Source organism: Lynx canadensis, chromosome A1 (genome assembly GCF_007474595.2).
Source record: "Lynx canadensis isolate LIC74 chromosome A1, mLynCan4.pri.v2, whole genome shotgun sequence".
Taxonomy (NCBI): domain Eukaryota; kingdom Metazoa; phylum Chordata; class Mammalia; order Carnivora; family Felidae; genus Lynx; species Lynx canadensis.
The window spans coordinates 239,197,659-239,327,186 of NC_044303.2; the positions used below are offsets into that span (position 1 = coordinate 239,197,659).

The 129,528-nt window shown below is 63.2% G+C and overlaps 5 protein-coding genes and 2 long non-coding RNA genes across 18 annotated transcripts; 5 read left to right on the forward strand and 2 right to left on the reverse strand.

Annotated features, from left to right (window-relative positions):
• Positions 1 to 7,206: 7,206 nt before the first annotated feature.
• Positions 7,207 to 13,421, forward strand: LOC115524965 (ADP/ATP translocase 2-like). Its single transcript, XM_030331832.1, is given in 11 exon segments — positions 7,207 to 7,290; positions 8,201 to 8,290; positions 8,570 to 8,646; positions 9,030 to 9,166; positions 9,530 to 9,709; positions 12,563 to 12,721; positions 12,724 to 12,792; positions 12,795 to 12,896; positions 12,899 to 13,088; positions 13,090 to 13,245; positions 13,247 to 13,421. Coding segments are annotated over 11 exon segments (1,419 nt in total).
• A 4,313-nt stretch (positions 13,422 to 17,734) lies between these two features.
• On the forward strand, positions 17,735 to 33,239 carry CLPTM1L (CLPTM1 like). Of its 2 annotated transcripts, none has more exons than XM_030332999.1 (17): positions 17,735 to 17,934; positions 18,337 to 18,437; positions 19,365 to 19,554; positions 21,675 to 21,823; positions 22,828 to 22,906; positions 25,179 to 25,296; positions 25,522 to 25,616; positions 26,347 to 26,431; positions 27,462 to 27,565; positions 28,463 to 28,528; positions 29,644 to 29,694; positions 30,397 to 30,479; positions 30,945 to 30,979; positions 31,446 to 31,501; positions 31,578 to 31,622; positions 32,195 to 32,310; positions 32,714 to 33,239. In XM_030332999.1, the coding sequence occupies exons 1-17, from the start codon at positions 17,773 to 17,775 to the stop codon at positions 32,796 to 32,798; spliced, it is 1,620 nt and encodes a 539-aa protein (XP_030188859.1). In that variant the 5' UTR covers positions 17,735 to 17,772; the 3' UTR covers positions 32,799 to 33,239. The 2 variants fall into 2 exon arrangements, with proteins under 2 accessions (XP_030188859.1, XP_030188865.1); XM_030333005.1 differs by having other exon boundaries at positions 17,736 to 17,934; positions 21,678 to 21,823.
• Positions 33,240 to 46,157: 12,918 nt separating this feature from the next.
• Positions 46,158 to 69,429, forward strand: TERT (telomerase reverse transcriptase). 11 transcript variants are annotated; one of them, XM_030333072.1, is made up of 16 exons: positions 46,158 to 46,379; positions 46,494 to 47,781; positions 51,665 to 51,860; positions 53,187 to 53,367; positions 53,872 to 54,051; positions 54,436 to 54,594; positions 55,265 to 55,360; positions 55,983 to 56,068; positions 56,791 to 56,904; positions 57,251 to 57,322; positions 58,934 to 59,122; positions 62,297 to 62,423; positions 62,808 to 62,869; positions 67,051 to 67,175; positions 68,007 to 68,144; positions 68,607 to 68,996. In XM_030333072.1, exons 1-16 carry the CDS (start codon positions 46,161 to 46,163, stop codon positions 68,708 to 68,710), a joined length of 3,336 nt encoding a protein of 1,111 aa, XP_030188932.1. In that variant the 5' UTR covers positions 46,158 to 46,160; the 3' UTR covers positions 68,711 to 68,996. The 11 variants fall into 11 exon arrangements, with proteins under 11 accessions (XP_030188932.1, XP_030188882.1, XP_030188893.1 ...); XM_030333022.1 differs by lacking the exon at positions 68,607 to 68,996 and adding an exon at positions 69,096 to 69,429 and having other exon boundaries at positions 46,161 to 46,379; XM_030333033.1 differs by lacking the exons at positions 57,251 to 57,322; positions 68,607 to 68,996 and adding an exon at positions 69,096 to 69,429 and having other exon boundaries at positions 46,161 to 46,379.
• A 4,301-nt stretch (positions 69,430 to 73,730) lies between these two features.
• Positions 73,731 to 89,316, reverse strand: SLC6A18 (solute carrier family 6 member 18). The gene is made up of 12 exons (XM_030333140.1): positions 89,157 to 89,316; positions 84,989 to 85,129; positions 84,099 to 84,236; positions 83,339 to 83,520; positions 81,801 to 81,911; positions 80,934 to 81,046; positions 78,799 to 78,927; positions 77,106 to 77,262; positions 76,524 to 76,728; positions 75,995 to 76,154; positions 74,735 to 74,897; positions 73,731 to 73,901 (listed from the first exon to the last, which is right to left on the reverse strand). Exons 1-12 carry the CDS (start codon positions 89,314 to 89,316, stop codon positions 73,731 to 73,733), a joined length of 1,830 nt encoding a protein of 609 aa, XP_030189000.1.
• A 3,101-nt stretch (positions 89,317 to 92,417) lies between these two features.
• SLC6A19 (solute carrier family 6 member 19) lies at positions 92,418 to 108,669 on the reverse strand. Its single transcript, XM_030333149.1, has 12 exons — positions 108,451 to 108,669; positions 102,442 to 102,582; positions 100,423 to 100,560; positions 99,229 to 99,410; positions 98,827 to 98,937; positions 98,551 to 98,663; positions 97,302 to 97,430; positions 97,051 to 97,207; positions 95,179 to 95,383; positions 94,931 to 95,090; positions 92,918 to 93,080; positions 92,418 to 92,735 (listed from the first exon to the last, which is right to left on the reverse strand). Exons 1-12 carry the CDS (start codon positions 108,650 to 108,652, stop codon positions 92,532 to 92,534), a joined length of 1,905 nt encoding a protein of 634 aa, XP_030189009.1. The 5' UTR covers positions 108,653 to 108,669; the 3' UTR covers positions 92,418 to 92,531.
• LOC115525791 lies at positions 107,437 to 112,631 on the forward strand. Its single transcript, XR_003972462.1, has 4 exons — positions 107,437 to 107,567; positions 107,806 to 110,023; positions 111,655 to 111,853; positions 112,360 to 112,631. It is a non-coding gene; the product is annotated as an uncharacterized LOC115525791 (long non-coding RNA).
• Positions 112,632 to 115,079: 2,448 nt separating this feature from the next.
• On the forward strand, positions 115,080 to 120,026 carry LOC115525796. The gene is made up of 3 exons (XR_003972467.1): positions 115,080 to 115,154; positions 116,344 to 119,806; positions 119,882 to 120,026. It is a non-coding gene; the product is annotated as an uncharacterized LOC115525796 (long non-coding RNA).
• The last annotated feature ends 9,502 nt before the right edge of the window (positions 120,027 to 129,528 follow it).

Sequence of the window (129,528 nt, forward strand, 5' to 3'; positions counted from 1 at the left end):
GAAGCCAGGAGAGGAACATGGGATAGAGGAACTCTCTCTCAGGGCCCTGGGGAAGGGACAGCCCTGCCAATAGCTTGCCTTCAAACTTGGACTCTAGGACAGTGAGAGAGTATGTTTCTGTTGTTTTAGGCCACCCGGCCCTGGCTGTTCTGTGACAGCAGCCCCAGGGAACTAGAATAGGTGGTGGGTTTGCCCAGCATGGGAACTCGGGTTCCCTGTCACCACATGCTGGGGTCCACCTCGCCGGTCTTCTCCTCTGCCTGTCCCTCTGTCTAGAACAATCTCCTTTCCACTCCCATCCCCCACTTTCTAACCACCGAACCCTCACACCATCCCTGCTTCTCTTGGACATCACCTCTAGAAGTCTGCTCTAACCCCTGCTCCTGGGCTCAGCCCTGGTACTGCTTCTTAAACCCCTCCACTCTCCCCAGCTGGCCCCAGCAGGCGCCCCATGGAAGGGGAGTGCTGTCTCTCGCTTCAGTGGGCTGGGAGCTCCCCTGGGAGCAAGGACTGAGGAGTCGGTCTTATCATTTCTGCCAATGTCTTGAATAGGCCCCGTGCATGGTTCATAGTGGCACTTAATATATATTTACACAAAAATGAGTTAATGGGTGGGCATTTACATGAACGGGTGGATGAACGGATAGGCGGGGATTTGGTGAATGGGTAGATGGATGAACAGAAGGATAGGTGGAAGAAGGGGAGAAAGGAAGGAAGAAGGAGTAAAGGAATGGATGGGAGGGTGGGTGGGTGGGTGGATGATGAATGGATAGATGATGGAGGAATGGATAGATGAATATGCAGATGGGTGATTGATGGGCAGGTGGTTGGGTTGTTGGATAGTGAATGGATGGATGGATGGATGGATGGTGGATGAATGGACAGACGGATGGATGGATGGTTGGTTGGATGGATGGATGGATGGATGATGGATGGATGGAGGAGTACTTGGATGGATGAGCAGGTAGGTGAATGGATGGATGGATGGATGATGGGTGAACGGACGGACAATGGATGGATGGATGGTTGGTTGGATGGGTGGATGGATGGTGGATGGATGGATGGGTGAATGGTTGGATGGATGGATGATGGATGGATGGAGGAGTACTTGGGTGGATGAGCAGGTAGGTGAATGGATGGATGGATGGATGATGGGTGAATGGACGGACAATGGATGGATGGATAGTTGGATGATGGATGGATGGGTGGATGGGTGGATGGATGGATGATGGATGAATGGACGGAAGATGGATGGATGATGGATGGATGGTTGGATGGGTGGATGGATGGTAGATGGATGGATGATGGATGGATGGGGGGATGGATGGTGGATGAATGGATGGACGATGGATGGATGGATGGATGGTTAGTTGGGTGGGTGGATGGATGGATGGATGGGTGAATGGTTGGATGGATGAATGATGACGGATGGAGGAGTACTTGGAGGGATGAGCAGGTAGGTGGATAGATGGATGGATGGGTGGTGGATGGATAGATGGATGGTGGATGGATGGATGGAAGGTAGATGGTTGGATGGGTGGATGGATGGTGAATGGTTGGATGGATAGGTGATGGATGGATGGAGGAGTACTTGGATGGATGAGCAGGTAGATGGATGGATGGATGGATGGATGGGTGGATGGATGGATGGATGGATGATGGGTGAATGGATGGACAATGGATGGATGGATGGATGGTGGATAGATGGATGGTAGATGGATAGTGGGTGCATGGGTGGTTGGATGGGTGAATTATTGGATGAATGGATGATGGATGGATGGAAGAGTACTTGGATGGATGAGCAGGTAGGTGGATAGATGGATGGATGGATGGTGGATGGATAGATGGATGGTGGTGGATGGATGGAAGGTGCATGGTTGGATGGGTGGATGGATGGTGAATGGTTGGATGGATAGGTGATGGATGGATGGAGGAGTACTTGGACGGATGAGCAGGTCGGTGGATGGATGGGAGCATAGGTGCTGGACGGGAGTATGAATGAGTGAAAGGTCCTGTATTACACCTAAAAGTCTGTCGTTCTGGTCCAATCTCAAATCCCTGCTGTGGGACTTGACAGGAATGCTATATTTAGCATTTATTCTTCGAGGACATGGCACTCTTTAATACAAGTGAAATTAACCTCCAAACCCTGAAGCCATGTTCTCTCCCCACACTAACCTCCTGCAGAAAGCAAGCTCCCTGGGAGGGAAGAGCCTGCCCCTGCCCCATATCCTGTCTACGCAGGTCTCAGTCCCTGTGTCCACGCTGCACTTTACCATCGGATTTATGCTCTTCACCAAGTGACCTTTAGACACAAAGTCTGGCTGTTAAAGCCCAGAAAAGCCATGTGATTTTTCCTTTGAGAGAAGCATTTTAATAAAGTTTCTGTATCCGTGAAATAGGTGATTTACGGAGTAAATGGATTCTCCGTGTTTGGCTTTTCTTGTATTTATTCCACAATCCCGCTTTAATCTCTGTAGACGCATCTGACCAGCCAAAGTTCGCGGCTTTTACCTGCTTCCTGATCACTGACAGCAGAAAAAGAGGTTGCCTTTTTTGAGATACAGCTAATTAGTAAGTCCTGTGCGCCGCTGTCCCCATGGAAGACACTGCCCGCTGCCCTCTTCTTCCCAAAGACCCCTGGGTCACAACCGCAGCGCAAAGCCTGGGGCACCCGCCCGCCCCGCAGAGCAGGGTCCTAAAACCCAGCCCACCTGACTGCACAGAGAAGGCTCACCCCAGGGCTGGGAAAACAAAAAAAAGCCAGCGGCTCCCCCACCTGTGTCTGCAGGTGGGGGCGGGGGGTTGCCTGGACTCCCCCCCACCCAGCTTCCCGGTGCGGAGTTGGCTGGGCGGGGGAGCAGTCCCCTCATCCAAGCTCGAGAGCCATGGCCTTCTTTCAACTGCCTTTTTGGTGTCCTTACACAGAATGGAAACGGCAGAATATTTCAATTTAGTGAGTCTGGCTTCATTCTTCATTTTAACAAAACAGAAAATACGAGTCAGTGCACCTGAGAACAGGGCAAGTTCCACTGTGTGGAACATGTGCTTCAGGTGTGTGCACGTGAGAGCGAGAGAGCGAGAGAGGATCAGAGACAGAGAGAGATGGAGAGACACAGAGACAGAGCAGGGGAAGGGGTGGCGAGGCAGGAGGAAGGGGCGGGGAGAAGGAGAGAGGGAGACACGAATTTTCAGGTCAGGTTGAAGACTCGGGGCCCTGCACCCCCTCCGCAGGGCGGGCAACCACTTGATCACCCCAGGCCCCACTCCGCCCCTCGGCCCAAGCTGGCAGGTTGGGAAGGGGAAGGCCCAGGGCAGGCAAGTCTGAGAAGGGACTGGGTCCCGAGGGGTGGGGGTGGCCAAGAGGGGGATTTGAGGACAGCAGACTGCCCTCGTTGTCCGGGTACACGACAGAAAGGCAACGGAGCCCCGGTGGACTGGGGGGGTGGTGCTGAGTTACCCCCGTTTCCCTGGGCAGAAGGCCTCCCAGCCTTTAGTGTAGGAATATGCACCGCTGTCTGCAGCAGGAATCAAGGGCCCTGGGGCCACAGGTCACAGACACCTGCACGCACTGGCCAGGGGTCGACAGGTGAGGGGAATGGGTGCAGAGCAGAGCAGAGGCTGCTGATGTTAGAGAACCGTTCAGTCACATAGAAATGCAGCCTGGTGTCGACCGGTACCTGTGTCTCCGGGGAGGGAAGCCAGAACCTCAGACTCCTAAGCGAGTGTAGGACGCTGTGTCAGTCAGGATCCTTGGTAGGATCTGTCACCTCCACCCAACTAGAGGACCCGGGGTCACTCACAGAGGCCCCCGGGAACGGCAGGTCTGTGCAGGGGACACGGGAGCTGGCCTAGGGGCAGGCCTCCCCACCACCCCTGCCCTGGCGCCCAGCCAGCCTCCCACAGCCACCGCCAGAGCCAAGATCGCAGCGGAGGCTGGCTAGCCGTGGTGCACATCCTGGGCACCCCACAGGAAGTCACGCGGGGACGGCAATGCCCCCACGGCCATCCACCCCGCGCTGGCTGCGGCATAGCCCAGAAAGGGCAGAGTCCCTTTCTTGTGGCTTCACTTGGTCTGTTACAAAGCCGTGAGTCTGACACCCAGGGGAACTTGCTCAGAAACTCAGACTCTGAGTCTCCCCAGGCTCCAGTCTTCCAGCAACGTACGAGGGACCAAAGACATCCCTCCTGTTCCTCCCGGCTTCCCCCTGCTCTCCCCGAGGGGCTTAGACTACCACGGGACCCTCATGACACTGGGAACTTCTGCCCTGAGCAGGCCCCTGCTCTCGAGGGGGTGGCGTTTTCCAGGAAGGCTGCCCCCCTGGGGACGGCTGCCTCAGGTGTCCCTCCAAGCACACAGGGTGAACAGAAGGCATGGGAAAAAATAGCACAAACGCTATTTGCTTAGAAGCCTGGCTTTTCCAAACAGAATGCAAAGGACTTCTGTTTCTAGAACTGAACTTTAAAAACCCAGCCAGTATTGACTTATGCACTAAATGTATTTGTCTAGAATCTAAATAATTTTACTTATTCCAGGAGCTAAATTCCTCTCTCTTCAAGTTATCAGTCGTGTGGATGAAGGTCCGGCAGACGCTTCGTCGGGTTCAAACCAGAACGCCTCCGCCCTGGGGCCTCACTGCACGCTCCTTCCCCGTCTGGATCAAAGGCTAATATTTGGAGAGGCTTTTCGACAAACGCATTCAAAGGCGGGTTACAATCCACCAGCTATTAAACATTCGGATATCCGTTAAGCCTTTTTCACACAAGAAACTTCAATCGAAGATTCTAAAAAGTTCTATTATACACAAAATGATCATTTTAAAAGCTGAGAAGGAAAAGGTGATAGTCACCTACAGATCCATTCCAGAAGGCGGCAAACTAACTCTTCCGGCCGCGGGGGGGGGGGGGGGGGGGGGGGGGGGGGCTCTGGGGTCTGTGCGCCGAGGGGGACGCACCGCAGGGGAGGACGGGCCTCTTCCACTCCCTCTGCTCCCTCACCGTGCCCGGGCAGCTGTCAGAAGCCTTACGGGAGCTGAACCCTAGCAAGGGGCCCGACAGGTGGGGGCGTGGGTCCCGGCCCCAGGACGACGCTCTGCAGGCCACCGGCTCCTGGGAGGGTGTTTCCAGCACGTAGAAGGGGTGGGCTTTTAATCCAGTGAGTAGCTTTCTGACGGCTCCGCGCGACTTTCTAGCTGGAGATGCAAATAGATCGAAACTACCAGCTGAGCTGTCCTGCTGACCACGGCCAGGGGCTGCCGCTGCCCCATGGGTCCCGGCGACGCAGCCTCGGCAGGCCAGGGGTGTGTGCAAGAAGCCGGCCCCGGGGCTGCTGTGCCATAGGTGCGCTCACTTGCTCCCGTCCCCTTCCCTGCGCCTCCCTCCCGGGGCAGACGCAAGGCCACTGCCTGTCTGGTGAGGGGAGTTAGCCTCCCCCACACACGCCGGCCCGCCACCGCCGAGGCCAGCTTCTCTCCACGCAGCCAGAGCCCCCGGGGGCCGGCACCCCACCTCCTGGGCACCTGCCCCCAACTCCGTGCCCCTCGGCCCTGCCTCCCACCTCCCACCCCAGCCCCTCCTCGCCCTAAGCAGTGGCTCTGAGGCCTGTGGGGACGTCCACAGGCGGAGGGATGCCTGACCCCCAACCCCCAGCAGGCCCAGGCCGGGCGGACATGGGTTTGGGGGTCCCACTCCACGCTAACAGGTATTTAGCCAGTATTTTGGCCGTACGCTGCAACACAGAGGGACCTGCGTCTGGACACTGTGCCCTACTTAGGAAATCTCTCCTCGCTGAGAGACAGGAGTTAGCAAGCCTGAAATTACTTTGTGCGTGTTCTCGAACCGAGCAAGCAGCAGATAATCAGAACCCGCTGCATCATTTGCGGGCGGAGCACAAAATGAGCCTCCAGGGGCCCTTTTCTTTTTTTTTTTTTTTCAACGTTTATTTATTTTTCAGACAGAGAGAGACAGAGCATGAACGGGGGAGGGGCAGAGAGAGAGGGAGACACAGAATCGGAAACAGGCTCCAGGCTCTGAGCCATCAGCCCAGAGCCTGACGCCGGGCTCGAACTCACGGACCGCGAGACCGTGACCTGACTGAAGTCGGATGCTTAACCGACTGCGCCACCCAGGCGCCCCTCCAGGGGCCCTTTTCAAAGCTCATTAAAGGGTCTCAGGGTGGCGGCCGTGGAGCTCTGAACGAAGTCCCCACAGAGCGCGAGGCCCTGGGGTAGGAGGGTGTCGCCTCGGGAGACAGAAGCAGCAGAGAGAGAGAGAGGCTGCAGGGAACGGATGGGCTGGGTGCCTGGGGGGTGGTGCAGGGTAGCCCTCAGCTCTGTTCCCAGACAGCCCGGGGTCTAACATCCACCTGCCACGGGGTGGGGGTGGGGGGGGTTGGCTCCGGAGCTGAGACCAAGGAAGTGCCAGGAGGCTGGGCCACGTGAGAGCCGCAGGGCCAGGGCGCACCCCGACGGCAGGGCTGCGGGAAGGACCCAAGCCGGCCCGAAGGTTCCCACAGGCCAGGTTGGCCACAGTCCGTGCAAAGCTGACAATGCCGGTAGTGGCCCGGAGCCCCCCGTCCCAGCTCCGGCTGCCACAGGGAAGTGCCTTAGACTGGGGAGTCTGCAGACACATTTGTTCCTCACGGTTCTGAGAGCAGGGCCTCCAGGCGCCACCCTCACTCACGTGGGCGGAGCGCACGCTCCGGCCTCTCTCCTACGGGGGCGCCGATCCCACCCTGGGGCCCACCCCGGGAACCCCGTCCCACCCACGCGCCTCCGGAAGGCCCGCCTCCTGACCATCACAGCGAGAGTCAGGGCTGTGGCACATGAATCCGGGGGACACACCTGTTCAAGCCCTGGCACCACTGAACAAAACAAGTGCCCACAAGTCCACAACAGAGGGAAGGCGGGGCAAGCTCCTCCTTTGGCAGAGGGCTGGGGACAGTAGAACCCGAGGCCAACGCCAGGGCCAGCGATCGTGCCGTAGGCAGGACCCCCAGGGTCGTTAAGTCAGCAGGCAGGTCCTCACAAGGTACCGAAGCGGGAAGTGGTAACTTTGCGGTAGAGAAGCCGCAGACGCCGGGTCACCGAGCGGTCAGGATGACACAACGAGCGCCTGGCCACGACGCTCCCAAGTGGGGCCCGGCAGGGCTTCGGCAAGACCGCCAGGGAACAGCAGACGGGCCCAGGCTGGGACACGTACCTCACCATGGCCGATGCCCCCAAACGTGCGGAGGACGAGGCTCCGCCCCCGGGGGAGACCCAAGAGACACTGAACGCGGTTGTGCCCTGGGTCAGGTCCCGGCCCGGAAAAGGAGGGCAGGGCAGGCTGCAGAGACCGGTCTCCCGGCCGCTGCCGTCGGGGAGCCGCTGTGGGCCACTCTGTCTTCCATCGCGTTTTGTAACGTATTTTGTAAGTAATGATTTCAGAGTGAAAAGCTGGACAATAAAACCATTAAAACAAAGATCTTCTCTGGTCCTCTGAGTCCATCCCACTGAGGACACAGTGCCATGCTCCGTGTCACTGGGACAATTCACTTCTCTCGCTCAGTCTCCCCGCCTCCCACCACACCCGTTAGTGGTGGAGTGGGGCCCCCAAATCCACGTCTGCCAAGAACCTCAGAGCAGGGCCTCGTCTGGTAACATGGGACCGCGCTGGAGCCGGCTGTGCCCTGGCCGACCCCCCACCCCCCCGCCCCTGGCATCCTCGCGGGAGGAAGAGGGACACGCAGACACCTGGTGGAGACAGGTAGAGAAGGGTTGACACAGCCACAAGCAGGGACACCTAGGATGCCAGCAGCCCCAGGAGCGGGAGGGAGGCCCCCAGGGGTTTGCCCTCAGAGCCCCCGCAGCCAACGTGCCCACTCCCCACTCCGTGGCCGTGGACTCTGGCCTCCAGGACTCAAGGGACCAGATTCCTCTTATTCTAAGCCTTGCAATCTGTAGACGCTCCGGGGACAGCTCACTTCGCCGACGTCCACACTAGCATCGGCCTGCTTCCTTCTCTCTGATTCTACGTGTGTGGACCTCCCGCAGAGGCCCGGCCCGCCAGCCCTGCCTCACCTCCCACGTGGCCGCTCCCCCAGACGTTTCGCTTCCCTGTAACTGGATGAACACTAGGTGCGTTAACACCTTCTGTTTTCACTTCGGTTCACTCTCAGGAGACAGCTGCCTGCTCCTTCCACAGCCGTCCTTCCCTCCAGCATCTGGACGTCGCCGGCGCTCTCCTGCACTTGGACGTTCCGGCCGTCTCCGATCCTCACTGCTACGAACACCGCCACAGCGAGTGCCCTGTAGCGCAGGACAGATGCCAGCATGGCCAGCCTTGGGGCTGCGGGGACAGTTTGGTGGCCGCAGCCACGGCCCCTCCCCAGGGCAGCAGCATGCCCCGCGACCTGTTTTCTCATGACATGCCTTGGAGGGCACCAGAGCACTGCCCTCGGTGCCCTCAGCGGTGGGAACCTGCTTTTGCACGTGAGGTCTGCTTGCCCACGTCTGGGGCGCTGCAGGGGTGGGGCGGGGCGTTGTCATGAGCGGTGGACATGTCTGAAGCCCAGAACCCGTCTCCGCAGCCCGGGGCTGAATTCAGTCTGGTTACAGATGTTTACCTGCGTGGCGTGTCGCTTGAAAGGAAAACCCTCCAACAGCAGTAAGCAGATGGGCATAAACTGCCCGCCCCGAGGGCCCCCAAGGCCACTCTGAGCTGGGTCAGTCCCTGGAGGGGCCAGGCAGGGACGTGCACGGGACCCCTGCCCAGCCGCCACCAAAGCACCCAGCGCTCACTGGCCCAGCTTGCCTGACACACGGCCCCTCCTGCCTATCCTCACCCCGGGTCTCGGGCACCACGTCTGGGACAAGCCACGTCTGAGTTCCCGACTCTCTACCCCCATCACAGATGCGCTGTCACCTTCCTGGCTTCTGTGGTTTCTTCCTCTCGGTGTGACTGCTGCTGTAGGTGCGTAGCCACCCATGGTGCCACGTGGGCACAGCTGGGGGACCCTTCTCCTCCCTGACTGGCCCCTGAGTCTGCAGGTGCATGGGGGCGCTGCTGACCACGCTGGTGCTCCGTCTGCTCCGGTCCAGCCCAGCTCCTGCGGCTCCGGGACCTGAGACACAGCCCATGTTGGGGCCTCCCGCCTGTGGGAAGCCCCGGGACTCGGCAGCCACAGGCATATCCACCCCTTCTAGGTGGCTTGGTCTCTAGAGAGGCAGGACCCTGTGCCCTCCCGAGGCACCCCTAGCCCTGCTCTCCTGCCTGGGGAGGACTCGCACATCACCAGTTCCCCCTTCCTTCCTTCCTTCCTTCCAGATCCTCGCGTATCCACCATCCAGCCCTTCACACACTAGGGGGTGGCAGGCGGCACGAGCTCTGCTCAAGGGGCGTCGGTGGCCCGGCCCCCAGCCCCAGAGGCTTCTTGCTTCAGTTTCCTTGTGTGCAAGTCGCTCCAACGTGGGTAAGTTGTGGGCACTGAACAGAATCGATGCGTGTTGTTCTCAGGACGGCGCCTTCACGTGGCGTCTCTTCCTTCCAGACCAGCGGACAGGAATGTCGGGTGCCCTGGGGCCGAACCTCAAGTTAAGAGCACCACCTCCGAGGCCCTGCTCCACGCGTGCACCTGGCGTGGTTTCCGAGGGTCCGCCGGTGCCCCTCGCCCGTGGCAGCGTGCCCGTGCTCCCGGGAGGCCCGGTGCCCTGGCGCCTGGGCTTACCACGTGGGAGGTCCAGAGCGGTCATTACCACTCGTGACCAAGGGGCAATTACACCAGCAATCAGAGCCCAGGCTGGGAGTCGGGGAAATGTCAGCATGGGAGACAAGGAAGCTCGATCAAGCATCAGGCACAGCCTCCGGCTGACTTCTTCCTGCCACTAAAAAAGCTGTTTCCATGAGCCAGTCGGCTTTCAGACGTTGTTTGGCGGCCCGTGTGTTCCAGAGAATAGAATCCGTTATTTGTTCAAGACGGGTTTCCTGAGGTAACCGCAAACCCCAATATTGACACTAAGTCGTATTAAAAGCGTTGTGGGAAGGCCAGCCTGGCTTTTTGTAAGATAATAATAGTGCTCGTGTGTTCTAAGACTGAAACCTGTAATCTTGTTGATTTTCCACCGGGAAATGGGGCCGTTGATGAGGCCTAACCCTGGGGACCGTCAGCGCTGCCCCGGGGGCAGTGGAATCAAGGGACCCCTCCCCCCACCCAGCTCCCGACACCTGAACAGGCCAAACTTCCTCCTGAGACCTCCTAGCAAGACACTGGACCGCCCTTTCTCCTGAGACCCTCCTGGGGTGACACTGGACCTCCCCTTTCCGACACCAGCCCCCTCCAACAGAGGCTGGGGAGCATCTCCAGGGACCAGTGTGCACTCAAGTGTCAGGGATGCAGAGGGACACACAGTCCTGGCTTGGCCTGCATCTCCCCCCTTCCCACGACCTCATGTGCCCCCGGCATTTCCTCCGACCCTCAAAACAACAGGGATTAATTACGGAGACACACCGGGGGGATTTGCAACAGAACTGAGGGCTGCTATGGAAGGAATCGTTTTCTGCAAGTTCGTCTGTTGAAGCCCTGACTCCTAACCCCTTAGAACGTGACTGTGTTTGGACGTCAGGTCTACAGAGGATGACCCGTGTCCTCCTAGGAAGACGAGAGCCGGACACAGACACGCGTGGGGACAGCCAGGTGAGGACACAGAGTCGGCACATACAGGCCAAGCAGAGAGGCCTCAGGAGGAACCCGCTCTGCCCCCACCCGCGTCCCAGCCTCCCAGCCTCCCAGCCTCCAGCACCGCGAGAAGTAAATGTCTGACGGCTAAGCCGCCCACCTGTGGGACCCAGTTACGGCAGCCACGAGAACTCACTCAGAGCCCAGGGCCTGGCCCTCCCCTCTCTTACCCCAGCCCACCCGACACCTCGCACACGGGCGTTCTAACCAGCGAAGATGACGGGGGTGGTCCACGCAACGTGGCCACTCCTCCGTGCCAGGCACTACTCCGGGGGCCTCTGATCCTTACCCTTCCTGACCGCTCTGCCGTGGGCGCACTATGCTGACCACATGAAGGAGAGCGCCAGGGAGCCCACGCCTCACCTGAGAACGGGGGCCACCTTCCGGGCTCCCCGGCTGTGGCCGCCTGACTTTCTGAGATAACGCGAAGAAACCCACTCGATCCCAGAGAAGATGCGCAGAGCTGGGCCCCTACCCCAAACTGCCTCCGGCAGCTGTTCTCTCTAAGGCGTGCACCTAGGTGGCGCCTCAACTGCAGCTTCCAACTTCCCGGACCCGGCAGCCCACCGACAGGATCTTGTTTTTACTGGACGAGCCCCGCAGAGTGGGTCTCCGATACACCGAGACCCGGTGATCCGCGGCGGGGGCTGCTCCTTAGCTCAGAAACACCGCAAGCACAGCACGGCCCGGGACCCGGAACAGCCACAGCTCCTGCTCCCGAGGCCGCTTATTCTCCACGATCAGGGAAACAGAAAGGAAAACGGCCCCCACTCAAGGGACAGCATCTCACCCGTCAGACCGGCAGAACTCCACAGGTCGGACACTGTCCTCTGCTGGCACAGCTACAGAGAAACAGGTTTCCTCAGCCTTTGCCGGCAGGATACCAGCAGCCTGCCACCCGAGGGGAGGCGCCGGGCAGCCGCTGGAGAAGCGTCCCCACGTCCATCGTTTGAATCGACAGTTCCCGTCCAAGGATCTACCTCAAAAACACACTGGCAAATTAAGACATGGAAAAACGTATGTTCGCGGTCACGCGTTATAGTCCAAGTTTTCACAGCTAAAGGCTAGAAACAACTCAGGTGTCTGTTAACAGGGAGGTAGTTGAATAAACTGTTGTACCCCCAAAACGGAGAAGTGTGCCTGCACAAAGATAGAAGAAAGAGATCTATTTGCCACGTGGGGTTTTCTCCAGGACACGCAAAAGATTGTAAAACTCAATGGAACTTCCAGAAATGAAAAATAGAACATCTGAAATTGAAAATTCACAGGATAAGCTTAACAACAGTTTGGAAAATACAAAAAAGAGTCAGTGAACCCGGATACGTAACATTAGAAAGGGTCCAAACCTAAGCATGGGAAGGGGGAAAAACTGAAAAACTAAACAGACCTTCCTCACCATCGAACAGCGTCAAGCTGTCTGATACACACACAGCTGGACTCCAAAGAGGAGGCAGACCAAATATTTAAAGGCTTCTTGGCTGCACATTTGCAAACTTGATGAGACTCCCGAAGTAAAGGAGTTCGGTAAGCACCCAGCGGGACAGACAAGAGGAACCACGCTACAGCACGTCACCGACGAATTGCTAAAGAAGCAATGGCTTTAAAAAAATTCTAAAACCAGCCAGAGAAAAGGGACACACTCTAGGCAGAGAAACAGGACCAGAAATAACTGTGAATTTCTCATCAGAAACAGCACAGGCCAGAAGGTACTGCAACAGTGTGCTTCCACACGCTGAAGAAAACACGCGTGTCAACCCGGGACTCTACAATTACTGAAAATACCTTTCCAAAAAACGAAGGCAGCCCAGGGGCCCGGAGTTCCAGCCGGTTCCTACCACATTCCCCCAGTCACCTGCCTCCTCTTTCCTTGGAACGTGACAGAAGCCACGGTGTCCTTCGCGGGTGCAGCGCCCGAGACCATCTCCGAGACCACGACAGTGCCCGTCGAGCGGGTCAAGCTGCCGCCGCAGGTGCAGGGTGCCAGCAAGCACATCGCCACAGACAGCGATGCAAGGGCATCACAGGCTGTGAGGTTCGTGTCCCCAAGGAGCAGGGGGTCCTGTCCTCCCGGCGTGGTCACCGGCCAACGTCGTCAGATACTTCCCCACCCAGGCTCTCGACTTCGCCTTCAAAGATAAACACAAGCGGGTCTTCCCGGGTGGTGTGGACCACAGAGCCCAGTTCGGCGCTACTTTGCAGGGCATCTGGCATCAGGTGGTGCCGCTGGGGCCACATCCCCATGTCTTGTGTATCCTCTGGATTTTGTTCGTACCCGTCTGGCAGCTGATGCAGGCAAAGCTGGACCGGAGAGGGAACCCAGGGGCCTCGACGACTGCCTGGGTGAGACCTACAAATCCGATGGGATGGAGGGCCTGCGCTGTGGAGGGTGTTCTCGTGTCCCGAGCTGCCTACCTCAGCGTCTGTGCCGCTGCAAAGGGGTCGCTCCCAGGTCCCGAGAATACACACACGTTCCTCAGCCGGATGACGGCACGACCCGTCACAGCGGCTGCGGGGCTGACTTCCATCTGTTTGACGCTGTTCGTCGGACATCGGGTCCACAGGCTCGCTTCGCTGCCCGAGCAGGACACCCCGCAAGGAAGGAGGCAAAGCTTTCTACAAGGGGGCTAGTCCAGCGTGCTCAGATGCATGGGGCGCTTCTGCGCTTGTCTCGTGTGACGAGTCGAGAAGCTCGTGCAACTTACGCTAGTGTTTCCCCCTGTGAACAGGCATGTTGTATCACAGAACATCTCTTGAGGATTCTTGACAGACTGTTGGCCCTCTATTTATCAACGATAACTACTGGTTGGAAATGGAAAGCAATGATGTTTGTCTGACCCTCTTATCTCTTAAGGCCATTTCTATGATGGTGGGACTCCATTGTATTTTTTTATTTCAGTCACTCCTGAAAAATGAAGGCAGGTTAAAAGTATTTTCATTCAAAAATGGTTGACACAATTCACCGCCACTGGATCTACGTCGTAAGAAGTGCTTTAAAAAAGCCACGGAAGCAAAGGAGTAAAGAGCAGCTAGAAATCAAGACACGCACAAAGGAGCCGAGAGAGCAGGTGGGTGCATGTGAACTGATGTCAAGTACATCTGTGCTCCTGCTTAACTTACTCAAAGTACAGCTGACCGTTTAAAGCAAAAAGGACGATGTTATCGTGGACTTGACGGCATACGTAGAAGTGAAACGTATGACAAGTTAGAAGGAAGCAACAGGAGAACAGAATAGAACTTTGTTGTCCAAAGTTGTTACGGCCCATAGCAACTTTTTTCCTTTTTTCCAGCGACGTCTTCTGAGACACCAATAATAAAATAGCAAAAAGAAACTACACCAAAATGAAAAAGCTTCTGCACGGGGAAGGACACAGTCAACAAAACTAAAAGACAACCTACAGAATGGGAGAAGATATGTGCCAATGACATAGCCAATAAAGGGTTCGTGATCCAAAATACATAAAAGAACCTAATACGACTCAATACTCAAAACACAAAATTTCCAACTAAAAAATGGGCAGAAGACATGAACAGATATTTCTCCAAACACAGAGATGACCAACAGACACACGAAAAGATGTTCAACATTCCTCATCATCAAGGAAATGCAAATCAAAACCACAATGAGGCAGCACCTCACACTCCTCAGAATGGCTAAAATCAAAAACAGAAGAAACAACCAGTGTTGGTGAGAATGTGGATAAAAAGGAACCCTCGTGCACTGTTGGTGGGAATGCAAGCTGGTGCAGCCACTGTGAACAGTACGGCGGCTCCTCAAAAAGTTAAAAATAAGGGCACCTGGGGGGCACAGTCAGTTAAGCGTCTGACTGTTGATATTTGCTCGGTCATGATCTCACGGTTCGTGCGACCGAGCCCCGTGTCAGGCTCCGCTCGGTCACCCTGGACTCACCTTTGAGGGGCCCTGGGAATGAACAACAGCCTCACCTTGCAGGAGAATGGTTAGCTTTCAAGGGTCCCTAACCAGACACCCACGCGCAACACGTGAGTATCCCACCACCCACCAGCAGCAGGAGGGCTAACCCTAGACACAAGAGCTCCTATAAGGAACTGACAGTGGGATACGTCTCATGGGTGGGAAGGAAAGTCCTGTGGGAGCCATGCCCTTGCTAGGAGGGCCAAGCATCAGGCAGGTCCGGGCTGGACACTCGGGAGTGATCTGCAGTCTAGAAGCTGGGTCCCCAAGTCCCCGCACGGCACCGGGTTTCTATCTGACCTTCCAGAAAGCCATGTAAGGCATGCATGCATGCATTTATTTATTTATTGATTTATTTATTGATTTATTGTCTCTTCATTTTGCGAGAGAGGGAGTGCAAGTGGGGGAGGGGCAGAGAGAGAGGGAGAGAGAAAATCAAAAGCAGGCTCCGCAGTCTTCTTGGAGTCTGATGGGGGGCTTGAGCTCACAAACCTGAGCCACCCAGGTGCCCCCATGCAAGGCCTTTTTATAGCTGTGACATAGGGAAACTGAAGGACTTTGTAAAAATCTGCTTTTCACTCCTTTTCCTGATCCTATTCCTGCTAGGACGCGCATCCCCACTTTACACATGCCTTGTAGCACCAACAGTGTGTGTCCTCCTTATGAGGGACAAGAAATTAACATTTATCTCAAGTCTTCCAGCACAATAGATGACATCTAAGGAAGAACCAGGTGAGAATAACCAGACCACCAGGAACAGAGGTGTGGATGCCAAGGCTCCCTGGCTCTGAGGAATAACTGATGAAGGGCAGCTGGGGGACCGAGGGGACCTACACAGCAGGCCCCAAGCAAGATGAGATTCTCTCCTTTCCTTTCCGGAGTCTCCCAGACACTCCGTACCTGCATTCTGTCTATACCTTCAGTACACTCTGCACTCACCTCCTGCTGGCTCACATTCAATTTCTATCCTGCAGAGGGCCGGGGACACTCGTGCCTGGTCCCGCAGGACCCCCTCTGGATCCTTGGACCTGACCTGCCTGCATCGGCTTTAGATTCATGAGCAGCAGGACACTCAGGGTCGGGGTGTGGCTTTTGCCCCCAGTTGCCAATAAATCTCTACACCTGGGACAGAGTACAAACCAGATCAAAAGTCAGTCTGAGAGGGAGAGGGGTATGAACCTCAGCGTTCTTGGGGCTTTGTGGCCCCTTCCTGAGGCCTGGCTGCACCCTGGCCTTCAGATTCCACAAGACCCCCCATGTCCCTCATGTCCCGCTGATGCCCTCTTGTGCTCACACAGCTGGAGCTGGTCTTTGTTCCCTGCAGACTAATTAGCCTGGCGTTCCTTCCTACACTGTGTAGACCAGAGCAGCCACAGCAAAGCCGCAGGGTGCGAGCAGGGGCTCCTTAGGTGTGGCAGGAGCACGATGGCTCAGGGGTAAAGGTGGCTCTGTGGCCTTGGTTGCAGAGGACTGGTAAGCCTGTTAAGAAGGGTGGATTTTACACTCAGGGTAAGAAGAGGCAGGTTTGCTAAAGCAGAGGACAGACCAGATAGGGGAGGGTGGAGACGGTCTGTGACACACCATTCCATCGGTTGAACCAACAGAGCCAGGAGTGGATTCTACAAGGGAGAACGTGCGGAGGAAAGTTCCTAGTGGCCCCCCAATCTCTGGCCCAGATCCCAGGAGCAGGTGGTCCAAGGCCTCCCTGCACTCAGCCTCAGTGCCTTGTTCCCGGAGGTCTCCATCTCTGCATGAAGTCACATCCCGTCCACAGCGAATCTACTGCCCTACGAATTCCCGCCCAAGCCCCCACCCTAAAGCAGTTTGCCTCCTCCTCTGAAAACCAGGAATAGCGCTTCCCATTTCTCTAGGTGCCTCACGCGAGTCTCCCGCAATCAGGCAGGAAAAGCAAGCCCCTGCAGAGGGCTGGCCCGCGGCCGGGGAGCTCTGCCAACTTAGCATGGAAGCAGGAAGGGCGCGGGCCCGCGGGCGAACCGGGACAGCTTTCCCCCGAAAGGTTCCCAGCGCCGCCGAACCTGGGAACTAGGAGCTACAGCCCCTGGCTGAGCAAGCCCGGGTGCGGGCAGGGGCGCTTCAAGGGGAAGACCCCTCCCCAGGCCCCCCTCTCTGCGGTGTTGTTTCTTCAAATCGCAACCCCCCCCCCCAAGAGGCTCCTATTGAAACAACCACCTGAAATCAGGTCTCTAATTTTCGGGAGTCTATTGACCATTTTCCTCTATTTTGACGTAACTCCAGACGTCGAAAGGGTTTCAAGAACAGCACACGGTCTCCGTATCGCCTCCAACCAGCTTTCCCAAATGTCAACATTGCACCCACTTGTGGGCCCGGTAGGCCTGGGGACAGCGCAGTCCCCACGGCTGGGCGGTAGGGGGTGGTCCAGCCAGTGTCCGCGGATGTGGGGCGGTGCCTTGGAGACCCCGCGACCCCAAGGCGACGGCTCCGCTTCGGCCCCCGGTCCATGCCCCGCCTCCGCCATGCCCCGCCCCCGCCTCGACCCACCCCCGTCTCACCGCCCCTCCCCACCGGCCCCCTCCGTCCCCGGCTCCTCGGGACCGCCTCGCAGCCGCGCCGCAGCGCCCCATCCCCCTCTGCCTGGCGCCCCCTGCCGGCCGCCTCACCACCCGGTTCCCCGTCCCGCTCCCCTCGCGACACCTCCGCCCTCGACAGGCCCCAGCCCAAGCGCCCGGAACCCGCGAGGCAAGCCGGGAGGAGGACGCGGGCGGGAGCCGTCACCAGCGTGCGTCGCGCCCCTGACGCGTGCGTGCGTGCGCGTGCGTCGTTGGCTGGACTGCGTTTCCCAGGGGGCCGCGCGGCGCGCCCACTTCCGGCGGGAGGCACGGGACCCGGAAGCGGCCGCGGGGCGGCGAATCCCGCGGCGACAGGTCGGTCGGAGGGCGGCGGGAGCATGCGGGGCGGCCGGCGGCCCGCGGTGCGCGGTGCGTTCGTTCCCCCGCGGCGGTGGCGGCGGCGCGAGGCGGCTCTTGCGTGAGCGGCGGCGGCCGGAGTGGCCGGCGGCGCGCCGGGCGGGCGGCGGGGTCCGCGGCTGCGAGGCGGGCCGGGCCGGGCCGGGGTGGGCGCCGCTCTCTGCCCGGGGGGCGGCGGCGCCATGTGGAGCGGTCGCAGCTCCTTCACCAGCCTGGTCGTGGGCGTGTTCGTGGTGTACGTGGTGCACACCTGCTGGGTCATGTACGGCATCGTCTACACCCGGCCGTGCGGCAGCGACGGCAACTGCATCCAGCCCTACCTGGCGCGGAGGCCCAAGCTGCAGGTGAGCGACGAGGAGGTGTGGCGGCGGGGACTACGTGGGGGCTGGGCTGGGGCCCCTTCTTACCGAGCCAGGTCCAGGACAGCCCCCCAGCCCCACTTGCTCCAGGTCTTGGTGCATGGTGGCTTCCAGAGGGCTCGGGGCGCTGCCCCCTTACCCCTCGACCCGCCTCTTGAAGGCGCCGGGGTCCCTGCCCTGTTCTGCTCAGCTGCACGCCTCAGTAGCTTGTTTGCAGTGGACACAGCAGATCTCTTCCTGGCGCGATGGGAGCTAAAGTGAAACCTTTTCCCATTTGGTAGCTGGTCAGATTGCCACCGCGGGTGTAGCAGTTGGATGCGTGTTTTCTGCCGAGGGGGGGTGTGGGGGGGTCCTTGCAGAGCTAACTTTCTTGACGCTCCTTTCCAGCTCAGCGTGTACACCACCACGCGGTCCAACCTTGGTGCTGAAAACAACGTGGATCTGGTCTTGAACGTGGAAGACTTTGACGTGGAGTCGAAATTTGAAAGGTATGATTGGGGAGCAGCGCGTGCCAGTGATGGGGTAAGTGCTGGTAACGTTTAGGTTGTGGAAAAGGCAGCGTCATGTGTAAGGAAGTTAGCGTGGAGAAGCACTGTTCCCTTCTGTCTCGTGAGTGGGGCGGCTTTTAACTGCCCTCGTTTGTGATACGTAAACTAGCCAAGTTTTGCTCTACGTGAAAGTAGGAGGTGATGAGTTTGTCCCTTAAAAGGTAGCTTCCAGTGTCCGACGGTCCCAGGATGCACGGCAGCCATGGGCGTTTCCAGAGGAGGAGATGAGGTGGGGGTGACGTGGCTTCCCACAGCAGACAGCTTGTCTCTCTCTTCCTGGCGAAAGTTGCCAGTTAGGTCAGTGTAGTGACGTAAATGCTCAGGTACGAAGAGGGAGCGTGGGAAGTTATACTTGCTGTGTCGTTCTAGTTTTAAGATTTCAAAAGTAGAAGTCGAAAAGCAACTTGCTTGTCCGGGGTCTCCTTTTCTCCTGTGTGTCGTCTGGGTGATTTCAGACAAAATAGCGGGAATGTGTAGCGCGTTGGCATGAGCGTCCTCTGGCCAGCCTGCCCCATTCGAGAGCTGCGGGAGGCGGTGCAGCAGACGGGGGAAGTAGGTGCGGTTGGGGTCAGCCACTGCCTGCCTGGCCACGTGAGCCCTGTGACCAAGGCGAGTTCCTGCCTTCCCTGAGCGCTGCGAAATGTAGGCAGGAAATGTTGCCCGTGGTTTTAGAAAACGGTCTGTGAGCATCTGCACTTTCAGGATTTCGGTAAAGTCTTTGCAGGTGGGTGCGTTTTCAGAACGTGCGAGCTGAAATTAGTTTGAAACGGCATGATTTATAGAGGTGCTTGGGTAACCTGTGCTGTGTGCACATACGAGGCAGCTAACATGCACGTGGTTGTAAAGCGGTCGTTTCTTTTCTTTCAGGACGGTTAACGTTTCCGTACCAAAGAAAACTAGAAATAACGGGACGTTGTATGCGTACATCTTCCTCCATCATGCCGGCATTCTGCCATGGCACGATGGGAAGCAGGTGCACCTAGTGAGCCCTCTGACCACCTACATGGTTCCCAAACCAGAAGAGGTCAACCTGCTCACGGGTGAATCCACTACACAGGTGAGTGTGCCTGTTAGGTCACTGACCGCATGAGGCCTGCGCTCTCCCTGTGGAGTTCACACCCACAGGTTTCTGCACGTGCAGCTTACACCGGGAGCTGGGGTGACCATTGGGAAGGGAAGCAGTTTGATGTGGGGATAAGCACGTCTGTCTTTCAGCAGAATTGCTTCCTGTGGCTCGCAGATAAATTTTCTGCCAAGTTAGTGACGTAGACTCTAAGTAACGCAACGACAGGTTGCTTCTCAGGCCCCGGGCGCTCTCAGCCTCCAGGGAGTGTGCGCGCACCCCATCAAGGTGTGGGGGCCTCCCTTCTGCAAAGTCGGCCGCAGCCTTCGCTCACAACTGGGGGACTCACTGCCCCGTGTGTAGGGCAGGACGGCACTTCGGTGTATCTTTTCAGTTGTCGTTTGTGATTACGGGAGAGATACCCGTACTGCATACGTCCCATACTGCTGTGAAAGGCTGTGTATACGAGGGAACTAGGGTGGCCTGAGTGGTTATTGACGACGCTGTGGGTAAAGCAGAGGAATTCTGTCTTTGGGTCTGTGTGGACTAGAGGGTGAGCTCGTTTACAGATGGGAGGTGTCTGTGAGGCTGCCCCATGCTGGGTCTCCTTGGAAGGACCCCCTCGGCTGCTTTTTCTTGGGGGGGCCTTCCCGGGGAGTCGGTGAGGTGGTGGGTGAAGTGATCTCTGGAAATGCAGATAAACGTTTGCGGTTAGTGTTACTTAGAAAACCATTCTTTTTTTTTTTTTTTTTTTTTAATTTTTTTTTTCCAACGTTTATTTATTTTTGGGACAGAGAGAGAGAGACAGAGCATGAACGGGGGAGGGGCAGAGAGAGAGGGAGACACAGAATGGGAAACAGGCTCCAGGCTCCGAGCCGTCGGCCCAGAGCCCGACGCGGGGCTCGAACCCCCGGACCGCGAGATCGTGACCTGGCTGAAGTCGGACGCTTAACCGACTGCGCCACCCAGGCGCCCAAGAGTTTATTTTTTAATGAGAAGCAATTCATTATGTAGACTTTTTATTTTTTTTTTTTATAAATTTTTTTTTTTCAACGCTTATTTATTTTCTTTGGGACAGAGAGAGCCAGAGCATGAACGGGGGAGGGGCAGAGAGAGAGGGAGACACAGAGTCGGAAACAGGCTCCAGGCTCCGAGCCGGCAGCCCAGAGCCCGACGCGGGGCTCGAACCCCCGGACCGCGAGGTCGTGACCTGAGCCGAAGTCGGACGCTTAACCGACCGCGCCACCCAGGCGCCCCAATGTTTATTTATTTTTGGGACAGAGAGAGAGAGACGGAGCATGAACGGGGGAGGGCCAGAGAGAGAGGGAGACACAGAATGGGAAACAGGCTCCAGGCTCCGAGCCGTCGGCCCAGAGCCCGACGCGGGGCTCGAACCCCCGGACCGCGAGGTCGTGACCTGAGCCGAAGTCGGACGCTTAACCGACCGCGCCACCCAGGCGCCCCAATGTTTATTTATTTTTGGGACAGAGAGAGACAGAGCATGAACGGGGGAGGGCCAGAGAGAGAGGGAGACACAGAATGGGAAACAGGCTCCAGGCTCCGAGCCGGCAGCCCAGAGCCCGACGCGGGGCTCGAACTCCCGGACCGCGAGATCGTGACCCGGCTGAAGTCGGACGCTTAACCGACTGCGCCACCCAGGCGCCCCAGAAAACCATTCTTAACGTAACTTACCGGAGCTGTATTCTGTCTATTTGGGTGGCAGATACGCGCAATGGTCCTGCAGTGTGGAATTTGTCAGTTAGATCTGGGAGATTTTCCTGGCAGTCAGAGCTTCTTTGCTGAATAGAGCTCTGCGTGCGACTGACGCCCAGCCCTGACCCTGTCTTTGCAGACGACGTGACGGACCGGGCCTAGGGCCAGTGTCCTCAGTCTCGCTGCCAGCTGCAGGGGCTGTGAGCTCCGATTGCCTGCCCCCTCCTGCAGGTGTCCTGGGACTGCCTCTTCTCACGGTCCCCGCTCAGGTTGGGGATCTAAATGACAACCCTCTGGCTCGTGTTAAGAGAAGGAAGTGAGGGGTGCCGCTCTGGGGGAGCCGGCGGTCATGCCTCCACCCAGCACTGGGCTTTCCCTGCTGAGCCACTCGTTTCCTTTAGCAGCAGATAGAGGCAGAGAAGAAGCCACCGAGTGCCCTGGACGAGCCTGTTTCTCACTGGAGACCAAGACTGACACTGAACGTGATGGTGGACGACTTTGTCTTTGACGGGGCCTCCCTGCCTGCCGACGTGCATCGGTACATGAAGATGTAAGTACCGCTGGGCCCACCGGGGAGGAGGGTGGCTCTTCGCGGCGCACGCCCCCGTGCCCAGCCTCGAGCTGGCGGTGCAGGAGTGGCCCCGGTGTGTGGGGTGTGGAGGACACCTGGGGGGTCGTGGCCCACCAGAATCCAGAAACGGGGGCCCGCAGTGCTGCCTCGAGCACCCCTGAACCTCTCGAGGTCTTGCTGATAGAGACTGCCACCAGGGCGTGAGACCGTGTCGTGGTGCACCCCCTGAGACTTTTGTCCCATCTGCGTACTGATTACCTCTGTCAGGACCCCGTGTTTTGTTTTAACTTGACTCGTTTACGTTAACTTAAAAACTAGTTTTTAGATCATTACGTTTAGTCATCAGCATCACTAGTTAAACATAAGCGTTGAAATTGTGTGAATAATTTAGACCGCCTTGCATTTTGGGGGAGCCCACTGTTAAAGTAAGATCTGTTACCGATGTCACGCAGCACCTAAAAATGGTTGCGCTAAGACTCGTCTTCCTTCGTGGGTTAGTTGTAAACGTGCTATCGTCGTGAGGGTTTTTTCTTTTTAATGCACGTATGTCATTTTTGAGTGTGCAGAAGAGTCACGTAATTAGAAACGTAAACGGTACAAAGGGTCACGGAAAGCCCCCCGCTCCTGTTCTCTGGCCCCCGCCGCCTCCAAGGTACGGAAGGCAGGGGGGTTTTTATTTCCACTCTCCCTCTGCATCCCTGACCATCCCGCATCAGGGCACATGTGGGCCTGTCACTCTTTTGCGGCCTGGATGGTGTTCCGCTCTGTGGCCACTGGGGTTTCCCTCCCACGGCTGTGACTTCAAGGAAGAACAGCTGGTTAGAGCCCTCGGCTTCTGTGGGCAAGGTGTGTCCCGGGGCTGTGTGCCCAGAGGCAACCGAGGACGTGGGCGGGATTTCTCCGCGCTGCGTCTCCGAGCCGCGCCGGATTCCTCTAGTAGTGAAAGTGTTCACGGTGACTCTGGGAACTGCTTGATCCCCCAGGATCCAGCTCGGGAAGACCGTGCACTACCTCCCTATCCTGTTCATCGACCAGCTCAGCAATCGGGTGAAGGACCTCATGGTAAGTGTGGCTCCTCTGGGCTGCTGTCGTCCCGCAGGAGCTTGCTGCGTCTTTCTGACTTGGCAGAGCTGTGCTCCGCGTCTGCCTCTGACTCCCTTCCTGAGCCCCTGTGCTCTCTGCGGTGGAAGGCTCTGGAACAGTTCTGTATTAAGTGCTTGGATGGCGAGTCTCAGAGCTCATTGGAGAACCGAGTGTCGCTCAAACAGTTCATGAAGGTTTTTCCACCAAGCCCTAGTTGTTTGGCTCAAAGGCACAGATGGGCTTAGAGGGGGTGCTGAGCAAACTGCTCCCTTTAGAGCTGGCCCCACACAGTGTCACCGCCTGTCTTGGAGCCTGCAGTTGTTCCCCCCGCCCCCCACCCTCGGGTGGCCCTGGGCAGGGCTGAGTGTGGGAGTGGAGGGGAGCTGGCGCCCTGCCCTGCAGGGTGGATTGGAGGGCCAGTGCAGGACGGCTGACTTCCGGGCAGTGACAACAGCAGTGACCATTGACACGGAGGGTCACCTACGGTGCCCCAGGCACCGTGCCGAGCACTTCACAAACGTCCCGGGATCTCGCCCCATGGGCTGTGGCACGAGCCGGACCGGTCGCCCTCCCCGTGACTCCTGGCCGCCATCCCAGTCTGTGGGCGTTTACCACGCGCTGGAGTCCGTGCTCCTTGCTCACAGACGAGACAGCCTGGGCACAGAGAGCTCGGGTCCCCGTGGGATGCACGGCAGCGGAAAAGGAGGCACCTGACCCGGGGCCCAGCCTCGCGGGCCCCCGCCCCAGCTCTGCCTCCCCCTGCTGACCAAGGAGCTCAGAAATGACCGTCACACTGAATTGCTGTTCACTGAGGCCCCACGGGGTCCTAACACGCGGGGTCCTGCGCTTCCTTTGGGGGTGCCACCTAGACCTACGGGGCTCGTCGGCCCCGGGCAGACCGTCATCCTCCCTCCTGCTGTGTGCAGACCTGGGGCCAGCCCGGTTCTGCCGAAGCGCGTGGTCAGCTTTCTGGGGGCCCGGGGCTGCCATGGTGCGGGCAGTGGTGTGGAGAGGCTGCTGGCTGGCTGGGCCGCTGGAGCTCCGAGGCTGCGTCTGCAGGGCGCCTGCGCTCTCCTCATCGTGTGGGTTTAGCGGCCTCGTGACATGGCACCGCTATTCAGACGTGGAAACAAGCTCACGGGCCGCCGGCGTTTCCTGTGGCGTCTTCGTGACACGAATGCTTTGTCTGGATCAGGGCTGCTTTCTGGAAGGAATGCCATCTTTGGGGAACAGCTAATCTGCTGGGGTTTAGACAGTGGCACCTGTGTGGGTGGGGTTGGCCCACGTCCGCCTGCCCTGGAGCCAGTGCGCCACTGTGGTGTGAGGGGGCCCGGTGCCTGGGCCTGGCGTCTGGTCAGTCCTGGTGGGAGGGGGCCCGGCACCTGGGCCTGGCGTCTGATCAGTCCTCGTGTGGGTAGCCTGGTCCCTGGGCCTGGCATCTGGTCAGTCCTGGTCCGCTCCTGTTGCTGGACTGGCCACGTCGGTGTTCACCCAGGAGGGTCTGCTGAGTGAGCTCCGGTGGGTGGAATCAGGTGGCACCATGTTCACACGATGGGGCGTGTGGTACCCGTGGACTCACCGGCCTCTGGAGGCGTGGAAGGCCGCTGCAGCCAGTGTGGGCCGCCAGACCCCACGACCACAGCCGCTCGTAGCTGCCCCTTGCCTCCGCACACACTCAGGTCAGGTGTCGCATCTTCCTGAGGCTTTCTGTTGTCCCCTGGGGGGGCAGGCCGACCCTCCACAAGTCAGTCTCTCCTGGAGCCTTTAGCCCACACACCAGGGCCCCAAGTGCCACCCGCCACGTTTCCCTTCCCTGCGGAGAGGTGTGGAGGCTCCGTGGGGCCCGTGCCCGGCTCGTCCGCAAGAGCAGGTTCCTGGTGCGTGCCGGTGCTGCTCGTGCCGAGAGGCCGGGGTACGGGGCCAAGCCGACACGGGGGTTCGAGAGATACGGGGTTCAGGTGGCAGAGGAGACGAGAACACGTTGCTCAGAAAAGCTTTGAGCCCGGGATGAGGGCGAGTGGCGGGAGGTGGGAGCCACGCCTCCCCCCCACCCCCCGCCCCCTGGGACGTGGAACAGACGGTAGTCGAGTAGGCCCAGGGGTGCAGCGTCGGCCTCCAGTGCACGGAGCCGTGGTCGGTGGGGAGCCCACGGCGTGGGGTGAGCCGTGGGGTGAGTGCCCGGCAGCGGGTGGGGGCAGGCGGCGGACCTGGGAAGGGCGCGGCCTCACTGCCCTGCTGTCCTTCCCGCCAGGTCATAAACCGCTCCAGCACCGAGCTGCCCCTCACCGTGTCCTACGACAAGATCTCGCTGGGGAGGCTGCGCTTCTGGATCCACATGCAGGACGCCGTGTACTCCCTGCAGCAGTTCGGTGAGGCCACGGGCCGACCTTTACTTCCGGGTCCGGGAAGCCGTGCTCAGGCTCCCGCCTCGGTGCCTCCTGCTGGTGTCCTTGACCGCGGCTCCCGTCAGGGCGTCGGGTTTCCGCGCTCAGTGCTGAGAGCTGTCCTCGTCTGTGGCCGTGAGCGTGAGGCGCGTGTCTGGCGTTGGGTGTCGCTGACCTGGCTCGCCTCGTGCTGTTTCCTTTTCCGTTCAGGGTTTTCAGAGAAAGACGCTGATGAAGTGAAAGGCATTTTTGTCGACACCAACTTGTATTTCTTAGCTCTGACCTTCTTCGTCGCCGCGTTTCACGTGAGTGGGCACCGGGCCGGGGGTTTGCGTGGTGCGGCCTGGCGACCTGAGACTTTGTGGCCGCCACGCTGGGGGTCCCTCTCCCGGCTCAGGACGGGGTGTCTGCACCTGGGGCGCTGATCACCTTAAGGACTTGGGGTTTGTCTGCTGGCCCTGGAGGTCATTTTGAAAAGAAACCCAAACTCCACGAGATCAGTGAATGGCTTTGCAAAATAAGTATCTCATTGTATAATTCTAGCACGGTGGTTTCGATGTTGAAAGCCCAGCCTTTGCGTAGAATCCCTTTTTGAGCATGGAGTCTTACAGCTGGTGGAGGAAAGCTGTCCCCCACGTGCTAGATCTGAGGTCAAGGTGGGCAGGCGTGGGCCCCCAGTGCCTGGAGATTGGCTGCCAGTCTGGCTAAACTTCCCAAAACCGTGCTGGGAAATAGCGGTTTTGTTAAAGGAGCGGGGTGTGAGAATGAGCCCGTGTGCACGGCCTGGGCACCAGGTCAGAGCCGGCAGCACCTGGCGAGGGAGCCGGGACGTGTGGCCCACGACGGCGGTCGGATGCCCCGCGGTCCCGGTGCGCTGGGTGGGCACGAGGCCGTGGATTTCCGAGGTGTGGCGTGTGGCATCCACCTGGCTGTGACGTTGAGATCCGGGTCCCGCGCACACCTGTGCTCTCGCTCGGCGGAGACGAGCCGTCGGAGCGACGCGACCTGGATGTTGCTGTCCTCTTCTCTTTCCAGCTTCTGTTCGACTTCTTGGCATTTAAAAATGACATCAGTTTCTGGAAGAAGAAGAGGAGCATGATTGGAATGTCCACCAAAGCAGGTAGGTGCCCTCAAGTTTGGGCCGTTCCCAGAGCGCCGTGTCCTGTTGATGGATACGGATCTCTAGGCTTCACTTTGGAGCTTGGGGTCTGCGGTCGTCTCTGGTCCGTGCCAGTCAGGGAGCCGGCTCTCGCGCGGGCGGCGCCTGCGAGCCTGGCAGAGCGTGGCCTCTGCGAGCGCAGAGGGGCCGTCTGTGGCGTGTGAACCCGAGGCCACGCGCCAGGCCCCCCCAGCAGCGACACCAACGCGGGATCTTGGCCTCCATCTGTTTGGCTGCTAATCAAGCGTCTCAAGAGGCAGTTCTTTTCCTTCCACAGAAATGACGTGCCCAGGGGTGGTCCGGGCACCTGGGCTGGCCCCCGGTGTCAGCCGGGTCTCACATCCTCCTGTCCTCTGGTGTTCTTCGGGGGGCACAGGGCCCCTGCTGGGTCCTCCGGCCCTTCCTGGGGAGCAGCCGTGAGCAGGGCTTGTGGGTCCCCGTCGGTGCACACGGGGCAGCCAGGTGTCCCCCTAGCAGGCACCCACGGGGGTTGGCCCCGCTGCTCCTGCCCCGCGAGAGGCCGTTAGGAAGGTGCACGTTATCATTCAGTTGTAGCGTTTTGTAAAGTTCGGTCTTTATGGAGAAGGTATAGTTTTTAAAAGATGAGTTTCTCATGGAGTTGGGAGGGAAACAGGTAAGGGGAAGAGGTCAAGGAGGCGGGTTCTAATCCCCACCGGTGACCCCTCTGGTCAGCGTGCTCTCTGTGTGTTTGCGTACCTGCACACACGTTTCTGTAGCAAAGGGGACCTTGCGTTCCGTGCCGTGGCCTCCGTGGTCGCTGTAGAACGTTTGCACGTCACACACACCTTGTCCGGTGCAGTGGATGGAGGGGGTGAGACCCTTGAAGCTTCGTGTACGCTGTGTGTGGGGGGGGGGTACGGGTAGGGGGGTGAGTGTGCACATAGGGGGGTGGGGGCGTGATGGGACCTGTCAGGTGGGGTGTGGACAGGGCACGGCCGGCCGCTCAGCGCAGCCCCTTTCCTGCCCCCAGTGCTCTGGCGTGGATTCAGCACAGTGGTCATCTTCCTGTTCCTGCTGGACGAGCAGACGAGCCTGCTGGTGCTGGTCCCCGCAGGCATCGGGGCCGCCATCGAGGTGAGTCGTGTGGCTGTGCTTGGCCGCGCCCGGTCCCGAACCACGGGAGAGACGTGGCCCTGCCGAAGGCAGGGAGGGGCACAGCAGCTGCCGCAGCTCCGGAACGCCAGAGCCCGGCTGCCGAGGGCCCTGTCGCTGGGGTTGGAGCTTCCGCCCATCACACCTGTCCACGCGACGTGTTTTACCACGCCAGGCAGGGAGCCACACGACTTGTGCCGCCCACCGCATGAGGCCACGTGGGACGTGGTGCCCTGTGACAGCCCGGGCCGAGCTGGGCTCGGAGAGCGGTTCCGTGGGGCGGGTGGCTTTGGGCCAGGACACGGTGGGGGGAGCAGAGGGGGTGGCGGGCTGGGACGTTCTCTGGCCTCTGGGGCTGCCCTGTCCCGGGCCTCGGCCCCGGCCACAGTTCTCCGCCCTACCCGTGCGCCGTGGGCACCGGCACGTGTGGCCGTTGGGCCAGAGAACGCGCCTGGTCTGCCCGTGACCCGTGCCGCGAGGACCCCCCCATAGCCGCCCGTCACAGTGCGGAGACCCAGCTCACCGGGTTGTGGAGGCAGGTCCCCCAAAGACGGCAGGACTCAGGGCAGAGGCGAGGGGCCTTGCGGTGACCACCTGGGAGAAGGGGCCGGTGAATCGAGAGGCGGGCAGGATGGGCCGGGAAGGGGGCCCGGCCCAGAGGACGGCAGCCAGGCCGAGTGCCGGTTCCGTCGGTGCAGAGGGCGGCCGAGCTCGATGTTGGCGTGGAGCCCACGAGCACCAGTCAGGCTTGGTGGTGTGACCAGTCAAGGCTGGGGGCGCGAGCAGGCACACGCTGTGGTCCGCCACCTCCCGGGGGTGAGTTCTGGGGACTCCTGGGTGTCAGAGCCGTGAAAGTGTGTTTCTCGTTCTTTCTTTCAGCTGTGGAAGGTGAAAAAGGCCTTGAAGATGAGTGTTGTTTGGAGAGGCCTGAGACCGCAGTTCCAGGTGGGCATTTGTGCGGTAACAACTGTCCCCCCACCCCATCTGCCCCTGGACGCTCCGTGCCTCCCCCCGCCCCACTCCTCGTCTGCCCCTTGGATGGTCTGTGCCTCCCCTTGCCCCCCCCCTCCACCCTGTCTGCTCCCTGGACACTCTGTGCCTCCCCTGGCCCCCGTCTGCCCCCCTGGACTCTCTGTGCACCGCCCCCGCCCGCTCCCACCACCCCATCTGCCCTGGATGCTCTGTGCCCCCCCCCCCCCCCCCCCAACCCTCACCAGCAGTCACCTTGTTCCCTTGTGTGCCGGTCGCCAGCCCATTCTCATGTCCCAGAGTGTCTGCCCTGTGGCTGCTAGCTGTGCCCCGGTCGGACGCCACACTCGGGGGCTGGTGATCCTTGGGCCACCCGGCCAGCCTCCGGCTCCGAGCCCCCCCTCGGCAGACGTAGGTGGCATCGTGCGGTGGAGGCCGGTCCCCTGGCAGCCCTGAGGTCTCCTGGCGGGCCGGCGTGGGCAGCGGCTAGTGTGGGCCCCACGTGGGCATCCCCGTCAGGGACAGAGTGCTCCCCCTGCCCTGACGGGATGGGATGCGGGCGTGCTGGGCTCTGGGCGCTCCTCCCATGCCCGCAGGCCAGCGTGGTGCTGCTCTGGGTTGGCCCTTGCCCCCGGTGACAAGATTTTGCTGCGCCTCCGGGCAGACGGGCCGGGCTGGGGTGCAGCGGCGTTTTGGGGTTTGTGGTCCTGAGCCTGACTCCTGCTGGGATGGACCCGGATCCAGGGAAGCTCAACACCCTGTCGAGGGTGGGAAATCGGGGACCGGGACAGAGTTCGTCCTGTTGGGAACTGGCCTTCACTGACCTGAGTGCAGTGCAGGGCTGTGGCCGTCACCGTGATTGCTGGGGGGGGGGGGGGGGGGGGGGGTGGCCCAACAGGACACGCTGGCGGGCGTGCCTCTGCACGTGTCTGGGCCCCGGGTGACCCCGGTTGCGGGGAGGTGGCTGCAGGGGGCCGCCTGGGCTGAGCCCCCTGCACCGCGCAGCTGGGCTGTGCACGCCTGCCAGTCCGTGTGCAGCTGTCCCCGCCAGCGGCCTGGAACTAATGGGACTGTGTTGGGTTCTGTGACAGTTTGGCACTTACAGCGAGTCCGAGAGGAAGACAGAGGAGTACGACACTCAGGTGAGTGGCGGGGGTGGGAGGGGATGCCAGTCAGCCTGGGCTCTCGGACTTGGGGGCAGGCTCCGGGGCGGCTCCACGTCCCGGCCTCGCAGGAAAGCCGGGCCCGGTCTTCGCGGGCGGTCGGGAGGCCTCCTCCTCTCCTGTAACGAGATTTATTTCTGGGGAGTTAGCGGGGTACGTGCTGTGATCTCCCGTGGTCACCGAGACCCCGGTGACCCTCATCATCCCCAACCCCCCTGTGCGGGTGTAGCTGCAGCTTTCGGGTTGCCCGGAGACGGCTCCCTTGTGGGGACGGTGTTACTTGCCGCTCGGACGGGCACGTGTTTGCCAGGGCCGAGGCAAAGCTCAGGGTCAGCATGGTGACGAGCCCCAGCCCCCGAGGGCACTCCATGCCACACGGCTCTAGCCGGGCGTCTCCAGATCCGTTTCCCATCGCTCCTGATCAGTGACCGGGTGTTCACAAGCCGGACGGATGCTGTGAACGTCCGTGCGGCATCAGGCCTGGCTTCTGGAGCCTCGTTCTGCAGGCGTCTGCCGTCCCAGCACCGTCCAGACTCGGTTCCCCAAGGCCGTTGGCCTGTGTGCCCTCCTTGCCGGTTCCCCTGTCCGGACTCAGGTCCCCAAGGTCGTGGCCCATGTGCCCTCCTTGCCGGTTTCCCCGCTGCGAGTTGGCTTGTCACAGAGGCTCCGTGTTCCCGGCAGGCCATGAGGTACCTCTCCTATCTTCTCTATCCCCTGTGCATCGGTGGCGCCGTCTACTCCCTGCTGAACGTCAAGTATAAGAGGTAGGAAGGACGAGCCAGCCTCCGTGCTGGCAGCCAGGGACGCCCCTTGGCCTCCGTGCTGGGCCTGCCCCTCCTCCCCCACCCACCCCTCCCGGGAGACACACGGCTCGCCCAGAGGGCACTAGGCCGGCATGTGGTGGTCCCCAGGCCTGTTCCCCAGCAGCGGGCACAGAGGTGCAGGTGTCCGGGGCCCTGGTGTCAGGAACGAGGGCGGACGTGTCTGGCGAGGGGAGCCTAGGGCGGGTGGCCTGGCCACTGCGTTCGGGACACAGGAGCCCCGGAGGCGAGGCCCTGAGGGCTGGGGCTTCTGACGGAGGACACCGGCCAGTTCAGCCCTGCAGCTGCCACCTCACACTTGCGCTCCGGGAAGAGGGCTGTCCCCGCGGGTCCCCCCACCAGCACTGCGGTTTCCGGGGGGACGGGCGCCGCGGGACAGGGGCGGTGATCACGGTCTCTCTCTTACAGCTGGTACTCTTGGCTGATCAATAGCTTCGTCAACGGTGAGTTGTGGGGATTCGGCTCTGCCAGTAGCGCCTGTGGCTGTTCCTTGTGGTTCCCGCACGTGGCCCTTGTGGTTCGAGGACCGGCAGGCAGGTCCTCTGCCGCCAGCCACCCCTGCTCCCTTTGGCGGGGCCCCCCCGACACCTGGTTTGTCTGCGGCGGCCCCACTCAGGCTGCCTGTGAAAGCGGTTTGGGGCGGGCGGGCAGTAACGCCGTCCGACGTGCAGTTTCCGAGGGCGGCTACGGGGCCCGTGAGCCCTGTGCGTGGGCTGGGTCCGCATCCTCGGAGGGCACAGACCCAGGACCTGACGGGCCTGGCTTCCTCGCGGGCACTCGCGGGCCCGAGACGTCTGCGCGGAACACGGTGACAGGCAGCCGCGCTGGGTGGTGGGAGGGGCCGCTGGCAGAGAGCCGGTCTCTGGAGATGGACCCGGGGCCACCCCAGCCTGCCGTCCTTCTCCCCAGGGGTGTACGCCTTCGGCTTCCTCTTCATGCTGCCCCAGCTCTTCGTCAACTACAAGGTAAGACCACGCCCTCCCCGCGCTCGCCCGCGGCCTCCCTACGCCGGCCGCTGATCTGCCGCGTCTCGCCCCCCAGATGAAGTCGGTGGCGCACCTGCCCTGGAAGGCCTTCACCTACAAGGTCAGTGACCCCCCCCCCCCCCCCCCCCGCAACTTCTCAGGGCCACCACACCCAGTGGAGGGGTTTTCTCAACCGTGGGCCCCCTGGTGGTGACTTAGGGACGCTGGTTCTCGAACTGTCACCGCAGCACGAGACGAAGCCACATTCCTTTTCGGGGACACGCGTGAGAGCGCATACCCCCAGCCACCCCCAGAGGCCCACGTCCACACGCGGACACAGACCCTGGGCTCGGGCACACCGGCCGGGCTGTGAAGTGCCGTGACACGCTTGTCAGGGCAGGTGGAATTAAGGTGTGTTTTTCTGTTCGTTCTGTGAAGTAAGACGAGTGGCTCTGAGGAGGAAGAAGCCGGGGTTTTCAGGGCAGCCCTCGTGGGGGTGCAGTATGTGGAGAACAGGGGTGCGCGAGGGGGCGCCTCGGTGTCCAGGGTCCTTCCGCACTCACTCCTTTTCTCTTGTCTGTTGTCGCCGGGACCCCGCTGAGCGGTGAGAGGGTGAATGGGCCCCGGCCGCTGGGTAGGCGTCCGGGGGACCCTGACGGCCGGTGTTCACACCTCCCCCATCCCACGTGGCAGGCCTTCAACACCTTCATCGACGACGTCTTTGCCTTCATCATCACCATGCCCACCTCCCACCGGCTGGCGTGTTTCCGGGACGACGTGGTGTTCCTCGTGTACCTGTACCAGCGATGGTGAGTGTGGCCGCCCCTCCCGGGTCTTCTGTGGGCACAGAGGCAGTTTGCAGGTGGCGTGTGTCACCTGCAAGGCCGAGTGAGAGACCACCTCACGGCCTAGTTGGGAAGGACAGGTCTCTGTCCGAGCGACTCGCTCAGTCCCTGCCGCTCACGTCCCCCCCCCCCCCCCCCCCAGCGTGGCGGCAGTCGCCACGAGCACTGTCTGGAGAGCGCGGAGGGGCCGCCACCCCCAGGGCCTGGGGACGGGCACGGAGCTCCGTCCTGACGGTGAACACACGACAGGCGGGCACGAGGGGACTCCAGACATCCCTCCTGCGGCAACTTGGGGTCTCGTGTCCTAACTGCTGGGACTCCAGCCCCTTCGCAGATGGCAGAGCCCGGGGGGCCTCTGTCCTTGCAGGCTGTACCCCGTGGATAAGAGCAGGGTGAACGAGTTCGGGGAGTCCTACGAGGAGAAGCCCCAGCGGAAGCCCCACGCACATTGAGTCCCCACCCGGCCGCGTGCGGTCAGCCCCTGTGCGGCAGGGCTGGGTTGTCGGCGGAGTATTTTCGGACGCTTCTGGCGGAATTTCCTGGACATTACACCGTGTGCATTGCCAAAACCTGAACGTTTCCCGTCGCCCCCCGAGTCCCTCTGCGTCGTGTTAGGGAGGGGCTCCAGCGGACAGACTTCTGGCCCCCGCATCAGGCTCTGACCATCGGAGGCTCGGCACGGAGGGCGGGGAGCCCGGGCCAGGGGCCTCTCGAGGTGTCCGTGAGTGCTCCCCACACGCGCAGGTGGCTCTTTGAGTCCATTCCTTAGAGACTGGGATCAAACGGCTTTTTTCCTTTTTGTTTAAAATTTGACTATTTTAAAGCTTAACGTACGTATGTTTCTATTTTAAAATAAATTTCTTTGGCTGTGATGTTTTTCCTGGCCCGGTGGAGCGTGTCTCCTCTGGCTCACTTTTCCTGTTCTCAGAAACCCACGCACGACGTGGGCTCACGTGTGTGCTTGCCACAGCAGCGGAGGTAAAGACCGCCTCCCCAGCTCTCGAATCACAAACGTTCCTGAATCTCCGGTGTTGAACGTGTTTTGCACGGTCACCACCAGTCCCCCAGACGGTGTTTTTCAGAAGTGCTCTGGGTTGAGGCGGAGATGAGCTGCGTGGCCGGGCGGGCCTGTCCTCCGCGTGGCTCTACGTGTCCGTGAGCACGCGGGCAGCGTGTGCCGTGGGGCTGGCTGTGAACTCCGTCTTCCGCTGTGTCCGCCCTGGCGTGCTGGGCTCCTCCTCCCAGGGTAAAAGGTGGGGCCAGTCGGAGTCTGAGGAGGCCCAGGCTGAGCGAGCACGTGTGCGTCCTACCTGTCCCCACAGGCCACGTGCACTGTCGCGGGGGTCTGTTCGCAGCGGAAACCACACGTGCGTGCCACTCAGGAGCCTGCGGCTTCTGGCTCAGCTGTGTGAGCCGCACGCAGTGAGGGCAGGAAAACAGTTGACGTTACTCTGATTCGGTTTCGGTGTGAGCACGCGTAAGGAGCCCGGTAAGGAGCGCACAGCGTCCCCCGGGGACTACCCGCCTGCTGCACCCACAGGGCCAGCTGCTCAGAAGGGTGCAGACGTCCCTGCTGGCTCGGCCTGGGGGCACGGCACCTGCCGGGTGCTGACTGCGTTGTAAGTGAGAACGTCCGGGTGTCCACCTGTGCATGGGGCCCGCAGGGCCTGGGAGGTTCCGCCGAGGGGGCCCCTGCAGGTCCCAGGACAGCACCACCGAGTGGCTTTCAACAGCACGCGCGCACACACACACACACACACACACACACACACACACACACCCCCCCCCCCCGCCGGAGCACCCGGCCAGAGCCCAGCCTTTCCCAGCTCCTGGAGGGGCAGCGTCCTCTGTCTGGGTCCCTCCCTCCACACCTGCTTCCCGCCTCCATTCTCCCATCCCCCCTCCCTGCACTGTGGTGGCCACGTCCGGCCACGGGGCGATCCAGGGCCGTCCCCCCGTGTCCGGGCCGTACCGCAGTCTCAACTGCCGTTCCCAGGGCCTGGGGTGGCACGCGCCTGCCACGGTCCTCCGGTGCCTCCTTGGCGCCCCGCCTCGTCTTCCTCCACCCTTCTGTGTCCTGCCGTCCAGAGTGCCTTCTGTGCCCCACACTGCGGGGGAGCCCTCCCTCCGTCTCTCTTCACACGGCACAGGGACAGTGCAGCAGGAGCACGTGTGTGTTCTTGTGCCCACCACCCAGGTGGGGCTCCCCCATCCCTCCTGGCTGCTCGTCCCCGGAAAGCATTTGGCGACCTTTGTGCCCATCGGCTCCTGGGCCTGTTCCCAGCCCCGCCCAGGATCCCACGCTCGACTCTGGCTGCCTGGCTGCTCTGGTTCAGGATTCTCCCCGACCTTCATCCCGGCCGTGGCCGTGGCATTCGTTTGTCCCACGTAGTCTTTAGCAGACTGTGGACAGACGGCAGGGTTTGGCCCACTCTGGTATTGGGAGTGCGTGGGCGTGTCTTCTGTGGACACGGGGGTCCTGGCGAAGCAGAGCCGACGGCCCCGAGCCCCGCGCGGCACACCTGCCTTGCACCGAGTGCTGCCATCTGGTGCCCACGAGGGGCGACCTTACCGAGGCCTGGGTTCGCATTTCCCAGGCAACAGATGGTGCCGAATGCCTTCTCGTGTTCCTCCTGTCCATCTCCACACCTTTCTTGGATGAAGGGCCTGTTCTCTCTTTCCCTGTAATCCTGTTTCTGACCGCATTCGCGCCGCCCTGCTGGCCGGAGCGACCTCGCGTAAGGCCAGGAGTGCGCGTCCCTGTTTTCTGCTCCGGAAAACCTCCCTTTTGTGACCGCTGGAGCCTCTGGGCCCCGGGCGTCCTCGCTGGCTTTTCACTGCTGCCTGCGTCTCTGCTGTGGTGAGAGTCCCACACGGGCATGCTCCTCTGGAAGTTCTGTTCCGTCTGTCTAAAGAATTTGTCCATCTGGCCTAAGTTGCTCATAACACCCTCTTGTGCTTCTAGCCTGTGGGGCCGTGTCTGCCCTCCGCCCCTGGGTGGTCGTGTCCCCACAGACTGGGTGGTGAGCCACTGGATGATTAAGCGGGCTGGTGTGCCGCAGGAGTCACACGGGCGGCCCTCAGACCCCGCGGCTGGCGGTGGAGCTGGCGGAGGGGTCCTTCTAGAAAACTGTCGGCCTAAACGGCACCTGTTCCATCCTGGAGACAGAGGCTCGGATGCTGAGGCCGCGGGGCCGGCTCCTTCTGAAGCAGAGGGAGAGTCTGTTCCCGCCTCTCTCCTGGGCCGAGAGACGGCCACCGTCCTCCCCACGCGACCTTGTCCCCGATGTGTGTCTCCAGGTTTCCCAGTTTGATGAGGACGCAGTCACGTCAGGTCAAGGCCCACCGTGAAGACCTCACCTGGGCCCGGCCGCCTGCAAAGACCCCGTTTCCAAACAAGGTCACACTCGTGGCCTTGGAGGTCAGGATGCCACCACGACCCTAACACCTTCTGACAAGCGTTTGTATTTTTTTCTTCGTTAATCTGCCTTTGTCAGTTTTATTGTTATGGGTTTTTCCAGAAAGAGTAAAAGCTTAGCTTTGCTTGTTCTTTATATTTTGTTTTCTCCTTCACAGATTTCTGCTCAGGTCTTTATTACGGGTTTCTCTGTATGTTTATTCCATGTATTTCGATACCCTCTTCCATACTTTTGGAGATGGTTAATTGGCTCATTAATTTTCAGCCTCTCTTTTTCTCAAACAAGACATTAAAATTGTGTTTTGGGAGTTTCTGCTTCTGGACAGGGAGAGGCAGCAGGGTCCCATCCAAAAGGACGACAGTGGGACAAAATATGTGAGGTGACTGTCCTGAAAACCTGGACATCAGACACGGAGGGCGGGGGGTGCGCCGGGGCCCCAGGTCTCCCTGCGAGAGATGGGGCCGGGAGTCTCGGGGGCCGAGGCGACCAGGGTGCTCAGCACCGGTGCTGGATGGGAGGGGGCTGCACGGGGCCCCCTGCTCGTGTGTGTATGTCAGGAAACGACAGCCACTGGCCAGGATCTGAAGGAATGATCCGTGCAGCTCGCACACGAACTGCAGTTGAATCAGCCAGAGCAGAAGCCTCACGAGTCAGGAGCACTTGCAGGGGTCCAGCCTCAGTACTTGGGGGGAAACTTAATCGCAAACTAAGCACTGCTCCTGTCCCACCAACAAAGTTTAAAGACAACATCTAAATGGATCAAGCTGTTTCCGAGGACTTAGCGTTTCCCAGTAAAAAGCTTAAAAATACCCTTCATCCAACAAGGTGAAATTCACAATGTCTGCGTCCAAATTACAGATCTACAAAGAAGCAAGAAAATGAATCCACAAGGAGAAAAGTCGGTCAACTGTAGCTGAACCAGATACGGAGACAAGGTTATTGAAGCAGTTGTTAAACAGATTCTACATGTCCAAGTAGCTAGCTGGGAGATTAAAGAATTTAAGTGGAAACAGGAAAATACATTGGGCAGGATCGCTGGAAGATGAGGTCTTGCACAAGAAGAGATTAATGAGTTTTAAGACGGCAACTGTGTGGAGGAAACAAAAGAGTGAGGAAAGACGAGAAAACAGCATCTGTAAACTGTGGGGGCACCTTGGGGGCTGCTGTGTGTAAGCAGACCTCCCCCCAGCAAGGGAACAGGAGCTGGGGAGACGTTTGAATCAATGACATCTGACAACCTGTCAGATTTGATTAAGAGATGCAAGAAGCTTACCAAAAACCAAGCAAAAGAAACAGGAGGAAAACTGAAAACTGTGCCAGAGGAGCAGCAACCAGTACAGGAGATTTCTCCCAAGAAACAATTCGCGTGAAAAGATATTTTTAAAATACTGAAAGGGAAAAAGCCTAACTGAATTCTTTACCCAATATAAGTAAATATAAAAATATATTTATTTAAAAATATATTTAAAAATTAAGGGCTTTTACAGACAGAAGCTGGAACAGCAAATCTGTTCTATAAGAAGTGTTCAGGGGGCCTGGGTGGCCCAGTCGGTTAAGCGTCCGACTTCGGCTCAGGTCGTGATCTCGCAGTTTGTGGGTTCGAGCCCCGCGTCGGGCTCTGTGCTGACAGTTCGGAGCCTGGAGCCTGCTTCGGATTCTGTGTCTCCCTCTCTCTCTCTCTGCCCCTCCCCTGCTCTTGCTCTGTCTCTCTCAAAAATAAGTAAACATTAAACAAATTTTTTTAAGTGCTCAGAGGAGTCCTTCCAGCAGCAGATGGAACTCTGACCTGAGAAATAGTAACTATTGGGCAAATATAGGCACTTGTTTTCTTACTGCTTAAGTTGTTTTAAAAGATAACAGGCCACTTGAAGCTGACATACAGACAATGTTCTGTGGAGTTCCTCACACGTGGAAGTAACATGTCTGCAACAGTCGCACAGGTGCAAGGAGGGCTGTGCACGGACACTCGTGAGGTCTCACGCTGGATGTGAGGACTGATATGTTCTCGGGTAGATGAAGAGAAGTTAAACACGTTCTATAAACCCGACAGCAGCCTCTCAAATATACAGTTACTGCTATTAAGCCAAAAAAGGAGATAAAATCATCATTGAAAAGTACTCGATGCAAGAGAAGGCACAAAAATATGAACAGAGGAACAAAGAACAGACGGGACAAACAGAAAAGCCAACAGCAGTGCAGATTTCAACCTGTCACAGCAATGCTCACAATAAATGTAAATGGTGCAAACACCCCAGTTAAAAGGCAGAGACTGCCAGACTGCATGAAGAAGTAAGGCCCAGTTGTGTGCTGCATATAACCAAGCCACCCCTTGGAAATACAAGGACACAGACAGGTTCAAAATAGAACACTGAGAGAAGACCCACGATGTTAACACTCACAGAAGGGAAGCTGGGGTGACTGTATTAACATCAGGAAAGTAGATTTTAGAGGAAGAATATTACCAGGAAATAAAGTCTTTGCATCAAAATAAAGGTATCATAAGTTCATCAAGAGGACAAGATAATCCTGAACGTTTATGTGCCCAATAACAGAGCTTCAAAATATATGAAGCAACAGTTGTCAGAACTGCAGGGAGACGTGGGCGACTTCAGTGTCTCTCGGTGATTGATGGGCCGATGCAGCAGGCACACAGCAGATACGCAAGAACACGGAGCAGTCGACCTGCGTGACCCACAGAGACGCACCACCCGGCACCAGAACACACACAGGACAGTTACCAAGAAAGACTGTTCTGAGCCACGAAACAAGCCCAAATAAGTGTAAATGGTTCCACTCAGACACATTCTGTTATGTTAGAGACCAGAAACAGACCTCTGGGAAACCTCCAGATATTTGGAAATTAAATATCACACTCTGAGATAACCTGTGGATCAAGGAAGAACTCAAAAGGGAAATTGGAAGGTATTTTGAACCGAATGAAGGTAAAGGTTGTTATATTTTGATAGTGAGGTCAAAGTCCAGCTGAATCTGCATGTAAAGGGACACACCTTGTGCTAAAAACCTAGAACAGAGAAAAGGTTTCAGTGGTCTCAACTTCCACCTTGAAAAACTAAGAAAGTATGGGGTGCCCGGGTGGCTCGGTTGAGCGCCCAACTTCGGCTCAGCTCGTGATCTCACAGTTCGTGAGTTTGAGCCCCGCATCGGGCTCTGTGCTGACAGCTCGGAGCCTGGAGCCTGCTTTGGGTTCTGTGTCTCCCTCTCTCTCTGCCCCTCCCCTGCTCATGCTCTGTCTCTCTCCTTCTCAAAAATAAATAAACATTAAAAAATTTTTTTTAAAGACACCAAAAAAGCAAATTAAACCCAAAGTAAGTCAAAAAACACAATAAGTATCAATGAAACAGAAAAAGTAATTCCAAAAGTTAACAAACTCAAGCCTTGTTCTTGGAGAAGATGATACAGCTAATAAACCTGTAGCCAGGCCAAGCAGGAGAAAGGAAAGCACGCATTTTGATATCACGTGTGAGGGAGATGGCCTCACTACAGAGGCCACACGTGTTTACAGAACAGTAACAGGATGGACAACTTTATTCCAATATGGCCAACAATCCGGACAGATGCACAGACCCCTTGAGACACACAAACCACCAAAGTTCATGCAGGAAGAACAGGTAACCTGGGTAGCCCTCCATTTATTTAAAACGTTGAATTTGTAGTGAAAATCTTCCCACGACAGAAGGACAAGATGGCTTCGTGGGTGGATTCCACTGAACGCTGAGGGAAGAAATAATAACGCCACACAGAGTCTTCCAGAAAACTGAGGAGAATGGAGCGCCTCCCATCTGGCCGCACCCTCGTGTCAAAGACGTTGTCGGAAAAGAAGACTATGGACGGTGCCTGCCGAACACGTGACTCCAACCAACCACTGCACCCGCCACCACTCCCGTCCCGCGTCACACGTGCGTCCGCATCCCTGCTCACATTGCCTTCCATCATCAAGGGCCATCCCTCTCGAGGTCCATTCCTCAGAAAGTTGGCTGCTGGCAAAATCCTTCAAGGTTGGTTCAGATGAAAATGTCCTAATGCCCCTCATCTTTAAAGGCGACGTGTTTCCCGGGTGCCCACCCCCACACTGTCGGTGGGTCCTCATCAGCCTGCAGTCACGCCGTGTTCCTCTGTCCATCCTGGCAGAGTATTCACGTCTTCCTTCAACAATAGAGAAATCCCAGCCACTGTCTCCCCGAGAGCGCCTCTCCCCTCTTCCTGTTCTCTCCTTCCAGGACTGTGGTCTTTCCTTCCAGGACTGTGGTCTGTTCTGACCTCTTAATCGGTTGTTTCCTGTGTCCGGCCTCCTGCTCTCTGTGCGTCTTTCAGTCCTGTTTTCCACGTTGCTAAGTCTCTCTCCTTTGGTACCTGATCCTCCCTATTTAATCTTGTATTATTTGCTAACGCATATAATTCCAGACGTTCTATTTGACTCCCTTCAAGCCGCCTGGCCTGATTTCAGGGGCTGGCCCTGTACTCACGCCGTACCTTCCGCTGTCGTTCCCAGATGCAGAAAACAAGTCCCGCTACAATATGGACCCTTCCCAACAGCTGCAGAATTTGCGTATCTGGTTCTGCTGCTTTGTTGTTTGACCCTGCTCACCCTCAGTCATGCTTTGTCGTGCGCTTGGAGGGTTTTCATTGTGTGTTCACATGTGGCTGACGGCAGGAATCCTGAAACCCAAAACGTTGAAGACTCCTTCCAGGAGGAGCTGGAGCGTGGCCGTCCACATCTGCTGGGAGCCAGGGTCTCTGTGGACATGTGATGTGTGGGTCTTCCCGGGGCCTTGAGTCACACAGGTGGAGAGACCAGATAAGGTAGATTTCTGAAAATTACAGTAAAAAGTGTAGACTCTATTCCCGGAGCCACGAGCAGATGTTAACAAGGACAACCAGACGTGCCGTGTTCTTACCTGCTCTTCGAAGTCGTTCTGTTTGCCTCGGGGCTGGGGGCGGGGGGCGGTGGGGGGGGTGTTGGTGAGCGAGATAGGAAGCCTGTTGTAGCCGACCAAGTAGGAGGTGAAGCAGGGGAGTCGAGCACGTCTGGACCAGTGGCTCTGATCGTTATCCTTCACGGCGCAGAGCCGTGCCCCTTGTGACCACGGGAGTTCTGGGGGAACAGGCAGACGCCCGGGTCTGCTGCCCTCACCTCCTTCCCTGCTCCCTGTCGTTCCCCACCTCGTGCCGACGGCAACCAGCGGCCAGTCACTGGTTTGCCCCTTCCTGAGTGTCCAGGAAGTCAGCCTTGTCGCTGGGCCTTGCCCGCCAGGGAGCCGGGACGCGGCCAGCGGGGGCGGGGGGCGCGTGCTGTTCGCAACATGAGAGATTAAGGACATGATTCTGGAAGTAAATTCCACCTTCCAGCCTCCAAGTGGGTAATTTTATCTTACCATTTTCTTAAATTTCGACAAATAAGTTTTAAGAGTGCGGAAATCCAGAGCCGGGCACACAACAGGAACCGAGCTGTTTGCCAAGATACGAGAACCAGATACCTGCACTCGGAGGGATTTTAGCCCTAAGTGCTTTTTATTGGTTTTCCTCGGGCGGTTGAGGGCGGGAGAGAGAGTACACAAAGCGCGGAAGTAGGTCAGCGTGGATTAACGTGGCAGAGCAGCCAGGGGAGGGCGCGAGCGGCGTCTTCCGCTAAGGGGACGGGAAGCACGGCCCTTCTCCCGGGAGCTGCCACCCGGCCTCCCGGCCCCAGGGGCCGCGTTTCCCGCGGCCCCGCACCAGCCGCGCGCGCTGCACTTGGAGAAGCCGGGTCTGTGTCTGGCTCCGCCCCGAGTGATGGGGGATTTGGGGAAGCCGCCGCCCCTGAACCTGTAGGAAAGGACGATGCGATGCTCGAGCACCCGCTTCCCAGGCTGCTCAGAGACAGCAGCGAATGTGCGAAAAGCTGCCAACAAGGCCCGTTGTCCCTCTGCGGCTCCGGCTCACCAGTAAGGGCAGCAACCCGTGGGCCTGGGCGACGCGGGCGCCAAGCAGACACCTTTTTACCCTGCTCACAGGGACCTGTCCCGCAGAACGGGGCACGGAAAATAAAACGGGGGCTGCTCTCAGCCCCAGGTCGGGGTAAGAGTAGCAGCAGGAACCAGGGGCTCCCTGGATCCGGAGAAGCTGGGAGACGGACAGACACCGAGGTTCCGGGGGCCACCCGCCACCTGGGCGACTGGAAACCGGCAGGGCTGGCCGGGCGGCCGCTGCTGCCCGCGTGGGTGCTCCACGCTGCCAGGCACGCGGCCCGTGTCCTCTGCTCCGTCCCCGTTACGTGTCGGTTTGTTACGATTTCAAATCCACTTGTTTGTGACTTAAGCTGTCTTGATGTCAGGGTGAATTTCTTTACTCTGGGGAGGCTGATGGAGGGTGTTGTCTCAGACACCTGTGGCTGAGAAGCACTCGGGTGCAGCTGGGGGTGGGGACGCAGAGACGCAGAGATGGGAGCGCACGGAAGAGCGGCCCTGATGGGGGGGGACTTAGGGGGGCTCCCGGATCCGGCAAGGCCGGGCTCCGCCGGTCTAAACAGCTCGGCCGCGGCCAGGCGGCTGCCACCGCGGTGAAGCCGTGCAGCTGCCCAGAAGGGGTCCCCTTCCCGCCGACGCGGCGCCCACTCCCGGCTGGCTCGGTCGACACCTCTGGGAACCCACTCGTAGAAAGGTGCACCCCAAGTGAGTCGGACACTATTCCTTCCATCTCCCCCTTGCCTGGGACACTAGTGTGACGTGTGACCCATCTGCCATTGGCTTCAGTGTGCTGTTCCCGCGTTGTTTATTCAGAGACGTCATCGCACACACGGCCGGCTCGGGTGAGAACCCCCACAGCGAGCCTGTGTTAGATTCGTGGGAAGACAGTGACGGTCTCCGAGGGCGGTTTGCCTCAGACAAAAGAACCCTCTTCCCAGTGGGGACATGTGGCGGCTTTGGGTCCCTGGGGTGCCACACGGAGGTCCCGCTACACCGCCCACTTTGCTTCCGGAAAACACCCCCGAGCCCCAGGTCCCCGACCCTGCCCTCTGCGCCCCTCCCTTCAGCCCGCGTGGTTTGGACGGTGCTCCTCCCGTGACTCCTCCCCTGTGCTCCCTGAGCCGCGTTCCCTGCCCACGGGGTCCCGGAGTCGCAGCTGCCCACGCCCAGGCGCCCCCGTGCCTCCCTGGCGGCCTGCAGACAGTCCACACCACCTCGGAGAGGCCCCCAGAAGAAACGGTGAGGGCAGCGAGTGCTGGCGAGAAGCCACAGCAGCGGAGCCCTCTGGGGGCCGGTGCCGCTGGGAACACTCAGCCCTGCAAACACAGTGGACGGTGGGACCCGACACGGCCCCCCCGGACCTTCATCCAGGAAGACGACGAGCTACGTGATGAGGCACAAAACCCCGTCTGCGAACACGGACAGCAGCTCTATCCGCAACAGCTCTGAGGCAGAGGGTCCCAGATGTCCTTCCAGAGGCACGCGGTCACGTTAACGTGCGTCCCCGGCACAGGACCGCGCTGCCCCCACAAGAATGGCGCTGAGTAGAAAGTCCGTCTCCATTTACATCTAATCCTCAAAACGACAGTTTGGCTGCAGAGCCGGCCGGCGGTTGGGGCTCGGGTGCCCGAGGGCGGGGGAGAAGCAGCGCGGTGCCCATGGAGCTGGTGGCACCGGTCCGCATGGTGACAGCAGCGCTGGTCACGCCCACAGGGCGGAGAGAGGACAGCGGGCTCTGTGCACGTGCCGCCCCAGGCTCGGCGTGCTGGCTCTGGCCGAGGGTCAGCCGGGTCCGGGAGATCATCCGTCGGGGCACCAGGACCAGCCCCCGGAGCCACAGCCTTTTAACAGCTGTGTTCTCTGTCACGCTGAGCGTCGAGGCCACAGTGGGCCAAGGATGCCACGTCCTGTCCCGGACCCTGGGGATGTGGCCTTGCCTGGCACCAGGGACTCACAGCTGGCATTTCTCCAGGAGGGCCAGAGTCGGGGGCACGCAGGCTGAGGCAGAGGCTGGCATCACAGCAGCCTGGAGGGCGCGGCACGGAAGGCCCTTCCCGGGAGCAGGGACCAGCAGGGCTTGGATCGCACGGGCCCGTCTCTCGGACCCCATTTCTCTCTTGTGCTGCCTTCACGGACAGCCTCCACGAAGACGCCGCCTTGCGCTGTGTTCGTGTTGGCCGTGGCCTAACGGGCTGACACCTGTCGGGAGTTGATGCGTATTTGCCTGGGAGGTGAGGGGGAGGGCACCCGGTGGGGGAGGGCGCCTGGCCAGCATGCCCCCCAGAAGCCCCCCCCCCCGCCGCCCCCTGCAAGCCCCTCCCCGCACTGCCACCCAGAGCCGGCTCCCCTGCCGGGGTGGCCTGCCCACGCCAGCCCCCCAGGCCCTCGGCCCCGTGGCAGCCCACGAGCGTGCGGACCACCTTGCTGCCTGCTGGGGAACCACGGACTGACCCTCCCCCCTCCCCCCCAGGGCTCAGGTCAGGCCAGCAGGGCTGGCGCTTACAGAACGGCGTTTTCCTCCCTTTGCTCAGACCACCCTCGTCACTTTCTGGAATCCCTCGTAGACCGGGGACAGACGGCCTATGGACACCCTGCAGCTCCTCCCCCAGCTCCCTGCACACGTTGTCAGCCGTCTCCTGACGTCAGCCTCTCTCGCACGTGCCGCGCCCCCCGTGCACGGGCTGGGGGGCCCTGCAACTCATGCACCGAACGGACAGCACGGCGGCATTCTGGGCTCCTGGCACAGACGCCACTCTGTTTAGAAACCTGGAGGGGGGAGCCGTGACGCCCACAGGCTGCCTCCCAGAAGGCCCCGCACGAGACCGTCGTACTTTATCTTAAGCCAACAGCACAACTTTCTCCTTGGAACACTGTTCATGTTTACGGCGCAGTGACTTAAGACCACCCGCTTCTCAAGACAGGTTAACCACACACGTACGGCCAGGGGGAGTATCCTGGAGAGGAGTGATTTCCATTCAAGCCGGGGGGCGTTTCCTCACCGTCAACACGGCATTGATCACAGCGGTAGTTTTCTGCCTCACTTTCTCCCAGCCTCCTTTTTCCTTCTTAAATATGTTTTCTGAAGTCTCTCCAGATGAACCAGAGTAACTTCGTTTTTGGAAAAGAACAAATTTCCCCCAGCAGTGCCAACCCTCCAGTGGCCGGAATGAGCGGTTCTCAAACAACCTTGGAGATTCCAGTGCTCCCTCCGCAGAATTCTAGAACAGCAGCACGTAATCCGAGTATTCCGCAGAAGGGCAGACTGCCCAGCGAGCCCAGTGACTATGCAAACCCTCTGCCCCCTCGGGGCCCAGAGGCGAGGCCTGTATAAACGCTACAGCCAGGAATAAAAGCAATTTCCCAACTCGGCTTCTTACATTATTAAAGGGTAACATGTGTTTGGCCATCCAGTGCTCGCCAAGCTCGGGCACGTCGTCCCCGTCAGCCTCCTGAGACCCAGAGGTTTGTCTGCTTCTTAGGAGTCAAACTTGGACACGCGGTGGCACCTGGGTTCAGGTGAAATCTCATCTGGGGGGCTCCTCCGAAGTGCCTTGTTCGAGTGTCATGACCAGCATTGTCAAAACTGGCCCCCTGGTCTGGGTGGGGGGCGGTCGGTGTTGTGGGGAGTTTCTAGCCGGGCCGCACGGGGGGGCTTCTGGCTCTTCCAGGGGCGCTGCAGGCTGCAGGCAGGTCCGTGACCTGCCGGCGGACGCTCTGGGTCTGAAAGGAGCCTGCAGATGATGCCGCGGGGGTCGTGGGCCTCCGATCTCTCCCCTTCCTGTCTGGACACGGTTTAGGAGGGAATTGATTTAGGTTTTTTGTTTACGGTGGGGCGACAGAAGCCTAAGAACCTGAAAAAGAGAGCCCACAGCCCAGGTCAGGAGGAGGCCGTGCCAGCAGCTAAGTGCTGCCGCCACCAGCTCACTGCCCACCGCCCTCAGTTACCCCCCAGGCCCACGTGGACCAGCGCTGACGACCTTGGTCCTTGCGCATCTTCGCACATTTGCAACCCTGCTCCTTCCACCCCACTCCCACCCCCGGCTGGAGCCCCAGCTCAGCGCCTGGGCCACGGCCTACGTGACAGTGACAAACCACAGGCCCCTCTCAGGAGGCGCTGAGCGCGCACCAGGTGCCCCACGTTAGGGCTCCCCCCGGGGTACTCCCCAGGTGACCCCCCTGACTCCATCGCTGCCCGCTGTGCGACCCTCGCTGGGACCGCAGCGTCCTGGAAGGGCTCGTGGTCCCTGCGCGGGGAGGCTGCGGTCAAGGGACGCAGGGGGCTCGCCACACCTTGGTGTGAACACCCCGAAAGGCGCCTCCCCGGCCAGGCCCCGCCCCTTCCTCCGCGAAGCCCCGCCTCTTCGCACCGACACCCTCACGCCCCCCCTCCGGGCCCGCCCCTTCCTCCCGCGGACCCCGCCCCTCCCCGACCATGCCGCGCGCGCCCAGGTGCAGAGCGGTGCGCGCCCTGCTGCGTGGCCGCTACCGCGAGGTGCTGCCCTTGGCTACCTTCATGCGGCGCCTGGGGCCGCAAGGCCGGCGGCTCGTGCGGCGCGGGGACCCGGCGGCCTTCCGCGCGCTGGTGGCCCAGTGCCTGGTGTGCGTGCCCTGGGACGCGCGGCCGGCCCCCGTCGGCCCGTCCTTCCGCCAGGTGGGCTGCCCTGGGGACCCCGCTCGGGCCTGCCGGGGTGGGAGAGGGAGGGCTGCGCGCTGAGGCCCCGGGGCGCCTCCGTCCCCAGCACCTCAGGCCCCCTCCACCCCGCAGGTGTCCTGCCTCAAGGAGCTGGTGGCCAGGGTGGTGCAGAGGCTCTGCGAACGCGGCGCCAGGAACGTGCTGGCGTTCGGCTTCGCCCTGCTGGACGGGGCCCGCGGCGGGCCGCCAGTGGCCTTCACGACCAGCGTGCGCAGCTACCTGCCCAACACGGTAACCGAGACCCTGCGCGGCAGCGGCGCCTGGGGGCTGCTGCTGCGCCGTGTGGGCGACGATGTGCTCGCCCACCTGCTGACGCGCTGCGCGCTCTACCTTCTGGTGGCCCCGAGTTGCGCCTATCAGGTGTGCGGGCCGCCGCTCTACGACCTCTGTGCACCTGCCGCCACCCGGCCCCTCGCCACCTCCGGCCACCGGCCTGGGACCCGGATGGACCTCAGACCCACGCGCCAGGCCCGAAACGCGGGCGCGAGGCGGCGGCGGGGCGGCGGCGGGAGCAGCCCGCCTCTAGCCAAGAGGCCCAGGCACGACGTGACCCCAGAGCCCGAGTGGGGGGCAGACAGGCCGTCTTCCCGGGCCCCCCCGGGCAGGGCCCACGGGCTGAGTGGCGGCGAACCTGGCGCAGTGACATCTGCCAGGGCCGCCGCGGAGGCCAACTCCGGGGAGGGAGGGCCCCCTGGGACTCGGCTCACCTCCGTAGGCGCGCAGCTGTCTCGGCCCCAGGGCGTGCCCCTATCACACCTATCACACCCTGAGACCAAGCACTTCCTCTACTGCCCGGGAGGCAAGGAGCGGCTGCGCCCCTCCTTCCTGCTCAGTGCCCTGCAGCCTAGCCTGACAGGGGCCCGGACACTCCTGGAGGCCATCTTTCTGGGCTCTAAGTCTCCGCGGCCAGGGGCTGCCCGCAGGCCTCGCCGCCTGCCCGCTCGCTACTGGCGGATGCGGCCCCTGTTCCGAGAGCTGCTTGCCAACCACGCCCGGTGCCCCTACGACGCGCTCCTCAGGGCGCACTGCCCGCTTCGGGCCCCGGCCCCTGCGGAGGGGTCTAGCCACGGGGGGGGCGGGGGGGCGGGCGGCTGCGCCCTGGGGCGGCCCCCGGGAGCCCCCGGAGGCCTGCTCCAGCTTCTCCGGCAGCACAGCAGCCCCTGGCAGGTGTACGCTTTCCTGCGGGCCTGCCTGTGCAGGCTCGTGCCCGCTGGACTCTGGGGCTCCGGGCACAACCGGCGCCGCTTCTTGAGGAACGTGAAGAAGTTCGTCAACCTGGGGAAGCACGCTAAGCTCTCGCTGCAGGAGCTGACCTGGAAGATGCGGGTGCAGGACTGTGCCTGGCTGCGCGGGAGCCCAGGTGAGGAGCCCGGGCGAGCGGGTGCCTGCTGGACCCCTCCCGGCCTTCCCGCCCAGGGGATTCCTGCCTGAGGTGGGCGGTCCACCTGACTCCACCTCGGACCCCCTCCCGGCCTATTTGCGTGCACCTTCGAGGTTCTGACGGATTCAGGCAGGCCCTGGGTGCCGGGGACAAGCAGCGATCAGACGTGACACACACATGGGCAGGGCTATGGCAACAGACGGAAGTGTCCAGAAGCTCTCACGAGCGTACCTGCACGTTGTTCGTCGTCCTTTTTGACTTCAAGGTTTAGCACCTTGAAACGGTGCCGCACGGATAGGAGTGGCCGCTGGGACGAGAGTCCGCTCCTCTGGGGGCGGGAGATGAGGCTCCAGGGTTTCCACACACATCCGCTCAGCCAGCATGCGGGTCCGAACGCCACGGCAGGGCTGGCAGAGGAGGATGGGGCCCCGGCCCCATCTTTTGGAACAAGGGGGTCCCCGGGGAGCAGCGGGGTGCTCTCCTGCCTCAGGGAAGTGGGCTGCCTGCGGGGCCTTGACTCTGAAGCTGGGCCCGCGGCCTCCCTCCCGCTTTCGTTGTCTGGGCTTGATGTTGAGTTTTCTCCGGTCCAGCCACCATCCAGCCCCCCTGCCGGCCAGCACCCTCCTCCTCGGCACACCGGTGCCGGGAGTGCCAGGGACCGGCCAGGACAGACCGGGTGTCTGCCACCTGGCCTCCCCCGAGCTCCCAGACGTCTAGATCGAAGAAGACCGCGGAGGTTGGCAGCTGGGCTGTATGTCGCAGGCTCCGGTGGTGGGGAGGGCTGGCATCTCCAAAGACCTCCCTTCCGGTGGCCTCTGCGGGGGGCAGTTCCCTGGAGGCTCTGGGGCCAGCTGATGGCAGGCAGCCAGGGCGACCTTCTGATAAGTTGGGTTTGTAAGTTGTTTTTTTTAAACTGTGGGAGAACAACACACAGCAGCGGCCTGTTCTCCCAAGACATAACTGCACAGGAGACACTGCCGAGCGTAAGCGTGCTGTCACACGGCAGATCTCTAGAACGTTCTCGCCTGACGTACTGATGTATCCATAACCAGCGGCTCCCTGCCCCGTGCCACGTGGATGGGCCTCGAAGGGTCCGGCACCCTTGGACAAGCCTCCACAGGGCTTGCGCTCTCGGGCCGTGGCTCACTTTGTGGAAAGGGTTGAGTTCTGTGGCTCTGCCCCAGCTTCACACGAGGTCTGCCGTGCCTCTGTGCACCGCACACGGAAGGGGGCTGGTGCTCCCCTGGGGAGGGGGGGCCGAGCCCCTGCACCTCCCCGTGTCCCTGCACACTCGAGCTGTGGCTCTGGCCATCTGCTCCTTCCCAAGGCCGTGGTCGCACCAGTTGCCCGCCGGGCCGGATAAACGATGCAGGGACAGCCTTGGTCTCTAAGCTCTGCTCTGGCGGTCGTGTCTTCTCACCCCCTGCACCCCCCTCCCCACTGCTGGAGCACCCCTTCCTCTGTGCAGGTGCTCACTTCGCAGCCCCCGGGCTCCCTTGCCTCTGTCAAGCCAGCCCTGACCATTGTCCTGCCTATTGACTCCCGTCAGAAACCTGGTCCCCGTCCCTGGTGGCCAGACGGCCGGGCTGTCCACGTCTGCCTCCGGGTGTTGCTAGACGTCACACGGTGGATTCCTGGTGGAAACTCTGGAGGTGCCTCAGCACCTCCCGCTCACTGCCTGTTCCCCGGAACCTACCATGGGCTGGCGGCTGCCCTTGTCTCCTTACCCTGGGCTCACGTGGCTCTTGTAGGCTGTGCTTTGCTCCCGTCATCCCGTCCCGTTGACTTCTCTGTGACCACGCGGTGGCTTTTCCTAACTGTGGGTGGGAGTGTGCCCCCCACCCCCCGCCGGGGCCCCTTTGACCCTTGGAGTAGAAAATGCTGTCTCAGGGCCTCACCGGCTCAGCTGGGTCTCTGGGGGCCGCATCCCACCTTCCCCCAGGGCCACCCGGACTCCCTTCCTAACTTCTCAGGGGTGAGCGGCTGTGATTCCCTCCTGGCTGTGCCTTAGCTGCGCCCCAGGTTTCCACGTGACGCATCGTGTTCCCATTTCAGTCTCCATCAGCCAGTTATTCAGCTGCTTGTTACTGGTTTTATTTTTTATTTATTTATTTTTTCAACTTTTATTTATTTTCGGGACAGAGAGAGACAGAGCATGAACGGGGGAGGGGCAGAGAGAGAGGGAGACACAGAATCGGAAACAGGCTCCAGGCTCCGAGCCATCAGCCCAGAGCCCGACGCGGGGCTCGAACTCCCGGACCGCGAGATCGTGACCTGGCTGAAGTCGGGCGCTTAACCGACTGCGCCACCCAGGCGCCCCTTGTTACTGGTTTTATCGACAACAGGAGCTGTGCAGCAGTGTGTGTGTTAGACCCACTTCTCTGAAGCTGTGCAGACACGTGTTCCGTGTGCAGACGTGTGTTCCGTGGGCAGCTGGTCGCCCGCGGCAGGTTGTGGTGCTTGTGCCCCAGGCGTCTCCCTCCCCGAGGGGAGGCGCTGACGGGGGTGTGGGCGTCCTCGGGGGTGGGCTCGTAGGTTTTATCAGGTGGGAGCACATTTCAGAATCCTGATGTCCCTGACGATCGCCTCCGAGTGCCTGTTCCCTTGAAGTGTGTGTTCGTGCCTGCAGGGCGCCCGCTGGCTCTCTCTGGGAGGGTGCTTGCCTCGGGCACACTTCTGATCCGTTGCGGCTCGTGCCTGGCCCTCCCACGGCCTCGTGGTTTGGCTCAGACCAGCAGCACGAGCTGGAGTGTTCATCCTCCCTGCCGTCCAGCCTGGTGATCTCTGCCACTGGCCTGCAGGCTCTCGTGTCTTTCCCGTGACCACAGTTGAGCCTGGATGCCCCCCCTTTCTTCCCGATCCGGCCGCCTTTCCCACGCGGGTCCTCCTTCCCGGTCTGCCCCCGTGCTCTGCGTCTTCTCGGTGTCCCTCCCCCTGAGCAGCACAAGGGCCTAACCCCCACCTCGGTTTCCCCCCTGCCTTAGTTCTGTCCCAAGCCGGGGGTCGTCGTGTGCTCTGTGGTCAGTGTGGGCGAGCTTTGTCCCCTTTGCCCTGCCCTCTTTCACCGTTGTGTCCTCTGTCCCAGACCAGCTTCTGGACCCCCTTTCTTCTCCTTTACGGTTTCTTCTGTGTCAGTTATTGGTGGTGAAGCCCCCAGCCGTATACACGCCACCGCCTCTCACCCTGTGAGACCTACTCGTGACGTTTCTGGGTGCACGTCCCCTGCTGTGCGTCCCACAGGGTGGGGGGCCCTGGTTCATGTCCCTGGGCCCCTGGCGTGCGTCCCGAGGAGGCGAGGGGGCCCCGGTGTGCGTCCCCAGCCCCGCGTGAGTGTTCGCGGCCCCACGGCGTCTGGCCGCCCTTAGCTCCTGTGTGGCCACCTCTGCTTGTCTGAACCTTCGCAGGTTCGGCCTGGGAAACCGCAGGCGTTTCTGGGTCCTGCTGCGGCTGGTGATGCCGCTTAGCGTCCGTGCGTCACCGTGTGGAGAGCACGTCTCTGCTTCTCCGTCACCCTGCTTGTAAGCCGGGACTGATGATGGAGCCTCGTCATCTCTGGCCGGTAGAAACGTTGACGGGGGCACGGGTAACTTCGGCTTTCTGGTGGCCACGTTACAAAGTAAACAAGGAGAGGTGGAGCTAATCTACTGACGTCTTTTCTTAAAGCCCAGCGTGCCCAGAACCTTCTCCCCTCGGCACGTGATCGCGAGAAGCATCATTGCTGACGCGCGCCCCTCCTCTGGCTGCGTCCCAGGCCCCCCGCCCCCTTTCAAGCAGCCAGTGGTGGCCGCCACGGGCAGTGCCAGCGAGGGGAGCTCACCGGGCGCGAGGCCGAGGCCGGGTTCTGTGCCTTTTCCCGTTTCAGGGGCCCGCTGTGTCCCAGCCGCCGAACACCGCCGCAGAGAGGAGGTCCTGGCCAAGCTCCTGTGCTGGTTGATGGGCACGTACGTGGTTGAGCTGCTCAAGTCCTTTTTTTACGTCACGGAAACCACATTTCAGAAGAACCGGCTCTTCTTCTACCGGAAGAGGATCTGGAGCCAGCTGCAGAGCATAGGAATCAGGTGTCTTAGTCAGCGTCACTCGGTCGTGTCTTGTCGGGTCCGTGCAGACGAGAGTCCCGAGTCCTGCCCACCCAGCGGGCTCTGGGCTCCCTGCGGGCCCCTTGCTGGGGGAGCCACGCTGGGCACAGACTCCTGGCACCGGCCCCCTCCCGCCGCCGCTTACCCGTGGAGTCAGAGTTTGGGCCAGCTGGGCTCTAGGGTCTCAAAAGCACAAGTTTGTGCCGAGTGGAAACAACCGTACGGACAGGTTGTTGGCTCACCCCTGGCCTACGGCTCAGATTCTGTTTTCGTTCACACAGAATAAATGGGACTGTGTCACAAGTTGGTAAAACCAGGCCTATTTGACAACGTACCTGGGGGAAGTGTCTGGGGACAGAGGCATCTTCGTGAAACTGCCCCGACGCAGTGAGCTCCCGCTTGAGTGGCCTCCAGGTGGCTGCGACGTCTGTCTCCGTTGCCCAGAGGCTGTTTTACGTAAAGGACTGAAGGATTGTGGTGAACGTAGGCTGGACGGGGTCCGGTCAGGGGATGGCGTGACTGTTGGAAACCCGAGCCCTGCGTCTCTGCAGCCCGGCCGACGTGCCCAGCGTCCTCTCGGGCCTTGGCAAGGACCCTAATGGCGGGACCAGGGGTGCTGAGCCGTGTCTGGCCTGTGGGTCAAGCCCACGACCTGAGTCGAGCTGTCTTCTGCGGAGGAGGCTGGGCCGGAGTCCCCTGAGCCGTGTGGCGCTGGGGCCCGTGTCCTCCTGCATCTGGAAGAGGGTCTGGAGGCCCTTATCGTAGGTTTGAGTTAGCAGACAGCACGGCCTATTTAATAACTTAAATACTTCCCGGTGCCAGACCCAAAGCAGCCATTGAGGCTTCTTGAGGGGACTGTGGAAACCATCCCCCTGCCCCGGGGGGCATGTGACTACCACGGTGGGCTGGGCGGGCCACCAGCCCAGGGAGCACCTGCCCCCGCCTGTGGGTGGTTTTGGGGGGAAGGGTGAAGGCCACAGGTGACGAGCCGACAGGTCCGCAGAGAGATGATTTTCTTCCCCTGTGGGGGCCACACCAGTCACCGCCTCCCCCTACCCTTGCCCAAAGGTCCCGCCTGGTCCCAGCCTGTGCCACTGGCGGCTCTGTGCTGGAAGGAAGCAGGTGTCCCGGCACCCTCGGCGGGAGGGCGCTCCAGCAGGCGGCCGGCCGCGGCCACAGCCACAGCGTCCTGGGTCGCTGGGCGCCTGACTGTGCCAACGTGCGAGCACTGGTGCTCTCTTCCAGGCTTGCCCACCCCGGGCTCTGGCAGGGCCGTTGAGCCGTATCCCACGAGGTTCTCTGTTTCAGACAACACTTCAATAGTGTGCATCTTCGAGAACTGTCAGAAGCAGAGGTCAGGAGACACCAGGAAGCCAGACCCACTCTGCTGACATCCAAACTCCGCTTCCTCCCCAAGCCCAGTGGGCTTCGGCCAATCGTGAACATGGACTACGTTGTGGGAGCCAGAACGTTCCGCAGAGACAAGAAGGTCATCGCTATTGTTTCGTTTCTAAGCCAAGTGCATTTAAACCCCAGCTTGGCTTTGAGGCCGACAGGAGGCCCAGAGAGGGGCCTGTGGCATTGACAGACCCACAGGAGGGCAGAGCACCACGGGTGGGCCATCCATCCAGGTGTGGAGAAGGAGCTCAGTGGCAGGCCTGTCTTAGGAGACGCCCAAGGTGTCCCCCCACCCCCCGTCTGTGGCCGGGGGCTCAGCAGGTGAAGGGTGAGCCCTGTCACCAGCTACAGTTTGTATACGTAGTTTCCAGGATCGTGGGACAGGTCCCAGGGAGGCCCCAGGGGCCGGGGGAGGGGCATGGGGGGATCGGCCATCTGGCCCTTCTGGGCGCTGGGTGGGTGAGGGGACGTGCAGAGGCAGGGAGCCGCCTCCTCTCTGGGGGCCCGGTAGGTGGGGGCGGGGAGGTCCGACCCGGGCCCCCTTTTGCCTGGAGTTCTCTGATGATGCTGCCCGTGTCCCTGGCTGGCCCCACAGGTCCGGCACCTCACCTCGCAAGTGAAGAACCTGTTCAGTGTGCTGAACTACGAGCGGGCCCGGCGGCCCAGCCTCCTAGGGGCCTCTGTGCTGGGCATGGACGACATCCACAGGGTCTGGCGTAGCTTTGTGCTGCGCGTGCGGGCTCAGGACCCAGCGCCCCAGCTGTACTTTGTCAAGGTGGGCACCTGGCTCCGGTCCCACCGCACCAGAGGGAGAGCCAGCCGGGGACACGAGGCCCATGGGAGCGGCCCCCCCACCAGCTGGCCCTGCACCGTGGGCTCTGGCCAGGGGGTGGGAGCGGCTGGCCTTCAGGCCCCTGCGTTCGCCCCAGTGAGGCGCCCCTCGGTGGAGCCACGTCACGTCTCGGGGAACCTGGAAGGACGCAGGCGTCCGCTGGGGTGCCGAGTCTGGGGGCCACGGGACAGGTGTGTGCGGGGGCAATGGGGCTGTCAGTGGGCGTCAGGGTCTCTTACCTGGGTCTGCTGATGGCAGGACCTGGGAACCCCGGGGGCCGGGTGAGCACACGAGCAGCTGTGAACAGACGCCTCCATTCCCACACAGGTGGACGTGACGGGGGCCTACGATGCCCTCCCTCAGGACAAGCTGGTGGAGGTGATCGCCAACGTGATCAGGCCTCAAGAAAACACGTACTGCGTGCGCCAGTATGCAGTGGTCCAGAGAACCGCCCAGGGGCGCGTCCGCAAGTCCTTCAAAAGACACGTAAGACCCAGAGGGGTGTGTGTTCCACACCGAGGGTGTCTGTGGTGCGGGTGTTTCTTCCCAGGCCCCTGTGCTCACCGGGGAGCCCCCTCCCCCTGCCCCAGCCCCCTGTGCTCGCCTGGGAGCCCCCTCCCCCTGCCCCCTGTGCTCACCGGGGAGCCCCCTCCTCCCACCACTGCCCCCTGTGCTCACCTGGCTTCCTCCCTCCAGGCCCCAGGTGGCAGCTGCGGGCTGTGGTCATTGCCCCTGTGCAGCCGGAGCAAGCCCCTCGGGCACCTAGCACTGAGGGTTGGTAGGACTCCGGAGGGAATCACGACATTGGCTCATTTCTCTGAAGTCCCTCCTCCCCGGACCTGCCCCCGTCCATCCTGGCTGCTTAGGTGGCCCCGGACCCCAACCGCCATCCGCTCGGGCTCCACCTGCCACGACAGAGGGGTCTCGGGAAGGTGGGCTGCCCCCAAAGACTGGACCCCCAGCGGCTTCCTTCGGCATGGCCTCAGTTGTCAGGGGGTGACCAAGGGGCTGTTCTGCGGTCTGTGGCCGTGACCTGCTCCCGGGGCCGTTCCCAACCTCCACTGTCAGACGGCGCCTGCCTGCCCCTCATTGCGACTAGGTCTCCCGGCCCCGGGGGGTGTGCAGCCGTCTCACGCCCCCTCCTCTTTGCCCGCAGGTGTCCACCTTCGTGGACCTCCAGCCTTACATGCGACAGTTCGTGGAGCATCTACAGGAGACAAGCTCCCTGAGGGATGCCGTGGTCATCGAGCAGGTGGGGGTCAGGCACGCAGCTCGCTGCCAGCGTGGGGCGTGGACGTGGCTGAGGCCGCCGTCCGGCCGGAGGAGCCCCCAGGGCAGCCTCTTAGTGAACCACACCGCCGGAGGCTTGTAGCTGCCTGTGGCTGCCTGTCTCCCTTTCCCACCTGGCCAGGTTCTCTGCTGCAGTCCAGTTTGCTAGACGTCCTTCCCCTCAGCTTTGACCAAGGCTGAAGGAACAGGTGCCCCCTTCCTTGGGACAAGTCGGACTTGCTCTGTAGCCCCACCTGGGATCGACCACCTAGTGGGAACCCGTTTTTCCTGCGTGTAAGCGGGGCTGTTCCTGAGTGCGGGGCCCTCGGTGACGGACCAGCCCACGCAGCACCATAACTGGTTTGTGCAGAACCAGTTATCGGGGACAAGCTGGCCCCCCCACTGAGGCTCTGACGTCCCGACCCCTTCTCCCCAGCCGGGGCCCCACCGGGTGATGCAGGTCACACCCTGGCGCGTGCCGTCTGGGCCTGCGCGGCTGGAGCCCGGCCGGGGCCACGGGCCACCCGGAGCAGCGTCCGGCACGGCGCACCTGCCTGTGTGCGTCACGCGCCCTCGCCCGCCCGTGTCTCCCTTTGCTCCCCCAGAGCTCCTCTCTGAACGAGACTGGCCACACCCTTTTCCACCTCTTCCTGCGCCTGGTGCACAACCACGTCATCAGGGTCGGGGGCAAGTAAGTCGGGCCCTTGGCACCTTCCCGTCCTGTGAAACCCTCTGTGCTGGGTGGGGTCACGGTCCGGACGGGCGCTGTGGCCACTCGGCCGGCATAGCAGAAGCGAGGCTCCCGGGGTTCCAGAAGCCCTTTGGCGTTTAAATGCTGGTAGATAATTTTTCTGTCTGCGCAAACAAGACTTAGCTTCCCTGGGTAAGCAATTGTGCGAGGACCCCAGGGTGCGTCTGCTGAGAGCAGGTCCTGGGGGTTCAGGCTCACAGCCAAGGTCGTTGGAGGTCGGCCTGGAGGGTGGGCACCTTCCGTGGGACCACGCCCTGTGCACTAAGGGTGGGAAGCTTTCTGGGAGGGGCTGTTATGTTACGAATGACCGTAGTTCTTATTAAAACGTAACTACGTGAGGAGGATAAGCCCGCATCTTCCTGAAAAGCACCCTCACAAGTGCACGGCAAGGTGAGCCTTGACGAAGGAAGTGCACCTGCACGTGCATGTGAGTGGCACCGAGGTCAGAAGGGGACTTTCTCCGTGGACGGGGCCACACCCGTGACACCCACTTGCTGTCTGCTCCGATCATTACGAAAAGGGTCGAGCCCCTTGTGGCCATCGCACGTGTGAACAGACCGGTTCACACGCCCCCGGGTCTGCGTGCCTGCGTGTCCGCGGGATGTACAGGAGGCCCGCCGTGGCCTGCTGCCACCCGCCGCTACCCACGTCCCATCCCCCAGGTCCTACGTGCAGTGTCAGGGGATCCCCCAGGGCTCCATCCTGTCCACTCTGCTCTGCAGCCTGTGCTACGGGGACATGGAGAGCAGGCTGTTTTCTGGGATCCAGCAGGACGGGTACGGGTCCCCTTTGTGTGTGTGTGTGTGTGTGTGTGTGTGGTCCTGCCTCCAGCCGCCTCGTGTCTCGGGTCCTCTTGACGCGGACGGACCACCCTCTCGTCTTTGTGTCGGGTCACGTGGTGGGCAGCAAGCAGGCGGCTGCGAATGCGGCCAAGGCTCGGGCTCCCACCGGAGCCGCACCCTGGCCCCAGAGCCCGGCCGCCGCCCGGCCTTCCCCCCCTCGCCCCGCCCCGCCCAAGGTGCGAGCCTTGGGTCAGGTTCTCTGGAGAGAGTTACTTCGTTCCCGTCCTGGTGAACCCCGACACGGGGTCCCCCGCTGCAGTGCTGGGCGGTCCTCTCGTAGGGTGCTCCTGCGTCTGGTGGACGACTTCCTGCTGGTCACGCCTCACCTGGCGCAAGCCCAAGCCTTTCTCAGGTAGGGGCGCTGCCCGTGTCCCACGGCACGGCTGTGGCTCATGAGCCCTCGCCGACTCGACGGGCGGAGCAGTAGTGATTCTCGCCTGGCGGCCGTGCCTCCCAAGTGCCCCGGCCTCGGGCGAACGGCGCACTGTGCGTCCCGGCTGTCCTGAGAGCCAGGCGGCAGCCACGCTCGCTGAGCCTCGAGGGGGCTGGGGCCGCGGGCGTGGCGGCAGGCGTGCGCGCTGCTGTGGGTGGCGGGGAGCGGGCTTGGGTGGCCGGGCGGCCGGGGACTGTGTCCCCGGAGGCCCCCTGCAAGTCAGGGTGTGCGCTGTTTGGGCAGACAGCAGAAGGGACAGGGACACCCCCGATGGGGCTGTGCCACACACGGAGGGAACAGAGGTGAGGGCCGCACCTGCCCATACGGCTCCTGGGGCATCTTTCTCTCTGCAGCCACGTGGGAGGGACAGCGGGTTCAACGGTGCTCCGGGGCCTGGGACCACGTAGGGGGCTGGCTCATGTCTGCAGAGTGAACATGTGGGGGGCCGGCTCATTTCTCCAGAGTGAAGTCTCAAGTTCGGGGTCCTTGCCTTGGGAAGGGCATCCCCAGCACTGCCCCTCCGGGGCCCCAGGAATCCGGGGCTGATTTTCAAGTGTGCTTTTCCAGAGAAGGAGAAGATCATGAAACCCAGGGGTGTTTGCTCCGGTCACTGTGCTGTCGTTGGACAGAGCCATCTGGGCAGCGTCCCTGCACCCCGAGCCTGCCCGCAGGGGTTCCCGGCAGCCCGGGACAGGATTCCCACAAACGTGCGCTCCTCAGAGTTCAGCCCAATGACAAACTCGGGATCCTCGGGCACAGCCGTGTTCTAAGAGCTCCTTAGCCACACGTGGCCAGTGGCTGCCTGGGGGTTCAGCACGGGGTCCTGCTGCCATCACAGAAAGTTCTAGGGATGACGCTACAGGCAGGTGGCTCGGTGTATGTCGGGGTTCCACCCAGGATGCAGACCACTTGGGGCAGACATCCTGTGTCCAGGGGGAGATTTTTGAGGATTCATTCAGCCCTGGCACCGGCGTGGGTGGGTCTGGAGGCCGGAGGTCCACGGGGCAGGCGCTGGGGCTGTGGTCTCAGGAAGACGCTCCCTCCTTGGTTCACCCATCCTGTGTGTCAGGCCCTTCCTGATGCAGAGCCCGCCCCATGGCAGACAGTCACTTCCTTTAAAACTGGCATATTACAGTTGTGGACCTTGTCAGCCGCCACTGTGACACTGTGACCTGTAGCTGTACATGTGGACGCGGCTGGCTGTCCCCAAGAGGGTTTCAGCCCCTGAGCTCGGCCTGCCCCCCGGGGCCCCGCCTCCCCCATGGTCAGCTGGTCCCGAGCTGACAGCCCACCTGGGACCTGGGGCCTGGGACCTGGGACCAGGGTCGTCTGGTGTCTGCTCGTCCCCCAGGTTTCAGCCTCAGCCCTTCCCCGGCCCAGCCACCCTGCTCTGGGCGCTGGCCTCGCTCACCCAGAAGCCTGTGGGGACGGGCCCCTGGAGTCAGAGCAGGGCCCTGCCTGGCTTCCTCGGGCACCTCGCTGGGGCCTGCAGACCCCCTCCGGGTGGCTGATGCGGCCTCTCTGCCCCAGGACCCTGGTCAGCGGTGTTCCTGAGTATGGCTGCACAGCCAACTTGCAGAAGACGGCAGTGAACTTCCCCGTGGACACCGGCGCCCCGGGCAGTGCGGCCCCCCTCCAGCTGCCCGCCCACTGCCTGTTCCCCTGGTGCGGTTTGCTGCTGGACACGCGGACCCTGGAGGTGTTCTGCGACTACTCCAGGTGCGTGTGACGCCGGTCGGCACTCCCCGTTCCTGCCTCCGCGTGACCCCGAGAGCTCAGGCCAGGGGTGCCCAGCTTCAGAGGGCGCGGTGGGCACTCGCCAGGTGAGCGGTTTCCTGGGCTTGTTCCTGGCAACAGGAATTTGTGCGGCAGACTTGGGGGTCACCAGTGTGTTCTGCGGGGACCTGCTGGGCACAGGTCTCTTTAGGACCAGGGCACACGCCGTTACGGCCACCGTGGCCTCGCTGGGTCGCCTTTACCCCTCGGGAGCGGGGCCGTGGAGCATGGGGGCTGCTCTGGACACGATACCGTGGCGCCTCAGGCTGCCGGGAAAAATACCACGGGCAGGGCCGCTAAACCAGGTGTTCATGCACTCACATCCTGGAGGCCGTGAGCCTGGGATCCAGGTGCGGGTGGGCTGGTTTCTCCTGAGGTCTCTCTCCCTGGTGTGTAGACGGCCGTGGTCCCCCTCGGACCTCCTGCCCCCCGTGTTCAAGGGTCACTAGTGTCTTTTTCTTCCTCTAAGGACATCGGTCCTGTTGGATCTGGGCCTATGGCCCTAGCCTTAATCACTTCTTAAAGACCCTGGGGTCGCGTGGGTCAGGGCTGCCACACATGGATTTTGGGGACACAGTTGAACCCCTAACAGCCAGCTCCCCTGAGCCCGCGAGCTCCCAGGCTGAGCTCAGGCCTGGTGCGGACACAGACAGACTCAGGATGGATGTGGATGCACGAATCTGCCTTTTTCTGAATAAAAAGTACAGATTGCAGATTCCGAGGCAGCGGGGGATGGCGGGCCTTCCGCTTTGCTGTGTTGGTGACCAGCTGCCCCGGCTTGAACACTCCCGGTCACACTCGGCCCCGTTGTAGGGGTGCTCTCTGGGGAGAAGCGGGTGCAGACGCTCCCCGCTGCCTCAGCCCTGCTGCCCCCGCCCCTCACTCTGGCCCTCATCCGTGCTCCGTCCGGGGGGGCCCTGGCCTCTCCCCCTCCCCCGGCGCCCCTGTCTTTGGTTGTCCCCGGCTTCCAGCCCTCCCTTGCCGTCTGGGCCCCATCGCACTGCCCGGCTCTCTGTGCCCCAACCACACCACTTGGTCGTAAACTGCACGCCAGTGTCCTGCCCCCCAAGAAGCTATGGCCATTTTGGGGACAGCATCCCGTCCGGGGACTGTCCCTGGGTAAGGACGATGCCCCGGAGCAGGTGGGTGTCGCCGGGCGTTCTGCCCCCTCGGGCCCCGTCAGCAGGTGCCTGTTCACAAAAGCGGCCCCAAAGGCCCAGCCGCGGAGGCAGAGGCGCCTGGGAACCCGCGGCGGCACTCGAAGCAAGGGCTCGACGGGCCGAGGAGGAGGGTGAGCGCCGTTTCGGGAAGGACAGTGACAATGCAGACCTCCCAGTCTTCCCCGAACCCCACATCAGGCGAGGTGGGGGGGTGGGGGGGTGCCGGGCAGTCACACCCGGTGACAGGCGAGTTCGCCTTGGTGCGGCGGGTGGAGCCAGGGTGACTTTATGTCTGGCGCCCAGGAGACAAAACAGCAGACCCAGCGCAGCAGGTGGGTGGAGGCCACCCTACCTGGTGCCGGGGGCGGGGGTGGGGCGTGCAGCCTGGGTGGGCCTCAGGCCAGGGGGAGGCGGGGAGCGGCTCTGAGCACCTGTGAGCGGGGAAGGGAAGGCCACCTCGCAGCCACGTGTCCTCGCTGAACCCGATGTCTGGGGCCCACAGCTGCGTCTTGGGCATGTCCTTCGGGGACGGGTTAGGGACCTGCCCCGGGTCACCCAGCGTCGCAGGGAGCGGGATTCGAACGCGGGCCCGGCTCCAGCACTCTCGCTTCCGTGCACCGAGCTCTGCACGGGTGGACGCGGGGGCTTGTAGCAGACGGCAGCAAGAGGCCACGGTAGCCACCCGGCACGGAGCAGAGGGCGGCGGTCCTGAGTGCGGTCGGCCGGGACCAGCCCGTGGAGGCGCTGGCGGAAGGCTCTGCCCACCCACCTAGGGCGCTCAGGCCCCGTCCGTCCCTCGGGCCCCTCGGCAGCGCTGTGGCTAGCCTCGCGGGCACATTCCTGAGGGTGGGGCAAACTGGACCGACTTCTCTGGAAAGCAGTAAATTCACATCATGGTCCTTGAAGCGTTCATACGTTTTCCCAGTAATTGCACATCCAGAAACCCGTCCTCCAGGAAAAAATTCCTGGATGTTATCAGAGATCTCACCTGACCGTTTGGGCCGCGTGACTTAGCACAGCCAACGGCGAAACGACCTAAATCGTGGCCGCGTAGGTGTTGATGCCTCACCAAGAAGAAACCTTATTCTGCCATTAAAACTGCTGTCAAGAGGTGCCCGGTGGCTCAGTCAACTAAGCATCTGGTTCTTGATTTCAACTCAGGTCACGATTCCGGGGTCCTGGGTCCGAGCCCTGAGTCAGGCTCTGCGCTGACGGCACGGAGCCAGCTTGGGGTTCTGTCCCCCTCTCTCTTTCTGAAAATATATAGACGTTTTTAAAAAATTGCTGTCAAATAACATTTAATAAGATGAGAACTCGGACTCGAGATAAGTGTGTCCCAAGCTGGTACAAAGGAACACGTCCCAGGACACGTGTCACGCCGGTCAAAGGCTCATTGTGGGGGCTCAGGTGCAGGGAGGCGGTGTGGCTGGAATGCCCACAGGTGTCACTGCTGCCGAGTGGGTGACTTTCCTCCCACTGCCCGTGTCCTCCGCATTTCCCACCTTGAGACCACGTCAGAGGGGTCAGGCTGTCTGTGGGGCGACCTCCTCCTCCGAGAAGCCCTCGGGGCTGTCGGAAGGCACCAGGCTGTGGCCTCAAGGCCCCAGCTGCCTGGCCGAGCCTGACGAGACCCCAGCCAGCCCGGACCCTCTCCCAGGAAGGCGCGTGCTTGTGTGTGGTCAACGCGTTGGTTGAGTCGCACAGATCTTGCTGGTGCTGTGTGCCGTTTGTCAATAACAAACACGTAAATGACCCGCACCGTGACCCAGATGCCTGTGGTGCGTGGGTGCCCCACCCCGTCTGAGTCCTCGTGCCGTCTGCCGCTGCCACTGGCCCTGGCTTCACACGCGGGCGGGGCCGGGTGCGGGCGGGCCGACTGCGCGCCTGGCGTGTGCGGAGGGCTGGAGTCTCGGGGGCCCCCGCTCTCGAGTCTCAGGGGCTCCCCTCTGTGTCGCAGTTACGCCCAGACCTCCATTCGCTCGAGCCTGACCTTCAGCCAGGGCACCAGGCCCGGGAGGAACATGCGTCGCAAGCTGCTTGCGGTCATGCGGCTGAAGTGCTGCGCTGTGTTTCTGGATCTGCAGGTGAGCCCGCGGCCAGGGGGCGCCAGCAGGTGCCCGAGCTCAGCCCGGCCCGCTGAGAGCTACGCGCGTTAAATACATGAGCGTTTGTGTGTGTGCGGGTGTGAACACACGGGTATGAATGCCCTGAGCCCCGCCTGGGCCCCTCGTCCTGGGCACCTGGGTCCCTCCCCACGGAGGGGTGGGGGTCCGAGGCCTTGGGGCTCAGGCTCTAGAGCCACTGGGCGCTCACGTCCTGTCCCTCCCTGACTGTCCTTCCCTCCAGCAGCCCCTGCCACCGTGGCAGGGCGGGGCCGCCCAGGCCACTTCCTTCTGCCTCCATTTGACCTGTGACAGAAATTGACGTTCCGGAGGCATTTGCAATGTTTTTCTTTCTTTGTGACCCAGGTAAACAGCATCCACACGGTTTATACAAACATTTACAAGATTTTCTTGCTGCAGGCCTACAGGTGGGTTCACCAGCCACACCACCACATGCCACAGGACCCTCTGTGCCCTGGGCCTCCCTCGGCCTGGAGCACGCCCTACCCTCTGGGTCCCAGTATCTGCAGAGTTTTCAGTCGCACACGCTTTGGCTTCGTGCATGTGCACGGGTGCTTCTCAGTGTGGGAAGTGCCTGTGTCACCAGGCAGTGAGGGGTGGCCAGCGTGGCCTGGGGTGTCCCCACTCCTGTGCCCTGACCCAGGACCTCGCAGGGGCCTCGGGTCTCAGAGAGGATCAGGCCAGTACCGGTGAGGGTCCACAGCCCTCTGATGTCCCCCGGAAATGGGTGGTGGGACGTGGCTCCCGAAGAGCCCAGCGGTTATTCTCGCCCCACTGATCATGTGCTTCTGGAACATTCTCCATCCCTGGGAGCTTCCAGGTCGTCCCGCTGAGAACGGGGACGTGGCTGGGCAGTCGTGGATCCCTTCCGTGCCTGTGCTTTTCTGAGTCGTGGGGCGGGGGGGGGGGGGGGACGTTTCCCCCTTCAGGCTGTGCCGATGCCTCAGGTCACATCACCGGCCCTGGCCTCAGGGTCGCAAAGTCGGGCTTTGCTTCAGCTCAGAGGAGCAGGCAGCCTCTACCCACAGTCAGGACAGACAGGTGTGTGCACCACGGGGCCAGACAGGGGCCGAGCATCAGTGTAGAGCCCCCCGGAGTCCGCGTTAGCTGGTTGTGTGTTTGTTGTGGAACGAGGCAACTGTCTCACGGGAACTGGGCGCGGCTGGGTGGCTGGGTTTCCTCCCAGAAACCCCCTCCAGGCCCCAGAGCACCTGTGCCCCTTGCGGCCGTGGGGGCGGAGCCTGCCCGGCGTTCGTCCACCGTCGTGTCCCGGGAGGGCCTCGCTCAGGGCTCCTGTCCTGTGCTCTGTGCTCGTAATGCTGCCTTTCCCTGCGTCTTCCAAACCCCCTGCCTCTGCTCTCGTGGGCGAGCTGCCTGGAGGTCTCTGACAACGTGCTCGCTATAAGCATGAAGGTGCCCCCACCCCCCCGCCCCGCCACACACAGCTAAAGACTGAGGTGGACACACCCTTGCTTTGCAGCCTTCCTGCAAGGGCAGCCCAGTCCCCCGGCCAGCTCCACGCCCCGGTGGCCAGGTCATGTGTACCTCAAGGAGGGGCCCCACTCTCGTGTCCCCACTTGTGGACCTGTTCCTCGTGAGCCCAGGCCCAGGACACCTGCCCACCAGGGAACATATTCAAATCCTGGGTTCAGGCGAGGCACCCTCGGCAGCTCTGTGCTCCTCGTGAGGGCGCATGCGGCCCCCGGACGGCGGGTACCCAGAGCTAATGGCTTCTCTGGCCACATGCAGAAGCATCGGCCGTTTCCAAATACAGAGGCTGTGGCAGGTGGGAGGCCCTAAAAACACCACCCTTTCTGGGGCGGGAGTGTGGAAATGTGAGGCTGGCCGGTGATGAGTGGGCGAGGCCGTGTGTGTCCACGTGGCCCTTGGGGCAGGACCCTCTCGTGCAGTGTCCGATCGGAACCCTCGGGCTCAGCTCCTTCACAGCTGAGGGTGGGCGTCGGGCTGGAGGCGCTGGGAGAGCAGCGTCCACTCAGGAGGGGTTCTCCACCTGCAGAATGTGCTCCCCCCCAGTGCCCTCCCCCAGGGCTCCAGGGACCGCGCTCCCCCCCAGGTCCCTCCCCCAGGGCTCCAGGGAACGTGCTCCCCCCCAGGACTCCAGGGACCGCGCTCCCCCCCAGGTCCCTCCCCCAGGGCTCTAGGGACCGTGCTCCCCTCTAGGGCTCTCCCCCAGGGCTCCAGGGAACGTGCTCCCCCCCCAGTGCCCTCCCCCAGGGCTCCAGAGACTGTGCTCCCCTCTAGGGCTCTCCCCCAGGATTCCAGGGACCGAGCTACCCCCCAGGTCCCTCCCCCCGGGCTCCAGGGACCGTGCTCCCCCCCAGGTCCCTCCCCCTGGGCTCCAGGGACTGTGCTCCCCCCAGGTCCCTCCCCCAGGGCTCCAGGGACCGTGCTCCCCCCAGGACCCTCCCCCAGAGCTCCAGGGACCATGCTCCCCTCTAGGGCCCTCCCCAGGGCTCCAGGGACCGTGCTCCCCCCCAGGTCCCTCCCCCTGGGCTCCAGGGACCGTGCTCCCCCCAGGGCCCTCCCCCTGGCTCCAGGGGACCGTGCTCCCCCCAGGGCCCTCCCCCAGGGCTCCAGGGACCGTGCTCCCCCCCAGGTCCCTCCCCCAGGGCTCCAGGGACTGTGCCTCCCCCCAGGTCCCTCCCCCAGGGCTCCAGGGACCGTGCTCCCCCCAGGACCCTCCCCAGAGCTCCAGGGACCATGCTCCCCTCTAGGGCCCTCCCCCAGGGCTCCAGGGACCGTGCTCCCCCCAGGTCCCTCCCCCAGGGCTCCCAGGGAACGTGCTCCCCCCCAGGACTCCAGGGACCGCGCTCCCCCCCAGGTCCCTCCCCCAGGGCTCTAGGGACCGTGCTCCCCTCTAGGGCTCTCCCCCAGGGCTCCAGGGACCGTGCTCCCCCCCAGTGCCCTCCCCCAGGGCTCCAGAGACTGTGCTCCCCTCTAGGGCTCCTCCCCCAGGATTCCAGGGACCGAGCTACCCCCCAGGTCCTCCCCCCGGGCTCCAGGGACCGTGCTCCCCCCCAGGTCCCTCCCCCTGGGCTCCAGGGACTGTGCTCCCCCCAGGTCCCTCCCCCAGGGCTCCAGGGACCGTGCTCCCCCCAGGACCCTCCCCCAGAGCTCCAGGGACCATGCTCCCCTCTAGGGCCCTCCCCCAGGGCTCCAGGGACCGTGCTCCCCCCCAGGTCCCTCCCCCTGGGCTCCAGGGACCGTGCTCCCCCCAGGGCCCTCCCCCTGGGCTCCAGGGACCGTGCTCCCCCCAGGGCCCTCCCCCAGGGCTCCAGGGACCGTGCTCCCCCCCAGGTCCCTCCCCCAGGGCTCCAGGGACTGTGCTCCCCCCAGGTCCCTCCCCCAGGGCTCCAGGGACCGTGCTCCCCCAGGACCCTCCCCCAGAGCTCCAGGGACCATGCTCCCCTCTAGGGCCCTCCCCCAGGGCTCCAGGGACCGTGCTCCCCCCCAGGTCCCTCCCCCAGGGCTCCAGGGAACGTGCTCCCCCCCAGGACTCCAGGGACCGCGCCCCCCCCCAGGTCCCTCCCCCAGGGCTCTAGGGACCGTGCTCCCCTCTAGGGCTCTCCCCCAGGGCTCCAGGGAACGTGCTCCCCCCCCAGTGCCCTCCCCCAGGGCTCCAGAGACTGTGCTCCCCTCTAGGGCTCTCCCCCAGGATTCCAGGGACCGAGCTACCCCCCAGGTCCCTCCCCCCGGGCTCCAGGGACCGTGCTCCCCCCCAAGGTCCCTCCCCCTGGGCTCCAGGGACTGTGCTCCCCCCAGGTCCCTCCCCCAGGGCTCCAGGGACCGTGCTCCCCCCAGGACCCTCCCCCAGAGCTCAGGGACCATGCTCCCCTCTAGGGCCCTCCCCCAGGGCTCCAGGGACCGTGCTCCCCCCCAGGTCCCTCCCCCTGGGCTCCAGGGACCGTGCTCCCCCCAGGGCCCTCCCCCTGGGCTCCAGGGACCGTGCTCCCCCCAGGGCCCTCCCCCAGGGCTCCAGGGACCGTGCTCCCCCCCAGGTCCCTCCCCCAGGGCTCCAGGGACTGTGCTCCCCCCAGGTCCCTCCCCCAGGGCTCCAGGGACCGTGCTCCCCCCAGGACCCTCCCCCAGAGCTCCAGGGACCATGCTCCCCTCTAGGGCCCTCCCCCAGGGCTCCAGGGACCGTGCTCCCCCCAGGACCCTCCCCCAGAGCTCCAGGGACCATGCTCCCCTCTAGGGCCCTCCCCCAGGGCTCCAGGGACCGTGCTCCCCCCAGGTCCCTCCCCCAGGGCTCCAGGGACCGTGCTCCCCTCCCCTGACCCTGGGGCGTTTGTGCCTTCCAAACCCATTTCCGGTTCCTGCAGGTGGGAAGTATTTCGCACACCAACATGGTTGCCACACCTGTGAAGACCGGTTACTGGTGGGGCGACGCGCACGCAGAAGGGGCCCAGGTGGTCAGTGAGCACCTGGCGAGGCCTTGTCGTGTGGTCGGCCGCGTGCACGTGCGTCCACGCACACACATGCCCGTGCGCGTGCCTGCCGGCCGGGCACGCGTGCACACACACGTTCCAGCCAGGGGACGCCGCGCTGACGGGTGTCCCTCACTCAGGTTCCACGCGTGCGTGCTCCAGTTTCCGTTCAACCAGCCGGTGAGGAAGAACCCCTCCTTTTTCCTCCGTGTCATCGCGGACACCGCGTCGCGCTGCTACTCCCTCCTGAAAGCCAAGAACACAGGTGTGCGCAGTGAGCCGGCGCGGCTGGCGGGTTCGGGGGGGTCACTCGGGGTGCCGGCAAAGCCCAGGCTGCTCGCCCGCCTGCTTCCGATCCCGGGTGCTGTGTGTGCTCCAGGAGCCCCCGTGCCGCACCTGCCGCCAGCGGAGTCGTCGGGGGGGGGGGGGGACTTAGGGAGTCCGGCTCGTGCCGCCTGTAGATGCGGTGGCCCTTGCCGACGGCGCACCGGCCTCTCACCCGCCCTCTGCCCGAGGGCAGCAGTCCTGTGTGCTGGGAGTGTGACGGTCATTCCTGGCCTCCTCCTGGTGGGCACCTCCGTCAGGCCCGGGCGCGTTCACGCCTCTCCCCGGCCACTTGCGCAAGGGCGGGCCAGGGGTCGGCAGGGGGCCGGCCCCCGCACCGGCTGCCCATCCCAGGGGAACGTGAGGGGCGCCCACGTGGGCCGCTGGCCCGCCTCTGCCTGGGGCTCCCCGTCCGCAGCTCGGCCTTCCTCCGGGCACCCCCAAGGATGGTCTCCGCTCCCCGTGGCCTCTCGCAGAAGGTTCTGGTCCGTCGGCAGCCCAGGCCGAGCCGTGTCCCCAGGGTCCTTGCTGTTTTTCGTTTTGTGCAAGTTTCTTCGGAAAAGTGGAAGGAAGCATTTCAGCCATTAGGGTCCCTGGTGCTTGTGTTGGGGCCGTCCTTGAAACAAAATCACCTGTTTGACCCCTGGCCTCTGCCCCTGCTCCTGGGCTCGGGGTGGGGGGCAGGGACCCCCGCTGGCATCGGGAGCATCAGAGGGGAAGAGGGCGGGCGGGGCCTCAGTGGTCCCTGTGTCTCCCCCCCCCCCCCCCCCAGGGCTGTCCCTAGGGGCCAAGGGCGCCTCCGGCCCGTTTCCTTCCGAGGCCGCCCGGTGGCTCTGCCTGCACGCCTTCCTGCTCAAGCTGGCTCGTCACAGCGGCACCTACAGGTGTCTTCTGGGACCGCTCCGGGCGGGTGAGTGGCACAGGGAGCGCCAGCCCCTGGGGCGCCCCGCTGGGCAGGCGCGGGGCCCTGTCCTCCCATGTGCTTGCATGGGCAGCGTGGCTCCTCCACGTCTCACTGGTGGTGGCTGGGTCTGGAGCCCAGGTGATGGGGTTCAGGTGTCCCGGGTTGCAGGCTCTTTCTCACCGCAGGACCTGGACACCCACCGGCCACCCCACCTCCCCACACCTGCTGTCCGTGGGGAGAGGCCCCCCTCCCTCCACAAGGGAGTCCCCCAGGCCCCTGCCCCGACACTGGCACAGGGCCCCCAGCAACAAGTCTTTCCCTAACGCCCCTCTTGCCCTCCCCACCTGGTGCCCAGAGCCTGGCCTGTGCACACAGACCGTGCCTGCCTGGCCTTCAGCGGAGTCCCGAGGCCCGGGGTTGGGGAAGGCGTTTCTTCCAGGCCGGTCTGATTTCACTTGTCCCTTACAGCCAAAGCACAGCTGTGTCGGCAGCTCCCGAGGGTGACCCTGGATGCCCTGGAGGCAGCAGCCTCCCCGGGCCTGCCCGCAGACTTCAGGACCATCTTGGACTGATGGCCCGTCCTCCTGGAAGGCCGGGGCGGGCTCCACGTGGCTCCACGTCACGGGTGGGGGGGGCCAGCTGACCACGCACCGCTGGCCAGGCCGGTGCCCGTGTCCTTGTGGAAGAGAGCCCACCCACCACCAGCTAGCGACTGGGGTCCTGTCCCTCAGCTGCTGACCAAAGGAGGGGGCAGGTGGCAGAACCTGGCTGGGGCGTCAGGCCGTCTGAATAGAGCACGTCCCGACCTTTGTCACGCCCCCATCCCACCCCCTGCTGTGGGGCAGCCCCAGTCTGGAGTGCGGGCGCAGAGAGGCATGTGGGGTGCTCGGGCGGTGGATGTGGGCTCCTTCCCTGAGCTGCGTCCAGATGCGTGCCCCATCGAGCTTTCTTCCTCAGAAGCCAAGGGCCCAGTCAGCTGTTTGAGACCCATCCCTGCCCCTACCTGTGACCGTGCCCTGCCCCTCCCACCACGCGCCGGCCTCCTGGAGCCTGAGTGTCTGGCACGCCCTGTCCACGGCCACCCCCACTTCCGGACTCTTCCCTGCTGGCCCTTGCTCAGCACATGGTGGCCCCAGGTTATCCTGGGGGTGCTCCTCTGCGTGGCCTCCTACCTCTGCACCTGCCATCTCCCCTGTGACTCCTGGGGGCCACGGGAAGAACACTCTAAGCCCTTGTTCTCATAGGCTTAAATGTTCCCACGTTTGCATTAAAGCACACACTGTGTGAGGTATCCATGCCGGTCTCTAATCACAGAGACTTACACTTGTGTCCCTGCATGATGTGCGGGGTCCTTGGCCTGGCAGGGGTCCCAGGGGGCTTCTGGGGCAGGGATGTGGAAGGGGGGAGAGGGAAGGGGCGCCTCCCCGGGGCAGGTGCGGCTGGGTAGGGAAGGCCCCAGCCCAGCACGCACCCCGTCTTCAGCCGGCTCTGGCCGCACGGTGGGCCCTGGAAGGGGGGGTGGGCCTGTGCCCAGGACACCGGGACTTCCAAGCACATTTCTCCTCCGGCTGCTAGCTTCAGCGTCCACATGATCGGCGCCTTCCGGAGGGTTCCTCGGAGTGGACAGCGGGGGCATGATACGGGGGCTTGGGGGGTGGGTGGTAGCCCACTGCCCTGCATCCAGCCCTGTGTTCTGGACCTGGGCCAGTGGATGTGCCTGTCTGCCTGCCCTCGTCTGTCCCCTCTGTCACTCTCCCATTTGCACATCCTGACCGCCGTGGGGCTCCTTAGTTTGTGTACGGTCACGTCTGTTTAGCTGGACTGTCCGTGCTCGTGTAGAGCAGACCATCGGCCAGCAGCACGGGGGCCTGGGAACAGGTGTCCTGCGTATGGCTTTGCAGGTTGGGCTGCCTGAGCGGGGTCCCCGAGGGTGAGAACTCCATAGGGGATCCTGCTCACACCCCTGCGGGCCTCCCCGGCTGGACAGCAGCAGGGTGCCCCAGACAACCTTTTGGGGGAGGCAGAGCAGTTAGAGGTGACCCGGGGAGGTGAGGTGGTAGATGTCCTGGGGGTGTGACTGCACACAGGCATTCCCCACCCCAACTTTCTGATTCAGCAAATCTGGGGAAGGCCTGGGATTTGCACCTTTATGGAGTTCTAAATGAGGCTGGTGCCATGGGGGACCCCACGCTGAGAACCACTTCAGGGTGGGTGGGGCCATCTTTTAAGCAGTGAGTGGCCCCCGGGGCAGAGCAGGCAGTGTGGCTCCAAGGTCAGGGTTAGGAGTTTGGAGGTGTGTAGAGGGCAAGGTCCTGGGGGACGCAGCTGAGGCCATCGGGGAAGTGACCAGAGGTCCTGGAGAGGCCTCATAGAAAGTAGAGGGTCAGGAGCCCCGCCCCGGCCCCTTGGCCTCCCTAGTCAGACCCTCACCCAATAGGCCACCCCGGGCTCACTACCCCTGGGAGGTGCCCCAGGAAAGGATGTGCTGTCCTTGGGGCTGTGGGCTTTCTCAGGGTGCCCTGCTTCCCGTCCATTAAGGATGAGCCCACGTGTGGGAGACACTCACGTGCCCTTGCAGACCACCAGGCGGGGGCTGTGCTGTGCATGTGGGGCTATGCAGGGTGCTGGACAAACGTCCTTGAACAGATGGAAAAAGCTGGAAGGATTGCGCAGAGGGTAGCTCAAAGGGGGCATAGCCTGTAAAGAAAGGGCCCCGCCAGGGAGCTGGCTCTCTGCCCTGTCCCCCGCGGCAGTGGGAATACCCGTAAATGAGCAGTTCCCAAGGCTTTCTTCCAGGGTGTCCCTGACGGGGCCACATGGCAGATGTGGTGGGATACCACCAACTGGACCTTGGACGGGGTCGGTGCTAATGCAGCCCAAGTTATCCGGGCACGAATGTGTCTCCTGTTGGGGTTTATGGGTGTTGTCTTTATGGCCGCTGCCAGGCTGAGTATCCAGGTGACCGAGCTGACACGTTTATGGCCGACCCAAGTCCAGGGAGGACGTCGTCAGCGCACCGGAGGTGAGCAGTGCAGAACTGAGCCCCACCCAACCCCCCCCCCCCCCGGCCAGCCCCGTGGTGCCCTTGCTTTGTAAACACAGGGAGGACAGACTGCCCGACACGGGGGCCGCCCCCAGGACCCCTCACCGGGCGTCTGGGCACCCGCCGCTGGCCCCCACCCACTCACGTGCCAGGGGCCCGGTTCTGACGTTTCCGTCACAGACCAGACCCAAGACGGCACCCACTCATCCTCTACACACACCAGAGTCTTCTGGTACAGGTATTTTGTCGGCATTTGGCTCAGGATCACGAATCTGTTTTGAAGTGTTAAACCCTTGAAAAGGCATGCGCTTGGTCAGGCTCAGTCACTGAAACTTCCTGGTTTTCCTCTTTCGAAAGCCACCGTGCGCACTGCCAGACCTCCTCCAGGTGAAACGTGGAAGTAGGATTTGTAAAAGGCAAAGGGATTCAGTTTTCTGGCCTTCCTTAGATCTAAGCTGCATGTAGAGAAGCTCTTTCACTCATGCACCCTGCAAACGTGTGTGCAGTAGGTGAGTTCAAGGTGAGTAGCTCAAGAGGAGACATAGATGGTGTCCCCAGGACCCCCGAAGCGCTGAGTGGTTTACCCCTTGAGCCCCGGTTCCCGCCCCTCCCTCAACTGCCATACCCCTGGGTGTGTGCTTGGCACCTGGCCACGTGGATACTCTCCTGTGGAGGACACTGTAGAGTAAAGGGCTTCCCAAACCTGGGTGCCCTCAGAATTGCCCAGGCACTGTAGGAGGTGGAGTAGTGCCCCCCCAAGAGCACCTACTTCCTAACCCCAGAACCTGCAAGTGTTGTGTGACATGGCAAAGGGGAATTATGTGTGCAGGTGGGATTAGGTAGCTTATCAGTTGACCTCAAGATGGGGAGATCATCCTGAATTACCCAGGTGCACCCAGGGAGATCACAGGGTGAAAGGAGGATGGAGAAACGCAGGGGGAAAAGACTCGCTGACCTCACTGGCTTGTCGAGGCAGGAAGGGGCCACGAGCCCAGGATTGCAGCATGGGGGCCAAGGCGCAGAGCTGCCCGTGGGACTTGGGGCACATTTCGGGGGGGGGGGCACTCTGGAGTTAAATCCTTTGTAATACTCAGCTCCACTTGGGAGTGGGGGAGGGGGCAAGAGCAGCCGCGACAGGCGTCCTGTGACCCTCCAAGAGACTTTGTCGGCCGGGACTTTTCAGCACCCCGGACAGCGTTTGTCCTGCCCAGCAACAGGAAGGCCATCCGTGGTCTCCTGTGGCAAAGTCACACAGCAAGCCTGTGTGTCGGGGCCCACCTCCTTAGATCTGATGCCTGGTTCACAGTGTTGTCAGAGGAGAGAGAGAGGGGAGGAGGAGGAGAGGAAGGAAATGGATGGAGGGAGCGAGGGAGGAACTGGATGGATAGAAGAATGGAGGGAGGAAGGACCTGGGTGGCTCAGTGGGCTAGACATCTGATTCTTGATCTCAGCTCAGGTCTTAATCCCAGGGTCCTGTGCCCTCCTGTGCACCCCTTCCTCCAACTCTGTGTTGGGTTCCATGCTGAGCGAGGAGCCCGCTTGGGATTCTCTCTCTCCCTCCCTCTCTGCCCCTCCCCTGCTCTCACTCTCTCTCTCTCAAAAATAAACAAGTAAATATTTAAAAAAATAAGAATGGAAGGACAGAGATGGGGGAGGGAGGGAGGGAGGAAATGGATAGATGGATGGAAGGAAGGGGTTGGAGGAAGGGGGGCACGGGAGGGCCGGTGGAGGTGGTGAGCACGCTGGAGCTGAGAAATGAGGAGGCGCCCCTGCACGGAGGCTGCAGGAGGCGTGGTGTGCAGTGAGTGGTGCCACTCTCCTCTGGAAACGGTAGGAACCTGTTTCTGTTCCTTCTTAACACATATTCGAGTCTCTGAGAAAGTGTTTAAAGGACAAAGGTAGTGTTTCTCAGAAAGAAGGTCGGGAGAGCGGCCAGCACTCGCTGGCGCTGGCTGTGGCTCCAGCCAGACCCCAGCCCTTGCCTGTGCTCACGCAGGGAGGACCCATCCTGGGATGGGAGTGGCTGGGCCATCGCTCTGCAAGGGCTCCCCGCACGTCGGTCATAGCAGACTCTGCCCACGCACGACCCAAGTGCTCCAGGCACAGAAAGGGGCTTCTGTGGGCGAAGGCTTCGCTTCAATCTCACCATGGGGACAGCCTCCACTTTTCCTTGGAGGTCACCCTTCAGGCTCCCTCAACTCTTACGGTGCCAGGCCCTCGGCTGCACAGGCCCTGAGATGTCTGCACAGCAACCCCCCCCCCCACCCCGCCCGTCCTTCTGCCCGTGGATGCACTTGCTGGGCTCAGCGTCTGGCCACCCAGGTGGCAGGGCCCCAGGAGCTGGACACCAGGCTCTCTCCCATTTGGAGGACAGTGTGGACCATGGGGATGGAGGCAGGCTGTACCCAGAGCAGGGTCTGGGGAGCGCGACGGTGTTGGGAAGCAGCAACCACAGGCCTCAGGATCGGGGCAGGTGTAATGTGAGCACGTGGCACACGGGCTGGCCCTCCCCGCCACCCCCTGCCCAGCCCTCAGCAGGCCCCTCCACCCTACAGCTTCGGGCACCTGTCCCGCCCGGTATCCTTCTTCCGTCTGTGTGCAGCGAGCAGCTGGGCCAGTGCCACGGCCGGGACCCACAGTATAGGCAGGAAGCACAGGAGGACACAGGCGGCCTGCACCCAGCCCGGGTAGGACTTCTTCTGCCGCGACGGGAACCGCACCTAGAGGGACACGCGGCCACGGTGACTGAGCGGTGTGGGGCGGCCTCGCCCTGCCTCTTCTCCGGGGGAGGGGGGCGGTACGGGGCCCTGAAGCCTCGTGGGGATTGGGGGTCTGGGGTTCGGGACACTGTGCCCTGCAGAGAGCCTCCCACCGGCCCGAGGGGCTGCTCCAGCCCGACCTGCTGGACGCGGGCGGACCCTGTGCCCCCCCGCCCCCTGCTCCCTTCTCTGTAAGGCGGGGCAACACCGCCCACCTGACTTGAGGCACCTCTTTTGAGGCCAACGTGAGGCACTAGCGTGTGAATCTGATAGGGCAAAATTCGTGAAAATTCTTGACAAATGTGCCACTGCTCCTTCTGCAGTGTCTGGCAATGTCACACTGGGGAGAAGACGCTGCAGCACAGACGAAGTTTTGAGGGGCCAGAGGTGGTGGCCGGTCAGGGCGTCACAGCTCCGAGTGCAGCCCAGGGGACAAGGGCTGGCCCCAGGGAGTGACCTATGCTCCTGTCCTCACGCGGCTTGGTGGCAGCTCAGTGACACGCATCCTGCACACCTTCCTTCAACTCGGACCAGGAGTGGGCATCCGTGGGCCAGCCCCAAGGTGTGTGCGAGGGGTGGCTCAAGGCCACGTCCCTGCGTGAGCCGCTCCAGGATCTGAGGGTTGCTCTGGTCCCCCCACCACCGACCGGGGCCCACGGCCCCTGCCAGAGTCAGCTCTGACGCCCCGTGGGACGCTGGAGTTCCGGCGGCCTAGGGTCTCGGCAAAGGCGGCCCACAGGGTCACGTAGGGCAGCACCGGGGAAGGGCCAGGCCAGGCCCCCCAGAGGACGTACGTATTGGGTGTCCCAGGCCTTGTAGCTGAGCGGCGTCCGGGCCAGGGTGACAACGTAGGCCACAAAGATGGTGAGCAGTAGCAGCGGGCTGACAACCTTCCAGGTCACCTGCCAGTAGAGGCCGGGCCGCCTCCCCGTCATGCTCTCTACGTCATCGCTGAACCTGCCACAGGGACGCCGGGCTCGGGCTCACTCACAGGGCTACTGAGATGTGGCCCACGGGGCCGTCCCCCACCTCCGCGCTGAACTTTCTGAGCCGCCGCCAGCTGGGGCAGCACTCTCGGGTCCTGACGGGGACTCACCCCACCCCCCCCCCAGGCCTGCGTGGAAAAGGTCCGAGCAATCAGATCGACCAGTCGGGGGAGAGGGCTGGACAGGCGGGCCTCCTGGGGCCTCCCAGCCTCTGCCAACCCCAAGGAGGAGGCCGGCCCGGGCCCTAGTAAGTTGCCCCGGGCAGGCCCCGTGGACCTCCCCCTGAGGGAGGCTCCAGCTGCCGAGAGACAGTGTGGGCAGTGGAGCCCCGACGGGCCCCAGCCGTCCTGAGACCCCATGGCTGGTTGTACCCAGGGCTCACCATGTCTCCCCACGTTGTGGGCCAGCCCCGCTCCTGCCTCTCTAGGTGGCCAGCGTCCCTCCTTGGGACGAGACCTCTGGCCCCTGTACCCACAGAGTAGCGATGAAGGCCCTGGCATGCAGGGCCTCCCGGGACCCCTTGAGGAACAAGGACAGAGGTCACAACTGCTGGGACCATCTGAGCAGGGCTATGGTTGGGGCAGCAGGTGTGTGATAGGTGAGACTGACAGGTGTGAGTATAGGTGCGAGTACAAGTGTGAGCACAAGTGGGACAGATGGGCACGGATGTGGGGACAGGTGTGACAGGTGTGAGCGCAGGTGTGCAGTGGGCCGACGCGGGCGGGATGGGCGGGACCGAGAGGGGCGTTCTCAGAGGCCTCTGGGATGGGGGCGACCTTAGCAACCTGACCTGCCTGGTTGGAGACCAGCCATCTTGCCACCACCACCGCCCCCCGCCCGCCCCCCCCCCCCCCCCGCAGAAGGTCGAAGGCCACGCAGCCAGGTGGAGCAGGGCCCCCAGGGCGCTTCTTGGGAGCTCTGGGAGCCGCCCCGTTTGTTTTGGGGAGAGGCTCAGGCGGTCCCGCCCCTTCCTGTGCTGCCCGGGAGACCAGCTGCTGGATGCCCCGACGCCGTGCCCTCAGGGGCGCGGGGAGCAGAGGGCGGGGCCCCAAGGGGCGGCTCACTCACCGCTGCACCCCGTAAACGTAAGCCACCCCGACCACTTCAAAGAACGCAAAGACCATGAGGTTCAGAGGCGCAGCATAGTTGTCGAAAATCTCCAGCCAGTAGTTTCCCGACTGCAGCGTGAAGCAGATCGCCAAGAGGAAGCAGACCAGGCAGGCCAGCCCTGGGGGAACGGGGCCCCCTGGTCTGAGCGGCTCCCGGCCCGCGCGCCCCCCTCCTCGTCCGCTCCTCCCGCCGCCGCCCTGCGCCGTGGCCAGAGACAGGAGGGCACGGGATGGAGGCTCGGCGTCGGTGAGCAGTGCCGGGGCCGGTCGGGGGTGGGGGGGCCGGTCTGCGCCTGCCCGACCCCCTGCTCTCCTGTGCTGGCCCTCGTGGGCTGTTGGGTCAGGGAGAGAGCCACCGAGACCGGCCCCGAGGGGTGACGAGCCAGACCCAGCCTTCCCCCGGGACCGGGCCACAGCCCCAGAGCCTTCGTGGACGAAGGGTATCGGGACGGCGGGTGGGAGGACAGGGGATGGGCCCGTCCACTCACCGGTCAGGACCTCCTTGGGGATGAATCTGTGCGTGACCCCCATGTCCAGGAGCGGCGTAATGATGCCCTCCATGTTCCCGAACATGGACGACAGGCCCAAGGTGAACAGCATCCCAAAGAAGAGCACGGCCCAGGCGGGGGCCCCCGGCATGTGGAGGATGGCTTCCGTGAAGATGATGAAGGCCAGCCCCGTGCCGGAGGCGCTCTGCAGTGCACGTGCGCCAGCAAGCCCCAGGTGACACACCGTGGTGACCGACAGCGGCCCCGCCCTTTCTGGCCGCAGGACCAGCCACAGCTGTGCCCCGAGGGGACAGAACCCCTTCCCCTTTAACACCTCGCAGCCAGCGGGTGACCGCGGGCCCCGGGACGTTGGGCTCAGGTGCCCGTCAGCTGCCCCGAGAACCCGCCTTCTGATGGCCCACCCCAGCCTGCTGCCCCCGCCGGACACACTGCATCTGAGGCCACAGGCGCTCTGGAAGCCAAGCCTGGCCGAGGCACGGGGTCGGCCCAGTGTCCTTTAGCCACAGCCCGCAGGCCGGTCTGGGCCAGGCCTGTGGAGAAGGTTTGCGGCCCCTCAGGTACCTTGTCCAGAAAGTCTTCCAGGCGGCAGGTCTCCAGGCAGAGCTGGGCCACCGTCTCGGGCTGGGTGGCGTTCAGGTGCGTGAGGACGGCAGCATAGTCGTCCCTGTTGACGCTCTGGTCCGGGAGCTCGAACGCGTTGATGAGCCGGAGGATGTTTCTGCAGAGACAGAGGCCGGCGCACGATGGGCTGGGCGCCCTGCACCCCGGAAGCACCCGGGAGGACAGCAGCACTCGCAGGGGGTGCTGAGGGACCGGGCCCGCGGGGACGCTCCCCGAGGGCCGCAGTGGGGTGGTGGCAGCACCCTGGCCTCCTCGACCTGGGCCCCGGGGCGGCGCCCTGGAAGTGTTTCAGGAAGAACCGGGGCCCCTGCTTTCCGGCCGCCTGCTGCCTCCGTCAGTCGCTCCCGGTCTTCAAGGCTGGCGGCTCACGCACAGGCCGGTGGGCGTCCCCGGGCGTTTCGATCTGCCCACTTGCCGTGTGCGTCCGTGACCCTGACGTTAGGACCGGTGCTGCTTCTGGGGTTGGCAGCGGCCGGGCCCAGAGTTGCACCGACGCCCTGCCTCCCGCGAACACCTTCACGGTCCGCTCAGCGCCGCTGTGATCGCGCTTTTGTGCTCTTTGCCCGTGATTTGCTATTTAAAATGTCCCCCGAGTGCGGCGCTCGAGTGCTGTCTGGTGTCCCACGTGCCAGGCGGCCGAGCCGGGCGCACAGGGGAGCCTCGTCAGCCCTGCCGGAGTCACTGCCGCCACCCTGGGCAGTGTCCACGGACCGACACTCGTTCACAGTGCTCCGTGGAAACAGCTGGAAGGACTGACCCCCCCCGGCCCCCACTGGGGGTCACGCTGTTCACCGTGTGGGCGCTGCAGCCTCTGGAACATTCCTCAGGGTGCACGCACCCCGCTGTGCCCAAGCTCAGGCTGCCCGTGGCGCAGCCGCTCTGTCTCCCCCTCTGCCCTCAGCGTGGCCCGAGCGTGGTCAGAACAGGTGGCGCTGTGGACAGGGGCCTGGTCGTGGGGCCACTCTGGGCGCCGTGGGCGCTTGGCAGCTGGGACAGGGTGTGCCTCTGCTCCGCTCCGGTTTCTGGCGGGTGAGCCACCGCCGTCTGCAAGCTAGAATCAGCCGTCTTGGCACAGCTGGGCCGTCGATGCAGTAGCTCCAAATGTGAGGTCATCCCGACCGCCTCCATGTCCTGGGCTGTTGTGGCAAATGGCCACAGACGGCCTCGGAGCAACATTCATCCTCCCCCAGCTCTGAGGCCGGAAGTCCCAGGTAGGGGTGCGGGCAGGGCTGCGCTAGGTCCTGAGGCTCCAGGGGAGGGTCCTTCCCGCTTCTTCCAGCCCCTGGTGCCCCAGGCGTCCCTGGGCTTGTGGCCGCGTCCCTCCAACCCCTGTCTCTCTCATCACACGGCCTCCTGCGTGTGCGTGTTCACGCGTGTGTGCACACACGCATGCCCCTGCCTGTCTCTCATGAGGAGCCCGCTCACTGGGTCAGGTCCTCACTCAGCATGACCTCATCTTAACCCACATCTGCCAGAGACCCCACGTCCGCATCAGGTCACGTTCCAGGCTGCGGGTGGACGCGGGCTTCTGGGGACTCTCCACCTCACTCCCTAGGGATATAAGGGTGGTTTTGTGGGGCCCTGTGCTCCGCGGACACCTCACCCTCAGAGCCACCACGGGCACCGTGCTCACCTGTCCAGGCAACGCCCATGGTCATTGGCCGCCTTGAATCCCAGAACGGAAAACATAGCAATGGACGAGTAGAGGGAGGTCAGGCTGTTGACCAGGGAGATGATCACTGCGTCCTTCTCACAGTTGTTCCTGGCGGACACACGCACATTGTGCCGCTGTGCTCCGGGCCACTACGCACACACCCCCCCATGCCCCACCCTGCACACGGAGCTGGTATGCCGGCGGCCCTGAGCGCCGGCGCTGTTCCCGACGGTCTCCGGACTGGCTCAGACCCCTCCCCACTGACCCCCCTCCCTGCCCACACCTCCCTGCTGACCCCCTCCCATTGACCCTTCCTCACTGACCCCTCCCTGACCAACCCTCCCCGCTGAGCCCCTCCCCGCTGACCCCTCCCTGACCACACCTCCCTGCTAATCCCTCTCACTGACCCCTCCCTGCCCACACCTCCCCGCTGAGCCCCTCCCCACTGACCCTTCCCCACTGATCCCCCTCCCTGCCCACACCTCCCTGCTGACCCCTCCCTGACCAACCTCCCCGCTGAGCCCCTCCCCACTGACCCTTCCCCACTGATCCCCCTCCCTGCCCACACCTCCCTGCTGACCCCTCCCTGACCACACCTCCCCGCTGAGCCCCTCCCCACTGACCCTTCCCCACTGATCCCCCTCCCTGACCACACCTCCCCGCTGACCCCCTCCCATTGACCCTTCCCCACTGATCCCCCTCCCTGCCCACACCTCCCTGCTGACCCCTCCCTGACCACACCTCCCTGCTGACCCCTCCCATTGACCCTTCCCCACTGACCCCCTCCCTGCCCGCACCTCCCTGCTGACCCCTCCCTGACCACACCTCCCCGCTGACCCCCTCCCCACTGACCCTTCCCCACTGATCCCCCTCCCTGACCACACCTCCCCGCTGACCCCCTCCCATTGACCCTTCCCCACTGATCCCCCTCCCTGCCCGCACCTCCCTGCTGACCCCTCCCTGACCACACCCCCCGCTGACCCCCTCCCATTGACCCTTCCCCACTGATCCCCCTCCCTGCCCGCACCTCCCTGCTGACCCCTCCCTGACCACACCTCCCCGCTGACCCCCTCCCATTGACCCTTCCCCACTGATCCCCCTCCCTGCCCACACCTCCCTGCTGACCCCTCCCTGACCACACCTCCCCGCTGACCCCCTCCCATTGACCCTTCCCCACTGATCCCCCTCCCTGCCCACACCTCCCTGCTGACCCCTCCCTGACCACACCTCCCCGCTGAGCCCCTCCCCACTGACCCTTCCCCGCTGACCCCTTCCCTGCCCACACCTCCCTGCTGACCCCTCCCGCTGACCCCCCCCGCTGACCCCTTCCCCACTGACCCCTCCCTGACCACACCTCCCCGCTGACCCCCTCCCTGCTAAGCCCCTCCCCAAAAGCCTCCCTGCCACGCACCCACCCCAACTCGGGGCTGTGGACTGGCTAAAGCCCTCAGCCCCCACCCTGCCCCCAAGGCCTGGGCACAGGTCGCCGAGGATGACACAGGCACCATGGAGCAACCTTGCTGAGATGGTCTCCGTGTGAGAGAGCACCCGAGCCCCTTGGAGCGGGCTGGGGCGGTCACTTGTCAGGGGCAGTCGCGCGAAGCACCCAGGCCCAGCACCCGCATCCCCACCCCTGCGCCTCTGAGGGGAGAGGTTCTGGCCACCGCGTAGAACCATGTTCGTGTGGAGGTGGCCTGGTTGACGACGCGGCGGATGGTGCGTTAGTGACCGAGCGGCTCGGGTCTCCCCCACGAGGTGGGAGAGTGAGCAGTGACCAGGGAGGCTGACACACACTGCATTTCTTCTTTTCTGGCCTTGTGCATGGCACACACACATGGTCCCGTTGGCGTCAGCCTCCGTTACGGCCTTGTTCCTGGGATTGATTATCCGGCACTCTTCCTCCGGAACACGCCAGAAGCTGCCGTAGGGGCCCTAACCCCCAGCCCTCAGGGGATGGCCGAGTAACTGGTAGAATCCCCACGAGTCCCTTCTTATCACAGGTTCACAGCAGTTCACCCTCCCCCTGCGCAGGGTGTCCCGACGCGGGCGCTCTGTGCTGCTCCCGGGAGCTTGGGGACAGGAGGCCCGGAACCCGCCCTGAGTCCGGCCCCTACCTGTGCGGGTTGTAACTCGCAAAAGCGATGTGTCCTCCGAAGGCCAGGGACAGGGAAAAGAATATCTGTGTGGCTGCATCCAGCCACACGCGGGGGCTCAGGAGAATCCGCACCTGGAAAGACAGGGGGACCCCGTCGTGCAGCAGACGGGCCACACTGACCGGGGAGCCCGCAGCCCCGGATGTCCCAAACGGGACATGTTAAATAAACCCACGGCTCCCATCTGCGTGGGGCACACGGGCCCTGAGAACGCGGCCGACAGGCCTCTCAGGGCTGAGGTCCCAGTGACAAGACGCGGGCGTGCTTCCTCCGCTCCTCGAAGACGTGGGGGCTCTGAGCGACTGAAGGGCCCCGGCAGCAACACGTGCACGCGCTCCCTGGTGTTTCTGCTGCGGGGGACGGGACGGGCAGGCCGAGCCCACACCCTGTGCGGCCCCCGGAAACTCCCAGGGGACGCCGGGGGCCCACAGAGCGTGGGGTGGTCTAGGAGGGTGCGGGCTGCGGCCCTTCACCTGGCGGGGTGCACGCAGCGGGAGAAGCCCTTGGAGGTGGGGGGGTCTGGGCACTAGGGGTGGGACGTCCGGGGCCCCGGCCGGCTTCTCCTCTGAACCCCACCCGCAACATCCCTCAGGCACCAAAGTCCACGTGTCACGAACCAAGCCCTCCGTCTGCTCCCTGCACTCTGACCCTACCCTCCTCCCTGAGACCCCATAGCATCCCCCCCGCCCTCACCCCCACACGGCCCCGGGTGCCCTGGCCTGTGGCTCACGGCCATGCACATGGCCAGGGGATGGAGTGAGCTGGGCTGGGCTCTGGGTCTGACTCAGGTGTTGCCAGGAGCCCAGACTTCAGTTCGGACCAACTTACATCTGGCGTGAACAGGTACGTTAACCCTTTGACCGCCCCGGGCAGGCTGAGTCCTCTGATAAGGAAGATTGTCAGGACCAGGTAAGGGAACAGGGCTGTGAAATAAATTACCTTAAGAGAAAAAAATCGTTAGACTTTGCAACGGTATCTGTTCGGTACAAAACCTTTAAGAGGCAGACGTGACGTGAACGCCTCAGTGGCCAGGCTCCCGTCTCTCATCCGGGATTCGGGCTGGGGGGAGGCGGCCAGCAGCCCGGGGCCTGGGGGTGTGGGCCCCAGTCAGTCTCTGAGGGTTGGGGGCTCACGGGGACGGTCACACGTGGGTTCACATACGCCCTTGTGTCTGTGGGTGGGCACGGTCCCCACGGGGCAGGTGGGCCTCCCTCCTCCCCCCGCCCCCGGTGCCCACACGTGGCCACTTTGCAGGGACCACACACCCACCCGCACCCCTTTCCCCAGCCTAGGACCAGGGCCCCGTCAGGTGTGGTCAGGGGTCCACACAGAAGGAATCCGCAGACGACGGATGGTCTTCCTTCCCCACCGCCCCCAGGTCCCCGAGCACAGACTGACTGGGGAGTCGCCCGGGTGCCTCTCTAGGGCGTCTGCCGCAGGGTTATTTGGAGTTTCTGGCTGGCTTGTTGGGCCTCACGGTTGCTTTGGTCTAATTCAGTCATTCCGGTCCTCTAAGTCATGAAGATGCTCACGTGAGAGCAACTATAATGCTCACACCCGACAGTAAGTGTGCAGGCACGTGCACACGCCAGGATCTGTGTGAGAGGGCACAGCTGTGTGCCGGGAGCCGCGTTGCTGGCGTTGTGAGGGGGGATGCGTGAAGCCCCGGGCCTGTCCGTGTCCCCGGAGAAGAGAGGGTGCACGCCCGAGGGGGGCTCGTGGGCCCGGGCCCGGGCCCCCCTGGGTCCTCTCTGCTCAGGAACCACGTAACTATCGCTACAAGACGGTACGCTGTTGAACACAAATGTGCCAGCCACGCACCCGCTGCTCACACCAGTGTTTGTGAAATGTGCGCCAGTCGGGGGAAAGCGGAGGGGAAAGCGGGAGCGAGGGCCCCTGCCTCACTCGGTGGGCAGCATCGCTCCCAGAGGGACTGATGGCCGAGCCCCGAATCCATCCCTGAGACTGAACGGTCGCCGCTGAGAAGCTGGCACAGGACGTGGACGGGCGTCACCAGAAATACCCGGGGACTGGGAGAAGCGGGGACGGAGAACGGAGGGGACCCGCGGGACACAGGATGGCGGGCTGAGACCAGATTCAGAGTCGCACCAAACGCAGATGGTCTGAACAGCCAAACAAGGGCAGGGACTGCCAGCCCAGGAAAAAAAGCAAGACCCGAACCGGGTGTGTCGACAAGAAACACACCTGACACGTAGAGACCCGAACAGGTTAAAAGGAGAAAGGGAAACACCTGCCACGTTCACAGAGCGGCGCAGGGTCCTCACATCTGCACCCTCCCAGCACAGCCTCCCAGCAAACACTGAGCGGAAGGGAGCTGGGCAGTGGGGTCCGCCCCAGGGGCTCACCTTCCCCGTGGATTCGATGCCTCTGATGACACACAGGTACACGACGGCCCAGGACGCGGCCAAGCAGGCCAGCAGCCGCCACTGGATGGAGCCGCTGTCGCTGATGTCGGCCGTGACGTTCAGCGTCTGCCGGTACCAGAAGTAGCTCACGGGGCTGCTGGCCTGGCACTCTGCCTCGAACCCTGGAACCCGGGAGGGCCCGTCAAGGGCTGGCCACGGGGCTCGGGCCCGGATCCGGGCTCCGCAGGCCTCCGCCCGGGGGTGCAGTTCGTAGATAATTGTCCTGGGGCTGCTGGCTGAGCACCAGGCACAGCAGGTGAGACCCGTGCCCTCTGCTGCCCAGGGTGTCCAGCTGAGGCCTAGAGGGCTGACCCGGGAAGCTCCAGGGCCCAGACTTGCCCCCCGCCCAGGCTGGCCTTGTTCAGAACGTGCCGAACTCAAGTTAGTATCAGCAGAGACAGGAAGGGAGTTAGCACAGCTGGGCAAGCCAACTGGAAGACAGCTTTGACAGTGTCCCCCGACGGAGCGCTTGGCCCAGGTCTGGACTTAAGTCAGCAAGAGCCGAGGTGACAGCCACTCACGCTCCCGTCGCCGGGCAAGCACGAAGCTGTGCTGTGAGTACAGGGGTCCCTGGGGGCCCCGGGTCCATCAGGGGTCGGAGTCAGTGGGGTGAGAACGGGTTTTCAAATGTGATGCTTCGGGGAGCCCGTGCGGGGCCCCTGGGAGCCAGGGCACTGAGCCTCCCAGCCCTCAGCACTACCTGTGCGGTTGAGGTCCAGCGGGCACGAGCCCCAGGGGAGCGGGTTCTGGAAGGAGTTGAGGAAATACCACAGCACCCACGTCAGGACGATGTTGTAGTACAGGCTGACCAGAAAGCACACGGTGAGGCAGCCCAGCCCTGCGGACGGGCGACAGTCGGCGCCTCGCCGGGGTCCCGGCCACCCCGCTCCTGCTCCCTGCCGTCCCCAAGGCCTCCCGCTGCCCTCCCCGTCGCTGGCCTGCCTCTGGCCTGCCTCTGGCCGCACGCACTCGGGGGCCACACGCCGTTTTCGCGGCCACGTGGCACCGCCCTCAGCTGCACTACGGTCTGCGTTTCCGCTGGCCTCCCGGGAAGGCCGTCAGGAGGCACCGTAGCCACCTTGCGGGGGGTGTCGTGTCACAGACCCAGGGGTGCCGCTCGGCCCCCCCACCCCCGCAGCGCCCACCTCACAGGCACCCCAGGCCCGGGCCTCTCCTCTGCCCGGGGCCTCCCCGGACACTCGGGAGCTCCCAGGATGTGTGGGCTCGGCGCCTGTGGGACACACACCCACGTGACCGGGGACAGCCTGCTGCCTGCCTCCTCCTCGCGCTCTCTGGGCTCACCCCACACGGCGCCCCGCACCCGAGTCCCCGCTTGGGCTTTGGGGGAACAAAACGGCCTCCTGGGATGGGCGTCCTCAGACCGTGACTGGAGCTAGCTTCACAGGGGCGCCACCGCGTGCGTGTCCTGCCCGGTCACGTCCCCATCACGTCAGGGCATCTTTGGGGTGGGTGCGAAGCCACCAAGCGTGGCCTGGCGTGACGAGCTGACATGGGGCTCCCGCGGGACCCGCGGTCTCCCGCCCTCCCAACCGCCGGGGGGGGGGGGGGGCAGGGGTGGGGGCAGCCTACCCACTCCGCCCAGGTAGGGCGACACGGCCTTCCACACCCCGACGCTGCCTGTCCGCAGGTGCTGGCCGACGGCCAGCTCGATGTGGAAGAGTGGGATTCCCTCGAGGACCAGGGCGACGAAGTAGGGGATGAGGAAGGCCCCTGCGAAGACACAGTGGTCGCCGGAGGGTCACTGTCTGCCCGGTGGGGCCTCGGGCTCGGGGAGAGGTGCCCGCGGCCTCCTGAGAGGGGACCCGGGCCCGCACGTCGGGCCCTGGTTCTGCCACCGTTTGAAGTTGCTCGACACGTCCCACCGCGTGACGCTGTGGCGGAGGGTTTCTCGCCACAAAGGGCAGTCTTGTCCTTACGGGGACACCCCGAACCCCCGTTGCGGGCCCTCCTGTGACGTGGGGCTGCTCCGTGCTCTTGGGGGAGTGCTGGAGCACGGTGACGTCCCGCCTGAGTACGGGCTGGGACCTGTCTCTCCACGCCTTGGGCCGAGCGGGGCCTCTGCTCCTTGTCCGGGCGCCGGGAGGTGTGGGGCGGGGGCTCCAGAGGCCTCCAAGGGGACCCACACGGGGTGGGCCTCCAAGAGCACCCCTTGGGGTGGCTGGGGGAGCTATGCCTTTCCACGCGGTGAGCCAGCCGTAGAAGGAGCGGAAAAGCCACGGGGTTGAGGAGTGAGGCGCCCGGCCTCTCCTGGAGCCCACAGCCCTGAGGGGTCCGACCTGGTCACCTGGGGGGGCTCCTGTGGGGAGATGCCAGTTCCCTGAATCCCGCTAGACTCCGAGATGCTCTCATTCTGCCGGGGGGAGGGAGTCCCGGTCCCGCTACGGTGGGAGCCGCGTTTTCTTCCAGGTAACCACAGTCCGTGGACACACTGGCCCTTAGACGCTCCGGGACTGACAGCCACTCCTCCCCCCTGCATGCACAGGCCTCAGAAACGCCAGGGAACCACACTGGCCGAAATGGGTGCAGGGCAGCGACCGTGCTCCCCGCGTCTGCCTGGCTCGGCTGAGACTGACTCTCCCCATGAGCCGCGGGCTTGCCCTCATCGTCTGCCGGCCTCCCCCTCCTCTCTTGGGTCGCCTTCAGACGTTTTGACACGGAGTTGGGGCCCCGGACGGGGCTACATGGCTACAGAGCCCTCAGCCCACATAAGCTTCTGCACAGGGCTCCCGTGTTTGGGGCAAAACAGTGCTTGCTGGGGTCGTCCATGTAGCAGCGAACAGGTGGAGGGTCAGGAAAGTACAATTCTGAGGACACTCGGCCTCAGTGGCCACCCCGGGGAGGGGCGGGGAGGGGTGGGGAGAGGAGCTTGTCTTCGTAGCTAAGCTGGTGCAGCTGAGTCTGCCGTGCTTGGGGGGGAAGAAACAGAGCAGGTCTGTGATTACAGAGACCGTGCGGTTAGGAGGGGGCATCTCCGTGCGTGAGGGGCGTGTAAGCCCTACCCAGAGAGCGTGCCGACCGCGGCTTAGGTGAAAACCGCGCCTGTCGGGGGATGGCTGCTGGTCCCAGGAGGACCCAAGCATGTGCTTAGAGGAGTGGGACTCGAGCCCCGCCAGACCTCCAGGCTGGCGATTCGGCGGGCTGTGCCTCCGAGCGGAATGTCCACGAGACCCCGAGCCACGCGGTTTGGAGAGCTTCCAGGCCGGTGAACACGGGCAGTGCTGGGAGGGCGCTGTGCCCGGAGCTCTGTCACCCCCACACCTGGCCCCGTGCACGCCTTCGTCTGGCGGCTCCTGAGCCGTGTTCCTTGTAAAAATCTGGTAACAGTAGCGAACTGCTCTCCTCAGTTCTGTGAACCTGACGTGGGGCTGGGCGCAGCCCTGAGTTTGTAGCACAGTCAGGTAAGAGCTGTGGGTCAGCAGGGGACCCGCCACTTGAGGTCCGATCCTGAGCTGGGGGCCGTGCCGTGGGCCGAGCCCTCGACCTGAGGGGTCTGTGCTCAGTTCAGGGAGATGCGGCGGAAACGGGTTAAATTCTGCCGAGTCTCGGAGAACCGGTTGGTGTGGCGAACACCCTCACGCGTCCGCCGTCCGAGCTCGAGAGAAGCGGGAACTTTTCTTGTCTGGTCCCCGCCGGTCTCCGGGGCCGCTGAGACCACACTTCACGTGCCCACGCGGGGCGTCTGGGAGAGCCCCGTGCATCACCGGTGCCATCACCACGTGAGGGTGCCGGAGGCGACGTGCACCCATCCCACGTGCTCAGCAGGTGGAGGAAAAGAGGGCGCGTGCGTTCAGAGCCCCACACCGCTGAGAATCAGCAGATCAGGATGGAGAGAACGGCCAGGGGACAGAGGAGAAGACAGGAGAGTGATGTGCTGTCTGTGTGGAGGGTTGACACGGTGTTGCCAGCGGGAAATCCTTCCCCACGCAGTCCAGACCCCACCCGACGCCTGCGAAGCCCTGAGAGTCTCGTGCGCGTTGACGACCCGGCCGTAAAGGTCACGTGGGAGGTCAACAGCCAATACAGAAGCCAGTGCAAGGGAGGAGCTTGGCGACTCTCCCTACGGGACGGCCAACCGCAGTGATTAATTCCGTGAGACTTTCCGGGCAAGGTTCTGTCGCCTGGATGGAGCCTCCGGAAACGGAAGTCCGGAACGCGGCAGTGCGGAAATCCTGGACCGCTTACGAGACGAGCCACCCGCTTGTGTTGCCACAGACGCGGTTAGAAGGGTTCCTGGGCTGAAGCCCGAGACCCCGGCAGGTGCGCGAAGAGGCCACTAGCGGGTTCCACGTCCCTTTCGCTGGGAAGCGCTGACCGCTCACCAAGAAGCCGGGTGGGTGTGAGAGAATCACGTGGAGGTGCGCCCAAGGGTTTTGCTCAATTCTGTGACGATGTTGCCCTTTACAGACCTGAATAATCACTAATGAGAGAGAAAGTACCCACCCTCAGGAGCGTGAGTTCTTGCAAAATAAAAATGTGATCTGTTATCTGCTTATCACTTACATCTTCTTATCGAAATAATCAGTAGTGGCCAAAGTGAGACAAAATAGGGCATTCTCACACGTGAGGGTTCCTTGTTCAGGAAAAGTAGGAGTTTTGAAACGTATTTCCCGACATTTCACCGAGAGTTTTCACACCTGGAAATAGGGCCTAAAGGAAGCATTTAGACCCCAGGACCCCCTAGAGCCCAGGTGCCGGGGACTCAGACACCCTGAACCCTCGGGGAAGGCAGCCCGGCGCATGGCCTGCGGCGATGAGGGTTCCGGAAGGTACGTCCCTGGACGGTCCCGGCACGTCGCAGCGCTGAGCCAACGGGCTCCCGTCTGTGTAGGCTCGACATGGCGCACGGGGCTGCACGGGGGCCTAGGGAGCGAGCCGGTCTTCCGCCCCGGGCTTTGCGTGATCCGTGCCAAGGAGCCTCTACTCTCAGGCGCCCGCCCGCCCCCGCCCCCGCCCCCACGGAAGCTCCAACACCTGTGGGCCAGCGGTTCCAGGACAGGGTCTCTTCCAGCTTCTGGTAATCAGAACAAAACTAATAAACCTTCCAGAAGCAGTATCCTCATAAACAGGGAAGCCATGCCAGACGGTGGCCCGGCCACGCGGCTGCCGGAGACCCCCACCCACATTCCCCCACCATGGCCTGACCACTGTCTGCCTACCGCTGCCAGGGGGGCCACTGTGTGCCCTTGAAAGCGGGAAGGACGACTCCCCATCGGAAAAGGGCGGCGTGGGGTCACCCGTGCAGATTTCCATTTCTTCTGGGGGGGCCGACGAATCTCCCCTGCAGGAGACGCTCCCCACATTGCCAACTGGACGCCTGGGGGACCCGGGAAGATTGCCCCGTGGGACTGTTGGGGGCCCTCGGGTCTTATAGGTGCAGAAGGAGGCTTGAGGGCAAGTTGACCTGGCACCGAAACCAGACGGGGCCCAAGGTGGGACCCCAGAAAAGGGCCAGCCTGGCCCGGGCGACGTTCCGTGTCAGCTCCCGAGGGCCCTGGGTGACAGGGCGGTTGCCTGACACCACCTCGGACTTGGGAAGAGATGAGGGCGGTCTGGCCGTGCAAAGGCCGGGCGGTAGGTGGCCCGGCCAGCGCGCACCTGCAAACCTCAGGGGAACTCGGGGGAGGGCGGTGTGCAGAAAGCACCCCTGAGTCCCGTAAGGCCGAGACGCCCTCGGACTGGACCTCGAGGGCCGGGATGCCCCCCGGGGACGGGCCCGGAGGCCCAGCCCACGGCTCACCTCCCCCGTACGTCTGGCACAGGTACGGGAACCTCCAGATGTTGCCCAGGCCCACGGCAAAGCCGATGCAACTCAGGAGGTACTGCAGCCTGTTGTCCCAGCTGGGCCTCTCGTGCCCGCCGCCGGCCCCGCGTGGGTCTGGGCCCAGGGTGCACGCCATGCCTGCCACTCGCTCCCTCACGGTCCCCCTCACACCCCACGTACGTCCGCATTATTTAAAGGAAAACCAGTGGAGCCAGTTAATTGGTAACTCGGGCCGGGCTCCTGCTCTAACTCGGGCGGTTGCTCCCTGACCCCACGGCCTCTGCCCACCACCCACCACCCACCCCCCCCGCCCCCCGGCTCCTGCCCGGCCGGTGCGCCACCACCTCGAGAACATGCCCTCAGGGGCTTCCTGCTCCCTGTCGGGGACCTGCAGGCCCCCAGCACCGGGGCACGTTGGGTTGTTTTATGAAAATCATTGCCCTTCTCATCAACTGATTGAGACACGGTTGCAGCCTCACACGTCGCCGTGAGCAGTGGCCGAGCCCAGGCCCCGCGCCCTCGCCCGCTTTCCCCCGATGGCAGACACCCTGTCCAGTCCCAGTGGGACGCTGGCCGGTCACCTCGGCACACGCCCGCCACCTGAGGGTCCTTCCCGGCCCCGTCTCTCCTCTGCACTGCACCGTCATCTCAAGAAGGTTATGCGAGCGGCACCCGCGTGTGGGACCTGGGGGCGGGCCTGCGCCACGCGGCCGTGACCTCAGGCGGCCCGTCGGGGGCACGGCCACCAGGCTGTCCTCCTCACGGTGGCCGTGGAGGTGCACAGTGCGTTCACCACGCAGAAGGGCGTGGTCTTCGTGCAGACGGGGGACAAACGTCCAGGGAGGGAACAGGTGGCCTCTGGTGTCCTGTCCACTCCTAAGCCACGTTCATTTTCCGGAGACTGAGTGCAAACTTCTGGCCGGTGGCACATGTCCCTCTTCCGGGGACGAGCACACGAGCTGAAGGTCCACCTCACCCCTGCACGCCCGTGTCCCAGAGGGACTCCCCAAGGGGGGCGAGTGTCAGGGGTCAGGGCCGGGGGTGGAGGCGCTTCTCTTGCTTCCCAGCGCCCACCGGCACCGCAGGCAGCGGGTGGGATGGTGTGACGCCCACAGCACGGGGGGAGGGGTGGGCTCGGCCAGGCCGGGGGCCCCGCGCGGTGGGCTCGAGGGGGACGGGCAGGCGCAGCAGACTCAGCCCGGGCCACCCGCTGAGGCTCCGGACCCGTGGACGCCCCGTGGACGCCTGCGGGACAGGCGGGGACCCCGGTGGACACACTTCCAGGGGCTCCTTTCTGGGTGGGAGGGGGAGTGAGAAGGCGAGGGGAGGGTGTAGCCCCCGCCCAGCCCACCTGACCTCTGACCTCACAGGGCGCCGCGGCCTGCCCTTCACAGGGCCTCTCACCACGCCCCGGGCTCCGCGGACACAGCGACGTGGACGTGGCGTCCACGTGGCGCCCCCCAGCCAGACCCGCAGTCCACGCCGCCCGGAGCGACTGGGGCTCCACCGTCTGCTCATCCCTCTGCCTCCAGACAACGTTTAGGCCGAGAATATGAAATGGCGATTTATTTAGACCGGTACACGTGATGCCCACGAGACCTGCGTTTCCAACAACTTGCAGAGACGCCGAGTCTGGACGACCGGATGATCCCCCCCCGGGTCACACCCCCAGAATCCTCTCCACACGCCCCAGGGGGCAGCGCACTGACGGTTACTGCAACTGTGTTCTCACAGGGGGGCGGGAAGGCTTCGGGGAGGAGAGGCGGAGGGGAGGGTGGAGGGTGGAGGCCGGAGCGGGGCGGGGCGGGGGTCCCGGGAAGGCCCGGCACGCGGGGCTGCAAGCCAGCCGCCCGCACCGCCCCGAGGATTCCCCAGGTGACGGCACAGGACCGGACACGCCCCGACGTTTGGAGGTTCGTAGCGGGGGCTGCAGGGCTCCGCTCCGTGGTCACTGCCAGATGGGAGGCGACGGGACAGGGACGTCCCGGTGGGGGGGGACACGGCACCAGGACCCAGGTCCCCACCCCTGCCCAGGGGATCCTCAGAAAGTCCAGTTTAACTTAAGTCTCCAGGCTTTTTCTGTGGAGGGTGGAGGCGACCAGCCCATTAAGAAAACCACCCCAGGGGGCGCCTGGGTGGCTCAGTCGGTTAAGCGTCCGACTTCAGCTCAGGCCACGATCTCGCGGTCCGGGAGTTCGAGCCCCGCGTCGGGCTCTGGGCTGACGGCTCGGAGCCTGGAGCCTGCTTCCGATTCTGTGTCTCCCTCTCTCTCTGCCCCTCCCCCGTTCATGCTCTGTCTCTCTGTCTCAAAAAAAAAAAAAGAAAACCACCCCAAGTGCCACGTGACTGTCTGAGACTGGCTGTCGAATCCCAGAAAACAACCTTCACGAGACAGGGAGGGAAGAGCCAGAGCCCGACTTCACTGAGTGGCACCGAGCGGTTGGGCCTCCCGGTCCTTGCCGTGCTCGGGACCGTGGACTGTCCTCGACCGTGGTGGCCACGGCCGAGTTACCGTGTAACTGGCCTTTCCAACACCTGGCTATGCGTTCATGCGGTTCACTTCCTTTTAAGGAAAACACAAAGGCGGTTTCCGCCTCAGCCTGGGCAGAGCTGAGCTCCGTCTAACTGCTCATCTACCTGCGGCGGCAGAAGCAATGATTAACTGGCTTGGAACTCGCTGGAATTCACCGAGCTGGCACTTGGCCAGAGCTCGGAGCTTGGGGGGGTGGGGCAGTGGCGCGGTCAGGCCTCCGAAGGACCCAGCCGAGTCTTCTCAGGTTCACAGCCAAGGGGCCTGAGGAGGGCCATCCTCGGGTGGGGCACCAGTGTCCCGACCTCACAGGTACCTCCTAGGTCAAGGGTCGACAGCAAGGTGAAGGTGGGTGGCAACGAGGCCGGTCCTGAGGGGCGCAGGCGAGCGGTGCAGACGCGGCCTCCCCAGGACGCCGCAGCTCCGACTGTCCTCGGAGCATGTGCACACAAACACGTATGCACGTATTTATACTCGTGCACACAATACATTATACACATGCCCACCACGTACTCATGCACGTGTACACACACACATTTCAACATATATACACACACAGGCATGCACACGTGCTCACATACACCCCCCCACACTCACATGTATATACGTGCACTTGTGTATATGTTCACGTGTGCACGCACACACATGTACACGCGTGCCTATGCGTGCACACACATGTACACACAGTATGCACATGCATACACTCATCTGTGCACACATACACACCCACACGTGTATATACACACACACGCACACGCTTTCAAGTGTGTGGCCTGGACTCCCCCCTCACTCCGACGGCCACATGCCCTGGGCCAGGCCGTTTAGTACTTCAGGTCCCCATTGATGGAGGTCGTGGACACCCTGCTGACCAGCCCCTGGCGGTCCCCCCGTCTCTGGCAGTGGTTCCTGATGAGCTTGTAGATGGCGAAGCCGGGGATGGCCAGGCAGGGCACCCCAGCCACGATGACCACCACGGCATACACCCAGCCTGGGTACGTGACCTTCTGGGATTTAGGAAACTCCTCCTGGGGAGAGAGCAGGGGTGACAGCCGCGTGTACAGCCAGCAAGGTCTCCTACAGGGTACACGCCCCTCCCCCCATAGGCCACCTCCCGGCCCTCGTGGCAGAGGGGAGGGGCACCCTGGGCTCCCGACCCCACAGGGAGCAAGACCCCCACCGCCCCCTCCGCTGCAGCCCCTCGGCTCACATAGGCAGGGTCCCAGACGCTGTAGATCAGCTCCTCGTTGACCTTGACCACAAAGAAGAACAGGAAAATGACCAGCATAAGCAGTGGACTGACCACCCTCCACGTGACTTGCCAGAAGATGTTGGGCTTGTGGCCAATCATGAACTCGATGTCCCTGTTGAACCTGGACACGGAGGTGGGAAGAAAGCTGTCACCGGGACACGGTCAGGCCTACGGTCCCCTCAAGGCCGAGGGCGGCTGGCCTGTCTGCAGCCACAGCCTGGCCTTTCCTCTGACCGGAGTCCTGGCCGTCCCTGTGCACAGAGACCTGCCACCTCAGGGACTAGCCTCTGGAGGCCCAAGGCGCCACCGCCCAGGGCTCCAGCCCGCAGACTCGCCACGTGGGGGTCCCGGCAGGCCTCGCTGAGCAGGGTTAGAGCTCCGGGGACGAAGGGCAGGCTGGGAGGCCGTCCCGTCCCAGCCTCCCTGCAGGGCGGCGACTCCACGGCTGGACAGCCCCCACCCCCCCCCACCCCCACCCTGGGCCGGACTGCCTTCTGCACCAGAGCCTGCATTCCGCAGAAATGAGCATGGTGCCCACGGAGCGTGGCCACGAGCTGCCCAGGACACAGAGAATCCACAGGACATTTCTGGAAGGTACCGCTGCCCAGGCCTCAGCCTCAGGCTGGACCCAGCAGGGCCAGGGAGGCCGTGGTGCATCTCCTCTGTGCCGGTCCGTCCCCCCGTGTGTCGTGCAGCGACCCCCACGAGCGTCCGGCTCCGCGCCGTCCCGGGGCGCTCACAGATGGCCGTGCCCTCATTCGCTCGGTCACGGGCCCGCATCACAACTCTCTTCCCCGAGTCTGCTAGAGCAGTGAGCGCGGGGCACGTTCCTCGGTGGCCCCCGGGCTGGTTCGAGGCGTGTTATGTCCCAGCACGGGCAAGCTCTCGCGGGTACAGAGGCTGCATCCCGACATCGGCGTGCCTCCCAGGGCTCGTGCGTGCGCACTGGTGCTGGACACCGGCCGGCGGTCTCTGAGGCCCTGGGGAGCCCGGCCCCTGGTGAGGGCACCTCGGCCTCGTTCTGGGCCCCGGCTCACCTCCGAGCGGGGCGTGATGCCCTGAGCGTCCGGCCGAGCAGACCACTGACAGGCCCACTCACCACCTCTCTTCACCTGGGGCTCCGTCTGGCTGCGTGGCACCGTCTCCCCTAGAAAGGCCCAGAGCACCCGCGCCACGGAGCTCCCCTGGCCACGCGCCCCTAGTTGTAGTGAAGCACACGGCACCCCCCTCCCGGGCCGGCAGCCCCGGGGCCCCACAGGGAAGCCTTGCTCCCCACGGCGAGCGCCCTGCCCTGGCCGTGTCCAGCTCTCACTTCTGCTGCTCGCGCCCCGGCCCCGCGGCTACTCAGCCCCTCCTGGTCCACCTGCGCCCGCGTCTCATGTAGATCAGGCTTCGCGGCCTGTGAGACACGACAGTGCTTTGCCTCCGTGTGGCACAGCTGTCCTCAGTTAGGAATTTTCTTTTTTTTTTAATTTTTTTTTTTTTTTTACGTTTATTCATATTTGAGACAGAGCATGAGCCGGGGGTGGGCAGAGAGAGAGGAGACACAGAATCCGAAACGGGCTCCAGGCTCTGAGCTGTCAGCACAGAGCCCAATGCGGGGCTCAAACCCACGGACCATGAGATCATGACCTGAGCCGAAGTCGGCCGCTCAACCGACTGAGCCACCCAGGCGCCCCTCAGTTAGGAATTTTCAATCGCGTGGTCAGACCAGAGGGGTCTGTTTCCGGGCGGTCGCCGATTCCTCTCTCCCACCCCCAAGACTGCGTGGCCTGTCAATGCTCATCCGTGCTGGGTCTGGAAGCACCCACGGCTGGAAGTTCACACGGCTCCGGGCAGCCCGTCTCCTCTGCCCACGGCCCCGCCGACCCATGCCCCGCGCGCTCTCCAGGGACATGCACGCTCGGCCCCGCGTCACACACGCCCGTCTCCCCCTGCCCCAAGCACGGGAACTTCCTGCCTCCCTCCTACCTGTCCACACCGTACACGTAGACCACGGCAAACATCTCGCAGAAGGCGATGATGAGCAGTGGGATGGAACCGGCGTAGCTGTCCAGCAGGGACAGCCAGTACTGGCCCGAGTTCAGCGTGAAGATGAACGCGATCAGGTACGTCCCCAGGCAGATGAGGCCTTCGGGACAGAGAACACGGCTGCTGCGGACCCAGGCACCGCGCCCCGGCCGAGGCTGCAGCCTGGAAGCTGTCCCGGCCCCACATACCTGTGAGCAGCTCTTTGGGCCACTTTTCGGGGATGATCTTGAGGTCCTGCAGGGGCACGACCACGCCCTCCATGTTGCCAAACATGGATGACAGGCCCAGGCAGAAGAGCATGATGAAGAAGAGGACGGACCACAGCGGGGACACAGGCATTTTGGTGATGGCCTCCGTGAAGACGATGAAGGCCAGCCCCGTGCCCTCCACGCCCTGCAGGGTGGGCAGCTCCATCAGCGAGGCACACGCCCTCCCGAGGGCCCCTGTCCTTGCCTGACCCAGCACCTGCTGAGCCCCCCCGAGGGCCCCTGTCCTTCCCCGTCCCTGCACCTGCTGAGCCCCCCCGAGGGCCCCTGTCCTTCCCCGTCCCTGCACCTGCTGAGCACCCCTCCTCCGCCCCCCGCACAAGGAAAGCGCTGATTTCAGCCACCCGGGAAAACCACCAGAACTTATCTCTTGGGCCCAACTGCATTTTTAAAAGCTGACTGAGTTCAAACACCAGGAAGCGGGTGGCACTGCTTGGCAGCAGTCGGGGCCCCACGTGGCCCAGACAGACATGTGGCAGGCACGGCAGACCGTCTGCTCGCTGACAGGTGTCACCCCACAGGACGCTTCCTGAGCCGCTCCCCACACAGCTGGGTCAGAGCTCAGGATGACTTTACTAGCCTGAGCACGCGTCCCGAACAGACGCCCTAGGGCTGTGAACAGTGGGCCAGGCTGTGCACGCCGACGGGCTTGCGGACGCAGAAGTGCCAGGGCTCCGCGTGGCACCCCAGCTGACCCCGTGCCCCTGCCTTTGGCCCCACGTGGGTCAGTGAGACCTCTGCCTTGGCTCCTCCCTCCAGGCAGCGGGTGTTCCTGGTGGGGCTGAGAGGCTAAGTCGGGAGCCCGGGGCCCCCGTGTTCCCTGCAGGTCACGGGCTCCGGTCCCGGGGACCCACTCAGAAGTCAGGGACCCCAAAGTAACTTCACGGCATCTACATGAGTCTGTGGAAAACGTGCCGCTGCCCTCCACACACCAGCTCCGCCCTGCGGGGCGAGCCAGGACTTCGGGAGGACGTGGTAACGAAGGGCAGCGGTGCGCCCATGCGAGGAAACTCAGGATGACCGGGCGAGCCCAGCCAGCCTCGGGGCACAGACTGCAGCAAAACCAGAGGCAGACGCAGCAGCCTGGTGGCCCGGGGCTGGGGATGGGGCGGCGGGGACCCACTGCTGATGGAAAACTCGTGGCCAGGGCCCTGGCGGCATGTGGCATGCCCCCAAATACCGTGCGGCTCCAAATAAGAAAACTGCAGAATTAAAACTGATAAATTCGGGCTCATGAACCTTAACGATATGGAAACCTTACTCGTCATTAAAATTGGACTTAGAGGGGCGCCCAGGTGGCCCGGTCAGTTGAGCGTCGACCTCGGCTCGGGCCATGATCTCGCAGTTTGTGAATTCGAACCCCGCGTCACACTCTGTGCAGACAGCCTATCCGTGCAGAGCTTGCTTTGGATTCTCCGTCCCCCTCTCTCTGCCCCTTCCTACCTTGCGCTCTCCCAAAAAGAAGATATTAAAAACACGTCTTTAATCAAAGAGAAAGAAAATAAGACTGGAGTTCAAAGGCAGTGGCACAGCAGAGCAGATTTGCAGCTGTACTAAGATGCGTCAGCCTCCCCGAGTGACAGCCAATCAAGCGAGGTTGCGGGACGGTTATAAGGACACTGGCGTTTTTGTAGGAGGAACTATAGTAAAAGTAGCCCACGGGGTGTTTTCACGTGTTTGACGTGAGGCACTGGAGGAGGCCGGGCCCGTGGGCCCCGGGCTCGCAGGGGAAGCTCGGCGCCCGCCCCCTGCCCCCAGAGCCCGAACCGCAGGGGCGCCACCCAAGGCACCGACCTCCGAGAGGAAGGAGTTCATGTCGCAGGTCTGGAAATGCAGTTTCGCGTAGGCCTCGGGCTTCGTGGCATTGAACCACTGCTGCACCTCCGCGAAGTTCTCCTGCGTCACGTTGCCCTCGGGCAGGTCGAAGCCGTTGATAAGCGTCAGGATGTTCCTGGAAGAGAACCAGGCTGGCTGCAGGCCCGGGGTGGGGGGGGGTGCTCCCTGGAGGCAGTTTGCAAGCTCCTCAGGGCGGGCGAGCCACCTACGTGTTGAAGCAGTCGTCGAAGCGCTCGGTGGCACGGAAGCCGATGATGGAGTAGACCACGGTGGCCGCGTACACGGACGTGAAGCCGTTGATGACCGACACGATCACCGAGTCCCTCTCACAGTTGTTGCTGCGGTGAGAGCACGGGCTGGTCACTGACGGCCGGGGACGCCCGCCCGGCCCGTGTCGGCGCTCAGCGAAGACGGCGCAGCTGCGTCCCGACCCCGCTCTGCCCTTCTGCCACTTCCCCACGCCCCCATAGCCGCCAGTCCTGGAGACCCCGGGTTCAAATCCCTACTCCCCTGGGTCGTGAGGCTTCGAGGTGCTGGGCTTGGCCAGGACCCCCAACTCCCCCTGGACGCCCAAAGCCCCCCTGCAGCCCGGAGGGCCCAGAACATGGCCCCTGACCTCCCACCCCCACCCGCTGATGCCAACACCCTCCTTCCAGATGCTTCTGATGGCCGGCATCAGAAAGTGGGATAATAAGGTGTTGGCGAGGGTGTGGAAAAATCGGGCCCGCCACGGGACGGCTGGGTGAACACAGCGTGCCCATCCACACACCGGGCGTGGCTCGGTCGTGGGAGGAAGCACGCCCCGACACAGGCTGCAGCAGGGCCGGACCCCAAGGACATGGTGCGGTGACGGAAACCAGACGCAGAGGACGGCTCCCGGGTGTCCGTGCCCTCGAAACAGCCCAAGAGGCGGTGGCTGGTTCAGGGGAGGGGGCACAGGGCTCCCTGGGGCGGGCGGCATCTGCGGGGCCTGGAGGTGGCAGTGGCACGACCCTGGGAACGTGGGAGCCCAGCGGGCGAACGGCCCGGGGGGGGGGGGGGGGAGCGTGTCCTGTCCCGCCCAGCACCACGGCCCCTCCCCCTCCGCGTCTGCTCCCGAGGCTCGCTCGGCTCTCTGCTGGACCACTGGTCCCAACCCGATGGTCCTGGAGACCCTGGGGGTTTGGGCCCCTGCCGTGTGGGTGTCGGCCTGGGCTGGGCTGCAGGGACGGGCGCCCCTGGGGGTCCTGGGTGCCTGGGGGCGAGGGGGGTTGAACACCAGGGCTCAGGGTCACGGAGACCGAGGCGCCAAGGGGAGGCTGGGTCGTAAACGGGCCTCACTGGAGGGACCCCCCCTGGTGAAAGCCCTCTGGAGTCACCAGCCCGCCTCTATGCACCCTGTGGCCACCCCCACTGCTGGGACCCAGGTCCCTGTACCCGCCGCCCCCGCCCTTGGTAGGGAGGCCCGCCCACACTCACTGCACAGAGTTGTAGCTGGAGAAGGAGATGAGACCCCCGAAGGCCAGCGAGAAGGAGTAGAAGACCTGAGCCCCCGCGTCCAGCCAGGTGACCGGGTTGGCCAGCTCCGTGACCTGTGGCAGGACAGAGACCCCTCAGCCTCACTCCCAAGGTGTTGGCTGACACACGGCCCGGTGGCGGCCACCCTCTGTCCACACAGCTGTACTTGAGCTGATGGGCCCCTGACGCCCCCAGCCGGGCCACCCCCTGCCTCTGAGCAGACCTCAGGGGACTCACGTTGGGTGTGAAGAGAAACACGATACCATTGGTGGCTCCCTTCAGTGTCAGACCCCGGATGAGAAAGATGGTCAGGACGACGTAGGGCAGCGTTGAGGTGACGTACACGGCCTGTGGGCGGGGCAGGTGCAGGGGGGTGGGAAGAGAGGGCTGCGGGTTAGGACCCCCTCCCGGGTGCCCCTGGCCCCCAGACTCCAGGCAGGGAGGTGTGCCCGGCCCTCCACTTCCCAGCGTTCTGCGTGACTGTGACCATCTGGTGCCTCCCGACTGGGGATACCGTGGGTCCCACGGCTTCCTGAGCACGTGGGCAGCAGAGGCCCCGCCCAGACAGCGGTGGGGGGGAGGGGTCACGACCCTCACAGCGGCTGAAGGTACACGGGCGCCCCCCAGCCCCGCGGGCACCTTGCCGGTGGTCTCGATGCCGCGGATGGTGCACACATAGAGCACGCTCCAGGCACAGGTCAGGCAGAGCAGGACCCACCACTGCACGGAGCCGGAGTCGCTGATGGAGGTGGAGATGTTGAGGGTCTCCCGGTACCAGAAATAGTCCACGGAGGAGCTGCGCGCGCACTCCTCCACGTAGCCTGGGGGCGGGCACTCGCACACATCAGAGCGGGCACGGGGTGCGAGCCAAGGTGGGGAACAGGGGGACCGGGGCCCGAGCCACGAGAAACACAGGTCGTGTTTTTGAGACATTGACAGCGGGGACGTTGTATGTGCCCGTGCACACCCACACACGCACACCCGCACACACACCCATACACGCGCACATGCGCACACGCACACCCACACACCCATGCACACACACCCGCACACCCACACACCCGCATGCCCACACATGTACACCCACACCCGCACACCCACGCATGCACACCCACACCCGCACACACGCGCATACACATGCACAGGCGTACCCACAAACGCACGCCTACACATGCACGCGTACACCCGCACATGCACACCCACATATGCATATGCACCCACACACGGTGCACATTCACACAAATATGTGCACACGAGTGTACCTGCACGTAACCACACCTCCCATGCATGCATGTGTGCACGTGCACGCAGACCTATGTGTACATGCGCATATGCACACCCACACACGTGTGCATGTGTGGGGTGTGCACCCGGGCCTTGACTGCCTGCCCTCTCCCTCTTGTCCCTGCTGCAGGCAGACAAGAACCCCACAGGCTTGGCCCGGGGAGGGCTCACGACGCCATCCCAACAATGTCGGGGAGCGGCTTCCGGGACACCCCACACACACCCCACCGGCAACTCAGAACCCCATGCACGGCTGTCCTCGCTGCAAGGCCCAGGCGGATGGGCAGCACCCCCTTCCTGGGCCACACCGCCCCTCCTGACGGGGAAGCCACCATTTTTAAGGGCTTTTCTCCTGCAACGTGCCCTTCTTTTAATGCTCTGTTGCCTTAAGTGTGCCCTGGGTTTTGCCCGACCTGAGCTCCAGGCATCCAAAATCTGGAAAATCAGAGGGCGAGTGTCCGTGGACGGTCAGCCCGCGTGATCAAAGGTGCGGCCTCCCCACCCTGCTAGTGGCAGCTCCCCAGCTCCCCGGCCCTGCCCAGGGCTCACCTGTCCTGTTGGCGTTGAGCGGACACTCACTCCAGGGCAGGGGGTCCTGGAAGGAGTTGAAGAAGTACCACATGACCCAGGCGATGATGGTGTTGTAGTAGAGGCCCACCATGAAGGACACGAACATGGACGCGATGCCTGGAGGGACCAGACCGTCACTGCTCAGGAGTGGGGGTCACTGCTGGGTGAGAGGTCAGTGCCGGGTGAGGGGTCACTGCTGGGTGAGGTGTCAGTGCTGGGGTGAGGGGTCAGTGCCGGGTGAGGGGTCACTGCTGGGTGAGGGGTCAGTGCTGGGCGAGGGGTCACTGTTGGGTGAGGGGTCAGTGCCGGGCGAGGGGTCACTGCTGGGTGAGGAGTCAGTGCCGGGCAAGGGGTCACTGCTGGCTTAGGGGTTAGTGCCGGGTGAGGGGTCACTGCTGGGTGAGGAATCAGTGCTGGGGTGAGGGGTCAGTGCCGGGCGAGGGGTCACTGCTGGGTGAGGGGTCAGTGCCGGGCGAGGGGTCACTGCTGGGTAAGGTGTCAGTGCTGGGGTGAGGGTTCAGTGCCGGGCGAGGGGTCAATGCTGGGGCGAGGGGTCAGTGCCAGCCGAGGGGTCAGTGCCGGCTGAGGTGTCAGTGCTGGGGTGAGGGTTCAGTGCCGGGCGAGGGGTCAATGCTGGGGCCAGGGGTCAGTGCCAGCCGAGGGGTCAGTGCCGGCTGAGGGGTCAGTGCTGGGGTGAGGGGTCAGTGCCAGGCGAGGGGTCACTGCAGGGCGAGGGGTCACTGCCGGGCGAGGGCTCAGTGCTGGGGTGAGGGGTCAGTGCCGGGTGAGAGGTCAGTGTTGGCTGAGGGGTCACTGGTGGGCGAGGGGTCACTGCTGGGCGAGGGGTCATCTCCGGGTGAGGGGTCAGTGCTGGGGTGACGGTTCAGTGCCAGGTGAGAGGTCAGTGCCGGCCGAGGGGTCAGTGCCGGGCGAGGGGTCACTGCCGGATGAGGGGTCACTGCCGGGTGAGGGGTCAGTGCCGGGTGAGGGGTCAGTGCCGGGCGACGGGTCAGTGCCAGGCGAGGGGTCACTGCTGGGCGAGGGATCAGTGCCGGGCGAGGGGTCACTGCTGGGTGAGGGGTTAGTGCCGGATGAGGGGTCACTGCTGGGTGAGGAATCAGTGCTGGGGTGAGGAGTCAGTGCCGGGCGAGGGGTCACTGCTAGGCGAGGGGTCAGTGCTGGGCGAGGGGTCACTGCTACATGAGGGGTCAGTGCCGGGCGAGGGTTCAGTGCTGGGTGAGGGGTCAGTGCCGGGCAAGGGGTCACTGCTGGCTTAGGGGTCAGTGCTGGGGCGAAGGGTCAGTGCCAGCCGAGGGGTCAGTGCCGGCTGAGAGGTCAGTGCCGGGCGAGGGGTCAGTGCCAGGCGAGGTGTCAGTGCCGGGGGAGGGGTTACTGTGGGTGAGGGTTCACTGCCGGGTGAGGGTCAGTGCTGGGGTGAGGGGTTAGTGCCGGGTGAGAGGTCAGTGCAGGCTGAGGGGTCACTGGTGGGCGAGGGGTCACTGCCGGGCGAGGGGTCAGTGCTGGGGTGAGGGTCAGTGCCGGGTGAGAGGTCAGTGCCGGCCGAGGGGTCAGTGCCGGTTGAGGTGTCACTGCTGGGGAGGAACCTCCTTGCTGACCGTAAGGAGTGGACGGAGGAAACTTGGAGAGCAAGAGTGTGGCCTCAGCAGTCAGCCCACCTCCGGGCCATCCAGCCACTGCCGAGCCCTGATCAGGGCAGGGAGACGGCAGGGGCGGGGTCTCTACTCTCCCCTTGCGTCTACACCCTCCAACCCGCTGGGCGCCTGGGGACTCGGGATGGTGTCCGCTGCCCCGCTGGCCCCCGGCGGCCAGCAGTGACCCAGGCCCTGACCTGAGCTTGTAAGGAGGGGTCTGCGAAGGCCCGGGGGGCGGGGCCCAAGCGCTGGGCCCCTCCTCTCCCTGAAATCAGGCAGTGAAGGCGGGGAAGGAAGGAGGGGCGCCTGCTGCCAACACGGGACCCGGCAGAGCCCGGCGGCGCACCTACGCCCTTCAGGGCCGGGTGGATGGAGCTCCAGACGCCCACGCTCCCCTTCCGCAGCCTCTGCCCGATGGCGAACTCCAGGTGCAGCAGGGGGATGCCCTCCACGACCAGCAGGATGAGGAACGGGATCATGAAGGCCCCTGTGTGGGCAGAAGCGACAGCGTGTCAGAGGACGGCTCACGGGAGGGCGACGGGCCACCCCTGGCGACTCAGGCGTTTGTAGGAAGCACCTGCAGAGACACAAACTTGGGAGGTTCCCGACCACAAGGCCACGAGCACCGCCGCGCAGGGAGCCACCACGCGCCACCTCCCGACGGTGGCGTCCGTGGGCCGTGAGGGCAGCCCCCGGAATCAGCGGAGGCGTCCGCGTGCCGGGGGGAGCCGGGTGCAAGGGTCAGAGGGGAGAGGTCACGGGAGCGGAGGGTTCAGACACCGACCCGGGGGGAGTGCACGCCGGGGTCCTTGATCTGAGCCTCGGGAGGCTAGCTGGGGAACACTGAGGGCCTCGGAAGGCCCTGACCCGGAGCCGCGACCACATGAGGGGATGCAGGGACCCCCGGGACTGGGGGCACCAGGACCAGGCTGGCTCAGCGCAGGACGGCAGGTTGAGACAGGAAATTAGTGAAGGCGGCAGGCTCGGGGCCCCTGGGCCGCTCCCTCCTCAGGCCGAGCGCGACCTAGCAGAGACCAGCACAGCCGAGGTCAGCAGAGCGTGGACTTCGGGCCAGGTCGCAGCTGCGCTGTAGGGACTGCTGACGAGGGTCTGGACACACCGATGGCTTCAGGACTGACTGGTGCGTTCGGCGGGGGGCGGGGGAGGGGCGAGCATTCGGTCCCTCTCCTGGGCCATCTCTGCCAGCATCAGCCTATACCCCCTCTGCCCTGGGTTCGCTCCCTGCCTCTTTCTCCTCTGCGGGGGCCCTTGTGTTGGGAGGGACAGCCCCCCCGCCCCCCGCGCGGAGCCCAGTGGCGCTCCCACCCCGCAGTGGGCCATCCTCGGTCTGCGTGCTGGACTGCCTGAGTGGCCTCCCTCCCAACGCGGGGCTCCAGGGACAGGCCCCTTCGGATGCCGAGGTCAAAATTCCAGGACAGCAAGGGGCATGGGCCACGACTGGGGATGTGGCCCTCAAGGTGACAATGACAGAAAATCAAAGAGTGAGGACGGGCACGGGGAACGGAAGACCCACCAGCTGGATCCCCTTGGGTCTGGGGGCCCAGCCCCGGCCACAGGCTCACGGGAAGGGGCCACCTACACCCCACCAGGACCTGCTCACTGGGTCACCGTGTCACCGTGTCCGTGAGGGTTAAGATAAAATAAAAGAGCTGCCTCTCCAACGTTTTCTTAGGGGCTTGATTTGAATCTCTAAGCGGGCGCCTGGGAGCTCGGCCGGTCAAAGGTCCAACATCAGCTCGGGCCACGATCTCACTGTGAGTTCGAGTCCTGCGTCAGGCTCGCTGCTGTCAGCACAGAGCCCACTTTGGATACCCTGCCCCCCTCTCCTTCTGTCCTGCCGCCACCTCGCATGCTCTATCTCTCTCAAAAATAAACATTTTTTGGGGCGCCTGGGTGGTGCAGTCGGTTAAGCGTCCGACTTCAGCCAGGTCACGATCTCGCGGTCCGGGAGTTCGAGCCCCGCGTCGGGCTCTGGGCTGATGGCTCGGAGCCTGGAGCCTGTTTCCGATTCTGTGTCTCCCTCTCTCTCTGCCCCTCCCCCATTCATGCTCTGTCTCTCTCTGTCTTAGAAATAAATAAACGTTGGAAAAAAAAATTAAAAAAAAAAATAAACATTTTTTTTTAAATAAAAGAAAGAAAAAATCTCTGAGCAAAATTACCAAGAAAACAAGTCCATTTGGGGACAAGGCTCCAGCATGTCCTTCAATCTCCCCTTTTCTCGTGACGCCACTTTCACCCACCAGCCTTCCGGTCCCTCCATCCCCATCAGGAAACTCCTATTCATCCTGGAAAACCCCATTTGGATAGCCCCTCCTCCAGGAAGCCACCTCGGTTCTCATGGCGCCCTCCCTCACACAAGCTCCTCCAGGCGGGCGGCTCCCCTGAGTGTGAGGCTCCGCCCCGGTGGGCACAGCCAGCGGGCGAAGGGGGGAGAGGTCAGGCACATGCCCACTCCACCCCCAAAATGAGCCGTCTGTGCCCCCATGTTGTGGGGCCCATCCCAGCGAGGCAGGCGGGTCTGCCTACCCAGTACCCCGGCCCGGGGCAGCGTCCAGCCTGGAGCAGCCCCTCGGCCCCGTGCTCTTTCCAGGGATGAGAATGTTCTCCAGCAAGGCCAAGAGCTCTTTACATGTTAGGCCCTGGGGGATACGTGGCTTTTTTTTTTTTTTTTTAAACCCAGCTACTTCTTTCCTTCCCGTGGGTAAAGGTGGAGGAAGCAGGGAAGGGCAGAGGAGGGAGAGCGGCCAGCAGGCACCGTGGCGCCCGATGTGGTTCCAAAGGTCCCTGGAGACGGGCGTCCCTGTGCTGCCCAGGCTTCCGCACCGGTGGACACGCGTGCACACACACGCAGAGGCAGCCCGCTGCACGGGGGAGGGGTGGACGGCACCCAAGGGGGACAGACCCGCCGGTGCGGAAGCACGGCTTGCGTTCTAAGGAACCGGGAAACAGGGCGGGGAGTCTGGAGACCCACGGGAGGCCCAGTTGTGTTAGTCCTGAGGGGTAACCATACTCTCAACAGGCCGCCAGGGGCTTTGTGGGATGTGGGTGGCACTCATCACGGAACTGGTCCCGGGAAACTGGCATCATTTCCCCAGGCTCCCGTAGGCGATGGCGACAGATGTGCGGGTGGGGGACCAGCCTCCCAGGACACTGCCTGCCTCCCCCAGGGTCCCTCCCCGCCAGCCCTTTCACCGTCACCCCCAGGGTCCCTCCCCTCCATCCCTGTCACTGTCATCCTGAAGGCAGATGTGGATTGCTGCCCCCCACACCCCCACCCCCGGGCCTTCCCGCCTTCCGTCCACAGTCCAGACCAGACTGAACTCTCCAGAAATCACCCAAACGCCGGAGAGCCATCTTGGGCGAGCAGTTCTGCCCTCCCTGCCCCTGGGACCTGCCCCTTAGAGCCCGTGCCCAGGTCCTTTCCAGGCCCGGGAGGACAGCACGGGGTCACCATGGCCAAGGCACAGAGGGCGATACTATCTGAGCTCACAGAGGAGGAAACTCCTAAAGAGAAGTGCACCTGGAGACGCGTCTGACATGTGGCAGCAGGGACTCTGGGGGAGGGGACAGACAGGGACCCTTGGAGGAGTTCCTGATGCCAGCTCTGGGCTCGGCTCACGTGCCCCTGCCCAGCGCCCCGGCCCAGGCCCACGTCCACACACGGGTTTCCTCCTAGGTCAGCGTGACCCACAAACCCTGCAGCACCTTCCCATACCCACCCCAGTCCCACCCCAGTCCCACCCTAGTCCCACCCTAATGCCATTTGCATCCTATTCCCACCCCACCCCCCTCCGACGCTCTCTCCGGCCCCAGGAAGCTTCCCTGTGAGGGCGCGAGCCCCGTGCCTGCTCTGGGTCAGGGCGTGGGGTGGCTGTGTGCCACCCCACCATGTGATGTGGGGATAAACCTGCCCTTCAGGGGCTCGTGGAGCTGTGTCACTTGCAGGCGAGCGCAGAGCCCGGTGCCCAACTCCCACTGAGGTGGGACGAGCACTAGCCAAACACAGCCCCCTGAGGTGGTGCGGGAGGAGGACACAGCCCACCCGGGAACCACCTGCACCTGCGCCCCTCACAGCGCTGCCCCGGGGACCCCAGTCAGAGAGACCCAGCGTTGGGGACCTTTCGAGTGACCACACAGTCTCCTAACGCCGTGCGCCAGAGGGGGCACTGCGCGTGGGTGCACGCGCGCGTGGGTGAGTGGGTGTGTGCATGCATGCATACGTGCGTGCGTGGGTGCACGGGCGTGTGAATGTGTGTGTGGGTGCCTACCGTGCGCGCGCGTGTCGTGTGGGTGTTGCGCGGATGTGCGGGGGCGTGTGTGCACACGCGTGGGTGTGGGCCGCGCGCATGTGTAGGTGCGTGCGGTGTGCACGCATTGAGAGCGTGGGTGCGTGCGCGCGCGGGTGTGTGGGCATGTGCGTCAGTGCGGGATGTGTGCGCGCAGGAGTGTCGGGTGGGTGCGTGCGTGCGCACCGCCGCGGCCACAGCGGATACAGCAGAACGTCGTCGACTGAATCGAAATCAGGGTCTGGGATGTCGTTTTGTCTACTTTTCTGACTTTTTTCCCCCCAAAATATAAAGTTAAAAATAAAGTAAATGAATATTTGTCGTACTTTGCAAATTACCCAAAAGTCCTGGAAGTAGTTGGAAGCATGTTACGTCTTCACGGAACCAGCTCCCTCAAGTCACGCCACCCCCCCACCCCTTACAGCTGGGGCCGCAGGCGTGGGAGGCGTCGCGCGGAGGGTCACTGGCTGCGGCCACCTCCCTGCGGCCCTCCGCCTCCTGGGCTCCGCTGCCGGCCTCCCGGTGGGCGTGGGTGGCCTGGACGGGACAGAGCGTGAGCCACGGAGGGTCCCAGAGCTCAGAGGTCGGACCCCCAGCCCCGCCGCCAGCGTGGAACCTCGCCGTGGGGGCGCAGGGCAGGCCTCCGCTCCCCGGGCTGACTGGGGGACAGCCCCGTCAGTCTGCAGGGTCTGGGGGCACGGTTCCCGCGGGTGAATACAGCGCCAGGACCACAGTGCAGGGGTGCAGCCAGCCCCCTTCCCTGTGCAGGGGGCAGGAGACCTGCGGGGTGCTGGGCTCCCAGTTACAAGTGAGCAGGAGCAGGATGGGACCCTCTCTTAGGGTGGCCCTGGGGAGCACGTGAGCGGGAAGTCCCAGAAGGAAGGGGCGGCGGCCCCAGAGGCAGCTGGGAGGCAGGCTCACGGACGGACCTCGGAGGCTGCACTGCTGGGGCCCCTCCTCCCTGCGGCTCCCCCGTGCTGTGGCTGCCGCTTCCGCTTCCGCCTCCGCTTCCGCTTCCGGAGTCGGAAGCTGGACCAGGGGTCTGTGAGACACACTCTCCCAGACCTTGGGAAGCTCAACCCTGGGAAATTCAGGGCCCCCGAGGCTGACCCAGGAACGGGCACTTCTGCCTTTCCCGGGGATGCTTTTAGATCACAAAGCCCAGGTGAGAGCCTGCGGGTGCTTCAGAGTAAGAAGCAAACAGCCCCGCAAACACACCACTGGGGCGCCCCGTCCGCTCTGCAAGCCCGTCTCCCCAGTGAGCACCTGCCCCTGCCCCTGCCCCAGACCCCTCCTTGTTTACAGCTCAGCCCCAGCCCAGGGTTCCCCAGGGCCGCGGCACCCCTCCCTGGGCCCAGGGCCCGGCCACGGACTCATGGGGGTCCCGTCCCTTTCTCCCCCAGGGACCGGAGGCGGGTGAAGCGACGATGGTGAGGGCACAGAGCCGGCGCCACAGGGCTGGGGGAGAGGGAGAGGGGCAGCCTCGGCCTGTGGAAGGAGACCCCTGCGGTCCAGGCAAGGCCCTCCAAGGCCTCTGGGGGTGGCAGGGCGGCCTGAAGTCAGGGGGTCCTTCTGTGGGTCGCCCGCTCCCGGCCCAGCTCCCTCCTCTGTCCAGGCAGGAGTGCGGTGCCCGCGTGGTGGCCCTGCGAAGGGCTGTCCCCCGCTGCCCCTCCCGCTCTCGGAGAGGGGGCTCCATCCAGAGGAGCGGCCGGTTCCCCTCAGACCCCTCACACCCAGGTCAGGTGTGCTCTTCGAGGACGCACACAGACGCTCGGACGCGCGGGTCCGGGCGGCAGACATCCCTCGCCGGCCCCACGAGCCGAGAGCAGAGCGCTGTGGGGGCCCGGACCGCCCTGCAACCCTGCCCAGCCCTGCCCCCGCTGCGGACGTGGAGGCTGAATCCACAGGGGAGGCAGGTGGCACTCCAGGGGGACGGCGTGTGTGACCACGGCCCCCGGGGCCTCCTCCCCCTCCCTGCGAGTGGGCTCCTCGGTCCGGGGCCCCATCCCGTGGTTCACAGGCGGACCCCCTTCCAGCCCGGGGCTCACCTCCGCCGTGGCTCTGGCACAGGTAGGGGAAGCGCCACACGTTGCCCAGGCCCACGCAGAAGCCCACGCAGGTGAGCATGTACTGGGCCTTGTTGTCCCACTGGGGCCGGGAGCCGGCCTCCTTGGCCTCGATGCTCTCCAGCTGGTCCAGGGACGGGATCCGGTCCTCCAGGCCCGGGTTGGGCAACACGAGCCTCACCATGGTGGTCGCAGGGCCGGTCCCTGGTGGCCCAGGCGGGTCGGGAGCCAGAGGGCGAGTGGCCGCAGGCCCAGAGCCCCAGCACTTTATAGGGAACCTTTGGCACCTCGCCCCGAGCACCTGGCGTCAGCAGATCTGGAGGTGAGTCCGCCCCAACTGTTAATGCCTTATCTGTGGAGGCGCCGCAGACCCTCGGGACTGCCCCACAGGCGCCGGCCGGCCCCTCCCACTGAGCAAAGGCAGCAGCCGCCAAGGCTCCCGCCCCCAGGGTGCTCCCGAGGCTGGGTTCCCCCCCTCCCTGCAGGACACCGCTGCTCTCCAGACGCCGGGATGCTCGGCTCACCGCCACACTCCCCAGTGGCAGGAGGAGGTGGGGCGGCCCTCCCTCTCCCCTCTCTCTGCCAGCAGGCTATGTGCGGGGCCGTCCCCCTGCCCCGCCCCGCCCCACCCCGTCCAGGGCCGCGAGGTGGACCTGGGCCCTGGGAGCAGCCCACTGCCCTGCTCACTCGGAGTTTGGAGCTGCCTGGACCCCTCCGGGCCCCGAGCACCAGGCTCTAACCAGCCTCCCAGGGAGCTTTGGGTCCCCGCTGGCATCTGGGTACCGAAGCCCCTTCAGATGCGGGGTGCCTGTAGGTGGGCCCCTGGGACCCACAGCAGCCCCCGGGGCGCTCGGCTCCCCGGGTCTTCACCCGGCTGTCCCCCAGCCTCTCCGGGCAGCTGCGGGATTTCTGTCCTCCTACCCAACGCCGGGCATGGGGCGGCCCCGAGAGGGGTGGGGGGACGGCAGTGGGAAACGGGGTTCCGCTGCGGTCAAGCAGGGAGGCTTGGGGGGCCCGCGGCACACGCAGAGAGTGTCGTAGCCTCCACCTGGTGCCCTCTGGCCCCGGGTGCCCTCCAGCCCAGCCTGGCCTCTAGCCTGGGAGAGCAAGGGAAGAACCCCACCTGAAGGTTATGACGGCCAAGCCCATCCTGAAGGCAGAGCAGAGTTTGGGACAAAGTTAGTGTGGGTGGGGGCATGCCCACCAGCGATCTGCACCTGGCAATCCTTCTGGCCCGCTGCCACTTTTCCTGGGGTCACTGACCAGGCCACACCCAGCCCCCTAGGGGCCGTTCCCTCGGGAGCTCCCTTCACTGGCCTGCGGGGTCTGCTGGGTGCAGAGCCCTCTCTGATGGCCCTGTTGACCGGCCTCCACTCCCACCTGGTCCTTCCCAGAGGGATGGGCTCTGTCGCTGGGAGTCCTTTGCTTATCTGTCTCCCCAGTGACCCGCTCCACTGGACAATAACGTCCCTTCCGGCCCGGGGTTGCCTGACCCCGACCCCACCCCACTTGACTGGTTCATGCTGACATTCGAGGAACAATCCAGGGAAGGCAGGTGAGGGTCACTCGGGAGGGGTGAGTCAGGAGCCCGACCTTTGCCCTTAGGACAGGGGGCCTGGGGAAGGGTGGAGGCCGGAAGGGAGGAATCAGGTTAGAATTTAGGTGCATCTGGTTCCTGAGACGAGAGCAGGACAGGCAGACAGATGCCACCGCGGAGACAGAGACGGAGAGACAGAGGGACAGAAGGGGAGACAGACAGAGGGAGAGATGGAGACAGGGACAGAGGGACAGAAACAGAGGGAGAGACACAGGAACAGAGATAGAGGAAGTGACAGAGACAGAGGGAGAGACAGAGGAACAGAAGGGGAGACAGAGACAGAAAGACAGAGACGAGGGACAGAGACAGAGGAGAAACAGAGGGAGAGACACAGAGACAGAGACAGAGGGAGAGACAGAGACAGAGGAACAGAGAGACAGGGAGGAAAGAGGTGCCCCAGGCTGGCCCAGGTCCAAGGGGTGGGGACGGGGATGGCGGACGGTCTGGACACAGGGCGGAGGTGCTACCTGGACCCCGAGGGCGAGGGCGAGGAGGGAGAGGAGTCTGGGCTGAGGTGGGGAGCAGCCCAGGGTTCTGTCCTGGGTGTGTCCGGAGTGGGGCCCCCTCCCCACAGGAGCCCTGGTGTGGGGGAGGGTCCCCGCCCCACCACAGGCCCCCCTGGGGGGTGTACCTAGGGCTTCCTCCGGGCAGCTCTCTCCGGAAGCTTCCACAGGAACCCAGACCCGGACCGCCTTCCCTGTGGCGGCCAAGGCCCCCACCCCTGCAACCGAGCCTCAGCCCCAGATCAGGTCTCGGGGCTCTGAGCCCCAGCTTCCCCGTCTGTAAAACGTGATCGCGGTAGCCAACTCCGCGGCTATCTGCCGGGAACATATCTGGAAAGTGTACGCGGGCGAGAGAAGGCCAGGTGCCTGAGAGCTAGGCCTGAGCAACCAGGGTCCCCACAACAGGGACAGAGGCTCCAGCCAGGCCCCAGAGCTTGCTTGGGCCCCACAGCAAAGCAGTACTTTCTGCCGTGCCCTGGGGTGCAGCGGAGTGCCCCCGAGGCCGGGTGCCCGGGTGCCACCCACGGGCTCTCCGGGCTCTGCCCTCCTAGGTGGGGGGCCGGAATTGGGGTGTGGAATGCGGGGCACGGACATAGACCCAGCAGGAGGTGGGGGGGTCCTGCCACAGCCCCCATGAGGCTGCGGGCCCTCGTACTCCCTTGCCTCCCCCCACTCCCCCTGCTCCCTCCTGCCACTCCTGCCCCCCCCCCGCCCCCTCCTGTCCCCACCCCACTCCCTCCTGCCCCCCTAGAATCAGCTCCTGCACTCTAAGGCCAAGGGTCTCAGTGCCAGGAGTCCCACCTGACCCGCCTTGACCCCGACCCTGTCCCCCCACTGCAGCCCACCGGGCCCACATCTGCCCCAGGGCCTTGGCGCTCTGGATGCCCCCACTGCCCGGCTCCCTGCGGGTGCACCAGGCCGCGGTCCCCCATGGTCAAGTGGCGACGTGAGCACGCAGGGCTGCCCGTTGCCCGCCCCTCTGCTCCCCTCTCTGCTTTCCTTCCCTGGTTGGTGGCATCATTTCCTTCTGAGGTGCGGTTCATCCTGCTATTTCTCTAACTGCTTTTCTTCTCTCTTCCCCCGAAGGCCCGAGGCCGCCTGGGCTCTCACGGTTGGCCAGATGAAGGGGTCCCGCGGCTGTCCCCAGATGGGTGCATCCAGGGAGGTGGCCGGATAGGCACCTGGGCCTCCGTCCCCAGCTTCGCTTGCCCAGGGGCCACGGGAGCCCCGCAGCCACGCTCAGTGGTCTTCGTGGCAGGAAGTGCCAGGCAGTTCCGGTGAACAGGTGAACCGACTAGATGAGCCTTTGCTTTTACTACGGTCGTGGTTGGAAACAGACTGAGGTGCTAAAAGCATCCCCACCTCCCGACCCCTGTCCGGGTGCCGGGTCCCGGGGCCTGAAAAGTGACGGCCCCACCCTCAGCTGCATGGGGTGGACACCTCCCTCGAAGCCCAACAAAAATGAGGGCGCGTTGTGAGCAAACGGAGGTTTGTCGTGGGGCCGGCGAGGACCCCGAAGTGGAGCCCCTCCCACCCCCCCTCCCCACCTCAGACCGCAGCCCCTCCCCCACGTTTGCCCAACAACTTCTTTTACAAAAGAAGGTAAAGGCCTCTGAGCGTTTTCAGCCCCCCACGGCGGATGAGCTAAGCGTCCCCTCCCCTTGTCCCGTGGACCCCAGGACCCCCCACGGCCCACCAGCTGCCCCGGGCCACTCCGGGTCCTGATAGACGCGGGACAGGACGATGAACGTGTTCTCCTAACTCGGCTGGTCTGCTCTGTTGTACGAACAGGGGACAGGGGACACGTAAATCACAGGACACGTGTCCATCCGCTGCTTGTGTCATCGGTCAGGCTTCTAGGCCGCAGGACACTGCGAGGAGGGAAGTTTCCAGAAGTCAAAAGTTGCACGCGGGATCTCTACTGCAGGGTCTGTGCACAAGGGCCGAGGGTCACCTGGATAAGTGTGCACGTGTGTGAGTGACACACGCACCCTCACTGCCTCACTGCCTGAAATTATACTGTCTGTGCACGATTTTTATTTTCCTTTTATTAAATTAGAAAAATTTTAAACTGAATGTACAATTTCACTCATTTCATTTTTTTCACCTTCTATTAAATTTTTCTTTCCGATGCCATGTTTGATGTGGAACACGAGAAATATTCAGTGTGTTGAGAGTACCTTCCGTGATTATAGCAAATTTCCCGAATGTGGCTCATCCCCGCGGTGTCCATTTTCCCCGAAATAAATGTATTTGTATGTACGTGTGTTTGTTACTGTCTTAGGGGTTGATGACCTTCCATAAAGCAGGCACATCCGGGTAACAGTCACCCAGACAAAGGCATAGAACATTCCAGAACCCCAGCGCCCCCACCCCCAAGAGAACCGCACAGGGGGCTCAGCTCTGGTGGGCTGTCCCTTCCTTCCCTCCCTCGGAGATGCCTGCTCAAGTGTCCTTGTCTCTGGAGGCTCTGCCCCTTCCCGTCAACCTGCAGGGTGGCTTGAAACATTCCGGAACATGTGTGCCGCGAGCTTCCTCCCCACGCAGCCGCTGGCCTGGCCTCGCTGTCCCTGGCGTCTCCCTGCTCCCTGCCCACACGATCGATGGTGAAGATGCCCTCACGTTTTATTCTGGAAGCAGTGGGGTTTTGCCTGAGACTAAGTGCCCCCCCTTGAATTGTTTCCAGGGCAGCGGGTTCTCCAGCGGGGTTTACCCCGGGGCTGTTTAGACATGGCCTCCCCGCCTTCCGCAGGGCCGCTCGGCCCACACTCCTGGTGCTGCCCCGTCTCCCGTCTCTTCCTTCTCCTGTCTCTTGTCTCTTACGTCTCTCCTGTCTCCCCAACTCTGCTGTTCCCTCAGCTCCTCTGCACGTTTTGTCGAGGGCACACGTCTTACTTGTGTGGCCTTATAGCGAGGGCGCCTGGAAAAGCGTGTCCCCCTCTGCTCTCCTTCCTGGACGTGCTCTGCTCGCACGTCCACACGTGGCTCACACGTCCACAGCGAGCCACCCCCACGGAGAACCTGCCGGATTTGCAGCGGTGCTGGGCGCCTGCCGGCCCTCGGATGGAGGCCATGGGCCCAAGGAGCAGCAGGTTCTCCTCCCGCAAAGGAGCAGGTCCCTCGGGGAATCCAGGCCTCCTCCTCCTCCTCCTCCTCCTCCTCCTCCTCCTCTGGAAGCTCCGTGGCTTGGGGGTGGAGGTCCTGAAGGCCTGTCGTGAGATCCGGTCCGGGGTGTGTGTGCGCTGCTGTGAACCGCGTGGCTCCTCAGCGTTTGCCTCCCGGCGGCCTCCCCTCCCACGGAAATCCGGTTCTAGGACTTGTGATCTTTGATTTTTACAGATAACTTCAACACAAAATCACACCGACGGAAACGACGGATTTTCATCCTTTTGCCTTTCATTGTTCTTGCCTCATGACAGCTCGTCGGGCACGACGCGGGCACACGCGGTGCGAGCCACGCTCCCGCCGTCACCCCTGGGCCCGTCAAGGACGGCGGGGACTTCTGCACAAACACCCACTGGCCTTCCTTCTCCCAGCAGCAGCTTTACCAGTGATTGTGAACGGGCGTCAACTCTATGAAACGCCTTCCTACGTTTGCAAGAGGGTTACCAACTTGCCGCCCTTCATCCTCTCGATGTGGCAATTACACGCCTTGACCTTGCCCCGCGAAACAGTCTTGCATTCTTGGAGTAACGCCACTGTCCCTGGCGCACAATCGTTCAGTCGCCAGATTCGGTTTAGCCCAGGTTAGTTTGTGGCTTTTACAACTGTTCCTGGACCGTGTGAGTCAATCCACAATCGGAGTTCCCCCCCACCCGCCCCCCGCCAGGCAGCCGGCTGTGCGGAACCAGGGGACCAGGGCCAGTGAGTCACATGCTGGCCTGCTCACTGCATTGTCACTAACAATAGAAATTTTCACTCAGAAATCTTTGCTAGTTTCATAAGCTTAAGAACCTGTGAGGGCACCTGGGTGGCTCAGTCTGTCGAGCATCCGACTTCAGCTCAGGTCATGATCTCACAGTCCGTGGGTTCGAGCCCCGCGTCGGGCTCTGTGCTGACAGCTCGGAGCCTGGAGCCCGTTTCGGATTCTGTGTCTCCCTCTCTCTGTGATCCTCCCCCGTTCTTGCTCTGTCTCTCTCTGTCTCAAAAATAAATAAACGTTAAAAAAACAAACACACAAACAAACAAACAAAAAAAACGTGTGGCTGACAGGGACCAGACAGCTGTGGAAGCCGTTACAAAGTGGATTTGATCCTTGATCAACTTTGTGGTTTGGTGTGCCGGATTTTATTTCAACAGGCCACACGTTCAGCATTAGATATTTTACGCCTTAGTCTTCGGGGACGGAGGATACCCCCCTTTGAAATCATGGAGAATGGGTGGAGGCCTCTGCGTGCTGGCAGGAAGCCAAGGGGAGGGGCACCGCCCTGGGACGTCCCTCCCCCAGGGCTTTAAGGACAGGATGTCACCCTGAAGCCCTGGGGCCCCTGGCATGGTGGGGGGGGGAGGGGATTGGTTGCTTGTGACACACGCCCAGCTTCTGCTGGCTTCTGCTGTTCCCTGGAGCTGAGGACCGGCCACAGCAGGTGAGAGCGGGCCCTGGGCTGTCCCGTGATCACCAAAGTCATTAACCTTTGTCTTAAATGGGGTGGTTTGTTTTCATGAAGGAGCCTGAGCCGAGTTACTGAGTCATCACGAGTCACGGGATGGGATGTTTGATGCTTCCCTGCCTCCCCGCCCCCCCATTCCTGGACTCCAAGGGTTATCTTCACCCCCACGGAGTCGCCTCTGATCTGTTATCTGTCTTTCCTGTGCCTCTGCCTTCCCAGGGGAAGGGGGAGCGCTGTCTCTGCAGGGGCAGGGGGCTGAGGAGGCAGAGCGGGGAGAGATGGAGACAGACGGAGAGTTGGTGTCCCTCTGTCCTGCTGCCCGGCACCAGCAGGTGCCCAAGGTGATGGCACGCATTGGCAGGAGGCTCTGTGCCCACAGGCTGTGCTCACTGGAGCAGTTGCCCACCCCCCTACAGTGCAGCTGTCACTCACCCTGGCCCAGAGGGAGGCCAGAGTCACCTGGAGTCCCATCCCTGCCTATTTGTTTACTGCGAGTTATCAAGAGAAAGGGTTGTTACTGACCTGGGTCTTTGAGGACATCCCCCCAGATAGGCTGGGAGGGATGCCCCGATTCTGCCTTTGCTGTGATAAGAGCGGCCCTGGTGGGGGCGGTGGGGGGGCGGGGAGCCTCCCCGGGAGGCCCAGGGTCCAGGCACAGCCTCCCCAGCATATTGTGCAGCTGGGAAAGCAGACATGGGGTTGGATGGAGGGTCTGGGGTAGTTTTGTCCAATGAGTAGTAATTGGGCACATTTCTACTTCTATAACTTTCGTGATCACAAAAGTAACACATTTTTGTAACCTAGTTGGCAAATGCAGAAAGGAGCTGAGTAAAGGGTGTTCGTTACCTCACCGGGCACGGGGTGTGGGTAAATCCCACGACAGCATTTTCTTCTGATAGATGTGCGCGTGCACCCCAGCCACCTATACGTTCTGACACACGTACTCACAATGGGGGTCTGTGCTTACCGTACGGTGCTCGTCCCGCCCCATAAAACCCCACGGCGCGCGGGGCCTGCGCTGGGACCCTTCGTTACCTGTTTCTCTATCGCTGGGCAGTTATGTCGTTCTGGGTTTTATATATTGCAAATATCGCTGCACTAAACATCTTTGTTTAAATACCCTTTTCCCCATCTTTTGACTTCGGGGACACATTTTTCTACATAGAAGACTATGAAAACTGCTTTCTGGAAAGATCTCGAAGCAGGAGCGTCCGCTTCACGCAACGCCTTGGAAGCAGTGGGTATCGTTTTAATTTTTGCCGATTCAATGAGTAGGAGTTGGTATCTTACAGTATTGGTTTGTGTGTCCGATTCCTGGCTATACTATTCATTTCTTCGTGTGTTTCTTTAGCTATTTGAAAATGTCCGTTATAAATTGCAAGGTCCCCTTTTTCTGGAGTGAGGGCCTCTGGGTAGTTGTCTGGCCCCTCATGTGTTTGGGCCTCCGTCCCTCCTCCCCACGTGATCGGGTTCTGGGATGGGCCTCTCGAGACCTCTCTCCCCACCTCCCGATCGAGATGGCCCCCAAGCCCCCTGGGCTATCAGCAACCTCCACAGGCTGGCGTCCCTGAGCCAGACTCTTGGGGGAGACGCTGTCCCTCAGTGAGAAGCGCCCAGAGGCCGGGAGGGTGGGGTTCCCACCTGTGGACATAGAAATCCCAAGGGCGTCCCAGCTGGAGCTCTTGATGGGATCAGTGCCCGGGAGGAGGACAGTCTCGGCTTGAGGACCGCAGGAGACACAGGGACACAGATGCAGGTGAAGGTCCAGCCAGGTGAGGGCAGCCCAGGAATCCAGAGGGGCCCGGGAGGGAGCCCGGCCTGCAGGACAGTGCCCTGTGAGGGCCCAGGGCCCAGGGAGGGGGAAATCAGACCGTCGGATAGTCTGGGGCAGCACCCGTGTGTGGGGCCAGGAGGCAGCGGGCAGCGGAGACCGGGGCTGTGGAGAGGGCAGACGTGGGGCTGCCTGGCCATCCTGCTCCCACGTCTACCCTGCGTGGTCACTGGGCCCAGGAGCTGGTTTCCGGAAGACTGGACGCCGCCGAGGAAGGCAGTGTCTGCCCAGGGCGCGATCTGCGAGCAGGACTGGGGAGGCCACAGACGGCCGAGCCCAAACTTCAAGGAGGGACGTTACAGTAGGTCTGGGGGTTCCAGTCATGCCTTGGAGCAGTTTCTGGAACTTCAAGTGAGGCTCAGAGAGGACACTTTGCCTCCGTGTGGGATGACGTGAGAGGATGGGGAGGGGCCGGGAATGGGTGCCCCCAGTGCCACACCCCTGCTCCCCTGCTCCCCTCACACAGACCTCGGCAGGAGGGTGGCAGGGTGGGGGAAACGGAGTCCTGGGCACATGAAGTCCTCCTAGGCTGGAGGCCGAGCGGAGACCGACCCCTGGCTCCTTTCCTCCCTGCTGCTGCCACCAGGCCCCTCTGACGGCAACCCCTGCCTGTCCCCAGCCCCCCACGAGGTTCCACCAGCCTCTCCCCAGGGTGGCACCCTTCCCCCCTGGGGGATCCAGGGCCCATCGAGGGCTGGGGGTGGGGGTGGGGTGGTTGGTGAAAAAGCCCAGACCCCAGAGCAGGAGCCCAGAGAAAGTCAGAGGACAGTGGGCCCTGGGCTCCAGGGGGCCCTGACATGTAGGGGGGTCCTCACATCTGTCCACCTGGCCCCAGGGCCTGTGGGGGCAGAGGGCAGTCCTGCCCACACGCTGTCACTAGGTCCTCCCCGCTGCGGGCATTCCCAGAACCGGTCAAATTGTTTTCAAGGGGACGCACTCGATTAACCATCAACCTGGGAGAATGACTTCTCAGTGGACTCTGGGCTGGTACTTTTCCAGAGGCACTGTGCCCCAGTCCCCACCCAGTGTCCCTGGGGAGAGTTCCCAAGCTGTGGCAGAAGGAGTCCAGGAACTCCACCTTTGCACCTGCGGCCTTATGGGGGTCCCCCCGCAGCACCCCGCAAGGCACCATCCCAGTTCCCAGTTCAGGCCCCTTCTCCCCAATCCTCCCGCCCCCCCCCACCCAGGCTCAGTCCAGAGCACCCCCAGTGCCTTCCCGCACTCCCACCGCTCAGTGATGTTCCAGATCCCTCCTCAGGGCCTGAGGGACCCGGCCCTGGGGCTGCCCCCGACTCCCTCCCCACTGCGGACCCTTAGGTGCACGCAGATGACACAGAGTAGGTCCAGGGGCTCTGCCTGTGGGAGGGGTGCCCCGAGCCCACACGTCAGTGCATCTGTGCTCTCGAGCTGACCACGGAGGCTTCGGCAGGGCACCAGGGCGCAAGCCAGCTGGTTTCCGGGGAGCAGGGCAGCCGCGCGTGAGCACATCGGTCACTAAAAGGACATTTGGCTTCGGGCTCCTCGTGTGGACCTTTGACAGGCAGGGTGAACCTGTGGGGCAGCCTTGCTGTGAACAGGTGCACGTTCAGGAATGTAGGTGGGGGTGGGGAGCGCGTTCAGCACCGTTTCTCCGGGGACCAGGGCTGGCTGTGCGCAAGGCACCAAGCTGCAGAACGCACCCGGAGCCCAGCGGACCGCGGGACGGAGCGGTGATGCTCGCACCGTGCCCACCCGGGTTTGCTGTGCTCCCACGGCACTTACTCGCCTGCCTTCCACGAGGGGCCACAGCTGAGCAAACGGGGGCGCGTCTATATGGCCGTGCTCATAACACCCCCCACACCACAGCCCGGGGCGGCCCTCCCACGGGGGTGACCAAGCGCTCCCCGGGCACCGCTCCGTGCGGGCGCCCTGTGTGCCTGACGGGACAGCAGACACCGGCCACGATCACTGCCTGCGTCCGCAGAAGTGAGCAGGAGTGGAGAGGAGCCCGCGAGGAGCTCCAGGGACCCCACAGTCAAGGATGACCACGGGAGTCAGGTCTGGAGAACAGGCCAGAGAGATGAGCAGGGGGCAGGCCCGCAGGGGGGGGTTCATCACCCAGAGAGTGAGAATTATTCCACGCCGGGAGGCGGGGTGAGGAGACCCCTCAAAGGTCCCGCCTGTGGGAGAAGTATGAATGGAGAGGGCAGGGGGAGGCCCTGGCCCAGGGAGGGAGCACTGGGGATGGGCTCACTTGGGCACAGACGGGACCCGAGATTGGCAAAGGGGAGTGGGCTAAGAAGACCCATCTCCCAAGATGCAGCTGCCCCGGTATAGGTGTGGCAGGTGTCCTCCTGAAGACAAAGCTGCCCTCCTCCCCCCGCCCAGCCTCACCCCCCCCAGCACAGGTGCAGGCGTCCTTCTGAAGAGGCAGCCACCCTCCCCCCCAGCCTCACCCCCCCCCCAGCACAGGTGCAGCTGGTGTCCTCCTGAAGACGCAGTGCCCTCCCCCCCAGCCTCACCCCCCCCAGCACAGGTGCAGGCATCTTCCTGAAGAGGCAGCCACCCTCCCCCCCAGCCTCACCCCTCCAGCACAGGTGCAGGCGTCCTCCTGAAGAGGCAGCCACCCCCCCCAGCCTCACACCCCCCAGCACAGGTGCAGAGGTGTCCTCCTGAAGACGCAGCGCCCTCCCCCCCAGTCCCAGGTGCAGGCATGGCAGGTGTGCCCCGCGACTCCATCGCAGCTGCTGGAGGACGCAGAATGGAGGTGGCTGGGGGTCAGTGACCGCGGCTAGAAGCCAGAATGGGTCTTTAAAAGGTGAGTGAAGAGTAAGATGGAGAGGACACCCCGAATGGAGCGTCACCTCCTCACGTTAAACCGCACCTTTCCCAGGAGCTCATGAAGACAGAAGTTAATTCCTTCAGGAGAGTTGCCCTGACCGAGGGGAGAGGAGACCAGAACAAGCCAGGCGACAGGCAGGTGTTGGGTCCTCAGCCCACCTGCCCCTCAGGCTGTAGGGGAGAGGCCGAGAGAGGCACGGGAGGGGCTGCGGAGGGGCGGAGGGGGTGGGTCTGAGGGTCAAGAGCCACTCCGGGCTTCTGGAGGCTTCCGGCAGGTCTGGGGGTATGGGCCTTCTGGAGGCTTCCGGCAGGTCTGGGGGTATGGGCCTTCTGGAGGCTTCCGGCAGGTCTGGGGGTATGGGCCTTCTGGAGGCTTCCGGCAGGTCTGGGGTATGGGCCTTCTGGAGGCTTCCGGCAGGTCTGGGGGTATGGGCCTTCTGGAGGCTTCCGGCAGGTCTGGGGGTGTGGGCACCTTGAAGGGCTGGGCGGAGGAGGGGGGCAGTAAATCAAGCAGGAGCTCCCAGAGCTCCTGGGGACCCTCTTTTGAGACAGAGGGTCAGAGAGCACCCCTGGGGGAGATGTGGGGCCGGCCTGAGCGGTATTCAGGAAGCTTGGAGGATGGGGACAGGAGGGTCACCCACCGCCCTCGCACTTTCACCGGGGCTGTGTCTAAGGTTGGTGCTTGGGAGCAGGTTCTAGAGCATGAGGACAGGTGAGGGCAATGGGGGAAGGTTGACGACGGAGGCGAGCCTGCCCAGGATGTCAGGCCCTGAGGCAGGCTGGCCAAGGTCCGACTGGGGAGAGGCCAAGGGCACTGAGCAGGCCAGCTGGCAGCACAGCCCTGGACTCTGGGCCGGACTCAGGGCTGGGGGTCAGACTGGACCCCGGGAGCAGGGGGTGGGGGTGGGGAGTGGTAGGCCTGGGGTGTGGTCTTTGGTGGTGGCCAAGGTTCAGAGGGCAAGGTCACTGGCTGGGAGGCTGGAGGGTGGGGTGGGCAATGCCTGAGTCAGCTCTCCGAACAGGTAAGGAGCTGAGAAAGTTGTCACATAGGGCAGAGAGCCTGGCCAGAGTCTTAGGAGGAGGGACCCCGACTCAGAGAGGTCAGAAGTCAGAGGTCAGAGGGAGGAAGAGGAGTAGCTTGGGCGGCGGTTTGGGAAAGGCAGAGTCAGTGATGGCGGGGAGCAGGGCAGACCCTAAAGTCCAAGGGGCATCCGGGGACACACCTTCCTCATGTTCTCAGCCAAGCGCCCCTTGGTTCTCTCTCCACGCTCAGGAGCCCAAGTGTCTCTCCAGGGACAACTACAGGCTCCTTGCTGGCATCGCGTCACGTGAGAGAAGCCAGGTCCTCCCCTCCCCCTGCCACCAGCCGGGGACTCCGTCTAGGATGAGCCCCCGAGACCCATCCCTCCGGGTTCAGCGGGGCAAGGCCTAACCCCGCCACAGACCTTCAACTTCAGCGAAAACCCGGCAGAAACCGTAAAACACTGGAACAGCTTTTTTGGGTCTTGGGAGATGGAGACAGAAAGTGCCCTGCGGCAGAGAGTTTATAAGGGCCAGAGCCACAGGCTTAAGGAAGTCCTTTGGAAAGAATCACCATTGGGGTGCCCGGGGGGCTCAGCCAGTTGAGAGGCCAACTTCGGCTCAGGTCATGATCTCATGGTCCGTGAGTTCGAGCCCCGCGTCGGGCTCTGTGCTGACACCTTGGAGCCTGGAGCCTGCTTCGGATTCTGTGTCTCCCTCTCTCTCTGCCCCTCCTGCCCCTCACTCTCAAAAATAAAACAAACGTTAAAAATTAAAAAAAGAAAGAATTGGCGACTGGTGCAGGCAAATATAACGAATGTGGGTCTACATGAGACAGGTCACCGTGCTGGGTGCTGGGTGCAGGTTCAGTGATCCGCACGGGATGTGCCGGCTGGGCAGGTCTACAAGCTCCCGTCCCAGGGCGCCTGGGGACTTGAAGGGCCCGACTCTTGGTTTTAGTTTAGGTCACGATCTCAGTTGGTGAGTTCAAGCCCCAAGTCAGGCTCTGTGCTGACAGATCCCCTCTCTCTGCCCCTCTCTTCTGCTCCCCCCGCCCCCACCCCCCGCTTGTGCCCTCTGTGTCTCAAAATAAACTCACTTTAAAAGCTCAGCTCACATGCAGGTGTGGGCTCCACACCAGCTTGGGGCCATCTGTGTCCTTCGCATCAGCACAGCTCCGAGCCCGAGGCTGGCCTGCCTGGCAAACTCCCCAGGACAGCCGCACGCCTGACTCAGACCATCCGGGACTCTGCCCGCAAGACTGGATGGCCCGCAGAGGGCGTGCGGAGCCCGCGTGTGGACTGGAGAAGAGTGAGGGGCGCGAGGCCCCTGGGGACGAGGGGCCCCTGGCGGTGGTGACGGGTGGCACTCACCCCACAGAGTGACGGGTGTACACCCTCCAGGCCCCGGGGACTTGGGGGACACTTGGGGGCTCACAGCCCGCAGGAGACGGACGGCGGGGTAGGAGCCCCTGGCGCTTACGTGGCGCTGGCCGAGGTCACTGACTCGAGAGCGCTCAGCTCTCGGTGCTTACTTTAAAAGCTGCCCTGGGAAGAGCAAACCAGAACGGGTGAGGGGGCTCCCGAGCTCGGGTCGTGTCCGAATGTCCACACTCCGGATGCCAGCAGGTGGCCACTCGTCACGGGCCCGGGCAGCAGCTCAGAAGGAGTTGTTTTTCCTCATCACCGCGGGGCCATCCAGGGACCCACCCGTCCCCCATCCCCGCCGGCCTGCAGCAAGCCAGGGAAGTGTGCAGGGGTCGGGGCGCCAGGGGAGGGTCGGCTGCCCTTGGTTCCAGCAAAGCCACCGGCTGAGCAGTAACGGGGAAAGGAGGGTCCCGGCACATTCTCTGCTCTGAGCCACCGCCGTCCTAGGAAATACTCCAGCAGGCAGCCAGACCACCTCTGTGGGCAGCCCCTCCTGCTGGAGGAGGGGATGGGGACTGTCCCTTCAGGTTCCCCAGACCCTGTGCACTAGGGGGTGATATGCTCAGCCGAGGGGGCTTCAGGGAAGGGGGTCCTGAGGAGGGGGAGGGGGGTCTTGACGAGGAGGAGGGGTCCCTGAGGAGGGGGGAGGGGCCCCTGAGGACGGGGAGGGGTCCCGTGGAGGGGGAAGGGGTCCCGTGGAGGGAGAGGGGTCCCTGAGGAGGGGGAGGGGCCCCTGAGGAGGGGGAGAGGTCCCCGAGGAGCGAGAGGGGGTTCTGTGGAGGGGGGAGGGGTCCCAGAGGAAGGGGAGGGGGAGGGGGGTCTTGTGGGGGGGGAGGGGTCCCTGAGGAGGGGGAAGGGTCCCGAGGAGGGGGAGGGGGTCTTGAGGAGGAAGAGGGGTCCCCAAGGAGAGGGAAAGGATCCCATGGAAGGAAAGGGGCCCCTGAGGAAGGGGAGGGGCCCCTGAGGAGGGGGGAGGGGGAGGGGTCCCTAAGGAGGGGGAAGGGGTCCCGTGGAGGGGGAGGCAGCAGAGGAGACCCCGTGGAGCAGGAACCCCCCACCGCAGCACAGATACACCCAGAACAAGGAGTGTGTGACCCGGGTGACCAGACCCCAGGAATGGCGCATCTCTGCCCCGGGGGAGACCCCTGGGAGGGATGGGGAGAGGCCTGCTTCTTCTCTCCCATCGGGAAACCCGATGCAGCTGCCCAGACTGCCTTCCGTCTTTCCACAGGGGTGCAGGTGGGCACAGAGGGCGTGGGGTCGGGGGGCTTCTCCTGCCACCTGCGAAGCTAGGGCCCCCCTCTGGGCCTGCTCCCCTCCTCCGGTGATAGTTTAAGTGACTCCTCTGTGACCGGGACCGTTAAAGGCCACCATGTGTTTTGAAAGCCCCCTCTAAGCTGTGTGCTATTCCCTGACTTCACGCTCTGCTTAGACAGTAAACGCTGGCGTCTCTATTTGACGGGTGGCAGCGTGGGAGCCAGCCTGGTGACATTCACAGACTCAGAAGCACACGCTGGAGAGTAAGGGTGCCACCAGCCCCACCTCAGACATGGATGGGACCCCAGTGACGGTCTTCCGGATCTGAGTGTCCTGTTGGGACAAGCAGGGCAACCAGGGGAAGGCACGGCATCAGTGAGAGCCCAGCCTCCTCCCTCCCTCCCAGCCTCCACCCTCCCTCCCCCCTCCCTCCCAGCCTCCTCCCTCCTCCAGCCTCCTCCCTCCCTCCCTCCTCCTCCCTCCGACCTCCCTCCCCCCCCCCCTCCCAGCCTCCTCCCTCCCGACCTCCCTCCCTCCCAGCCTCCTCCCTCCCGACCTCCCTCCCTCCCATCCCCTCCCTCCCTCCCCCTCCTCCCTCCCTCCTCCCTCCCCCCTCCCGACCTCCCTCCCTCCTCCTCCTCCCTCCCCCTCCCAGCCTCCTCCCTCCCAGCCTCCCTCCCTCCCAGCCTCCTCCCTCCCAGCCTCCTCCCTCCCACCTCCTCCTCCCTCCTCCCTCCCATCCTCCTCCTCCCGCCTCCTCCCTCCCTCCCTCCCTCCCTCCCAGCCTCCTCCCTCCCAGCCTCCCTCCCTCCCAGCCTCCCTCCCTCCCAGCCTCCTCCCTCCCCTCCTCCTCCCCCCCTCCCTCCCTCCCAGCCTCCTCCCTCCCTCCCAGCCTCCTCCCTCCCAGCCTCCCTCCCTCCCAGGCTCCTCCCTCCCTCCCTCCCTCCCTCCCATCCTCCTCCCTCCCCCTCCCTCCTCCCCCTCCTCCCTCCCAGCCTCCTCCCTCCCTCCCAGCCTCCTCCCTCCCACCCTCCCTCCCTCCCAGCCTCCTCCCTCCCAGCCTCCCTCCCTCCCTCCCTCCCAGCCTCCCTCCCTCCCAGCCTCCTCCCTCCCCGCCTCCCTCCCTCCCAGCCTCTCTCCCTCCCCCCCTCCCTCCCCCCCTCCCTCCCTCCCCCTCCTCCCCCCTCCCCCTCCTCCCCCCTCCCCCCCTCCTCCCTCCCTCCCTCCCTCCCTCCCCTCCCCTCCTCCTCCCTCCCCTCCTCCCTCCCTCCCATCCTCCTCCCTCCCCTCCTCCCTCCCTCCCCCCTCCTCCCTCCCCCCTCCCTCCCTCCCTCCCAGCCTCCTCCCTCCCTCCCAGCCTCCTCCCTCCCAGCCTCCTCCCTCCCTCCCAGCCTCCTCCCTCCCAGCCTCCTCCCTCCCTCCCAGCCTCCTCCCTCCCTCCCAGCCTCCTCCCTCCCCCCCTCCTCCCTCCCTCCCTCCGCCTCCTCCTCCCAGCCTCCCTCCCTCCCAGCCTCCTCCCTCCCAGCCTCCGCCCTCCCTCCCAGCCTCCTCCCTCCCGCCCTCCCTCCCTCCCAGCCTCCTCCCTCCCTCCCAGCCTCCCTCCCTCCCAGCCTCCTCCCTCCCTCCCTCCCTCCCTCCCGACGTCCCCCCACGCCCTCCCAGCCTCCTCCCTCCCTCCCAGCCTCCTCCCTCCCAGCCTCCTCCTCTCCTGCCCAGCCTCCCTCCCTCCCTCTCCTCCCTCCCCAGCCTCCTCCTCCCTCCCTCCCAGCCTTCCCTCCCTCCCAGCCTCAACTCCCTCCCTCCCCTCCCTCCCTCCCTCCCCAGCCTCCTCCCTTCCCTCCCAGCCTCCTCCCTCCCTCCCTCCCTCCCAGCCTCCCTCCCTCCCAGCCTCCTTCTGCTCCTGCCCTGCCAGCCGCAGCATGGGCGATAGAGAAGCCACCACTGCAGCTTCCCCTTCCAGGAGAGCTGGGTTGGCTGTCGGAGGCCTCCTGTCCCTCTGAGCTCTCCACACAGGTCCTCGTGGACTCGGTGCCCCGCCCCCGGGGAGCCCCACCGTGCACCCCCCCAGCCCTGTGCATTTTACATGCACCGATGCCCTTGGAGGTGGGAGCTGCCAGTGTTCTCACTTACCAGATGAGGAAACTGAGGCACGACAACGTTAAAGACCTGGTCCCGAATCATGGCCGGTCATGCCCCGCGCCCGTCTGCCAACTCCTGGAGGGTGGGAACCATTCTGCTCCCGTCCGTGTTCCTCACCAGGACGGAGATGACCCCAGAGCACCTGAGTCAGGTCTGGTGCCTGAATGAAGTGGTGGGAGCACGGGTGGACGGAGGGATGGCGGGTGAACGAATGCGCACGGGAACGGCCGACGCGTGACTGACACAGCTTCTCGTGGACTTGGTCTGGGACAGGCTCACGGACGGCCCAGCTCCAGCCCCGCCCCCAGACCCCTCCACACAGGGGTGCACGGGGATCCGTGCCAGGGACTGGGCCAGCAGTGCGGGAAGGGCGCCCAGCAGGGCAAGGAAGCAAATGGAGGAGACCTGCTGCGTGGGTCCCAGCCCCCACTTCAGCCCTGCAGTCCCCCAGAGCCCCTCTGGGCAGAGGCCCAGGAGACAGGGGAGAAAGGGGCATGCAGGTGCGTGCCCAGCGCGCAGAGCTGAGCGGGATTCAAGGGGGGCCGGAGCAGAGACGACACGGAATAACTGCGCAGATCCTGGCAAACAGCTCCCTGCAGAGGGGCTTGTTCTGGAGCTCAGGGAGGTGTCCTTGTGGCCCCGAGGCCCAGGCAGGGGTGGGGACGAAAGGCGGCACGTGGGGGAAGTTTTCCAGAAACCAGTGACCCTTTGAGCAGGACCTCCTCCTCGAATAAAGAGCCAACATCCCATCTTCCCTGGGGCTAGGGGTGTCCACAAGAAAGAGTATACGGAAGGCAGGTGTGCAACCCCTCGGGAGCGTTCCTAGAGGGAGGGGAGGCCCTCTTCGTCCCCTTCTTCCTTTCTGCTGGCTGGAAGGCACATGGGATGACTGGAGTCTCAGCAGCCATCTTGGGCCATAAGGATGAAGCCCCTGCTGCTGACACCGGAGCAGTGAGTCAGAGAGACCGAGGAGCCTGTGTCCCTGACACCTGGAGCCCTGCACTGGCCCTGTGCCCCTCCTATGGGCTTCTCTGATGAGACAGAAACAAGCTTGGGCGAGTCTAAGGCACTTGGGGGGGAGCAGGAGAGGGGGTTACGTGCACTTCCTCTCCTGGCGGAACAGTGACTGTCCTCCAGGAAGCTTTGCTGATGCGCTGTCTGCATAAACCAGCAGAGGGCGCACACACTCAGAGAAAACGAGGTCACACACGCGCGTGCACGCACGTCTGCAGGTGAACACACACACACACACGCCTGAAGGTGCACACACATGCACACACACGCCTGCAGGTGCACACACGCACGTGCACACGCACCTGCAGGTGCACATACATGCGCACACGCACACACACAGCCCCCACGACTCCCCTTGGGACTGAAGTTTGTAGACCAGCGACGAAAGCTGCACAGATCTACCAGCACTGAGAAGTCCCGGCGTTATGAACTCTACCGGTCAGCGCACAGATGCGAGCTTCACAGACCACAGAGTGAGGCAGTGACGTCACTGGGCACCAGGAAGAGCACGGCCATCAGATGTGATCTGCCCTTGAGCTTCTCGGCCTCGAGGACGGTGGCTGAGGATGAGGGAAAGGGTCACATTCTGTGAGAACGTGGCCTGGCCCCTGGGGAGGCTGGTTGGGAGCCCCTCACCCCGGGTTCTGCAGGCTGAGGTCAGGCGGAGCCCCGTCTCGGAGTGACCCTGCTTCCTGGACCAGGGGTTGCCTTTCTTTGTCCACGTGGGGGTCTGAGGGCGGCCTCCGCCATTCCCTCCGCCCGGCCCCTCCCCAAACTGGGGCCCAGGTGGCCTCTGGAGGCAAGAAAGGGGCCGCTGGGCCGTGGGAAGGGAGGTGGGCGCAAGACGGGTCAGAGAGCTCCCTGAAACGGGCCGGGAAGAGGGGCTTCAAGCACCTGCTGTGGGGACAGCGGAGGGGGGATCCCGGGGGCGGGACACTTCCCACAGATGTTGCCCTCCCTGGTAATATACCTGTGAGAGACCGACCCTCGGGAGGAGTGACCCTCTGACCCATGACCTGCAGCCCGTCGTCTATGGCAACCGGCCAGGGGGCCCCGCAGCCCAGCCAGCTCTGCCCCAGGTCCCCCCCGATTGATGCCCACGACCGGCCTCCGCCTCCTTGGAAGACCACCCATGGGCCCTGGGCCTCCACAGTGCCCATGCCGCGTGAAGCCCGGGTCGGGGCGCCTCAGCGGCGCAGACCCCGGGGAAGGCCCAGTGAAGCCGAACTTGGAGCCGAAGGAGGAGGGTCTCCGGACGCCCTGCCGCCGGTGGCCAGCCTCCCGCCAGCTCCCCGAGGCCCCCTCACACCCTGTCGCCTCCGCAGCGGCTGACGCTGAGCCCCCAGCTGGGTCACCCAGTGCCAGAGCGACGTGTGAAGCGATGTCCTCAGCCGGGCTGACCGGGGGCCAGAGGGGGGGTGCCACCGGGAGGGCTCTTGGGGATTATCACAGCAGAGGGACCTGGACACGGAAGGCTTTGCAGCTCAGTTTGTATTTTTCTTTATGGTTATCATCCATTTTTTTCCTGCTGCAAGAGCTTTATTGTTTCCCTTTGGTCAATGGCTCTGGAGCCGGCTCCCGCGATTGGAAAACTGTCAAGTGACCACAGGGAGAGGCTCAGGCACCAGTCGCGGCTCCAGGGGACACCACAGGGGCCCCTCAAAGGCTGCTGGGCTCGGAGGCTCCCAGTCGTGCTTGAGGGTGAGGCCTTCAAAGGGATGCTGGCCTCGCCCAGCCTGGGGCAGCCGGCCTGCAGGGGTAGGTGAGGGGGTCGCCCATCTCCTTGACAGTTCTCCTCCTCATCCAGGAAGGGCTCACCAGGAAGTCACAGAGCTGGGGGGCTGTGTGGGAGGGACCAGGGCACGCAGAGACAAACGGGCCTGGTTCAGGCTCTTCTCCAGAAGCAGGCGGCTTCCCCGGCGCCCGGGGTTTGTCCCCCTCGTCCGGGAACGGTTTCCGCACATCCTGGAAGAGGGCACGGCCGTCGCGCCGATATTGTGTCTTCGAGAGATGCCCACGCCCTCCGGAGCCACGTGGTCGTGGTGGAGACAGAAGAGGGCCCGGAGAGAGGGAGACAGGGGGCCCACAGGTGCACGTGGACCAGGCGGTTGACCGCGGTCTCCACCTCAGGGGAGTCGTTCTGACGAATCTGGTAAAACAGGGTGTTGCAGGGGGTGGCCGGGAAGACGGCTCGAAGGTGGAGACTGGAAAACAGGTTGGAGGGTGGTCGGAGGCCGGCAGACGGGGCGTCCCTGGGTCTGTTCTGTCCAAACACGGTTGAAGCAGGAGGCAGATCCGCGGGCCCACGGGCGCATCGCCGCCGCTCGGTTTTTAAAGTTGCCGTTGTTTGAACACAGCTGAGCAGACGTGTCAGCTGACTTCTCCAGTCTCCTCTCCTTGCTGGTGTCGTCGCAGGTGAGCAGCGCCCCCCTGAAGCCTCACCGGCGGCCGCAGCCTGCCGTGCACAGGGCGCTGGGCTTCCCGCGCCTGTCTGACCCCCCTATTCTGCCTTCTGCTCCCAGGTACCACTGCCCCTTCTGGGCGACCCTCACATTCCAGAACATCCTATCTTATGGAAGGTGAATGGAGCTCCTGAGAGCGTCCAAGGCCTCCGTGAAGTCTGAGAGCATTGAGGGCGCCAGGTCCCTCGGGGCGGGAGGACGGGAGGGGACCGCCAGGCTGGCAGAACACCGTGGATGGCCGCAGTGGGCCGTGGACGCGTGTGGATCCGTAACAAACGTGGAGATGGTAAGGCCAGGGACCACCGCGGCCCCAGGTCAGCCGGGAGCAGGGCCCAGCACGCCCCCAGGGCTGGTGGGGCGAAGTCCGGGCCAACCGGTGC

Excerpts from the sequence above, each read along its gene's own strand:
- SLC6A18 (XM_030333140.1), bottom strand. The coding sequence starts at position 89,316 with ATGGCGTGCACCCTGGGCCCAGACCCACGCGGGGCCGGCGGCGGGCAC. Across the intron at positions 77,263-78,798 it reads CATGGGCGTTGCCTGGACAG|AAACATCCTCCGGCTCATCA; the intron begins GTGAGCACGGTG and ends CTGTCTCTGCAG. Across the intron at positions 73,902-74,734 it reads AGGCCTGGGACACCCAATAC|GTGCGGTTCCCGTCGCGGCA; the intron begins GTACGTCCTCTG and ends GTGTCCCTCTAG.
- TERT (XM_030333022.1), top strand. The coding sequence starts at position 46,161 with ATGCCGCGCGCGCCCAGGTGCAGAGCGGTGCGCGCCCTGCTGCGTGGC. Across the intron at positions 62,424-62,807 it reads CTGTGTTTCTGGATCTGCAG|GTAAACAGCATCCACACGGT; the intron begins GTGAGCCCGCGG and ends TTTGTGACCCAG. Across the intron at positions 62,870-67,050 it reads TTCTTGCTGCAGGCCTACAG|GTTCCACGCGTGCGTGCTCC; the intron begins GTGGGTTCACCA and ends TCCCTCACTCAG.
- SLC6A19 (XM_030333149.1), bottom strand. The coding sequence starts at position 108,652 with ATGGTGAGGCTCGTGTTGCCCAACCCGGGCCTGGAGGACCGGATCCCG. Across the intron at positions 102,583-108,450 it reads GTGCCAGAGCCACGGCGGAG|GGGCCTTCATGATCCCGTTC; the intron begins GTGAGCCCCGGG and ends CTGCCCACACAG. Across the intron at positions 95,091-95,178 it reads GCCCAAAGAGCTGCTCACAG|GCCTCATCTGCCTGGGGACG; the intron begins GTATGTGGGGCC and ends TCTGTCCCGAAG.
- CLPTM1L (XM_030332999.1), top strand. The coding sequence starts at position 17,773 with ATGTGGAGCGGTCGCAGCTCCTTCACCAGCCTGGTCGTGGGCGTGTTC. Across the intron at positions 18,438-19,364 it reads GTGGAGTCGAAATTTGAAAG|GACGGTTAACGTTTCCGTAC; the intron begins GTATGATTGGGG and ends CTTTTCTTTCAG. Across the intron at positions 22,907-25,178 it reads ATCGGGTGAAGGACCTCATG|GTCATAAACCGCTCCAGCAC; the intron begins GTAAGTGTGGCT and ends CCTTCCCGCCAG.